Source organism: Pongo abelii, chromosome 12 (assembly GCF_028885655.2).
Source record: "Pongo abelii isolate AG06213 chromosome 12, NHGRI_mPonAbe1-v2.0_pri, whole genome shotgun sequence".
Classification (NCBI taxonomy): domain Eukaryota; kingdom Metazoa; phylum Chordata; class Mammalia; order Primates; family Hominidae; genus Pongo; species Pongo abelii.
This window is the reverse complement of record NC_071997.2, coordinates 24,771,924-24,893,819: the sequence shown is the minus strand read 5'-3', so window position 1 is coordinate 24,893,819 and position 121,896 is coordinate 24,771,924. Positions and strand designations below refer to the sequence as shown.

Here is a 121,896-nt window from a genome sequence, read left to right as displayed (position 1 = left end):
CTAAGGCCTTCCAATCCAGCCGCCAGGAAAGGAGAAACCTGATAACATCCAAACCTGACAGCCAAGGAGCACTTCCTGAAGGACAGACTTGATCTGGGTCTTGGAGAAGGGGCAGGCCTTCGTGAGAGCATGATGCAGTCAGTGGTGTGAAAGCAGGAAAGGAAGGGCGTGGCTTTGGGGAACACTGAGTTGATGTGAGCAGCTCCTTCCCACTGGAAGTGCAGGGCAAGCAGTTAGCTCATGGACCCAGCCCAGGAGGGCCTGGAACATCAAGGGTGTCAGAATGCTCACAGCTGCAAGACACAGAACTGAAAATTTCTTAACTAAATGGAATTTATTGTTTTCCACAATTGAAAAGTTCAGCGTAGTCCAGGGGACTTGGCTGGGTCCAGGGACTCAAACAATGACACAAAGACAGGGTTTCTCTCCACCTCTTTGCTTTGTGTGTCTGCTCAGGCCGTCTCTCCCTAAAGGTGGTGAAGATGGCCACCAGCAGACTGGGGCTCACCCTAGACTCCTTTTTAAGGTACCAGGATGACTCTCTTTTGCCCAACTTAGATCATGCCCCTTACCCTGAACCGTGGCAAAGAACGTGGAGCTTCCTCCTGTGGTCCAGGTAGAGGATGGTTACATGTGGGGTCTGGGATTCAGAGGTGGCACCGCTGGCAGTGGTTGGGACATGTGAGCACAAGTGTGAGGCCTACACCACTCTGAGGCCTTGGCTGCCCCTTCTGTCTCCCCCAACCCTTGCCTTTCCATGATGGTAAGACATGAGGCCACTCACCAGCTCTGCCTTCTTGAAGAAAATCAGTGTCCTATCTTTGAACAGAGCTGTGCCTTGAAGTCAGGCTCACCCACTCTCAAACGGTGGGGGAAACAGAGCCTTGGTTACACCAGCTATGTCTCAGGGATTGTTTTTTCTGCTTCTCTCCTACCCTTGCCCGTTTCTTCCTGCTCCATTCCAGTGCCCACCCAGCTCCTCACTTTGCTGACTTTGTTTTCTTTTCCAAGCAGCTTGAGCAGTGCTTGATGTTCCTGGGTCACAACGTGCACACATCCTGGCTGTTCTGGGTAACTGCACACCCAACCCCAATCCCATCCCCATATCTCTATCCTGAAATCAACCCAAAGGGTGGGGAGGGAGCAGGCAACAGCAGACAACAGAAGGCAGGGGTACTGAGAGCATGTGCTGCTATTCAGGTACCCTTTGCAGTAATTCCTCAGAAGCACTAACATTTCTGCTGATCTTGGAATGATGCTGTATTACTCAGGGTTCTCCAGAGAAGCAGAACAATAAGATATGGAGATATATGTATATATACAGAAAGAGACATATTATAAGGAATTGGCTCATACAAATGTAGAGGCTGACAAGTCGCATGTTCTGTAGGGTGAGTCAGCAAGCCGAGACCCAGGAGAGCCGAGGTTGTAGTTCTAGTCTGAAGGCCCGCAGGCTGAAGATCCAGGAAGAGCTGATGTTTCAGTTCAAGTCCAAAAACAGGAAGAAAGCTGATGTCACCACTTGAAAGTTGGTCATGCAGGAGGGGCGCCCTCCAACTCAGCCTTTTTTTCTATTTGGGCCCTCAGCTGATGGATGAGGATCCCCCGCGTTAGGAAGGCAGCCTGCTTTACTTGCTCCACCAACGTAAATGCCAGTCCTACCCCACGCCCTCACAGATGGACCCAGAGTAATGTTCAAGCTGATATCTGGGCACCCCATGGTCTAGTCCAACTGACACATAAAATTAACCATCACAGATGCCTTCTTTAGCACATGCTCGATATCTAACAAATATCTCTACGGTGAGATTTTCCCCCCAACCTCGGGCCCACTTAAGAAAGATGTTGAGCTGGGCACGGTGGCTCACGCCTGTAATTCCAGCACTTTGGGAAGCTGAGGTGGGTGGATCACTTGAGGTCAGGAGTTTGAGACCAGCCTGGCCAACATGGTGAAACCCCATCTCCATTAAAAATACAAAAATTAGCTGGGCGTGGTGGTGGGCGCCTGTAATCCCAGCTACTTGAGAGGCTGAGGCAGGAGAATTGCTTGAACCTGGGAGGCAGAGGTTGCAGTGAGCCAAGATCATGCCACTGCACTCCAGTCTGGGTGACGGAGAAAGCCTCCATTTCCAAAAAAAAATGAAAGATATTGAGAAATTGGAGAGGGTCCAGGCAAGCATTCTGAGTGGATGAAAGATTAAAAGAAAAGGTCTAGAGACAAGGATGTAATAGCAATCTTAAATGTGTGAGGAGATAATTATTTATTTGCTCAAATGTGTGACTTAAAAACGCACGCCTTCTCTATAGGACTGTTTCCTTATATGTAAATGAGGGGCCGAAGTGGGTGACTTTACAGTCCTGCCAGCCATAAAGATCCATGACTTCCTGAGAGGGGGCTGCCACGCTCTGTATCCACTGTGGGAGATGAAGAAGGACTGAGGAGCTGAGCAGTTTAGCTGTAGCCTGTAGTACCAGCTACACAGGAGGCTGAGGCAGGAGGACCACTGGAACCCAAGAGTTTTGAGGCTGCAGTGCACTATGATCATACCTGTGAATAGCCACTGCACTCCAGCCTGGGCAACACAGCCAGACCACATCTTTCTTTCCTTTCTTTCTTTTCATCTTTTGACAGAGTTTGGCTCGTCACCCAGGCTGGAGTGCAATGGCGTGACCTTTGCTCACTGCAACCTCCACCTCCCAGGTTCAAGCGATTCTCCTGCCTCAGCCTCCCAAGTAGCTGGGATTACAGGCGTGTGCCACCACACCCACCTAATTTTTGTATTATTGGTAGAGACGGGATTTCTCCGTGTTGGCCAGGCTGGTCTCAAACTCCTGACCTCAGGTGATCTCCCCACTTCGGCCTCCCGAAGTGCTGGGATTACAGGCGTGAGCCACTGCCCCTGGCCTCTATTTATTTACTTACGTGAGTTTTCTTTTTTTTTTTTTCAATAGGTTTTTGAGGAACAGGTGGTGTTTGGTCGTAGGAATAAGTCGTTTAGTGGTGATTTCTGAGATTTTGGTGCACCTACCACCTACGCAGTGCACACTGTACCCAATGTGTAGTCTTTTATCCCTCACCCCCTTCCCACCCTTTACCCTGAGTCCCTAAAGTCCATTGTACTCATCTCTATTTAAAAAAAAAAAAAAAAGGCCAGGTGCAGTGGCTTACGCTTGTAATTCCAGCACTTTGAGAGGCCAAGGTGGGCAGATCACTTGAGGTCAGGAGTTCACGATCAGCCTGGCCAACAGGGTGAAACCCCATCTCTACTTTAAAAAAAAAAATTAGCCAGGCATGGTGGTGTCTCGGCTGTAGTCTCAGCTACTCAGCAGGCTGAGGCAGGAGGATCACTGGAACCCAGGAGGCAGAGGTTTTGCAGTGAGCCAAAATTGAGCCACTGCACTCCAGGCTGGGCGACAGAGCGAGACTCCGTCTCAAAACAAAAACAAAAACAAAACAAAACAAAACAAAAACCAAAAGCAACAGCAAAAAGAGGCCAGGCTCAGTGGCTCACACCTGTAATCCCAGCACTTTGGGAGGCCGAGGTGGGCAGATCACTTGAGGTCAGGAGTTCGAGACCGGCCTAGCTGACATGGTGAAACTCCGTCTCTACTAAAAATACAAAAATTAGCTGGGTGTGGGGGCTTGTTCCTGTAGTACCAGCTACTCGAGAGGTTGAGGCAGGAGAATTGCTTGAACCTGGGAGGCAGAGGTTGCAGTGGGCCAAGATTGCAGATTGCACCACTGCACTCCAGCCTGGGGGACACAGCCAGAACTTGTCTTAAAAAAAAAAAAAAAAAAAAGAAGGAAAGAAATAAATTCTCTTCCCATCTTTCTTTCTTTCTTCTTATTTTTTGAGACAGGGTCTTCCTCCGTTGCCCAAAGTAGAGTGCAGTGGCACAATCACAGCTCATTGCAGCCTCTATCTCCTTAGGTTTAAGCGATCCTCCCACTTCGCCTCCAGGTTGCTGGGACTACAGGTGTGCAACACCACACCCGACTAATTTTTTTTTCTTTTCTGTATTTTGTACAGATGTGGTTTTGCCATGTTGCCCAGGCTGGTCTCAAACTCCTGGGCTCAAGCAATCTACCCACCTCAACTTCCCAAAGTGCTGGGATTACCACCACACTTGGCCCTTTTCTCATTTTTAAATTGGGTTGTCTTTTATTGTTGAGTTTTAAGAGCTTTTGTTTGTTTTTGCCATCCTTTGCCACTCTGTTGCACAGGATGGAGTGCCGTGGCGCCATCTGGGCTCACCGAAACCTCCAACTCCTGGGTTCAAGTGGTTCTTCTGCCTCAGTCTTGAGTGAGCCACCACGCCCGGCTTTTTTGTATTTTTAGAGAGATAGAGTTTCGCTGTGTTGGCCATGCTGGTCTCAAACTTCTGACCTCAGGTGATCCGCCTGCCTCGGCCTCCTAAAGAGCTGGGATTATAGACATGAGCCACCGTGCCTGGCTGAGTTTTAAGAGTTCTTTATATATTCTAGATACCAGCCCCTTATCAAGTGGCACAGAGCAACTATGGCAGAGGGCCTACAGAGATAAGTTTGTGCCCCGTAGATATACACTAAAACATTTTGGAGAAATGGAAAAATATGGGTTGATACTTTCCATTGCAACAGGTTTCTTTTAAAAGACAAAAGAACCTTAGATATCCTCACCAAATTTCAGGATGAAGAAAACAGATATTGGAAATTCTTGCTCTAATCTTACCTAAGGGTGTATTAGTCAGTGCTGTTTTAGTTGCAAAAACTAAAAACTCAACTCAAATTAGTCATGGAAGAAAGGAATTTATTGGCTAAGCAGCGGAGAAGTTAAATCCTGAGGTGAATTCGGGGCTCCCAAGATGTCTGGGCCCCCTTGCTCCCCCTCTTCCAGCTCCACCCCTGATCACTGGCATCATTTCCTGGCCAGGCCCTTCTCTAGCCTTCAGTGTGGCAAGAAAGCAGCTTCATTTCCGGCTATCTCAGAGCACTGCATTCAGCAGAAAACAAAGCAAGCCCTTTCCTTGGAGTTTACAAATGACTCAGGATTCACTCCAATTTGACCAAGAGTCAGAACCCTAATTGGCCAAGCCTGAAGTCACTTGTCTACCCCTGATGCTAAGAATAGAATGCATGGATGAGAGGGAGGTGGGTGGTTCCATGAAAAGGAAATTCAAGCACTTTTCCTAAAAGAAGGGGGAATGGATGCTGAAACAACACATCTCCCACAAAGGGAGAAGACACTGGGCTTGTGAAGCCACCCCCTACCTTCCCCACAGAACTAAGTTTCCCTTGTTGGTGCCCTGACGGAGCCTTGTCTTCACCCTCCATTATGTATTCATCATGTGGCATCGTCATTGTTTCCTCCTCTGTCTCCAGAGTGTCTTCTCTTAGTTCTCAGCTAGTAAGGGAAGGAGGCTGGGCATGGTGGCTCATGCCTGTAATCCCAGCACTTTGGAAGGCCAAAGTGGAAGGAGTGCTTGAAGCCAGGAGTTTGAGACCAGTCTGGGAAACAAAGTAAGACTCCCGTGTCTACAAAAAAGAAAAAAAAGTTAGCTGGGCATGTTCATGTGCACCTGTGGTCCCAGCTACTTGGGAGGCAGAGGCAGGAAGATTGCTTGAGCCCAGGAGTTTAAGGCTGCAGCGAGCTATGACTGCACCACTGCACTCCAGCCTGGGTGATAGAGTGAGAACTCATCTATAAAATGTTTTTTTAAATGCAGGGGGGAAGGAAATAAGGAGGTAATTACTGAAAGAATGAAAGGTCGTGCTAGAAATATACCACAAAATGTAATGGGGACTCAAAGAAGGGCAAGATTGAAGGGGACAGGAAACCTATTTTGGGGTGTCTTTGAGGGCCCTGAGAAATAAAACAAAGGAGTGGCAACAGGAACCCAAATATCCTCTTTATTACTACTAGAGGGTTGGGCTGGAAGACATAGCTTTAGACCTGTGAACTAAATGAGCTACTAATGCAAATCCCACTAGGAGGCAGGCTCACCCGCCCAGACATGGCAGCCCTGGACCAGAGAAAGCCTCCTTTAGTCCTCCAGGAGTGCAGCCCCGTCAGCGAGAGCAGTGGGATTTTGTACCCTGAATGTGGCTCACCCCCAAGGCGATGGAGGGGCCCACTGGCCCACACAGGACCAGTTCCCCTCCCCACCTACCTATCCAAGCAGTCATCTTTTATTTTCCCTGGGGCAAAGTAATAGAGGGGTGGAGAGAAGGCAGGAATGTTACCCTAGTGGAGCTCCCTGAATATGGGAGGAAACTGGTAAGGTTTCCAAAAGCTCATGGAGACAGTGGCATTTAAGATGGGCCTCTCTTAAGGTCCTGAGCAGGAGGAAATGCAGAGACTCTGGGCCAACAGTCTTAGATGTGGCTTCTGGTCACCTCACTGTCAAGGTGGCTCCACTCTTGCCCCATGGCTGTGTGTAATAACTGCCCTCTTGCCTTGCCTCCTGGCCTGGGTTGCTAAGGTGCAGTAACTCTACAGCTTGGTACTTGGGTCTCGACTTACTCATACATGTTTGTTCATTTCTGTGCCCTAAGATTCTCTTCCAGCTATAGCTGGCTCTGTTTCTCTGCACCTGCCACACTGCAATGAGCAGATCTATTTCCAGGTCTGGCAGCCCCTGCTGCTGGGCTCCTTCCCATAGTGGTAAACTGGGCCAGGCTGAAGAGATGATATTAACCTAAACTGAGCCAGAAACTCACCAACTGCAGGGAAGGAAGGAAGCAGGAGTGTGTGCTTCACTTTGCTTCCTAGGCTCCAGACCCCCGACTGCCTGCTGGGAAAACAGGGGCAACTCTTGCCCACATGAAGCAGGGAGCCTCGCTCCTGAGGCAGGGCGCTGGCGGAGGCTGCCTGAATGTGTGTTCTCACTGGCGACTTGGATCTGGTCCTGAGAAGAGTTGACCCGAGGTGTCTTTGGCCTTGCAATTCTACATACAGCCCCCTCCTTGATGACAAAAACAGATGCTTCCATGAGGAGTTTTTGAATTTGGAAATTACCTGCTATGAGGAACAGTCTCACATACTGAGGAGTAAGAGGACGAATATTGTAAACACTTTTCATTCTGAATAATAGACTAATAGAGCTTTGGCTTGTCCATGTATTCTGAAGGGAAGAAAAGGGACTTATTTGCTGCCTTTTGGCATGATAGTTGAAGCCCAGGGGTTGCATCAGACTCAAACAGCTTGCTCTCCAAGTCCTGCGGGGAAAGGGACCAAGGCATAGACATGAGAGCTAACAACAACCAACTTCAAGCAGGCCCACTTAACCCTCTGCACAATGCCTGCCCTCCGCTGTAATGAGAAATGATTTCCACACATGCTGCTGCTAAGATAATAAACAGGTGCTTCCAAACTCTCTGCCAGAGCCCAAACTAGAAGACATGATCTGTAGCTTGGGATCTGAAACCTGCAGGCCATGAGGAAGGGCATCAGCTAAGGGACAGCAGCGAGGGATGGCTGCAGAGGTGGGGTGCAGAGCTCCAACACTGTGCAGGTGGAGAGAGTCCGTGCTCTAACTCATAACACTGGTTATCCTTACCGGGATACTCTGTTGGGTTCCATGACAGAATCTGTTTCAGGGCGGGCTCCCTGGAGGCTGACTTTGAGATGGAGATTCGCATGCAGGGAGTGTACTGGGGCTGCTCTCAGTTTCAGCACCTACAGGAGAAGGGAAGGAAGCAGACTTGCTCAGAGGGAGAAGCTGGGCTGCAAGGCAGTCTCGACACACCCCTCAGCTGAACCCATGGAGGGTGTGGAAACATTAGAAAAGTCTCATGGCCGTCCCAGCTTCAGATGCCCCCAGCCCCCACTGAGCTGAGGGGCCAGACCTTTGTACCCCAGCTTCAGCCAGTCATTGGGTGCATACTGTCCCCAGAGGGGTGGTGGGACATTGGGTGGGGAAGCTGTCTTCACTTGGGGGCAATTCCCGAGGAGGGCTGTGAGCCAGCAATCCTCCCAGCAGCTGGGGCACAGCCTCTGTCTTGAGGGGGATCTGTATTGTGTATCAGGGCGTCCACAGCGTCTTATGCCACTCAGATCCACTCCTCGGTAAATTCTGGGAGCAGCTCGTCTTTCTCTGGAACAAACTAATGGTTCATCAGATGACCACAGCCCCTACCACTGCAGCTGTTCTTGAGGTCTCACCGATACTCCCCATCTCCCTCTTCTATCCATTTTATCTTTATTTATTTATTTAGAGACTTGTTCTGTTGCCCAGGCTGGAGTGCAGTGGTGTGATCACAGCTCACTGCAGCCTCCACTTCCCAAGCTCAAGTGATCCTCCTGCTTCAGCCACCTGAGTAGCTGGAACTACAGGTGTGTGCCACTACACCCAACTAATTAATTTTTTTTTAAGAGATGAGGTCTCACTATGTTGCCCAGGCTGATGTTGAATTTCTGAGCTTGAGTGATCCTCCTGCCTCAGCCTCCCAAAGTGCTAGGATTACAGGTGTGAAGCACTGCACCCGGACTTCTATCCATTTTATTTTATTTTACTGTTTTTTTTTTTGAGACCGAGTCTCACTGTGTCGCCCAGGCTGGAATGCAATGGCACGATCTCGGCTCACTGCAACCTCCGCCTCCCAGGTTCAAGCAGTTCTCCTGCCTCAGCCTCCTGAGTAGCTGGGATTACAGCCACACGCCACCACACCTGGCTAATTTTTGTAATTTTTTTTTAGTAGAGACAGGGTTTCACTATGTTAGCCAAGCTGGTCTCAAACTCCGACCTCAGTTGATCCTCCTGCCTTGGCCTCCCAAAGTGCTGAGATTATAGGCGTGAGCCACTGCGCCCACCTCAGCTTCTATCCATTTTAGATTCTCCTCCCTGCAGGAAGCACTTCAGCTGAGCCCCTGGCCACCATACCCTTTTCAGGCCATGGCTGCTGCACCTGTGCATTTACCAGCAGTAAGGGGCAAGAGTGTACAAAGACATATTCCTTCTGGCTCCCACTGTGCAGCTGCAGCCCCATCTCTTCCTGGTGGGCAGGGTCCACTACTCCTACCAGGATGGTGGCTCCTGCTTCTTGCCTACTGGGTTCCTTGGTGTACTTTTTCTGTATCCCTTGATGGAAACATTTCCTTATTGGGAACCAGAACCTAAAACCCTCAAAGCTTAGAGTTGTGGTAACAGAAATACCCCAATGGGATTAATGTAAAGTGAAGCCGCTCCTATCTCTACCCCTTGGTTCCTGGACCTATATATTCCTCCCAGTGGGACACAGCACCTTATTGGTTGTTGATTAGAGTGTACACTGTGCCCTGGAAGGTGGTGCCCCCTCCTTACTTGGTATCATCGTCTCTGAGCTGGTATCTCAGCTACGCCTTCAACAGCCCATTTCTTCTCTTCGTTCAAGCCAGTATCTTCTGGGTGGTGCAGAATGTGACAGGACCAGTGATCCCATGGTCATGTGCCATTGTCATGCCTCCTTTGCTATGCAATGAATGGGCCCTTGGGTCTGATGTGATGTTATGGGGGATCCTATGTCAGTGGGTAAAACACTCAGTAAGCCCTCAGATAGTGGCGTTCACTGAGGCCCTGCAGGCAGAAAAGGTAAACCATATGTCCATTCTAGTAAAAATAAATTCCTGCCATTTCTAGGATGGAAGGGACCCACTGTAGTCAACTTATTATCAAGTGGCTACTTATTTACTTTGAGAGCTACTGCCATTTCCGAGGATCAGCACTGATGCATTGCTGGCAGGCTGAACATTCAGCAGTGGCGGTAGCTACATCAGCCCTTGTGAGTGACAGCCCATGCTATTTGGTCCATGTGTTTGTCCCCATCCCTGCCACCATAGCTGCTCCTTCACATGCCCATTGTGTCAGTTCTGGGGTGGCTGATGGCCATCTGGCTGACATCAAATTGGCTAAGTCATTCTGTCTAGCTGGTTGTTTGGTGTTTCTTTCACGTTAGATGCTCTCTGGTGGTCCTTTTCACACTTCCTAGCTACTCAAATAGTCCATCCACATGCCTCTGTCCCAGACATCCTTGTCCTTGATCTTCTAATCTTTCTCCTTCCAGACCCCTGATCAACCCATCAAGGCAGTTGCTAGTAGCCATGAATGAATATAAAGTGTACCCTTGGGCTACATGTCTTTCCATACGAAGTGGATGAACAGATGCACCACTGAGAGGACTGATCCACTGGGGGGATTTCCCTTGCCACTATTTGTCAAGATCAGCCAATGGTGGGCTGTATTGTAGTCACAGTTCATTTTTGGCTTGCACCCACATACCTGTCTGACCCATCTGTGAATCAAGAAAAAGCAAAGGCTTTCCTCTTTTGTCAGCTGATCGTAAAGGGACTTTGCCTCCTGTGCAGCCACAGGCATGAGCTGAGGGAGAAGCACTGGTGCCACACTGGCAGGTGACATGTGTGTCTAGGCCACCTGACTGTGTAGCTCTGTACATGTCCTGTTCTGGACATACCATTTCCATCTTACTATGGATTATGGCTAGGCCCATTCAACTTTGTCTTGGTGAGTTTGATAGGCAGAACCTAACTAATAACGAACAGTTCTAGACACATGGTCACTTGGTGCCCCTTGGTGAAGTGTTCCACCTCTGCTAGGGTTTAGTAGCCTTCCAGGAGCTATTCTTCAAAAGGTGTCTAATTCTCTGCTGCAGATAGTATGGTCTTGTTCCAAAACCCTGAAGACCTATATTGTGATTGTCCTGCTGGGGCTTGCTAGAAACTCCACCTTGGATACCTGTAATATAATGGAATGACCAGAGCCTTAGCAGAGGTGCTTCCTGAGGTTAAGGGGAATCTAAAATGGACAGCAGAGGAAGAGAAATGATGAGGATCAATTAAAACATCAAGACTGTAAGGTCTGCCACTTGTAGCAACTGGACCTGCTGCAGAGCTCTCTCCTATTCTGGGCCCCCCAGTCAAAGATGGCAGCCTCTTGTGTTACCAAGTATTAGGTTAAGCAGTATTCCCAGTTGTGGAATGTGCTGCCTCTAAAATATGAATGGATTTACTACAAGTTGTGCTTCCCTCTTCCTTGTGGTAGGTATGAGTTGTAGTAATTTGTTCCTTGCTTTAGAATGTTTCAGCACGCTTAGACCACTGGACTCCTAAAAAGTTCACTGATGAGGCAAGCTCTTGTATATCATAGGACGTTTCTTCAACTTTCTAGAGTGTATGCGTCTCACCCAAAGTACTTGACACTTCTTGCTCACCTGGCCTCATCAGCAAGATGCATACGATATCATCAACATAGGAACTAATATGAAGTTCTAAGAAATATTCAGACAGTTCTCATGTCTTTAGACCATATTTTGACAGTTAACACAGCCCTGTAGGAAAACCATAAATATATACTTTTATCAATTCCAAGTGAATCTACTGTTTCTGATCTTCCTTTTGGTGGGGATGGGAAATCGTGCATTTGCCAGATCAGTGGTCAGTTCCCTTACACTGTGTAGACTATGTAAATCCACTCTAGCATGGATGCTTCTGGCACAGTAGCTGCAATTGGGATATTTGGTTCGTTTGTTGTAGTCTACTTTCACACTACAGGACGTACCTGGATCTCGTAGGGTCCAGATGGGTGAATTAAGTGGAGATTTGAGGGGGGACACTACCCCTGCATCCTTTGTTCTTTAAGGTGGCATTAATCTCTGCCATTCCCCTGGGATGCAGTATTTTTATTTATTTAGAGACAGAGTCTCGCTGTGTTGCCCAGGCTAGAGTGCAGTGATGCGATCTTGGCTTACTGCAACCTTCACCTCCTGGGTTCAATGACTCTCATGCCTCAGCCTCCCGAGTAGCTGGAACCACAGGTGTGTGCCACCATGCCCGGCTAATTTTTTTGTACTTTTAGTAGAGATGGGGTTTCACCATGTTGGCCAGGGTAGTCTCGAACTCCTGGCCTCAAGTGATCCATCTGCCTTGGCCTCCCAAAGTGCTGGGATTACAGGCGTGAGCCACTGTACCCAGTCTGCCTTTTCTTTCTTACGTTGGCTGGTTGTATTATCTACTGTGGAATAACAAATCACCCCAGGGAGCACACTCATTTGGTGGGCTTTCATCTTAAAAGGAACAAAGGCAGTGTGTGTCCAGGTATAGGCTGGTAGATTTGGTGATGGGAAAATGAGGCAGTTCTGGTCTAATTGTTTCTTTTTTTTTTTTTCCCCAAGACAGGGTCTCAATCTGTTGCCCAGTGCAGTGGTGAGATCATGGCTCACTAACTCCTACTGCCTCAATCTCCTGGGCTCAAGTGATCCTCCCACCTCAGCCTCCCAAATAGCTGGGATCATAGGAGTGCTCCACCCTGCCTGGCTAATTTTTAAATTATTTTTGGTAGAGACAGGGTTTTGTCATGTTGCCTAGGCTGGTCTCAAATTCCTAGGCTCAAGTGATCCTCCCGCCTTGGCCTCCCAAAGTACTGGGATTACAGGCATAAGCCACTGCACCTGGCCTGAGTTGCTTCCATTTTCTCATTAAACAAAGCAGGTCATCAGCTGAGATGTGAATCTCAGTAATACTGTCTGTATCATGAGACCTGTCTCCTTGGCCACAATTACCACAACCGGACCGGGGATGAGCTCCTAATCCAAGTGAAGGCACTTGATTCTTTCTTTTGGGAGCTTGAAGTGAGGATTCAAAGACATCAGTGTCAATTACTGCTCAAACCGGAAGGATTTGTAAATTTAGAAACTGGGTCAGACATTTTTCTTTATATAAATGGAAAAGCTGAGAAGATTAGGTAGGGGTTGGATGAAAGAATAAAGCAGAAAGGAAGTAGAAAAGTAGAAAGAAATAAGAGTCCACACAGACTTGGAGTTGCAAAAGAGGAATTACTTAGGTTCCTGTCCTAAGGTTTGAGTCCTCTGAGAAGATGCCCAGATAGGACTAAATGTGCAAGAGATGTGCTGGGAAAACACTTGTGAAGGGAATAGGAGGAAGCTGCAAGAGCCTGGGAGAGCTGCAATGCAGGTGTAGCCCCTGCCAGGAGACAGGAAGGGAGGAGGGCTGGGTTGAGGAGGTGTTAGAATGCAGTGTAGTTCTTTCTTTTTCAGAGACAGTCTCTCTTTATTGTCCAGGCTGGCCTCAAACTCCTGAGCTCAAGCAATTCTCCTCCCTCAGCCTCTTGAGTAGCTGGGACTACACGTGCATAACCATGCCCAGCTTAGAATGTAGTGTAGTTCTGAGAAAGCTCTGGAAGAGCTGATGAGGTGTGCTTGTGCCAAAGCCACCTGTCAGAGGAGTCCCCCATATCCCAGAAATGGGCCTTAGTATGGCAGGCCTGCACTCAGTCACCGGGTGGGAGCAGCTCACAGGAAGGGTGGTCTCAGTGCAAATGCAGTGACAGAATTTCATAGCCCAGCAGCAGGGGGCCACGTTACGCTCCCTGCATTCAGAGATGTGAGCAGCGCACTCTCATGGCCACAGCTCCCAATGCCTTTTCAGTTCCTTTCTCTACCACCTCATGATGTGCAAATGCCTTTCCTGCCTGTGAATTCTGAGCTTCTTGAGACACTCCTGGATCTTTCAAATTTGATTCCATGTTTATGCTTAAACTACTTTGAGTGGATTCCAAGTACTTGCAACAAAAACAACAAAAAACATAGATTGAAATAGTAACAAGGGGACTATAATCTAAATTTTCTATATAAGAGGGGATGGAAGGAGGTAATAATAATTCTAGCTCTTATTCCTTATACCCCGTAGAGGGTTCTACAGTTTGTAATATATTTTAACTTACACAATCTCACTTGAGTCTTACAACAACCTCTGAATACAAGTAAGGCTGGCATCATTATCTGTATTTCACAGATGAGGAAGCTAAGTTTCAGAGACAATACAAATTATGCTGAATTGAAAAAAAATGGAGGCCGGGCGAGGTGGCTCACGCCTGTAATCCCAGGACTTTGGAAGGCCGAGGCAGGTGGATCACCTGAGGTCGGGAGTTCGAGACCAGCCTGACCAACATGGAGAAACCCCATCTGTACTAAAAATACAAAATTAGCTGGGCATGGTGGTGCATGCCTGAAATCCTAGCTACTTGGGAAGCTGAGGCAGGAGAATTACTTGAACCCGGGAGGCGGAGGTTGCAGTGAGCCGAGATAGTGCCATTGCATTCCAGCCTGGGCAAAAAGAGCGAAACTCCACTCAAAAACAAAAAAAAAAGACAAACCATATAAATATTAGCCTCTACCTATAAAAGCAGTGAGCCAAAAGCAGCACTGCATTCCTGGAGAGATTGCAGAAATTAGTGCCACCACTAATCAATGATGTGAAAGACACAGAGCTGATGATTTCCATTCAGCTTAGCTCTCTAGCCTGGGCAGATCCAAGATGGATCCAAGAGAATGGCGTGGATTATTATAAACTCAATTAGGTCGTGACTCCAATTGCAGCTGCTATTCTAGGTGTGCCTTCATTCATGAAGCAAATCAATGTATCCCTTGGAGCAAAGTATGCAGCTATTGATCTGATGAATGCTTTTTTCCTCAGCAATTTTTAGTAAAGACCATCAAAAGCAGTTTGCTTTGAGCTGACAGGGCTAGCAATACCTATTCATTATTCCTTATCCAAACTCAGGACTGTATCAATTCGCAGTCATCTGTCATCATCTAGTTTGAGGAGACCTTGTTCTCTTCTCTACTCCACAGGACATCACATTCATCTAATGTGTTGATAATATGCTGATTAAAAGTAGTAACTATTCTAGCCACCTCGATGAGACATATGTGTGCCAGAGGGTGGGAAATAAATCCCACAAACATTCAGTGAAACTTCTGGGGGGCCTAACGGTCTGGGGCATGTTAAGCTGGGCCCTACTACAACTAAGAAAGAGGCACAATGCGCAGTGGGTTTGGATTTTGGAGGCAATGTATACCTCATTTGAATGTTCTTCTCTGACCCATTTTCTGAATAACTTAAAAGGCTATCAGTTTTGAGTGGGGCCCAGAAGAAAAGATGACATTGTCGTGACAGTGCCTGACTTATGAAGGTTCAACTTATATATTTTTACTTCACCAATGATGTGAAAGCGATGTGCGTTCAGTAGAAGCTGTATTTCAAATGCTGGATTTTGATCTTTCCCTAGGTGAGTGATATGTGGCACGATGCTCTCTCGTGATGCTGGGCAGCAGCAGTGAGTGCAGCTCTGCCGGTCACAGGATCACTAGGCTGGATGACCAATACTCTACGGTGGGCTGTATGGACAGATCACTTTGCCCAACTGTAGGCCAATGTAAGTGTTCTGGGCATGTTTAAGGTAGGCTAGGCTAAGCTATGATGTCCTGTAGGTTAGGTGTATTCAGGGCATTTGCAACTCACGATATTTTCTTTTCTTTTTCTGAGATAGGGTCTCACTCTGTCTCACCAGGCTGGACTGCAGTGGTGCAAGCATGGCTCTCTGCACCCTTGATCTCCTGGGCTCAAGCCATTCTCCCACCTCAGCCTCCCACGTAGCTGGGACTACAGGCGTGTGCCTCCATGCCTGGCTAACTTAAAATTTTTTTTTTTTTTTGTAGAGACAATGTCTTGCTATGTTGCCCAGACTGGTTTCACACTTCTGGGCTTAAGTGATCCTCCAGCTTTGGCCTCCCAAAGTGTGGGGATTACAGGCATGAGCCATTGCACCTGGTGAAATTTTTATAATTGTATGTTGCCTCAGCATCCGTTTTAAATACAGGTTAGCCTTTCTCATATAAAAAGCAGGACTCAGTCACCCTTGACACATTGTCCAGTTCTCCACCTCCTCCTAGTTCCTCAGTGTGATCAATCTAGATACCTGCCTTACACAACCACCTCCTGATGACCACTTCCCTGTGGACACCTAGATACTACCTACGTGACTTGCTCCACCAACCCCCTCGCCCCACATGGACTGCCCATACAGGCTGCAGTGACCACCTCTGAGTCACAGCATGACCCCATGGTACTTGTGCCTGCTTGCTCTAAACGTACCAATTAGAATTCCTATCAGACGCAGTGGCTCACGCCTGTAATCCTAACACTGTGAGTGGCCAAGGTGGGAGGACTGCTTGAGACAAGGAGTTCGAGACAGCCTGGGCAACATAGCGAGACTTTGTCTCTACCAAAAATAATTTAAAAATTAGCTAGGCATGGTGGCGCACTCCTGTGATCTCAGATATTTAGGAGGCTGAGGTGGGAGGACTGCCCGAGCCTGAGAGGTAGAGGGTGCAGTGAGCTGTGATAGCGCCAGTGTACTCCAGCCTGGCAACAGAATGAGACCGTTTCAAAAAACCAAAAACCCGCTGGGCATGGCATCTCATGCCTGTAATCCCAGCACTTTGGGAGGCTGAGGCAGGAGGATCACCTGAGGTCAGGAGTTTGAGACCAGCCTGGGGAACATGGCAAAACCATGTCTCTACTAAAAATACACAAATTAGCCAGGTGTGGTGGCGGGCATCTGTAATCCCAGCTACTCAGGAGGCTGAGGCATGAGAATCACTTGACCCCGCAAGGCGGAGTTTGCAGTGAACCAAGATCGCACCAGTGCCTTCCAGCCTAGGTGACAGGGTGAGACTCTGTCTCAAAAAAAAAACCAAAACCAAAACCAAAACCAAAAACCAACCCCCCCCAAAAACCAAAAAAGTCCTCTCAGGAAACCTGCTTGGATAATGGCCTGGACCCAATACAGACATTAGCCCTCAGGCCCCTTGCTTTCTCTCTCATTCCCCACTCCCCAGCTAAGCACGTGTGTCCTGGCCGGCTCTCTCCCCACTGGCCCTGAGAGGCGTGCTGCCCTCTTCTCTGTAAGAGATCTGTAAGCAATACACTGCTTCTGTTACTTCATGTGTTTTGCTGTGTTGCCTCCTCTGCAACTCACCTGACCATCACACCTGAACCCAACTCTCATTCCATAGAGTGTTCTCCTACAGAGTGGCTATCTTGGTAGGAATAAACTGGACACAAGTCAGACAAGAGCCACACAGGTGTCTGCCAGTATCAACAAGTTTCCTGTGAGACGGACACCTGGTCATGGGTCTGACACTTAGGAATTAGGCCATCTGCCAGATAATGAAGTATCCTGTCAATGGCGCACTGCAAACATCCACGGCCACCTCTCCTGGGGCCCTGCAGTCAGGACAGGGTACAATTTACAGCCACTCTCCAGAAAGAGGCCTCAAGATGAAATCAGAAGAAACACAATACTATCTTCTGCAGGTAACTATTCTCCTTTTGAGATACAGCTTCGAGCATGTCACTTGGCCCTAGTGGACACTAAAGCCCTTGGCTGTGGGCCACCAAATTATCAAGTGTCCTGAGCTAAGCCTAAATATCATTATTTATTAATGATAAATTAAATTGGGTATTATATGACTCATCAAGACAGAAAGTTGCACTCCATCTACTTAATGATGGAGTCATTATGAAATGGAAATGGTATAAATGAGATTGGGTCTGAGCAGGTCCTAAATGCAGAAGCAAGTTCTCTGAGTAACTACTCCTGCTACATTGCCTATTCTCTCTCAGTCCACATCTATGGCCTCATGGGGAATCCCCTATCACCAGTTGACCAAGGAGGTAAAAATTAAAAAAAAAAAATTCAAGTCTGGCTGGGCACGGTGGCTTACATCTATAATCTCAGCACTTTGGGAGGCCCAGCCGGGAGGACTGCTTGAGCCCAGTAGTTCAAGAACAGCCTGAGCAACACGGTAAGATCCCATCTATACAAAATAATAATAATAATAATAATAATAATAATAATAATAATAATAGCCAGATGCAGTGGCATGCACCTGTGATCCCAGCTACTTGGGAGGCTGAAGCAGGAGGACCACTGGGGCCTAGGAGGTTGAGGCTGAAATGAGTGGTGATCGTGCCACTGCACTTCAGCCTGGGTGACAGTGAGACCCTGCCACAGAAAAAAAAAAAAAAATTCAAGTCTGGTTCCTTGTTACAGATGTTTCTGCATCACATATTGCTATAACCCCACTCAAGGTGGTCCTGAGAACAGTGGTCAAAGGAAATCTTCTGAGTGGGCAAAACTTTGAGTGGTGCATCTAGTTGCTCATTTTACCTAGAAGGAGAGATGGTCAGAGTTGTAGCTCTACATTAGAGGAACATGATTGGAAAAGGGTAAAAGTTTGAATGCTTTGTCATTAAAACTGGGAACAAGTGAAGGGTGTCTACTCTCACTACTTCTATCCAACATTGTATCGAAGGTTCTAGTCAGTGAAATAAAGCAAGAAAAAGAAACAAGTACAGTGCTATGGCTTGAATGTCCTCTCCAAAACTCATGTTGAAACTTGATCCCCAATGTGGCAGTGTTGAGAGGTGGGGCCTTTGAGGGTGATTGGATCAAGAGGGTTCTACCCCCATGAATAGATTAATTCATAGATCAGTATATTAAAGGGTTAATGAATTAATGGGTTATCATCAGAGTGAAACTAGTAGCTTTATAAGAGGAAGAGAGACCTGAGCATAGCACATTAGTATGTTCAGCCCCCTTGCCATGGGACACCCTGTGGCCACCTCAGGACTCAGTAGAGTCCCCATCAGCAAGAAGGCTCTCATCAGAAATGCCCCCTCAGCCTTGGACTTCTGAGCCTCCGTAACTATAAGAAACAAATCTTTTTTCTTTTTTTCCCTTTAAAAATGTGTATAAATGTAAGGGATACAAGTGCAGTTGAGTCACATGAATATACTGCATAATGGTGAAGTCTAAGCTTTAAGTGTCACCATCACCTTCTTTTTCTTTATAAATCACCCAACTTCAGGTATTCTGTTATAAGCAACAGAAAATGGACTCATACATACAGACTGGAAAGGAAGAAGCAAAATTGTCTTTATTTGCAGAAAACATAATCGTGTATATAAAAAACTCTAAGGAATTTATCAAAATAAGCTATTAGAACTAATAGAAAGATTGTGGGACAGCCGGGTGCAGTGGGACAGCTGGGTGCAGTGGCTCACGCCTGTAATCCCAGCACATTGAGGGGCTGAGGCAGGTGGATCATTTGAGGTCAGGAGTTCGAGACCAGCCTGGCCAATATGGTGAAACCCTGTCTCTACTAAAAATACAAAAATTAGCCGGGCATGGTGGCACATGCCTGTAATCCCAGCTACTCAGGAGGCTGAGGCAGGAGAATCACTTGAGCCTGGGAGGCAGAGTTTGTGGTGAGCTGAGATCGTGCCATTGCACTCCAGTCTGGGCGACAGAGTGAGACCCTGTCTCAAAATAAATAAATAAATAAATAAATAAAAGAAAGAAAGATTGTGGAATACAAAGTCAACATAAAAACTATTATATTTCGGCCGGGCGCAGTGGCTCACACCTATAATCCCAGCACTTTGGGAGGCCAAGGCGGGCGGATCACCTGAGGTCAGGGGTTCGAGACCAGCCTGACCAACATGGAGAAACTCTGTCTCTACTAAAAAATACAAAACTAGCCGGGTGTGGTGACACATGCCTGTAATCCCAGCTACTCGGGAGTCTGAGGCAGGAAAATCACTTGAACCCGAGAGGCAGAGGTTGATGTGAGCTGAAATCACGTGCCATTGCACTCCAGCCTGGGCAAAACTCCGACTCAAAAACAAACAAACAAAAAAAAAACTTTTATATTTCTATATACTAGCATTGAAGAATTGGAAATTGAAAAATTTAAAATACCACTTGCAATGGGACCAAAAATCAGAAAAATACTCAAGGATAAAATAAACAAAATCATGCAAGACCTGTACACTAAAGCTAAAAAAATGGCTGAGAAAGTTAAATGGAGGGATAAATAAATAAGAGATATGCTACGTTCATGAACTGGGAAGACTCCATATTGCTAAGACATCAATTCTCCCCAAATTAATCTAAAGATTCAATGCAGTCCCAATCAAAATCCAATCAGGCGTTTTTTTGGGGTAGAAACTGACAAGGTGACTCTAAAATGTATATGGGAACACAAGGGACTCAGAACAGGCAAAAAATATTGCAAAACAACCAGGTTGGAGGCCTTATATTTAATTGATTTCAGTACTTACTTTATAGCTACACTAATTACTTTATTAGCTACACTAATCAAGATAGGGTGAAACTGGCATAAGGACATACAGATCAATGAAACAGAGTCTAGAAGTAGGCCCACACATATATGGTGAACTGGGTTTCAACAAAGTGCAAAGGCCTTTAGAATGGGGAGAAAAAGATAATCTTTTCAACAAATTATGTTACAGTAACTTGATATCTATATGGGGAAAAAATGAACCCCCATCCTTACCTGATATCATATATAAAAATTAGCTCAATATGTATCATTGATATAAGTGTAAAAATGAAAACCATAACATTTCTAAAGGAAAACATATACCTCTGTTAAGTTTGGATAAGCAAAGATTTCTTAGATGGGACACAAACCATTAAAATTTTTTTTTAATGCACTGAACATCATCAAAATCAAACATTTGTATTCTTCAGACACAAGTAAGACAATGAAAAGGCAAGCCTGAAACTGGAGAAAATATTTTCAAAACATATCTGAATAAAGGGCTTGTATCCAGAATATATAAACAATTTAAATAATAAAAAATAATTTTTTAATTTAAAAATGGGCAAAATAATTCAAAAAACAAGTCATAAAAGAGATACAAATGGTCAATAAGCACATGAAAAAATGCTTAACAAGACTACTCAACAAAGAAGTACAAATTACAACCACAATGAGGCCGGGCACAGTGGCTCACGCCTGTAATCCCAGCACTTTGGGAGGCTGAAGCAGGTGGATTACCTGAAGTTAGGAGTTTGTGACCAGTCTGGCCAACATGGCGAAACCCTGTCTCTACCAAAAATATAAAAATTAGCTGGGTGTGGTGGCACATGCCTGCAATCCCAGCTACTTGGGAGGCTGAGGTAGGAGAATCACTTGAACCCAGGAGGTAGAAGTTGCAGTGGGCTGAGATCGTACCATTGCACTCCAGCCTGGGCAACAGAGCAAGACTCCATCTCAAAAAAACAAGACAAAACAAAACAAAAACAACCAAAAGAAAAACCATAATGAAATATTACTAAAAGACCGGGTGCGGTGGCTCATACCTGTAATCCCAGTACTTTGGGAGGCCAAGGTGGGTGGATTACCTGAGGTCAGGAGTTCAAGACCAGCCTGGCCAATATGGTGAAGCCTCGTCTCTACTAAAAATACAAAAAATTAGCTGGGCGTGGTTGTGGGCACCTGTAATCCCAGCTACTTGGGAGGCCGAGGCAGGAGAATCACTTGAAGCCAGGAGGCGGAGGTTGCAGTGAGCCGAGATCGCATCATTGCACTCCAGCCTCGGCAACAAAAGCGAAACTCCATCTCTAAATAAATAAATACATTTAAAAACTGACAATATGGAGTACTGGCAAGGATGCAAAATAATCAGAACTCTCACACACTGCTGGTGGGAATACAAAATGGTAAAACTACTTTGGAAGCAGGTTAGCAATTTCTTAAAAGGTGAAACACCGCCACTGCACTCCAGCCTGGGTGACAGAGCAAGACTCCATCTCAAAAAAAAAAAAAAAAAAAAAAAGTGAAAAACCTAGCAATTCCTTTTCTAGGTATTTACCTGAAAGAGTTGCATGCAAATATTCATAGCAGCCCAACCTGGAAACAATCCAAATGTCCATCAAATGAATAAACAAATGTCAGTATATTCATACAATGTGATAATAAGCAACAAACTACTGATACAACAAAATAGATGAATCTCAAAACCATTACACTAATGGAAAGAAGCCAGATACAACACACTATATGATTTCATTCATATGAAACTCTAGAAAAGGCAAAACTATGGTGATAGAAAACAGATTATGGCTGTCAAAGGCCAGGGGTTGGGGAAAGGGACTGGCTGTGAAGGGGCACAGGGAACTTTTCAGAATGATGGTAATGTAATGTTTCACAGCATAATTGTGGTAGTGAATCTATGATTACCCCCTTGACTGCCTGGAGAGTTTCCCTTTTGCAGCATAGGAAGAAAGAACCCAAGCGAAGGCCAACTGACTCCTTGAGTTGAGGACAAAGAGTTGGAAAGTCAGAGAAACTTGGGAAGCTGTTGCCTCTGTGGGTCTGAGGCCCTTGCTGGTCATTATGCTCATAATACAGGAAGAAGTGCTGGAACTAAAGCAGAGAAGAGTCAGTACAAGCTGGAATGAGCCAGTTACCTCTGCCTTTATTTATCACTCCATCTGACTGCGGAGTTTCCAAAAGTATAACGGCCCTGTTTCACTTCTGCTTTCCAAACAAGTTTCTGTTTGGCCAACTCTATATGTGGAGGAGAATTCTGGGAAATACCTAGCTTGACCAAGTTGACAACAGAACAATATGGCATCCACACACAAAATTTAAAGAACCATCCTTCATTACAAAGTACTTACTTATGTAACTTTTCTTAGTGTTATCACAATAAAAATGAAAAAATAGGAGATCTGATGATCAACACTGTATTTTCTAGCCTAATAATATTCAACTAATAATACTAATTGAAAAGAATTATCAATTTTACCTATCTCATTATGAGAAGTACCCAATGTATTTTTATAATTTTGTTTTTTGAGATGGAGTCTCACTCTGTTGCCCAGGCTGGAGTGCGCAGTGGTATGATCTTGGCTCACTGCAACCTCCACCTCCCTGGTTCAAGCGATTCTCCTGCCTCAGCCTCCCAAGTAGCTGGGATTACAGGCAACTGCCACCAAGCCCAGCTAATTTTTTGTATTTTTAGTAGAGATGGGGTTTCACCGTGTTAGCCAGGATGGTCTCAATCCCCTGACTTTGTGATCCGCCTGCCTTGGCCTCCCAAAGTGCTGGAATTACAGGTGTGAGCCACCACACCTGGATATATTTTTATGATTTTTAATGACATTTGAGATACATATGCATGTTGTTTTAATCTTTTTTTTTTTGAGACGAAGTCTCACTCTGTCACCCAGGCTGGAGTGCAGTGGCACGATCTCGGCTCACTGTAACCTCCGCCTCCCAGGTTCAAGCAATTCTCCTGCCTCAGCCTCCTGAGTAGCTGGGATTACAGGCACACCACCATGCCTGGGTAATTTTTGTATTTTTTTAGTAGAGATGGAGTTTCACCATGTTGGTCAGGCTGGTCTTGAACTCCTGACCTCGTGATCTGCCCACCTCGGCCTCCTAAAGTGCTGTGATTACAGGCATTAGCCACCACGCCTGGCTTGTTTTAATCTTGTATGCTAATAATAGAAATAAAAATTCAGTCCCGAAAAATAATGAACCCTTAGAGACTTATAAGAAATTTTTTTAAAAATTTAATTTTTATTTTGTGTGTGAGACAGGAGCATATGATGGGGGATCAATAAAGAATTTATGGATGGGCACAGTGGCTCACACCTGTAATTTTAGCACTTTAAGGCCGAGGCAGGCAGATCACCTGAGGTCAGAAGTTCGAGACCACCCTGGCCAACATGGTGAAAACTCATCTCTACTATAATTACAAAAATCAGCCGGGCATGATGGTGCACACCTGTAGTCCCAGCTATTCAGGAGGTTGAAGCAGGAGAATCACTTGAACCTGGGAGGTGGAGGCTGCAGTGAGCCAAGATCATGCCAGCTGGGCGTGGTGGCTCACGCCTGTAATCCCAGCACTTTGGGAGGCCAAGGCGGGTGGATCACTTGAGGTTGGGAGTTCAAAACCAGACTGACCAACATGCAGAAACCCTGTCTCTACTAAAAATACAAAAAGTTAGCCAGGTGTGGTGGCACATGCCTGTAATCCCAGCTTCGGGAGGCTGGGGCAGGAGAATTACTTGAACTCAGGAGACAGAGGCTGTGGTGAGCCGAGATCACACCATGGCACTCCAGCCTGGGCAACAAGAGCGAAACTCCATCTCAACAAAAACAACAAAAGAATTTATGCTGTACATATACTTCATTAGGATAAAATTCTGTGGGGTAAGCAGATGAAGGTGAAAAGTAAAATTAGCAACTCTTAAAAAAAGAATAATGACTAGGGTTGGGTGTGGTGGCTCACGTTTGTAATCCTGGCACTTTGGGAGGCCAAGGCAGGAAGATTGCTAGAGCCCAGGAGCTCAAGACCAGCCTGGGCAACATAGTGAGACCCTGTCTCTTAAAAAAAGTTAAAAAAGGGCAACCCCCTTCGGGTCCCCTCCCATTTTATGGGAGCTTTGTTTTCACTCTATTAAATCTTGCAACCACACACTCTTCTGGTCTGTGTTTGTTATGGCTCGAGCTGAGCTTTCGCTCACTGTCCACCCACTGCTGTTTGCCACCGTTGCAGACCTGCTGCTGACTTCCACCCCTCTGGATCCAGCAGGGTGTCCACTGTGCTCCTGATCCAGTGAGGCACCCATTGCCTATCCTGATCAGGCTAAAGGCTCACTATTGTTCCTGCATGGCTAAGTGCCCGGGTTTGTCCTAATCGAGCTGAACACTAGTCGCTGGGTTCCACAGTTCTCTTCCATGACCCACAGCTTCTAACAGAGCTGTAACACTCACCACATGGCCCAAGGTTCCATTCCTTGGGATCTGTGAGGCCAAGAACCCCAGGACAGAGAACAAGAGGCTTGCCACCACCTTGGAAGCGGCCCACTGCCATCTTGGGAGCTCTAAGAACAAGGACCCCCCTAGTAACATTTTGGTGACCACGAAGGGACCTCCAAAGCGGTGAGTATTATTGGACCACTTTCACTTGCTATTCTGTCCTATGCTTCCTTAGAATTGGAGGACAATACCAGGCACCTGTCGGCTGGTTAAAAATGATTAGTGTGGCCGCCAAACTTAAGACTCAGGTATGAGGCTGTCTGGGAAAGGGCTTTCTAACAACCCCTAATTCTTCTGGGTTGGGAGTGTTGGTCTGCCTGGAATCAGCTTCTGCTTTCAATTTTCCTGGGGAAGCTGAGAGCCTACTAGAGGCAGAAAGCTGTCATCTCAAACTCCCGGCATTAGCCAGTTGAGTTCATGGCGCAGCCAGAAGTCTCTACTCAACAGTCACCCATGCGTGTACCCCTACCTTTCCTTCTGACCCATACCTCCTGGGTCTCGACCACGACTTTCTTGAAAGTGTAGCCCCAAAATTCTCCTTACCTCTGAATCTACTTCTTCTGATCCCTGCCTCCTAAGTACTAATGGTTCAGACTTTCATTTCCTCTCCCAAGTATTAGAGCAAGTTGTATCTCCAAAAAGATCTAAGGAAGCTCTACGCTGTGTCCTTAGGCATCTAGGCTATGAACCCAGGGAGTTTCGTCCCTGGTGTCCCTCCCAATTTAGGCATACAGCTTCGACATGGGCAGTTATGTGGGACCCGTTCCCTACCATCCTTGCCAAGGCCCCAAGTTTGTAAATGGCTAGGAGGATTGCTCTCCCACTGTGTAAGATGCTCTCCTCCCCCGATTTCTACCCAGCTTACCCCTCTGCAATGCAATCTCCAAGCTTTGGCTCCTTGGCCATGGCCTTAGAACTGATGACCCAGTACTTTAACAATTGGAACTGGGTCTACGACAACATAAGAGATCAGAATGAAAGCAAATTGAGTAAGTCAAGGAGAGAAGAGATAGAGAGAGATGGAGAGAGAAAAGAGAGAAGAGAGGGAGAGAGGGAAAAAAAGAGATAGAAGTAGTAAAGAAAAAAGTGTGCCCTATTCCTTTAAAAGCCAGGGTAAATTTAAAGCCTATAATTGATAATTCAAGGTCTTCTCTGTGACCCTATAACACTCCAATACTAACTTGCTGTCAGTGTAAACAAGGGCATAGCCTGAAAACACAAAGTAGGAAAGTAACTTTTAGAGGAAACCTCACTGTGAGCACACCTCACCAGTTCAGAATTATTCTAAGTCAAAAAAGCAAAAAGGTAGCTTACTAACTCAAAAATCTTAAAGTATGGGGCTATTCTGTTAGAAAAAGGTGATTTAACATTAACCACTAAAAAGTCCCTTAACCCAGCAGATTTCCTAATAGGGGATTTAAATCTCAATTACCATACAAAGGTCTGACCAGACCTAGGAGGAACTCCCTTCAGGACAGGACTATAGATGGCTCCTCCCAGATGATTGAGAAACAAACCGCAATGGGTATTCAGTAATTGATAGGGAGACTCTGGGTATTCAGTAATTGACAGGGAGACTCTTGTGGAAGCAGAGTTAGGAGAATTGCCTAATAATTGGTCTGCTCAAATGTGCAAGCTGTTTGCACTCAGCCAAGCCTTAAAGTACTTACAGAATCAAAAAACTCTATCTCAATCCTTACTCAAAAGGTTATCTACACCCTCTCTGAAACGAATTTGCATAAGAACTGTTGTTTAAAGGAATGCATCTTGATAGGGCAGCTGGGTTGCTATGAAGTACTCAGGAACCCAGCCCTGCTCTAGAACTCACCCCTGAGCACAAAGGCAATGTTGGGCATGCTGGTAAAGGACCACTAGAATCCAGCAGCCCGGACCCCTTTCTTTGCAGTCAAGGAAGGCAGGAAAACAGGTGCAGGACTGCTAGATCGGTGAGAATAACTAATTTGATAAGCAGAGTTCCATGGGTGGTTATGCACCCTGGAAAGGATAAGCATTAGGACCACAGAGGATGCTCTAGGACTAACGCTCATTAGAAAATGACTAGGGGTGCTGGCATCCCTATGTTCTTTTTTCAGATGGGAAATGTTCACCCCAAGTCAAAAACGCCCCTAAGATGTATTCTGGAGAATTCGGCCCAGTCAGAGTGTATGTACCTTTATTCCCTGTCAGACTTAAAGCAAATTAAAATAGACCCAGGTAAATTCTCAAATAACTCTGATGGCTATAGTGATGTTTTACAAGGGTTAGGGCAATCCTTTAATCTGACATGGAGAGATATAACGTTACTGCTAGATCAGACACTAACCCCAGATGAGAGAAGTGCCGCCATAACTGCAGCCCGAGAGTTTGGCAATCTCTGGTATCTCAGTCAGGTCAATGATAGGATGACAACAGAGGAAAGAGAACAATTCCCCACAGGCCAGCAGGCAGTTCCCAGTGTAGACCCTCATTGGAACGCAGAATCAGAACATGGAGATTGGTGCCACAGACCTTTACTAACTTGCGTGCTAGAAGGACTAAGGAAAACTAGGAAGAAGCCTATAAATTATTCAATGATGTCCACCATAACAAAGGAAAGGAAGAAAATCCTACTGCCTTTCTGGAGAGAGTAAGGGAGGCACTGAGGAAGCATACCTCTCTGTCACCTGACTGTTGAAGGCCAACTAATCTTAAATGATAAGTTTATCATTCATTCAGCTGCAGACATTAGAAAAAAACTTCAAAAGTCCGCCTTAGGCCCAGAGCAAAGCTTAGAAACCCTATTGAACTTGGCAACCTTGGTTTTTTATAATAGAGATCAGGAGGAGCACGCGGAACGGGATAAACGGGATAAGAAGAAGGCCACTGCTTTAGTCATGGCCCTCAGGCAAGCAGACTTTGGAGGCTCTGGAACATGGAAAGGCTAGGCAAATCGAATGCCTAATAGGGCTTGCTTCCAGTGCAGTCTTCAAGGACACTTTAAAAAAGACTGTCCGAATAGAAATAAGCCACCCTTTTGTCCATGCCCCTTATGTCAAGGGAATCACTGGAAGACCCACTGCCCCAGGGGATGAAGGTCCTCTGAGTCAGAAGCCACTAACCAGATGATCCAAGCAGCAGGATTGAGGGTGCCCGGGGCAAGTGCCAGCCCATGCCATCACCCTCACAGAGCCCTGGGTATGCTTGACCACTGAGGGCCAGTAGGTTAACTGTCTCCTGGACACTGATACAGCCTTCTCAGTCTTACTCTCCTGTCCCGGACAACTGTCCTCCAGATCTGTCACAATCCGAGGGGTCCTAGGACAACCAGTCACTAGATATTTCTCCCAGCCACTAAGTTGTGACTGGGGAACTTTACTCTTTTCATATGCTTTTCTAATTATGCCTGAACGCCCCACTCCCTTGTTAGGGAGAGACATTCTAGCAAAAGCAGGGGCCATTATACACCTGACATAGGACTGTTTTACCCCAAGTGTTCAGGGATAGCCCCCATCTATTTGGCCAGGCATTAGCCCAAGACTTCAGCCAGTTCTAATACCTGGACACTCTTGTCCTTCGGTACGTGGATGATTTACTTTTAGCTGCCCATTCAGAAACCTTGTGCCATCAAGCCACCCAAGCACTCTTAAATTTCCTCGCCACCTGTGGCTACAAGGTTTCCAAACCAAAGGCTCAGCTCTGCTCACAGCAGGTTAAATACTTAGGGCTAAAATTATCCAAAGGCACCAGGGCCCTCAATAAGGAACGTAACCAGCCTATACTGGCTTATCCTCATCCCAAAACCCTAAAGCAACTAAGAGGGTTCCTTGGCATAACAGACTTTTGCCAAATATGGATTCCCAGGTAAGGCAAAATAGCCAGATCATTATATACACTAATTAAGGAAACTCAGAAAGCCAATACCCATTTAGTAAGATGGACACCTGAAGCAGAAACAGCTTTCCAGGCCCTAAAGAAGGCCCTAACCCAAGCCCCAGTGTTAAGCTTGCCAACAAGGTAAGACTTTTCTTTATATGTCACAGAAAAAAACAGGAATAGCGGCTGGGCGCAGTGGCTCACGCCTGTAATCCCAGCACTTTGGGAGGCCAAGGCGGGTGGATCATGAGGTCAGGAGATTGAGACCATCCTGGCTAACACGGTGAAACCCTGTCTCTACTAAAAATACAAAAAATTAGCCAGGCATGGTGGCGGGCACCTGTAGTCCCAGCTACTCGGGAGGCTGAGGCAGGAGAATGGCGTGAACCTGGGAGGCGGAGCTTGCAGTGAGCCGAGATGGTGCCACTGCACTCCAGCCTGGGTGACAGAGCAACACTCCATGTCAAAAAAAACAAACAAACCAAAAACCAAAAACAAAAAACAAACCAAAAAAAGGAATAGTTCTAGGAGTCCTTACACAGGTCCAAGAGACCAGCTTGCAACTGTGGCATACTGAGTAAGGAACTGATGTAGTGGCAGAGGGCTGGCCTCACTGGTTATGGGTCCTGGTGGTACTAGCAGTCTTAGTATCTGAAGCAGTTACAATAGTACAGGGAAGAGATCTTACTGTGTGGACATCTCATGATGTGAACGGGATACTCACTGCTAAAAGACTTGTGGCTGTCAGACAACCGCTTGCTTAAATATCAAGCTCTATTACTTGAAGGGCCAGTGTTGCAACTCCACACTTGTGCAACTCTTAACTCAGCCACATTTCTTCCAAACAATAAAGATAGAACACAACTGTCAACAGGTGATTTCTCAAACCTATGCCGCTTGAGGGACCTTCTAGAGGTTCCCTTGATTGATCCCAACCTCAACTTGTATACTAATGGAAATTCCTTTGTAGAAAAAGGACTTCAAAAAGCGGGGTATGCAGTGGTCAGTGATAATGGAATACTTGAAAGTAATCCCCTCACTCCAGGAACTAGTGTTCAGCTGGCAGAACTAATAGCCCTCACTCGGGCACCAGAATTAGGAGAAGAAAAAAGGGTAAATATATATACAGACTCTAAGTATGCTTACCTAGTCCTCCATGCCCACGCAGCAATATAGAGAGAAAGGGAATTCCTAACTTCCAAGGGAACACCTATCAAACATCAGGAAGCCATCAGGAGATTATTCTTGGCTATACAGAAACCTAAAGAGGTGGCAGTCTTACACTGCCAGGGTCATCAGAAAGGAAAGGGAAATAGAAGGGAACTGCCAAGTGGATATTGAAGCCAAAGATCCGCAAGGCGGGACCTCCATTAGAAATGCTTATAGAAGGACTCCTAGTATGGGGTAATCCCCTCTGGGAAACCAAGCCCCAGTACTCAGCAGAAGAAATAGAATGGGGAACCTCACGAGGACATAGTTTCCTCCCCTCAGGATGGCTAGCCACTGAAGAAGGAAAAATACTTTTGCCTGCAGCTAACCAATGGAAATTACTTAAGACCCTTCACCAAACCTTTCACTCTTACTGCACCCCCTGTATGCTGCTGTACTACCAGTAGCTCCCCTTACCAAGAGCTTCTATGAAGAATGCGGCTTCCCGGAAATATTGATGCCCCATCGTATAGGAGTTTTTCTAAAGTTGCGGAAATCCCATTTTCACTGCCCACACCCATATGCCCCTGCACTTCAGGCTACACATTTCAATCCCTATATCTTTAACCTCCTTGTTAAGTTTGTCTCTTCCAGAATCAAAGCTGTAAAACTACAAATTGTTCTTCAAATGGAGCCCCAGATGCAGTCCATGACTAAGATCTACTGTGGACCCCTGGACCGGCCTGCTAGCCCATGCTCCGATGTTAATGACATCAAAGGCACCCCTCCCGAGGAAATCTCAACGGCGTGACCCCTAGTATGCCCCAATTCAGCAGGAAGCAGAGCGGCCATCGGCCAACCTCCCCAACAGCTCTTAGGTTTTCCTGTTGAGAGGGGGGACTGAGACACAGGACTAACTGGATTTCCTAGGCCAACTAAGAATTCCTAAGCCTAGCTGGGAAAGGTGACTACATCCACCTTTAGACATGGGGCTTGTAACTCAGCTCACACCCGACCAATCAGGTAGTAAAGAGGGCTCACTAAAATACAAATGAGGCTAAAGCAGGAGGTAAAGAAATAGTCAAATCATACATTGCCTGAGAGCACAGTGGGAGGGACAATGATTGGGATATAAACCCAAGCAATCAAGAGGGAGCGGCAACCCCCTTTGGGTCCCCTCCCATTTTATGGGAGCTCTGTTTCACTCTATTAAATCCTGCAACTGAAAAAAAAAAAGTTAAAAAGAATAATGATAGGTACTAAATTGCTGATATAGATTCCATTGGATACATTTGAAAATGATGTAACATCTTTATTTTAAAATAATATTTACAATAATCCAGAAATGGCGTAATGTGCAATCATCTAAACTCATAATCTTGGATCACCTTAAAAAATGCAAAGTGGGGATATAATTTTTCAACATTGTTCTGGGGATACACAAGTAAACAAAGTTTGTTGATAACAGGTGGAGCACCATGGCTCACGCCTGTAATCCCAACATTTTGGGAGGCTGAGGCAGGTGGATTTCTTGAGCCCAGGAGTTCGAGGCCAGCCTGGCCAACATGGCAAAACCCTGTCTCTACAAAAAAATACAAAAATTTAGCCACGCGTGGTAGCATGCACCTGTAGTCCCAGCTACTTGAGAGGCTGAAGCAGGAGAATTGCTTGAGCTGGAAGGCGGAAGTTGTAGTGAGCAGAGATCAAGCCACTGCACTCCAGCCTGGGTGACAGAGTGAGACCCTGTCTCAAAAAAAAAAAAAAAAAAAAAGTTGATTTGAAGGGAGGTCATCCGAGACAGTACTATTAGAACCTTAAAAAAAGTGACAGAGAGAATTCTGTCAAAAAATTGATTTTTTAATTACTAAACAGGAAGAAATGATAGGGAGGTACAGAAATAGAGGCAGGAAACATACAGTCGTCCCTTGGTATCTGCAGGGGATTTGTTCCAGGACCTCCTGTGGATGCTCAAGTCCCTGATATAAAATGGCATAGTATTTGCACATAACCTATGTACATCCTCCTATATACTTTAAATCATCTCTAGATTCCTTATAACTAATATAGTGTAAATGCTCTACAGTTGTTATACTGTATTGTTTAGGGGAGGGGTGCTCACAGCGCATTACCGCCTGAACTCTGCCTCCTTTCAGTTCAGCGGTGACACTGGATTCTCATAGGAGAGCGAACCCTATTGTGAACTGTGCATGCTAGGGATCTAGGTTGCTATGAGAATCCTACTAATGCCTGATGATCTGAGGTGAACAGTTTCATCCCAAAACCATCCTATCCCGTCCGTGGAAAAATTGTCTCCCATGAAACCAGTCCCTGGTGCCAAAAAGTTTGGGGACCGCTGGTTTAGGGAATAATGACAAAAAAGTGGGTACATGTTTAGCACAGATGCAATTTTTTTTTCCCAAATATTTTCCATCCACAATTAGTTGAATCCTGGATGCAGAACCCATAAATACAAACGGCCACCTATATATGCCATTGTTTTTAAAAAAAATCTAGGCCGGGCACGGTGGCTCATGCCTGTAATCCTAGTACTTTGGGAGGCTGAGGCGGGTGGATCATGAGGTCAGGAGTTCAAGACCAGCCTGGCCAAGATGCTGAAACCCCATCTCTACTAAATATACAAAAATTAGCTAGGCGTGGTGGCACACGCCTGTAAACCCAGCTACTTGGGGGGCTGAGGCAGGAGAATCGCTTAAACCCGGGTGCCAGAGGTTGCAGTGAGCCGAGATGGTGCCATTGCACTCCAGCCTGGGCAAGAGAGCAAGACTTCATCTCAAAAAAAAAAAAACAAAAAAACTTAGCTGTGGAAAGAGAAGTGGTATCTAGAAAGAGGAAGAGTTAAAGCCTCTTTTTAAAGACTTTTATCCCCAAAGCATTTTTTGAAGATGAACTCAATTATGTTTATGTACTGATGGGAAGCAGGCAGTAGAGATGGAGAAAATGGCTGCATTAGAGAGGCTCAGCTGGAGTTTCTGAGGATTCATTTGGTTTATAGGATATTGGTAGAAAACTTATGTATACATATAAAATCAAACCCGCAAAGTACTCCTTTTTTTTTTTTTTTTTTTTTTTTTTTTTTGAGACAGAGTCTCCCTCTGTAGGCCAGGCTGGAGTGCAATGGCATGATCTCGGCTCACTGCAACGTCCGCCTCCCAGGTTCAAGCAATTCTCCTGCCTCAGCCTCCCAAGTAGCTGGGATTACAGGCATGCACCACCACACCTGGCTAACTTTTGTATTTTTAGTAGAGATGGGGTTTCACCATGTTGGCCAGGCTGGTCTCGAACTCCTGACCTCAGGTGATTCGCCCACCTTGGCCTCCCAAAGTGCTGGGATTACAGGCGTGAGCCACCGCGCCCGGCCAAAGTGCTCCTTTAAAAAAATTATTATTATTAAGAAATCCACTTATCTAACTGTCACAAAGTCCAGGCTGAGTTAACAGTGATGAGTTCCGGAGGTAATTCCACCCCACTCCGGGTTTTCTGGTTACAATCCACTGTATTCACTCTACACCTCAACTGAAAACCCAGACTCAGGAAGCCTCAAGCCCTGCCCTTGTATTCCTGGCAGATGCCAAGGCCAACTATGTAAGAGGCTTTTTTAGAGAAGAAGACACTTTGTCTTCCCAAAAGACAAACCCTCCATTCTGCTTTATGAGGCAGATAGCAACCCCAAACCACCAATGGGTTGGGGCTTGCGCAGGCCTCATTGGCTCCTTTTAAAAACGTTTTTAGAGAGAGGGTGTAGTGGCTTACGTCTGCAAACCCAGCACTTTGGGAGGCCGAGGCAGGCAGATTGCCTGAGGTCAGGAGTTCGAGACCAGTCTGGGCAACATGGTGAAACTCCGTCTCTACTAAAATACAAAAAATTTGCTGGGCATGGTGGCATGGGCCTGTAATCCCAGCTATTTGGGAGGCTGAGACATGGGAATTGCTTGAACCTGGGAGGCAGAGGTTGCAGGGAGCTGAGATCCAGCCTGGGCAACAGAGACTCCGTCTCAAAAAAACAAAAACAAAAACAAAAACAAAACCCTGGCTAAACACGCTGTCAAATACATACACATTTCTTCTTCACTGCTTTCCAGATGAAATAAAACGTCATTAATCTAAACTAAAATCGGACAGGCTGGATAGGAAAGACCTAAATTTCCGTTCCCAGGAAAGCATAATCTCTCTTTGGAGAAACAGTTACTTTTATTAAGAACGTCTAAAATCGCATAACTCTTTAGTTACAGTAAAATTCCTAAATGTCTTGGAACCAGCAGTCCATTTCACACCAAGACAGTTTATAATATTTTTTATTCTGTCAATAAGGCGCTTAAATATAAGATTTAAAAAGGTAAGGAAACAACTTAGCAGCTTTGTTTTAATGAGGTTAGATACAGAATAGTAATTTAACACACTTTGAGCTCATTTAGCCAGGTTGCTCACGGGTGAGTAAATCTGTTTACCTTCCAACACTATTGTCACCTTGGGGTCAAAAAGAGAGGGACAGCTACTACTTGACCTAGGGCATCTGCCCCAACAAACTCTCTTCTGTTGCCCTTTTACCAAAAGGCTGACATATTTGCAGACTGCAACGGGCCACCTGCCCATGTGACTCCCTCTGGACTGTCCTGGGCGCTCAGGTTGTGACATGGGTCCATACTTGGACCGAGGAGTTAGCAGAGAGGAATGTTTGGGGTGCTTCTGGGAGAGCCAGGAGGGGAGGCTGGGGAAGGTTTTGATGGCAGATGTCGAAGGCCTGAGGAGTCCCCCTTCACCAGTGGCGTCTTTACTGCCCCCTACCGCATCCTGGTGTAACCACCCAATGGGTTCACCTTGCCTGCTGCATAGACAGAGACGATTTATCAAGACAAGAGAATTGCAATAGAGAAAGCGTAACTCATGCAGAGCCCACTGTGCGGGAGACCAGAGTTTCATCATTACTCAAATCAGTGTCCCTGAGCATTTGGGGATCAATTTTTTTTTTGAGGTGGAGTCTCGCTCAGTTGACCAGGCTGGAGTGCAGTGGCGTGATCTCAGCTCACTGCAACCTCTGCCTCCCAGGTGCAAGCAGTTCTCCTGCTTCACTCAGCCTCCCTAATAGCTGGGATTACAGGGGTGTACTACCATGCCCAAGTAATTTTTGTATTTTTAGTAGAGATGGGATTTTGCCATGCTGGCCAGGCTGGTCTCAAATTCCTGACCTCAAGTGATCTGCCTGCCACGGCCTCCCAGCAAAGTGCTGGGACAGGCATGAGCCACTGCACTGCACCTGGCCCAGAGATTTTTTTTTTTTTTTTTTGAGACGGAGTCTCACTTTGTTACCCAGGCTAGAGTGCAATAGCGCTATTGCGGCTCACTGCAACCTCTGCCTCCTGGGTTCAAGCGATTCTCCTGCCTCAGCCTCCCGAATAGTTGGGATTACAGGCACCCGCCACCATGCCTAATTTTTGTTTCTTTGTAGAGACGAGGTTTCGCCATGTTGGTTAGGCTGGTCTCAAACTCCTGACCTCAGGTGATCCGCCCACCTCAGCTTCCCAAACTGCTGGGATTACAGGCATGAGCCACTGTGCCAGGCCCCAACCCAGAGTTTTAAAGGAGACTTTGGTGGTGGGGGAAGGTCGTCCAGAGTGCTGATTGGTTGGGTCTGAGATGAAATCATAGGGAATTGAAGCTGTCATCTTGCACTGAGTTGGTTCCTGGTTGGGGGCCACAGATCAAATGAGCCATTTTATCCATCTGGGTGGTGCCAGCTGATCCATCAAGTGCAAGGTCGACAAAATATCTCAAGTACTGATCTTAGGAGCAGTTCAGGGAGGGTCAGAATCTTGTAGCCTCCTAAACCTTAACTTCTAACCTTGTGGCTAATTTGTTAGTCCTACAAAGGCAGTATAGTCTCCAGGCAAGAAGGACCTTTGTTTTGAGAAATGGCTGTTATCCTCTTTGTTTTAAACTATAAATTACATTCCTCCCAAAGTTAGTTCAGCCTATGCCCAGGAATGAATAAGGACAACTTGGAGGTTAGAAGCAAGATGGAGTTGGTTAGGTCAGATCTCTCTGTCTCAGTTATAATTTTGCAATGGTGGTTTCAATCCCTCCCTTCAGGTTTATAACACCTTTATCTTAAGGTGTTGTTAATGAAGATGGAAAAAGGGCAAAGACTTTAACCTCTTCCTACTAACCAGGGGTGTAGTGGGGGGTAGGTGTTGACTCCAAGGTGAGAGGAGTGGAACCACTTTGCAACTGTCTGAGTGTACTCCTGCAGGCCTGACTGGGGTTCCAAGGCTTGCATGGCAAAGGCATTAGTATCGTCACCTATAGTTTTAGTACTGTGTTTAAGGGAACAGTGTACTATAAGCGAAATAATGAGTACTAGGGTAAGGAGTGCAGTTCTCAGTTTTAAAAGTAAAGATTTAAAAGCATTAGTCTGGGAACTTGCAGCCCACAAAGAATTTAGGATTTAGTTCAAACTGCAGAAAAAACTCAAGAACAGTTAACAAAAGGTGTACTACAGTTTTTCTTCTGAAGCATAACTTTTCTCTCTCCAGTTCCCATTTTTATTAAAAACAAATCATGATAGAACTGATTTGTTTACAAAATAAACCATAGTCTTATTGTACTTGGCCTGATGATTTGCATAAAGCGAAGCAAGAATAATTATTTTTCACATACGCTGTGTTTTTTTTTTTTGAGATGAAGTCTTGCTCTGTGGCCCAGGCTAGAGTGCGGTGGTGCGATCTTGGCTTACTGCAACCTCCGCCTCCCAGGCTCAGGCAATTCTCCTGCCTCAGTCTTCCAAGTATCTGGGATTACAGGTATCTGCCACCACGCCCAGCTAACTTTGTATTTTCAGTAGAGACAGGGTTTCACCATGTTGGCCAGGCTAGTCTCAAACTCCTGACATTGTGATCTGCCTGCCTTGGCCTCCCAAAGTGCTGGGATAACAGGTGTGAGCCACTGCGCCTGGCCTTCACATAGGCTTTTAAAATTGGCTTTGATGGAACTCTGTTCCATAAGAAATCTTAGATAAGACCTTTTTAAAGCCAAGCTCTGCCATGGGTTTGTACCCTCGAATACCTATGAGTTGGGTAAATTCCTCTCCTCTTGAGGTGTCAAGATAATTTAGGTCTCCTGAGCCTGTTAGAAAGTGACATTCTTTACTTACCACAGGTCAGGAACCTCATACAGGGACTGTGTTGACAAAGTATGAGGCCAGATTTCCCAAGGGGCTCTGTAAGTCAATTTTTTGGCTTATTGGCTCTATAAGTCAACTTTGTGTTTTTTTTTAAGAGACGGAGTCTCGCTCTGTCGCCCAGGGTGGAGTGTAGTGGCGCGATCTTGGCTCAGTGCTGCAAGCTCCACCTCCTGGGTTCACGCCATTCTCCTGCCTCAACCTCCCGAGTAGCTGGGATTACAGGTGCCCACCACCACGCCCGGCTAATTTTTTGTATTTTTAGTAGAGACGAGGTTTCACCATGTTAGCCAGGATGGTCTGGATCTTCTGACCTCGTGATCCGCCCGCCTCAGCCTCCCAAAGTGCTGGGATTACAGGTGTGAGCCACCGCGCCCGGCCTAGAGCTCTTTTTTCTAAGAAAAAATCCTTTTAAGGCCAGGCACGGTGGGTCATTGAATCGTGAATTCAATGGATGGTCTCTGAGCAGTCACCCCAAATCAGGCCTGTTAAACTTCTTTCAGGGCTCACTGGATGTGACTAGATAAATAAGGAGTGTTCTCCAAGTTCGGACTGCTGGACTTTCGTCAGCAATTCCTTCAGAGATCCCCTCCATATATACAAACACACACACGAAGACAAGACAGAAGGCCTTCCAAATTAAGGTCCCTAACCAAGAACTCCAAGAGTACCCCTTCCAAACTATCCTCCTATTCTCCATCTGACAAATCTCCCTGAAATATTCCTGATTGAGAAGTCTCCCGAACCAAGACTCTTCCTAGTTAGGGAGAGCCAACTGAGATGCCCCAGGAGCCAAACTGAGACAGACACCCCATGGTGGAGCTACAGACACCCCACCATGTGGCTACAGAACCAGTCCAGAGAAGGAAGGAGGCACTGGCAGCACCTAGGATACTCACCAACCTGACACCCCATGATGGGGCTATAGCTACAGACACTCCATGACTTGGCTACAGAGCCCCACCATGGAGCTACAGACACCCTGTGACAGGGCTACAGTTATGCGATGTCTCCCCAGGACTATTTCTCCATTGCGATTAAGTGCATGCATATTAGGCTAGCAGTGCCCCACTGGCAGAGACGGTGACAGAGTCAGCCCCTAGTCCAAGAGAACTATGTGGCCACTTAGGCTGGCCTCTGGATCTGTTACCAGAGGGGGGACTACCGAACCATGGACAGGTAGCCAAAAGGGGTATCCGAGACGAACCCCCAAATTTGTAACCGTACAATGGGTTCACCTTGCCCACTGCCTAGACAGAGCCGATTTATCAAGACAGGGGAACTGCAATAAAGAGTAATTCACGCAGAGCCCACTGAGACTGGAGTTTGTTTCAACATTACTCAAATCAGTCTCCCTTAACATTCCGGGATCAGAGTTTTTAAGGATAATTTGTTCGGTGGGGGAAGGCCAGTGAGTCCAGAGTGTTGACTGGTTGGGTCGAGATGAAATAATAGGGAATTGAAGCTGTCCTCTTGCACTGAGTTGGTTCCTGGGTGGGGGCCACAAGGTCAGATGAGCCAGTTTATCCATCTGGGTGGTGCCAGGATCCATCAAGTGCGGGGTTAGGAAAATATCTCAAGCACTGATATTAACAGCAGTTTAGGAAGGATCATAATCTTGTAGCCTCCAGCTGCATGACTCCTAAACCATAATTTCTAATCTTATGGCTAACTTATTAGTCCTACAAAGGCAGTCTAGTTTCCAGATAAGAAGGAGATTTGTTTTGGGAAAGGGCCGTTATCCTCTTTATTTTAAACTATAAACTAAGTTCCTCCCAAAATTAGTTCACCTAAGCTCAGGAATGAACAAGGATAGAAGCAAGATGGAGTTGGTTAGGTCAGATCTCTTACACTGTCTCAGTTGTAATTCTGCAATGGCGGTTATCACTAGGAGTCCCCAGCCCCCGGCAGAGACATGGGGAACCCCGCCGCTACCCTGCACTCTAATAAAGAAGGGGGCGAACGTGCCCGCCTCTTAAAACAAGTTAACACCTGGCAGGATTCTAACAGGAACCCGGCCGGGTTTCTCCGCGGGGCGGAGCTGGGACGGCCGGAAGATGGCGGCGGCGGCAGCAGGGTCCGAGGGTCACTCTCCATTGCGCCCTTGACGGCTTTCGCCGCGGAGCCACCTACCTTGCTAGCAGGCGGCCTCCGCGCTTTGCATGAAGGGGCGGGAGGGGGCGGTGACAAGCACTTGGCGGCGCCAATGAGCACCCAGGAGCCCAGGTCGCGCCCAATCAGGGCCCAGGTGGTGGAGAAAGGGTAGGGTGCGCGCGGGCCGCGCGTGTGGCAGTCGCGGAAGGCGCGGGAGCCTGCGTGCTGCCGGGCCTGAGCTATCTGTCTCGTTTCTGTCCGCGCGCCCTGCATCCCGGCCCCGGGCGCCCGCCGGAGGTCGCTGAGGAGCCAGAGGGCTGAGTGGTCTGCTGCCCGGGCCTAGGAGTGCCTGGTGTAGCGGTCGCGGAGCCATCCCGGCGTCTGCTGCCATGACCGACTCTCCTCTTAGAGGGGACTCTGCCTCAGCGGTGGCTGCAGAGAGAGATGAGCGGCGGCTCCTGGCCGCGGGACCGTGAGACGGGTTCGTGGCCGGCCATTTAGGGGGACGCTGTGGACCACCGCCTGCGCTCCTCCGGACTGGTTCCTTGGGCCCCGGAAGCTCGCGGCGGGTCCTGCGGGAAGCGGCATGTTCCCGCGGAGGCTGCTGGCCGCCTGGCTGGCGGGGACGCGGGGCGGGGGCCTGCTGGCGCTTCTGGCCAATCAGTGCCGCTTCGTCACGGGCCTGCGCGTGCGGCGCGCGCAGCAGATCGCGCAGCTCTACGGCCGCCTCTACTCCGAGAGCTCACGCCGCGTCCTCCTCAGCCGCCTCTGGCGCCGGCTGCACGGCCGTACTGGCCATGTCTCTGCCTTAATGGCGGCGTTCGCTGGCGTCTTCGTTTGGGACGAGGAGAGGATCCAGGAGGAGGAGTTGCAGAGGTGGGCGCTGCGGCGAGCTCTTTCTGGGCCGTGGGGTGGGGGGGACTTGTGAACCCTGGGGCCTGCCCTGTGGTCGTTGGCCCTTGTTTACCCGGTGGTCTTTTAATTGGCAATGCAGTCGATTGAACCTGCTTCAGCAAACCGCGTTGTTATTTGCCTCTGTGTGTCAATTTGCATTTGTCGGGTTATAAAATAGAACTGAAAGTGTGTAGGCTGGTGTGTAGGAGGGAGACTTTGAGTGGGGCGAGCAAGACAGTAAAGAAACAACACTGTAGAAATCAATTAGATAGCGAAGGCATGGAGGCCCTTGTTCACGTAATCTGTAATCTTTAACACAACCAGAAAGGTGCAAATTCAAAACAAATTTTAAATTTGGCCTAAGGGTGGTGGGCTGCTATTTGCAAAATGACTTCAATCCAGATGGGACTCAGGCCTGTGAGAAAAGCCGGGAGAGCCCTCTGTCATCGTGACTCGTGGCAAAATTGAGAGCCTGGAAGGGATTTTGTCCAGGTTACACAAACCAGCAGCCCAGACATTTGAACCTGTAAGAATTAGGTCAGATTTTTGCGACGTTAACTAGAACTTTGGGAATAGTGTCCCATTAGACTCTGAAGTCATGCTGTCGTCATCAAAACTGTGAAAAGCCCAGTACCATTCATTAAGTTTGTTAATCTGTAGTTCTGAGACTGTAGTTTCCAGGTAATGTCATGGGGAAACTTTGCTTTGGTTTTTGGTTTACCTTGTGTCTGTATTTTCTTTGCAACAGATATTCTTAAACTGTGCCCTCCCTGCACAGAAAGTACTTTGCCGTGATTTCGGGAACCAGAGACAATCCCCTCCCTCCGCAGATTCCACACCCGCCTGTTTATTCTTGATATTTCCTCCACAGGGAAACAACCTGTTATTCCACATTTTTTGTTAGGTTAAAAATGGAAATACCCCAATAAAGTTTATACCATGGCCTGTGTGGGAGGTGTAACACCCAGATGCCAGGCAGCTATTTGTGCCATACTATGAATTGTGGGTAAATGCAAGTCTATCTTAAGAACTGGGAATACTTTTCCTAGCAGGAAAGATAACTTTTATAAATGCAACTTAAAATCATAACCACAAACAACCTTATTCACAAAAAAAGTTAAGCTATCAAAGCGTGATAGTTATTTTGCTTAGTTCCTATTAGTATTCTTTTGCTACTTGGCCATTGGTTATAATCAAAATCTCTTGGGTGTGGGAAATGAATAGGAAGAAAAATTTTAAGTTGAAAAATTGTCATTAAATTTTAATTTTCATTTTTGATGATGAAATGTCCGTGTTCCACTTTTAAGTTGAAAAATTATCATTAACTTTGAATTTTCAGTTTTGATGATGAAATATCCTTGTTCCACAGTTAAGTTTGAGAGGAAAATCTCCAGTTGGAATTGTTGGGGAAAGAGGAGAAAGACCAGGAAAAGGGCTACTGGGTACAAAAGAGAGGAAAGAAGAGTTTGGGGGTGGGAGTTGAGTAGTGTTGGGGCTTACGTAGTAGATGACACTCTTTGGCTTATTTTACGCATTTTTTTGGATGATATTAATAGATCCTGGAGCCTCTGTTTAGCAGTGCTAAACAGAGTTAGTGGGGAGTTAGTGGGGAAAAAAGATAGGAAATGAACATAGTAAGCATTTGAGTTAGTCAGTATTTACCATGGCAGAGAGATCAGACCAGTTCATGACTGAGCCTCTGGTCAGACTGTCCCTGAAACCTGGAGGCAATTGAAATACTCTTGGTTCTAATCCAACTCCTCAAGAGGGACTGCTCTGAGTTAACCAGCTTTGGAATTTCAGGAGTTCAGATGAACTTCAGAACACTTTCAAGCTGCACTTTGACCCTCCTTAGGGTTGTTATAGTAAAGGCCCTCATTTAACATTTCATTGTTTGGTTCATGCTTGAATTTGGTTTTTCATGTAATTAGAATTTGATCATGTTGTTCATCTTGAGGATTTTTTTTCTTTTTAAAATATTTGTTAATGTGATAGGAAGGCAAATATGCTATTCAACAACTACATCTTGGTTGCACAGTGGTTCCTTAGGTCTTTGTTTTGATAGCTTGTCATGTTTATATTTTATTAAAATATTCTGGGTACAGATTAACTTATTTGGTTTGTGTTTAAGTATTCTATTGGCTTGAAAGTAGGCACTGCTGAGGTTGTCATAGCTAGCTTAGAACATCTTGGATTTCGTTTGTTTTAGTGAGATGATTTTTGGGTAGCTTCCATAATGGAGCACAGTTGGAGTGTGTCTCAAGTGCATTTCTTTCATTGTTAATGGAAAAAGAGCATGATTGTCACATGGCCCCTAAATCACAGCCTTTGGCTCATCTGTGCTGATTCTGTACCAACTTGTCCTGGCACAAACTAATTCTAACATAGCTGTTTTGGTTAAGCGGGTAGAATGTGCAGGGTGTCTTTTTGAATGTGTGCCTTAAAGTGGCATGTGTTTTCCTTATGTTATTTGAGTCCTATTCAGAATGACAAAGCATAACTTGTCTTCTCGTCTTTTGTGCTTAAGAACATCTTACCAAATAGCATCTTATTAATCAAGCAACAGCAAGAAAATTTGAGAAGTGATTTTGACTGGCTGCTGTGGCCAGATGTAGAAATCAGATCTTTTAATACTTGCTCTAGTACCCAGTTGTCTTAAATTAGACAACGAAAATATCTTGGGATTGCTGTTTTTGGTGCTAGCTGGCATTCTGTGATTCCAGGGTGAATCTAATGGAAAAATACAGTAGTCATGTGTTTGATTGCTTTGGAACAGTTAAAAAAGAAAAGTTACAGGAACAAAGAGAGGAAGGATGTTAAGAAATGAAAGGCTAGGGAAAAATGTTCCATTAACCTCCTCATAGTTTTTTAAAAGTTACAGTTCATTGCTCCAGAAATTTGAGTAAATAAGTGCCATTAAAGTTGCATAAAGAAAATTGGCCATTTTCTCTTTTCTGTCATTTGGGGCATTCAGGATATGTTAAACTTCAGTGTGTTATTGACTAGATAAATGATCCACATAAAGTCCTCTTGCCTTAAAGGAACTTTTTTTTTTTTTTTGGCCACTGTCACTTCAGGGTATCTTACTGGTAAACCCTTAAACCCCTTGTTAGATCTTCAGAGCTACATAAAATTAGACCTCAATTTTTTGAGGTTGTCTTCATTATTTTACCATTAACTAGTTGCCCCAAAACTGCAATGAGCTAATTGATGTCCTGTCCTGTCCTGTCCTCCCCTCCCCTCCCGCCACCTTCCGGGACAGAGTCTCGCCCTGTCGCCCAGGCTGGAGTGCATTGACATGATCTCGGCTCACTGCAACCTCCGCCTCCCAGGTTCAAGCGATTCTCCTGCCTCAGCCTCCTGAGTAGCTGGATTACAGGTGCTTGCCACCACACCCGGCTAATTTTTTGTATCCTTAGTAGAGATGGGGTTTCACCATGTTGGACAGGCTGGTTTCCAGCTCTTGACCTCGTGATCCGCCTGCCTCGGCCTCCCAAAGAGTTGGGATTACAGGCGTGAGAAACTGCGCCTGGACTCTTTCTTTTTTTTCTTAAGACATAATCTCACTCTGTCGCCCAGGCTGGAGTGCAGTGGTGTGATCTCGCCTCACCGCAGCCTCCGCCTCCCTGGTTCCAGCTATTCTCGTGCCTCAGCCTTGCCAGTAGCTGGGTCTACAGCGGGGGTGCCACCACGCCTGTTTAATTTTTGTATTTTTAGTGGAGACGGGGTTTCACCATGTTGGCCATGCTGGTCTCGAACTCCTGACCTCAAGCAATCCTCACGCCTTGGCCTTCCAAAGTGCTGAGAGCCAGGTGCCTGGCCCTATGTCTTTTTCTGGGGGAGGTATGGAGTCTTGCTCTGTTGCCTAGGCTGGAGTGCCGCGGCGTGATCTGGGCTCACTGAAGCATCCACCTCCTGGTTTCAAGCAGTTCTCCTGCCTCAGCCTCTCAGGTAGCAGGGACTACAGGCGTGCTCCACCACACCCAGCTAATTTTGTGTGTTTATTTTTAGAAGAGAAGGTTTCACCTTGTTGGCCAGGCTGATCTCCAACGATCCGCCTGCCTTGGCCTCCCAAAGTGCTGGAATTACAGGCATAAGCTACTGCGCCTGACTCCTATGTCTTTTATTTCTAGGTGTGTCAAAGGCAGTAGACCCTGCCTTTGACAATAACTTGGAATTTGAAGAGGAGGAGGATTATGTGAAGTGAGGCTGTTGTCTGACTGAAATTCCTAATTGTAGGGATGATTTCATTTAAGTAATTTTGGAGCCTTACACCAAGTTCCATGCTGAGGGCAGGACCCCTAGATGAACCAAATGTTGTTTCACTTTGTTTTCATGGTTTGTTTGCTTTGAGTTTCTATAGCTTTCAGTCCAGCCTTTTTCAGATATTGAAATGATTTTCGTTTTGGAGAAAGAAAGGCATGGTCTCTCTTTTCTTGATCCTTTTTCTAATCTGCTGATTTTACTATTTTGGGAATAATCTCTTTTGTCCTTCTGTCCTCTCTTAAGTCTCTTAAGATGTGAAGGTTTAGCCACCCATCCCATCCAAACAAGATTTGGCACAGCAGCCTAAAGAGATGTATCATGAGAGGTTTTCCTTTTCTCCACATATATGATAGTGAATGACTTTGTGCTCCTGTACGTTAATTGGGTCTTGTCATGTTAGCATTTAGAAGTTCAGACCCTTCAGGGATTCCTAAACCTTGGGACAAAATAACTTGATCATTTACATTTTCGTGAAGCAGTCTTGCTCTAGCATCCGTACTGTGTCTCCACAAGACATTTCTGTCCCTCTTCATAATTTTAGTCAAAGCCACCTAGTAACCTTTAATTATATAGGAGAGCTTGATTAAGCAGTGGGTCAGATGCTCTGAACCACCGTGATTCTTAGAAGGTCATGAAAAAATGTTGCCTATAGTTAATAATTTTCTTAAAACTTTATTAACTGTGTAATTCTTTTATGAGCCTCTGATGTTTTAGTAAGCCATTCCAGCAGTGGAAACATGCTCCCCTTTATTATGTGGTAAGAATGCTATTCGGGCCAGGTGTTGTGGCATGTGCCTGTACTTGGGAGGCTGGAGGATCACTTGAGCCCAGGAATTTGAGGCCAGTTTGGGCAATGAAAAATAAATTTTTTTAAAAGAATGACACTCAAGAGTTGTGCTTAGTTATTGTTGAAGGATGCTTTATAGTCCTCAAAAATGCTGTAATCGATGCCCTATGGTGCCTGATTGTTCTCTGAGCAAATCTAGCTATGGTTTTGCTTTAGCTTTCTCTTCTGCAACATCTAAATGCCTACCCTAAGGTTCCTTCTCTGTTTCTCTATGGTTTTGCAGCTGGTCAGGGTTCTTGGTTGTAATAAAGAAACTGGTCTTGGTTAATTTAAGCCAAAAAGGAATTAATCAAAAGGGTGTTAGGTCACTCAGTATTGACAAGGCCAGGATACAGGTTGACCAAGACCTGCAGCAGGAATAATCTACTTAGAGCAGTGTTGTTGGCATTCTTTCCCCCAGATTGGTTGTACTCCTGGACTCTCAGCTCCCTCAAGATCCTGTGCCTTTGTGTTATCTTCAGGATTCAAAGCCCCTTCTAGAAGTCTCTAAGCTCACTTAAATTAGGAGCTGTGCTTTAACTGCTAGTGGGTGGGAGGGGGGTGCATTCACCTATTTGGGTTCTTTCCAAATAGAAAGGGTTTTCAGGCAGTCAAAATGACAAATATTCCCCTATATAAATATTTTCATCTAAGTCCAAAGCTTAAAATTCAGCAAATTCAATTTTAGAACTAATAGGACTTCAATAAATAATGCCCTCACTTTAAAGGTAAAATAACTTTAAAGGTAAAATAAAATAAGATCACACAGCTGGTCGGCTGTAGAGCCAGGACTAGAACACAAATCTTTAGACTTACCATTATCTTGAATTGCTCTAAACTTTTAATCTTGGATTGCCACTATAACTTTGAATTTTTGGCTTTTGCAGCAATGTATTAATGCAATATATATATATTTTTGAGACAATTTCACTCTCACCCAGGCTGGAGTGCAGTGGCACGATCTCAACTCACTGCAACCTCCACCTCCCAGGTTCAACAGATTCTTGTGCCTCAGCCTGCTGAGTAGCTGGGATTACAGGCGCAGGCCACCATGCCTGGCTAATTTTTTTTGTAGTGCTGGGATTACAGGCATGAGCCATTGCACCTGGTCATTTTTTTTTTTTTAAGAGTCTTACTCTGTTGCCAGGCTGGAGTGCAGTGGCATGATTTTGGCTCACTACAGCCCCGACCTCCCGGGCTCGGGTGATTCTCCCACCTCAGCCTCCTCAGTAGCTGGGACTACAGTTGCATGCCACTACGCCCAGCTAATAGTTGCAATTTTTTTTTTTTTTTTTTTTTGTGGAGGTGGAGTTTTGCATGTTGGCCAGGCTGGTCTTGAAGTCCTGGGCTCAAGTGATCTGCTCACCTTAGCCTCCCAAAATGCTGAGGATTATAGGCGTGAACCACTGCCCCAGGCCTTAATGCAATCCTTTAATAAAAATTTGGATTACTGAGGCCTATTTTCATTTTATTATTTTTTGATTTACTAAATTTATTCATGTAATATATGTAATGTTTACCAGGACATGTAATGTTTACCAGGACATGCTAGGAGCTGGAACTACAAATATGAAAAAGACTGATTCTGGGCTATTAAGGAATTTATAGTTTAGTAAGGAAAGCAGATATAAAGATAGATTAATTATAGTGTAATATGCCTGTGTAAAGGAATAAAAATCAGTGTATATGGTTAACTCTGCCTAGCAGTTACCCTTGTGGTTTTTTGAAGCTTGAAGGGTGAAAAGGCATTTCAGACAGTGTAGCAGTAATTTAGATCTTCTTCAGTCTTGAATTGCGATAGAGTGTATAAGACAGCCAGCCAGCAGTTTTTGTTTCTTATCTGTAACCTTTCTTTAAAGGTTGCAGGGGGTAGGGTGAGGTGGGGGGCACGGAGAAACTGGGTATGGTAGCACACGCCTATTGTGCCAGCTACTTGGGAGGCTGAAGTGAAAGGATCTCTTAAGCCCAGGAATTTGAGGCCAGTTTCGGCGACGTAGTGAGACTTTGTCTCAAAAAAGAAGAGGTTATGGGAAAAATACAAGCCAAGTTTTAAAAAATTATTATTATAAAATGTTTCAGATATATAAAAAAGGTTTAAGTAATAACACGAGTGTTGCAAGTACAGCTATTTTAAGAAATAAGATACTACAAATATACTTAGGGTTCCTCTGTACCTTTTTCCAGTTGTATTCTTATTTTTCCAGTTGTATTCTTATATTTCCCAGTGGTGACATTGGGATAATGTCACCATTATCCCAATTTGTTGTATATAATTCCCTATGTTTTTATACATATGTATATACCCCTGAATGATACATGGTGATACATAGTACAATATATGGTGGTGTTTTTCATGTTTTAAAACTTTTTGCAGCCGGTGAGTCCCGCCTGTAATCCCAGCACTTTGGGAGGCCCAGGCTAGTGGATCACTTGAGCCCAGGAGTTCAACACCAGCCTGGGCAACATGGTGCAACCCCATCTCTACTAAAAATACAGAAAACAAATTAGCTGCTTGTGGTGGTGCTTGTCTGTAGTCCCAGCTACTTGGGAAGCTGAAGTGGGAGAATCACCTGAGCTCAGGAAGTTAATGCTGTAGTGAGCTGAGATTATGCCACTGCACTCTAGCCTGGGCTCAGAACAAACAAAAAACACACAACTTTTCACAGTCCTGGACAAAATACTAACAAACTGAACTCAGTAATATATGAAATGGATTATATGCCGTGAAAAGTAGGATTTATCTAAGGAACGCAAGGTTGGTTCTTCATACAAAAATCAATTTATTACACCATATTATTAGAAAAAAGGACAAAAACTACGTGATCATCTGAATAAACACAAAAAGTATTTGACACATTCCAACCTCCTTTTGTGATTAAAAAAGAAAACACTTAGCAGACTGGGAATAGAAGGAAGTTTCTTGCAGCTGATAAGGCATCTACAAAAAACATAGCTAACAGTGTAGTTAATGGCAAAAGACTTAGTGCATTTCTCCTAAGATCAGGAACAAGATGAGGATTCTGCTCTCACCACTTCTGTTCAACATTGTACTGGAGGTCATAACCAATGAAATTAGGCAACATAAGGAAATGAAAGTCATTTAGATTGGAAAGGAAGAAATAAAACTATCTCTATTTGCAGCTGACATGATCTTATATATAGAAAATAGTAAGGAATCTACAGAAAGCAATTAGAGCTCATAAATGAGTTCATCAAGTTTGCAGGATACAAGATCAATACACGGAAGTCATGTTTATGTACACTAACAATGAACAATCTGAAAATAAAATTAATAGTTTCATTTACAGTAGCATCAAAAGGAATAAATACATAGGAATAAATTTAACAAGTGTACAACTAAAACTGTAACACTAAAAACAACAAAACATCATTGGAAGAAATTTAAAAAGACATAAATAAATGGAAAGACATCCCGTGTTCATGGATTAGATTAGAACACTTAATATTGCTAAGATGGCAATACCACTTAAAGTGATCTACAAATTCAGTGTAGTCTTTATCAAAATCCTAGGCAGTTTTGCAGAAATTGGCAAGCCCTTCTGATAGTCATATGGAAATGAAAGGAACTCAGAATAGCCAAAACAGTCTTGAAAAAAGAGAACAAAGTTTGGAGGACTCACCGTTCCCAATTTCAAAACTTATTACAAAGCTACAGTAATGACACTGTGGTACTGGCATAAGGATAGACATCTAGATTGTTAGAGTAAAATTGAGAGTCTAGAAATAAACCTTTACATTTTTGGTCAGTTTTCAACAAGGATGCCAGGATAGTTCACTGGGGAAGGAATAGTCTTTTCGACAAATGACACTGGGTCACCTGGAGAAGCAGATGCAAAAGAATGAGTTTAGACTCCTACCTCATTATCATACACAAACATTAACTCAAAATGGGGTAAAGACCTAATGTAAGCTAAAATTATAAAACTCTCAGAAGAAAATATAGGCGAAAGTTCTTATGACCTTGGATTAGGCAGTGGTTTCTTAGCTATAACACCAAAAACAAGCAAAGAAAAAAAAAACATCAAAATTAAAAACTTTTATGCATGAAAGGATACTATCAAGAATAGTATAAGCACATGAAAAGGTTAGGGAAATACCAGTCAAGATGCAATGAGATACCATTTCACACCCACTAAGTTGGCTGGAATAAAAAAGATGGACAATAACAAGTGGGGCAATTGGAACCAAGGATGTGGAGCAGTTGGAATCCTCAAACATTGCTGATGTGAATATAAAATAGTGCAATTGTTTGGAAAACATTTTGGCGGTTGCTTAAAAAGTTAAGCATAATTACCATGACCCAGCAAATCTGCTCCTAGGAATCTACCCAAGAGAATTGAAAACATGTCTATATGAAGATTTGTACACAAATGTCCATAGCAGTATTCTGTTTTTTTTTTTTTTTTTTTTTTGAGACAGTTTTGTCTTTTCGCCCAGGCTGGAGTGAAGTGCAATCTTGGCTCACTGCAACCTCTACCTCCTGGGTTCAAGCAATTCTCCTGCCTCAGCCTCCCAAATAGCTGGGATTCCAGGCTCCTGCCATCACACCTGGCTAATTTTTGTATTTTTAGTAGAGACGGGGTTTTGCCCTGTTGGCCAGGCTGGGTCTCGAACTCGACCTCGGAGTGATCCACCTACCTTGGCCTCCCGAAGTGCTAGGATTATAGGCATCAGTCACTACGTCCGGCCAGCAGTATTGTAATAGCCAGAAAGTGGAAACAAATTTTATTTGATGAATGGATAAACAAAATGGGATCTATCCATACAATGGAATATTATTCAGCTATAAAAAGGAATAAAGTACAGCATGGTTGAACTTGAAAGTATGCTAAGTGAAAGAAGCTAGACACAAAAGCTACATGTCATATGATTCCATTTACTTGAAATGTCCAGAATTGGCAACTCCATAGAGACAGAAAGTAGATTAGTGGCTGCCTAGGACTGGGAGGAGGCAGGAATGGGAAGTGACTAATGATAGATAGAGATTTCTTTTGGGGGTGATAAAAATGTTCTGGAATTAGGGGTGATGGTTGCACAACCTTGTGAATATACTAACAAGTACAGAATTGTACACTATAAAAGAATGAATCTGATGGTATGTGAATTTATCAATTTAAAAACAAAGGGGAAAAATACATATATACTTCTAATAAGACAACCCAATAAAAAATGGACAAAAGATATCAATTGACATTTTAAAACCATAAACCTTCATAGTTAACATTTGAGGGCTACTTACGTGCCAGATAACAAACATTTGATTTTATTTTATTTTTTATTTATTTTAGAGATGGAGTCTCACTCTGTTGCCCAGGCTGGAGTGCAATGGTGCGATCTTGGCTCACTGCACCCACAGCCTCCTGGGTTCAAGTGATTCTTCTGCCTCAGCCTCCCGAGTAGCTGGGATTACAGGCACCCAGCACCATGCCCAGCTAATTTTTGTATTTTTAGTAGAGATGGAGTTTCACTATGTTTCCCAGGCTGGTCTCGAACTCCTGACCTCAGGTGATCCACCCACCTCGGCCTCCCCAAGTCTGGGATTACAGGCGTGAGCCATTGTGCTTGGCGTTATGTTATGTTATGTTATGTTATGTTATGTTATGTTATGTTATGTTTGTTATGTATGTTATGTGTTGTGTTGTGTTATGTTATGTTATGTTTTATGTTATGTTATGTTATGTTATGTATTTTGAGACGGAGTTTCGCTCTTGTTGCCCAGGCTGGAGGGCAATGGCATGATCTTGGCTCACTGCAACCTCCGCCTCCCGTGTTCAAGCGATTCTCCTGCCTCAGTCTCCTGAGTAGCTGGGATTACAGGTATGTGCCACCATGCCCAGCTAATTTTGTATTTTTAGTAGAGACAGGGTTTCGCCACGTTGGTTAGGCTGGTCTTAAACTCCCGACCTCAGGTGATCACCTGCCTCAGCCCCCCAAAGTGTTGGGATTACAGGCGTGAGCCACCGCCCCTAGCCTGTTTTATTTTTTAAGAGACAGTGTAGCTGGGCGCAGTGGTTCACGCCTGTAATCCCAGCACTTTGGGAGGCCGAGGCGGGCAGATCATGAGGTCAGGAGATTGAGACCGTCCTGGGTAACATGGTGAAACCCTGTCTCTACTAAAAATACAAAAAGTCAGCCGGGCATGATAGCACGTGCCTGTAGTCTCAGCTACTGGGGAGGCTGAGGCAGGAGAAACACTTGAACCCGGGAGGTGGAAGTTGCAGTGAGCCCAGATCACGGCACTGTATTCTAGCCTGGGTGACAGAGTGAGACTCTGTTTCAAAAAAACAAACAAAAAAAAGAGACAGAGTCTTACTGTATCGCCCAGACTGGAGTACAGTGGCAGAATTGTAGCTCACTACAGCCTCCAACTCCTGGGCTCAAGTGATCTTCCCATCTCAGCCCATAGCTTGGAGTATAGGCATGTGCCACTATGCCTGGCTAATTTTTAAAATTTTTTCTTAGAGATAGGGTCTCACTGTGTTTCCCGGGTTAGTTTTGAACCTGGCCTCAGGGAGTCCTCCTGCCTTGGCCTCCCAAAGTGCTGGGACTACAGGAGTGAGCCTCTGTGCCTGGCCATAGATATTAAGCACTTGACACTTAACTTTTTTTTTGTTGTTTTTTTTTTTTTGAGACAGTCTCACTCTGTCACCCAGGCTAGAGTGCAGTGGCGTGATCTTGGCTTACTGCAACCTCTGCCTCCCAGGTTCAAGCCATTCTCCTGCCTCAGCCTCCTGAGTAGCTGGGATTACAGGTGCGCGCCACCATGCCCGGCTAATTTTTGTATTTTTAGTAGAGACGGGGTTTCACCATGTTGGTCAGGCTGGTTTCGAGCTCCTGACCTCGTGATCCACCCTCGTCTGCCTCCCAAAGTGTTGAGATTACAGTCGTGAGCCACCACGCCCTGCAGCACTTGACACTTTGTAATCTTTATAGCCAACCTCGAGGTAGGTACTATTATTATTTCCATTTTATAGATTGAGAAATAGGAACTGGTTAAATAATATTCTAGTTAGTGAGTGTTGGACTAAGATTCAAACTCAGGAACTCAGTTTTTATTCACTATACTGTGTCCTGTTTATATACTACATACTGTGGTTTACTGTAAAACCTTCTTGCACAGACCTTTGTGTGGACACTTCATTTCACAGGGCTGACTAATCACCTCACCACGGCTCTTTTTTCCCCTTTACAGATCTATTAATGAGATGAAGCGGTTGGAAGAAATGTCAAGTATGTTTCAGAGCTCTGGAGTCCAGCACCACCCTCCAGAACCAAAAGCCCAAACAGAAGGGAATGAAGATTCAGAGGGCAAAGAGCAACCTTGGGAAATGGTGATGGATAAGAAACACTTTAAGCTGTGGCGGCGCCCAATTACAGGCACCCACCTTTACCAGTACCGAGGTGAGCCCAGTGTGGCTATCTTTTGGGTTCCATAGTTGCCCAGGTGCATGGGATTTCTGTTCTTCATACTTCTCTAAACTGTTCTGGTTGTTTCTCAGAAAATTTGCCGTAGTTTTTTGTTTATTGCTTTTCTTCTCCCAGATGACAAATGTCTCAGTGTTGTCTTTGCTTACATCCTCTTTGTCTTTCTTTGTTGCTCCACTAAGACTTCTAGTTTCTGAACCTGCCTTTAAGATCTCTTAGTACTTTAGATCTGAAACGCCGCTAGGTGAAAGAAACAAGGCGAGTGACTGGAGTATGGCCAGCATCCCTTATTCTTTCTTTTCATTCTAGTTTTTGGAACCTACACAGATGTGACACCTCGGCAGTTCTTCAATGTTCAGGTGAGTTAATTTTTCTCTCCAGATTTGGAGCCTCCTAGCATATCAATTGCTACTGTCTACATGAATCATTTATCTGACTCAGGTGACATTGGCTTAAGTACATCCATCTATCTACGTGTCATCCACATTGCATAGCATTTGGGTAAACATTTGACTTAGAATTTCTTTATCTGTCCCATGGGGATGAGATCAGTTTTACCCCTCCCACAGGACTGTTGGGAATATCAGATAGAGGAATGGATATGAATACTTTAATGTATTTTAGGAGGCTTTATTGTTTTTTTCCCCAAACAACTTGAGAGTAAGTTACATACATCATAGCCCTTTATTCCTAAATTCTTCCAGTGTGTATTTCCTAAAACTAGCCATATGCCATATTTCTTAACTAATCATGATACCATTATTGAAATTAGTAAATTTAACACTGATGCAACACTTTCATGTAGTCTTCTGTTTGTATTTATCAGTTTTATCAGTTGACTCAATGTCCTTTATAGCATTTTCCACTTCAGTACAGATAGTCAGGATTATATTTAGTTGTCACATCTCTTTAACCTCAAATCGAGAACATTTCCATAGTGGAGGGTTTTTTTTTTTTTCTTTCCTCTCCCTGAGACGGGTCCTGCTGTGTCACCCAGGCTGGAGTGCAGTGGTGTGATCATGTCTTGCTGCAGCCTTCGTTTCCTGGACTCAAGTGATCCTCCCACCTCAGCTCCCAGGCCTACAGGCATGCGCCACCACACTTGGCTAATTAAAATTTTTTTTTCTTAGAGACAGGGTCTCCCTATGTCTCCTAGGCTGGTCTTGAACTCCCTGGGCTCTAGTGATCCTCCTGCCTTTGCCTCCCAAAGTGCCGGGATTACAGGTGTGAGTCACTGTGTTGGCCCAATGTTTATTTCATAAAGATGCAGAGTATCTGTTCAAAGACTGCTTTCCTCCTTGTAGAGGAAGATGTTTTAAAAAATGAAGCAGGGAGGTGGGATCGCCCAGAGTTCTAGAACAAAAATTTTTTCTTTCTGGATTTTTCATTTGTTTTGCTGACTTCCGATAACTACTTCGTTGGTTATAACACTCACTCTAACATGCAAGTGCACTTTCCCTGAGGTACTGGATCTTGTTAATTTGTAGTGAATTTTTGTTGGTTTTATGTATATGGTATATCTGTCTTAACTTGAAAATCTTCAGTTACTAGTGATGCCAGAAATTTAAAAAAATATGCTACTTGCATTTTTGTGTGTGAGGTGTCTACTTAATACTTTTGGACTTTTTGTTGTTTAAAACTTTTTAGAAGTGTCTTACCCTTACACATTCATATCACTATATATTATTTTTCCCCAGATGTGTCTGTTAAAATATTTTGTTACACTTTTCCTTGGTTTGTCTAATGAAGATTCACATTCAGTGTAATGACATTAGCCTGTATAAGGTGATTTTGAAAGAATCATCTGTAGTAAACACAGCCATGTCTCTCACACTCTGGCACTGTCTGTTAGGTCAGATTACTCTCTCCTTGTAATAAGTTTCTTGGATTAGAGACCAAAGCATCTGGAAAGCTTTCTGCATTTTTGTTTTGGGTCTTCTTGGGTATTCATGGTCTTTTCTCTTTCTGCAGCTGGACACAGAGTATAGAAAAAAATGGGATGCCCTGGTGATCAAGCTGGAGGTGATTGAGAGGGACGTGGTTAGTGGTTCCGAGGTTCTTCACTGGGTAACCCATTTTCCTGTGAGTATTTTTACTTCTGATTTTATTTCTGTCCAGGTTTGTGTGATGCAGAACACTAATCCTGCCCCTCCATTTCTTTAGTATCCAATGTACTCACGGGATTATGTTTATGTTCGGCGGTATAGTGTGGATCAGGAAAACAACATGATGGTGTTGGTGTCGCGGTATGTATGGCTGCCTGTGGCTGTTGCCGAGTTCCTTTAGCTGTGGCCTTCATTCGTATGTACCTAAGTTTGCATATTCTTAGTGTCCTATGAGTCTCCCACAGGCTTCCCTGCAGCCAGTGCCCCTTCCATCCAGCTATAAGATGAGGGACTCTGACTGTCTAGGAAGAATGGAGAGATACAAGCTTTTAAACTGTTCTTTTGGGTTCTTTAATGTTGGTAATTAAAAGAAGTGCTGTTGTTTTTGACAGCCTAGTGAGCCATAAATTACCAAAGGAACTCACTTCATTTTTAATTAATTCATTTGTTTATTGTAGACGCAGGGTTTCACAGTGTGGTCCAGGCTGGTCTTGGACTCCTGGCCTCAAGTGATCTTCCTGTCTTGGCTTCCCAGTGTTGGGATTACAGGCATGAGCCACCACGTCTGGCCTTCACTTCATTTTTAGAACTTAGTTTGTATTTATTCATCTTAGTGACTCCTTTGTTTTGTGTATTTAAAAATATCAGAGCCAGCTTTTTAGGCCTTCCCCTTAACTTAGCTCTCCTGTTGTTTTATATATAGACATTACTAAGAGTTTGCTTCTCCTTTCCTCCTTACCAGTGCTGTGGAGCATCCGAGTGTGCCAGAGTCTCCAGAATTCGTCAGGGTCAGATCATATGAATCCCAAATGGTCATTCGTCCCCACAAGTCATTTGATGAGGTGAGTTTTACCTCATCCAAGAGATAATATGTCATGGCTGTGGAATTTTCTCAAGGGATGTCTTACCTGAACTAGGGAGGAGGGGGTGTGGCACAGGAACAGTTCTCAGGGGAGTCTGATGCTACTGGTCTGGGAACCATTTTTTGGGAACTCCTGATGTAGGTGATGTACCTGGAAGATCCCCAAGGACAAAGTAGTGGCAATCCATTGGTTCCGTCTTATCTGAGAGACAGTTAAAAGAATCATAGCCACTGACGCATTAGCCTGTATCAGTAGCATTCTTCAGGAACTAGAGTGAGTACCTTCTGTCAGCATTTTACCACAGTGGGCAGAGCACTGGATGGAAACTTTGCTGGATTTCTGCTTCCTTGCCAGAGAAATGGGAAGACTGGATTCATGCTGTCTGCCTTCTTTAAAATTCTGTGACCTTTCTTTGAAAAGAATATTTATTTCAGCCTAATGAGGTGTTTTGTGTTTATTTTTGATCTTTTTAAGCTAAATCTCCATTGAGAGTATAGATATTGATGCTAGTGGCTGCTGGTTTTAGTTCCACTTCACCTTATAATGGCTTTGTTTCTCCCTATTGCTTGTGTTTGATTTAGGGCTATATGGACAGTGTTCTTTAGTGTAGTTTTCTTATTCTCATCAAATTATTTTATTTATACCACCTCAAGGACTTGAGTTGGTCCTTGTAAAAAAAAACAACAAAAAAAAGTACACCGGATAGAGAGAGGAAAGCAGGAAGGGCACTGGGGTTAGAAGACATGATTCAAGCAAAGAGAAAGATAGGAATGAGCCAGGTATGCACTGAGAGACTCACATGCTTAGAAAGGAAAGTAGAGGTTAGGGAGAAGTGATAAATTGCATTGACTGTGTACAGAGGATACTCAAAAACCATGTAGCTGAGTTTGGATTTGCCAAATGGGAATTAGATCTTTGAGCCAAGGTAGGGGGTTTTTATCATGGAAAATTTGAAATACATACAAAAGATACAGAAGTAGAAGAGTATAATGAACCCTATGTATCCGTCCCCAGCTCCAGTTATCAACTCATGGCCAAAACTGTTTTATCTATACCTTTCCTATTTCCTTTCTCACTCCCCTGATTATTTTGAAGCAAATTCTAGCTTTACTGTAGGAGAACCCAATTCTTCTATTATATATTTCAGTATTTATCTCAAATAAGGATTTTGGGTGTTTTTGGAAACAGGGTCTCCCACTGTTACCCAGGCTAGTGTGCAGTGGTGCAATCACAACTCACTGCAGCCTCGACTTCCTGGGCTCAGGTGATCCTCCTGCCTCAGCCTCCTGAGGAGCTGGGATTATAGGCATGTGCCACCATGTCCGGCTAATTTTTTGTATTTTTTGTAGAGATGGGGTTTCACCATGCTGCGCAGGCTGGTCTCGAACTCCTGGACTCAAGCAATCCTCCCACCTCAGCCTCCCAAAATGCTGGGATTAGAGGCGTGAGCCACCGTGCCCAGCCCAAGTAAGAAATTTGTAAAACAGCTCTGGCCGGGCAACATGGAGAGACCCGGTCTCTACAAAAAATGAAAATTAGCCAGGCATGGTGATATGTGCCTGTAGTCCCAGCTGCTTGGGAAGCTGAGGTTGGGAGAATCACTTGAGTCCAGGAGGTCAAGGCTGCATTAAGCCGTGTTTGTGCTACTGCATGCCAGCCTGGGCAACAGTTTGAGACCCTTCTAAAAAAAAATAAAAAATAAAAAAGCCAGGCGCAGTGGCTCACGCCTGTAATCCCAGCACTTTGGGAGGCTGAGGCATGTAGATTACTTGAGGTCAGGATTTTGAGACCAGCCTGGCCAACATGGTGAAACCCTGTCTCTACTAAAAGTACAAAAATTATCCAGGCATTGTGGCACGTGTCTGTAATCCCAGCCACTTGGGAGGCTGAGGCAGGAGAGACTGGCTTGAACCTGGGAGGCAGAGGTTACAGTGAGCCAAGATCGTGCCACTGCACCCCAGCATGGGCGACACAGTGAGACTCGTCTCAAAAAAAAAAAAAAAAAAAGACACAGACTAAAATATACTTAGTTTTTAAATATATTATGCTTATTGATGCTCAAATTGATCCCAGTTTTGGTCATTGGGAACCTTCTTGTTGGCTCAAGCCCCTTTGACATGACCCCAGAAGCTGTCTTGCTTTCTGGTGTTAGAAGATGTTGTAGGTTCATCTTGTATATTTTTAGTTTTACACCTGGAAATTAACATTTCTTTAGGGAGTCCTGGTTCCTTTTAGTGGAAAATGGCATTTAAATACCACAATTTGGCTGCTAAGAATATTCATAGCTATTGGGTCGTTTATTGTTTGTAGGCCTTTTCAGAAGATAGAACCAAGTAATACATTTTACTGGTATGTTTATTTTTAAGATAAGACAAATCCTAAGTATATACTAATACTTTTAATTCAAATTCAGCACTATGGAGTTTTTATTTCTATCTTCTATCTTTTGTCTTTCCCTGTACTGTAAAACTCAATTCCCAGGAACCCTAACACAACTAACTACTAATTTGTTGAAATACACAGCCTCAGAATAACAATACAGTAAGATCACCAATAATACGAAGAATAAAATTTTGTGGTCTTTTTGTCTTCAGGATGTGCATACCGTGTACAAAATATTGATTTTTTTTTTTTTTTTTTTTTGGAGACAGAGTCTCGTTCTGTTGTGCAGGCTGGAGTGCAGTGGTGCGATCTCGGCTCACTTGCAACCTCTGCCTGCCAGGTTCAAGCAATTCTCCTGCTTCAGCCTCCCAATTAGCTGGGATTACAGATGTGCGCCACCACGCCTGGCTAATTTTTGCATTTTTATTAGAGACAGGGCTTCACCATGTTGGCCAGGCTGGTCTCGAACTCCTGACCTCACGTGATCCGCCTGCCTCGGCCTTTCTGAGTGCTGGGGTTACAGGCATGAGCCACCGTGCCCAGCCCCCAGCTAAGATTTATGACAGTGTCAGAGTAAAGATATGCAGCTGGATCATAAGAGAAAAAGGCACAGGAGGAGTCTGGAGGAGTCCATGTGAAGTTTCCTTCCCCAGCAATGAAATGCAGCAATATGTGTGCAATGTTTCTGTTTAGGAAGGCCATTAGAAATTTAACACTCTGGCTGAGCGCGGTGGCTCATGCCTGTAATCCCAGCACTTTGGGAGGCTGAGGCAGGAGGATCTCTTTAGCCAAGGAGTTTGAGATCAGCCTGGGCAACACAGGGAAGACCCAGTCTCTACAAAAAATAAAAAATTAGCTGTGGTGGTAGTGCATGCCTGTAGTCCCTGCTACACAGGAGGTTGAGGTGGGATGATTGCTTGAGCCCAGGAGGTGGAGGCTGTACTGAGCCGATTGCATCCACTGCACTCCAGACTGTGCAACAGAGTGAGACCTTGTCTCAAAAAAAAGAAAAAAAAAGAAAACACCCAAAGTTTTTTTTGTTTTTTTGTTTTTGTTTCTTGTTTTTGTTTTTTGTTTTGTTTTGTTTTCCTGAGATGAGTTTCACTCTTGTTGCCCAGGCTGGAGTGCGATGGCGTGATCTTGGCTCACTGCAACCTCCGCCTCCCGGGTTCAAGCAGTTCTGCCTCAGCCTCCCGAGGAGCTGGGATTACAGGTGCGTGCCACCACACCCGGCTAGTTTTTTCTTTGTATTTTTAGTAGAAACAGGGTTTTGCCATGTTGGCCAGGGTGGTCTCGAACTCCTGACCTCAGGTGATCCACCTGCCTCAGCCTCCCAAAGTGCTGGGATTACAGACATGAGCCAGCACACCCGACCCAAAGTGTTTTTTAAAGACGGAGTCTTGGCTGGGCACAGTGGCTCACGCTTGTAATCCCAGCACTTTGGGAGGCCGAGGTGGGTGGATCACTTGAGGTCGGGAGTTCGAGACCAGCCTGACCAAGATGGAGAAGCCCCGTTTCTACTAAAAATACAAAATTAGCTGGGCATGGTGGCGCATGCCTGTAATCTCAGCTACTCGGGAGGCTGAGGCAGGAGAATCACTTGAACTCAGGAGATGGAGGTTGTGGTGAGCCAAGATTGCGCCATTGCCTTCCAGCCTGGGCAACAAGAACGAAACTCTGTCTCAAAAAAAAAAAGGTCTTGGTCCGTCACCCAGGCTGGAGTACAGTGGCTCAATCTGTGCTCACTGCAACCTCCACCTCCCGATTCAAAGATTCTCCTGCCTCAGACTCCCAAGTAACTGGGATTACAGGCGTGTACCACCACGCCCAGCTAATTTTTTAACTTTTAGTAGAGATGGGACTTCACCATGTTGGCCAGGCTGGTCTCGAACTCCAGTCCTCAAGTAATCTGCCTGCCTTGGGCTCCCAAAGTGCTGGGATTATAAGGCATGAGCCACCACGCCCAGCCAACACCCAATTTTTTTTATTTATTTATTTTTTTGAAACGGAGTCTCACTCTGTTGCCCAGGCTGGAATGCAGTGGCTCGATCTTGGCTCACTGCAACCTCTGCCTTCCGGGTGCAAGCAATTCTTGTGCCTCAGCCTCCCGAGTAGCTGGGACTACAGGTGTGTGCCACCATGGCCGGCTAATTTTTGTATTTTTGGTAGAGACGGGGTTTCACCATGTTGGCCAGGCTTGTCTTGAACTCTTGACCTCAGGTGATCCGCCTGTCTCGGCCTCCCAAAGTGCTGGGATTGTAGGCATGAGCCACCATGCCTGGCCTAACACCCAAAATTTTTATTGGAAGCTGGTCACTTAGTACCGTCTGCTTAGCACATACCAGAATTCCAAACCCCACAAAGCAAAGCCTGTGTTCAGCATAAACCACGTTGTTTGCATAGTCTATGCACAGGGAGCCACCCATATCAGCTAACTGTTGACTGGGAGCCAAGTTGGCCAAGGGTCAACATTGCAAGGAGACCTTTCTATGGATAGTAGTCTCTCAGGCCTTCAGTGTTAACTCTTTTCTGCACAGGGTGAAAAAAGAAATGACACTCCCTGCTCCAGAATCAGATCATAGTTATTCTTTGGTACTGGATATGGAGGTTGTGGTGGGTGATTCAGGGATCTTCATTTTTGCTGTTTTTCTTTTCCAGAATGGCTTTGACTACTTACTGACATACAGTGACAATCCCCAAACGGTGTTTCCTCGCTACTGTGTTAGTTGGATGGTTTCCAGTGGTAAGTAAGGGCAAATATACTAGGGCCTGGAACCTGGGTTGAGCATTTTGTTTTTCTCTATTTCCTAATGGGGAAATAAAACGTCTCTTCTGGTTCTTCTTTTTTTTTTTCTGAGACAGAGTTTTCACAATCCATGCTTTGGGAACACATTCTGGGAGGCAGCTGTTATTCACAGTCAGGTTGTGATCTTTATAAGGAAGAACTGGTTCCCTACCATCAAAGAAATAGGGTCTTCTAATTTTGAGCCTACTGTTGGTTTGTATGTCAGCTTAACCTGATTCTCGTCTCCTGACAGGCATGCCAGATTTCCTGGAGAAGCTGCACATGGCCACTCTGAAAGCCAAGAATATGGAGATTAAAGTAAAGGACTACATCTCAGCTAAGCCTCTGGAAATGAGTAGTGAAGCCAAGGCCACCAGCCAGTCCTCTGAGCGAAAGAACGAGGGCAGCTGTGGCCCTGCTCGGATTGAGTATGCTTGACAGGCTTTGGGATAAGAAGGGACAGGTGCTTCCAGCCCTGTCTCAGTCCTTTATCACTCTGCTACAGAAGGGGGACATGCCACATGTATTAGAAGGCATCTGCTGTAACTTCCAGTGCAAGATAATTCAATAACTGATGTCCCATTTCATTCAGAGCTCTTATTGCTCTTATCAAAACAGAAGAAGGCTACATTTCTGGGAGTGTTGTCATATTCTCAGGCCAACTGTTTTGAAATTCGGTATCTCACTGAGCTAATCTGGAACAAACCTCTCACCTCAGGCCAGAAGGGGATGACCTCCGTTTGCTTCTCTGAGTAGTTTCCTCTGCTGACATTCCAAATCCCACCATCGATTGTGCAGCGCTTTGGATTTCCTTCAGTTCTCCAGGTCCACCTGGAAAGTATAGTTGGCCGGTTGAGTCTCTCAAATGAGGGGCTACTGGGAGTGTTCTTGGTAACAATCATGATGTGAATGGGTGTGAACGATACTTGGCTGTGTTAAGTGCCTTGTCCGCACCTTGCTTTTATCTCTAGGGACATGAAGTTATTATTAATTTTTTTTTTTTTTTTTTTAAGTAGAAATGGAGTTTCACTCTGTTTCCCAGGCTGGTCTTGAACTCCTGGGCCATGTCTGGCCAGGGATATGAATTTGTACGAAGAAATTTCCCTCCCTGCCTGCACAGTATCACCCATTGATTCACCTTATCCAAAGCAAGTTTCCTGTGAATCGGCCAGTTCTTTTATATTCATTGGATCATTGCCTCCTTCCTAACCTTCCCCATTTACCAAGAACACTGGGAGACTAATCCTTTTAGATAGTAGCTTTTTGATGCTCAAAACATCACATTTCAATTTAGTTTAAACATTTTTTAACTTTTGTGTCAAATAGGAGTTGAGGAATTGAGCAGGATTCTACCCTAGTCCGATTGTATAGAAAACACCATTTTGATTCAGGTATTATTTTTCATATTTCAGGTTTGACTTGTTCTTTTCAGAAGGCTAAAGGGCAGAGGAATGGGGGCTGGGCCACTCCCTTGGAGCTCTCAGATCTACAGACAAGCTGTGTGAATGCATAGATGTAATCTTGCCTCAAATACTAATACAGTTGAGATTTGGTTTATGTTACCATTATGTTCCTCTAAAAAGTTTTTCTTGCTCTCTTCAGAGCCAAAATAAAAGTGAACTACACTGTTCAGATAAGGTCACAATCTGATGCTGTCAGTTTGACTGAGCTGGTTTTGCTTATGGTCATGCTGCAATTTGTTAGAATAATAGGGATCAAGTTTTAAATCCTCCTCCTCCCCTTTTTTCTGGAGTCTTGAGGGCCAGAGTTTTTGTTTTTTTGTTTTTGTTTTTTCCTGCTTGCTACTGTTTTGTGGTGTTGAAAAGTGGTTTAAACCTGAGACTAACTTAAACACTTCCTTGACCTTCTTGTTGCCTGTTCATTTTTGTGCCAAGGAAGTAGCTGCCCCAGTGTATGTCTTGCCTTCTCCACGTCATTGTTGGAAGAGAAGAGAGATGCATCGAGCAGTCCCAACTGCTTTTCATTTATTACTTCTCTCTTCTTCCCAGGACCTGACAGAAGTCAGGGAAGAGTCCTTGGGTTATGTCCAAACTTAGCACCTGCAATTGTTGGGATGTGGATGGATGTGTGCATGAGAGAGAGAATGTGTGTGTGTGTGTCTGCGAGCGCACACACATGCACAAGTGCAAAGGAGTTGCGGTTGCTCCATGTTCTGACTTAGGGCAATTTGATTCTGCACTTGGGGTCTGTCTGTACAGTTACTCATGTCATTGTAATGATTTCACTCCTAACTGTGACATTTTTATCAAATGTGTGAATAAATACATAAAGATTGGTACAAAAAAAGTGTTTGTCTTTGGACAAATGGTGGTGGAAAAATCTTGCATATTGGACTTAACCATTTCTTTCTGATCACAAAGTCGAAAAGAATTTTACTCTGAGAGTTGGGAGGTGGAAGTGGCAGGGCTTGTTCATTCTTGGTAGATAGTGGCTGACACAGTTTGCCTAGACCACAAGCCCTTTCCAGGTGACCTGCTTGGCAACTGAAGATAAACCACCTATATCCACTTCCCTAGCTTGATATACTGACCCATATCCTTTCCCTTTAAAGAAGGATCACTTTGGAGGGAGCAGTGCTAGAGCTTAGCAGATGGTAGAAATCAGGAGGGACAGAAGCAGGCCTGAGGTCTAGGGTTGAGGTTGAGGGAGAGGGTCAAGTCAGTGCCCTTGGCGGAGGGGCAGTCCTGCTAGCATGCTCTGAGCATAACATGAGTTTATGTGTAATTTTGCCTGTGGGAAGCACTAGGTGAACACAAAAGCACACCCAGTTGAACTGAGCTGCATAGGAACACACAAGGCACATATCCCTGTGTGGTGTACCATCTGATTCCAGAGAACCGCACGTCTCATCTCATGCTTGCAAGCTGCAGCACTTACATCGGCCATCTTGGCTCTGCCTCACACTCCGCTCTTTATTCTCTTTCAACCTCGTTTGTATTTTACCTCTCTAATTTTTTTTTTTTTTTGAGACAGAGTCTCACTCTCACCCAGGCTGGAGTCCAGTGATGAGACCTCGGCTCACTGCAACCTCTACCTCCCGGGTTCGAGCAATTCTCCTGTCTCAGCCTCCCTAGTATCTGGGACTACAGGTGTGTGCCACCAAACCTGGCTAATTTTTGTATTTTTAGTAGAGATGGGCTTTCACCATGTTAGCCAGGCTGGTCTCGAACTCCTGGCCTTAAGCAATCCACCCACCTTGGCCTCCCAAAGTGTTGGGATTACAGGTGTGAGCCACTGCGCCCGGCCTATAACATTTTTAAGTGACAAAATTTTAGAAATGGAAGATTGATTTAGAAATGGGGGCCAGGTGCAGTGCACCTGTAACTTTGGGGGGCCAAGGCGGGTGGATCACCTGAGGTCGGGAGTTCAAGACCAGCCTGACCAACATGGAGAAACCCCGTCTCTTCTAAAAATACAAAATTAGCCGGGTGTGGTGGTGCATGCCTGTAATCCCAGCTACTCAGGAGGCTGAGGCAGGAGAATCACTTGAACCCGGGAGGCAGAGGTTGCGGTGAGCCGAGATCATGACACTGCACTCCAGCCCAGGTGACAGAGCAGGACTCTGTCTTAAAGAAAAAAAAAATTACATAGATCAGCAGAGTGGCTCACACCTGTAATCCTGACACTTTGGGAAGCTGAGGCAGGCGGATTGCCCAAGGTCAGGAGGTTGAGACCAACCAGGGCAATATGGTGAAACCCCGTCTCTACTAAAAATACAAAAAAATTAGCTGGACATGGTGGTGGGTACCTGTAGTCCCAGCTACTTGGGAGGCTGAGACGGGAGATTTGCTTGAACCCGGGAGGCAGAGGTTTCAGTGAGCCAAGATCATACCATTACACTCCAGCCTGGGCAACAAGAATGAAACTCAAAAAACAAAACAGCAAAAAACCCAGAGCAATACCAGGGATCCCTTGCGATGCTGGTCTACCACCACAGTCAACCGTGGTGTTAGATACACAAAACTACACTGGTGATAAAATTCTAAAGCTTTTTTTTTTTTTTCCCGAGACGGAGTCTCGCACTGTTGCCCGGGCTGGAGTACAGTGGCTCGATCTCAGCTCACTGCAACCTCTGCCTCCTGGGTTCAAGCTATTCTGCCTCAGCCTCCCAAGTAGTTTGGATTACAGGTGCCCGCCACCAGGCCCTGCCAATTTTTTGTATTTTTAGTAGAGATGGGGTTTTTACTGTGTTGGCCAGTCTCAAACTCCTGACCTTGTGATCCGCCCGCCTGAGCCTTCCAAAGTGCTGGGATTACAGGCATGAGCCACTGTGCCCGGCTAAAATTTTATAGCTTTTTTTTTTGAGACAGAGTTTTGCTGTTGTTGTCCAGGCTGAAGTGCAATGGCACAATCTCGGCTTACCACAACCTCCGCCTCCCAGGTTCAAGCGATTCTCCTGCCTCAGACTCCTGAGTAGCTGGGATTACAGGCATGCGCCACCACCCCAGCTAATTTTGTATTTTTAGTAGAGACGGGGTTTCTCCATGTTGGTCAGGCTGGTCTTGAACTCCCAACCTCAGGTGATTCACCCGCCTTGGCCTCCTAAAGTGCTGGGATTACAGGTGTGAGCCACCGTGCCCAGCAAATTTTATAGCTCTTTTTTTTTAGATGGAGTGTCTTGCTCTGTTGCCCAGGCTGGAGTGCAGTGTCATGATCTCAGCTCACTGCAAGCTCCACCTCCCGGGTTCACGCCATTCTCCTGCCTCAGCCTCCCAAGTAGCTGGGACTACAGGCGCCTGCCACCACACTCGGCTAATTTTTTGTATTTTTAGTAGAAATGGGGTTTCACCGTGTTAGCCAGGATGGTCTTGATCTCCTGACCTTGTGATCTGCCCGTCTTGGCCTCCCAAAGTGCTAGGATTACAAGCGTGAGCCACCGCGCCCAGCCTAATCTTTCTTCTTTTTCTCTATGTTTTCTCTCACTTTGTCTTATCTTTTGTTCTCTTCCTCTTCATGCAGGGTGGTACGTGTGGGAGCTGGGTGGGCTGTCCAGTGGGTTTCTGCCTGCAAACTGCAGGTCAAGGTAGATTGCTTTATTTCTTAACCATTGACATATTTGAAACTGGTACCTTTTTATGTGTCACAAAGATTTGAGTATTGTACACCTAAACCCATTTCTCTATAGGCCTTGCAGTTTTTGTTGTGTGGTTTTGTGTAGACATGTTGTGAGACAGCAGCACTGAGTGTTCTATGAACAGGAGAACCAAATAATAGGAAAGTAGTGATGCTTTAATAGCCAGCGTGGGCTTAGCCATCACATAATTCACAGCGTGGTGACCATGGGTTGTGTGTTAGTATGAGGTTTTTATTTTAAAAAATGTGTATATATATAGAAAAAGTAAGAAACTACGTTGTATACCCTTCCTTTTGCTGGTGTTTAACATCTGCTGTGTGTGCTTTCTCTTTCTATATACAGTGTCATGATCATTTGAAAGTAGGATGCAAACATCATGGTATTTCACCCCTAAACAGTTGAGCATGTTTTTTATAATACAGGTGTTCTGTGTAGCCACAATACCATGAGCATACAAGATAAATAACAATGCCACAATATCTAATAATGCAGTTCATATTGAAATTTCCAAAATGACTTTTATAGCCTCCCCAACCCAAGATTAATTATCGTGTGTTGCATTTGTCTCTTTGGCCACTTTTTTTTTTTTGTGAGACAGAGTGTTGCTCTGTCCCCCAGGCTGGAGTGCATTGACGCGATCTCAGCTCACTGCAACCTCCGCCTCCCGGGTTCAAGCAATTCTTCTGCCTAAGCCTCCCGAGTAGCTGGAATTACAGGCGTGCACCACCACACCCAACTAATTTTTGCATTTTTAGTAGAGATGGGATTTCACCATGTTAGCCAGGCTGGTCTCAAACGCCTGACCTCAAGTGATCCACCCGTCTCAGCCTCCCAAACTGCTGGGATTACAGGCGTGAGCCACTTCGCCCAGCCTTCTTTGGCCACTTTTCATCTAGAACAGTAGTCTGCCTTTTGTAACTTCACCTGTGCTTCATATAATAGAATGTAGAGCGGTGGTCTTCAAGCTTGGCTGCACTTGGGAAGCTTTGCAAACTCCCAAAGCCTGGCCCCACCCCAGACCATTGAAACCTCTAGGGGTGAGCAAGTGTTATGTGTACATGTGCAAGTGTACACGAACAAGTGTTAAATGTTGAATGTGATCAAAGGGAGACAAATAGGCTAGAGAGGCAACAGTCTTCCTAGATCCGCATACTACTGATGTAAGTCTTGTCATACTGTTGGCTTATGCTGAGTTTGGGATTAGCCAATAATAGCCACCATTACTGAGCATCTACTGTGCCAGGCACCATGCTTCATGCCTTCATCTAATTCTATAGCCCTGTGAGTACGTAGCTAGTGCCTCATCTATAAAATGAGGAGATGTTATTAGAGGTTAAGTAATTTTCTTGCTCAGGGTCACACAGGAAGTGACAGCCAGGATGCGGACCTAGCTCTAACATCTCCAAAGACAGCTGGCAGCATGGCTTAAAACTTATGTTTTTAAATTTTTTTTTATTTTCCCCCTAAAACTTAATGTTTATAAATACTGCCAGATTCTTTCCCCTGGGGGTAGTTGACTTGTTTGGAAGCTTGGATCATAGCTTGCTTTATTTTTTATTATTTATTTATTTATTTTTATTTTTTGGCTGGTGACACAGCCCTCAGGAGATCTTGAGAACATATGCCCCATGAGCTTGCTTTTTAAAAAATTTTATTTTTTGAGATAGTCTCGCTGGTGCCCAGGCTGGAGTGCTGTGGTGCCATCAGATCTCACTGCAGCTTTGAACTCCTGGGCTCAAGTGAACTCCCACATCAGCCTCCTGAGTAGCTCGGACCAACCACAGGCATACACCACCATTTCCATCTAATTTTTTTGTAGAGATGGGGTCTCACTGTGTTGCCCAGGCTGGTCTCAAACTCCTGACTTCAAGTGATCCTCCCGCCTAGATCTCCCAAAGTATTGGAATTACAGGTGTAAGCCACTGTGCCTGGCCTAGGCTTGCTTGCTTGCTTGACTTTTGTTTTTTCAGAGTCCCACTCTGTCACCCAGGCTGGATTGCAGTGGCACGGTCAAGGCTTACTGCAGTCTTCAACTCCCTGGGCTCAGGCGATCCTCCCACCTCTGCTGGGACTACAGCACGAGCCACCACACCTGGATAATTTTTGTATTTATTGTATAGGTGGGCTTTCACCATGTTGCCTAGGCTGGTCTCAAAACTGGCCTAAAGCAATCTTCCCAATTTGGCCTCCCGAAGCACTGGAATTACAGGTGTGAGCCACTATTCCTGGCCTAGGCTTGCTTTCTGTGTTAAATTTTATGTGGTTTACACTTCTTACCCTCTAGTTCCATCCAGTATAATAGCCAGTTGCTTGAACTTTATCTCTTTCACCAGTTGTTTGAGTTCTGTTTCTGTAAGTATCTGGAATCATTTTTCTCTAGAACACTTCAGAATGTACACCACTCCCAGTACCATACTGTGTAATGAAGGGATGGGGGTGGGGACATCTTGAAATAACGTTTTCTAAAGGTATTTAATTTCAAAGTCACCAGTCTCTGAACCCACCATGATAGGACAGAAATCTAAATATTTTTCTCAAAGTGAAAATAGCAATAAAATCTGAGAACTATGATTTCTAATGAATAAACTTGAAAGCCTTTTAAAAATCAAGCAGTAATGTGTGGATGAAAGTGATCTTAATGCAAATGTACTATCCCTACAAGCCTTAGCGGGTACTTGATAGAGCATCATTCAAATAGAGCCCTCAGGCTCTCCACTGTCACGGCTGCTTTAATAACCTCAGGGTTGGTTGTGGCCCACAAATATACTTTAAAACATTTTTAACAGATAATTTATAAATTTTATAAATGACCTAACTTTATTACCCCCTCCCCCTTTTTTTTTTTGGACACAGAATCTCGCTCTGTCGCCCAGGCTGGAGTGCAATGGCTCGATCTTGGCTCACTGCATCCTCTGCCTCCCGGGTTCAAGCAATTCTCTACCTCAGCCTCCCAAGTAGCTGGGATTACAGGCACCTGCCACCACGCCCAGCTAATTTTTGTATTCTTAGTAGAGACAGGGTTTATCATCTTGGCCATGCTGGTCTTGAACTCCTGAACTCATGATCCACCTGCTTCAGCCTCCCAAAGTGCTGAGATTACAGGCGTGAGCCACCGCACCTGGCCTATTATCCAGTTTTAAAGAGCCTAACCATACCTAAAAAGATAGGCTGAGTGTTTGAATATGTGGGCTGGGCGCGGTGGCTCACGCTTGTAATCCCAGCATTTTGGGAGGCCAAGGCAGGCAGATCACCTGAGGTCAGGAGTTTGAGACCAGCCTGGCCAACATAGCGAAACCCCGTCTCTACTAAAAATACAAAATTTAGTCGGGCGTGGTGGGTGCATGCCAGTAGTCCCAGCTACTCGGGAGACTGAGGCGGGAGAATCGCCTGAACTGGGGAGGTGGAGATTGCAATGAGCTGAGATTGCACCATTGCACTACATCCAGCCTAAGCGACAAGAGTGAAACTCCGTCTCGAAAAAAAAAAAAAAAGTAGTAATATGTAGATGCTTTTCAGTAAATGCATTTTGTCATATCTTAAAATTCTGCTGTGTATGGGAGTTTAGGATTATGTTTAGCTTTGAGGAATAGAGGCTACCATGTGGCTGAAACAAATTTACCCTTGATTCTTGTGAGTGTAGCCAGTCCAGGACTGGTGTGATAGCTCTGCAGTCCTCCTGGTCCCAGGCTCCTGCTATCTTCTCCATACAGCTTCCACCAAGGTGGAATTACAGTTGCATCAGAATCTGAGGGTGGGACCCAAGCATCCTGTTTTTTTAAAGTGTTCAGGGATCCTAAGGTGCAGTAAAGTTTGAGAAGCACTGGCGAAGTGGTTCAAAATAAGGACTCTGTAGCTAGAGTCAAAGGCTGTGTGACTTTGAACAAGTTAATGAACCTTTTTCCTCATCTATAAAAGGGAAATGAGTACCTACCTTGTATGGTTACTGTGAAGATTACATAATACATGTAAAGTACTTAGACTGGTGTCTGAGACATAGCACTCAATACATTCTCACGGTCTTCTTTTCTCCTGATTACGTTTCTGGAAATAGTAGAGTTTGTCAATGCCCTTCCTAAGATGTAGAGCCCAGGGCTAGACCCCTTTCTGTTCCCCAGAAGGTAGACATCCCCAGGGAAGAGACAGTGTCTGTGTTCCCAGTGCCCCAGCGGGACCGGCTCCATCTCCAGCCATCACGTCTGTTCCACCAGTGGGAAGGAACAAGGGGAGAAGTGGATGGCCTCTGCCTTTGAAGACACTTTCCATTTTTACCTGCGGCCAATGGCTACACTTTCAAAGAACACCAGCTGCTGGGAAATCGTTTATATTTTAAGCCACTATGGGCCCAGTTAAAATTCAGAGGTGATTTGCTGGGCAAGAAAGGGAGAATGGAAATGGAGGACAGCTGGGAGTCTTTGCCAAATTATAGCTGAAAATAACTTTAAATGAATCACTTCAAAGGACCAAATGCTTCAGTTAAAAAGGGAAAAATCGCCAGTAGATGTTTTAGAACTTTCAGTAGTCTAGAACTCAGTAGATGTAGAATTAATTTGGCATCAACATCAAGCCAATTGGCCTGTAATTCATCCCCTTTTTGAAAACCCTAATAGCCTTTGCCCATCTCCAATCGGCGGTGCCTCTTTCCTCAGGAATTTAGACATTTCGTCCTTGTTGAGGACCCTCTGAAGAAATCTGCTTGGCCTCAGTGTCCAGAATAGGACTCTCAGGCATGCTTTTTTTTTTTTTTTTTTTTTTTTTGAGACAGAGTCTCGCTCTGTTGCCAGGCTGGAAGTGCAGTGGTGCGATCTCGACTCACTGCAACCTCCGCCTCCCGGGTTCAAGCGATTCTCCTGTCTCAGCCTCCCAAGTAGCTGGGAATACAGGTGTGTGCCACCACACCTGGATAATTTTTGTATTTTTAGTAGAGACAGGGTTTCACCATGTTGGCCAGGATGGTCTTGATCTCCTGGTCTCGTGATCTGCTCGCCTCGGCCTCCCAAAGTGCTGGGATTACAGAGGTGAGCCACTGCGCCTTGCTGCACTTGTATTTTTGCTTCATTTCTAGATCCACTTTCTGTCCCTGCCCTTATTTGTGTGTTTTGTTTTGTTTTGTTTTTTTCTTTCTTATATCTTTCTGTTTCTACTTTCTAAACGTCTTGTGTCTGATATTTTTGTTGGCTAATCTGCTTCTCTGTTGGAACACAAGCGTTGTCTAGATTAACACAAGTATCTGGCACACTTCCCATTCCCATATGCAAGTGATTGTAGTTGCCTGGGCTGTGGTTCTACATCTGGAGGTCAGGATTCATTTGGAAAGTTTAGGTGATGGGAGAGGAAGAAATAACTGTTTCGGTATCCAGTCTCCTTTTATTCCAATGTATTCAATCTTCCCTTTCCATCAGAAGATACAGAAGTGGGCCGGGCGTGGTGTTCACCTGTAATCCCAGCACTTTGGGAGGCCAAGGTGGGCGAATCACTTGAGGTCAGGAGTTCAAAACAAGCCTGGCCAACATGCTGAAACCCTGTCTCTACCAAAATACAAAAATTAGCTGGGCTTGGTGGTGCATACCTGTAGTTCCAGCTACTGGGGAGGCTGAGGCAGAAGAATCATTTGAACCCGGGAGGCGGAGGTTGTAGTGAGCTGAGATCGTGCCACTGCACTCCAGCCTTGGCCTCCCGAGTGAGACTCTGTTTCAAAAAAAAAAAGAAGATACAGAAATGGGAAACTTTGTGGGTGCAGGATGGGGTGTCCCCAGGTGACTCCAGAGTGGTCAGCTGTGTGCATTTCTGTGTCCCAGGAGTTGCACCTCGGTTCTGTGGGCTGGGAAACTCCACCATGTCAGAGACCAGAGTTGGTTGAACTCAGTGTCTAACCAGGCTCCCAAGAGAAAGACACATTTAGCAGTCCAAGAAATACATGCTGGCAGGATGAGTCAGGCCTTGCTAGCCTGACCAGGGTCATCTCCACTGTAAGCAAAACACATGGGAAGCCCAATCACAGGGTTTCGTGGTGATCGTGAAGGCAGGTGGGCATTCGCTTGGCTATATTTGTCCCACTACCACCTTCTGAGCTCGTCAGCAAGCTCCTGGGCAGCCCGGTGTTTTTGTTTTGTTTTGTTTTGTTTTTTGAGATTGGAGTCTTGCTCTGTTGCCTAGGCTGGAGTACAATGGCACGATCTTGGCTCACTGCAACTTCTGACTCCCAGGTTCAAGCAATGCTCCTGCCTCAGCCTCCTGAGTAGCTGGGATTACAGGCATGTGCCACCATGCCCAGCTAATTTTTATATTTTTAGTAGAGATATGGTTTCACCATGTTGTCCAGGCCAGTCTCGAACTCCTGACCTCAGGTGATCTGCCTGCTTCAGCGTCCCAAAGTGCTGGGATTACAGGTGTGAGCCACAGTACCCGGTCTTTATTTTGTTATTTTTAAATTTTTTTCTTAAAATGTTCTCCGCTTTTGGGGGCTTGGGACTGTTCAGGGTGTGTGTGTATATTTCAGTTTGCATTTCCCTAGACAGGATTGAGCCCAATATTTAAACAAATGTAGTTTAATGCTGAAAGGCACTTTAGAGGGCATCAGGTACAGATCTTTCATTTATAAACGATGCTCAATGCTTAGCATTTGTTCCAAGTCACACAGCTCTTCCCTGGTCTAGAAACTTGGTCTTCTGGGATCCAATGCATTTTCCATTTCACTGTGTAATTTCTTGGCGAAGTTTTTGGAGAAATCTTTAGAATTCATAATATGTATGCCGTAAAGCCTTAAAACCACTCCCAACTACCCTAAGAACACCCTGGACGAGGAGTGTATTAGTTTGGTCATAATCAGCTGCTGTAACAAAGTGCCAGAAACTGAGTGGCTTAAACAATAAAAATTTATTGTCTCACATTTTTGGAGGCTGGAAGTCCAAGAGCAAGGTGTGAGCAGGGCTGGCTCCTTCTGAGGGCAGTGAGGGAAAATGTTCTAGAACTCTGTACCAGCTTTTTGTGGTTGCTGGTGTGTGAGCTGCATCGCCCAGTCCCTGCCTTTGTGTTCCCTGCATGCACGTCTTGCCCACATTTCCTTTTAATAAGGAAACCAGTCATACTGCATTAGGGACCACACTACTTCATTATGACTTGATCTTAACTGTATCTGTAACACCCTGTCTCCAAATAGGGTCACATTCTGAGATACTGGGGATTAGACCTTCAACATATGAATTTTAGAGGGATACAATTCAATCTAGAACAAGGGGAGATCTGCAGAGACTCAATTTAAGAGATGAATTTTCAAAACCGGTGTCTGGAGACCGCTGTCCCAGTAGAGTCCAGAAAGACTCCCAGCCTGGCCAGGGTCACCTATCCTGCAGCTTCCATGTTGAGCAGCAGGGGGCAGGGCTGTGCCACCCACTAGGAGTCTTGTCAGCCTGCCCGTGGCTGCTGGAAGGATTTTACAGCTCCTGACAACTGACAGTTCAATGTGGGTCTATATGGGCACCATCATCCTCTCAGAGCCTTGATTTGCATCAAGTCCTATGAATGAAAGAGAGGAAGTGGGTCAGATGACCACAGCCTGTGCAGGTGTGCACAGTAGTGCACCGGTGGGAAGAGGAGGCCAAGGGTTTGTCTCTGGACAATTGGGAGAGTCACAGGCTCCAGGTGGTGACTAAGAATGTGTTTGCTGAGGAGACAGATGGACAGATGGGGATAACTAGACAGCAGCTTGGATGAGCTGCCTTTTTCCTCGTCACCCTCCTGCTCCTGGAGGCCAGTCTGGTGTTCAGCCTAGGAAGGTGGGTTGGCCACTCCAGAATGAGCCAGGACTGCCAGGCCACTCAGAGGATTCAGCTGTCTGATGTTCCAATGCTCCTGTTATGATTCCTCCACTTCTTATGAAACTCACGATTGCTTCCTGTATTTCTGTGCCTAGGAAAGAAGGTGTGATGGAGTGATAATCAGCAAGGACTTATTGAGGGCCCACTGTGTGCTTTAGGACTTTCAAAGGAATTATAAAGCAGCTGAGGAGACGACCCTGGCCTAGGGATAATTGCACAGCCCAGCATCAAGAACCAGCAAAGCTTCAGTCCTGTGTAGCAAGGACAGAGTAGGACTGGGTGAGCTGTGACTCCGTTCCTGAGACCAACTGTCTCGAACATAGTTACACCAGCGGCCTGCTGGTTCATCACCCAGAATGTTCTGGATACTCCTTTGGATCTCGCCTTCATATTCTTTTGTTTTCTACAGTATTAATTAAGAGACTAAAAGATAATGCACTTACCCATTTCTTTTTTTTTTTTTTTGAGACGGAGTCTCACTCTATCGCCCAGGCTGGAGTGCAGTGGCTCACTGCAACCTTTACCTACCAGGTTCAAGCAATTCTCGTGCCTCCGCTCCCCCCAGTAGCTGGAACTGCAGGTGCGCACCACCATGCCCGGCTAATTTTTATATTTTTAGTAGAGACATTTCACCATTTTGGCCAGGCTGGTCTTGAACTCCTGACCTCAGGTGATCCACCCACCTCGGCCTCCCAAAGTGCTTGAGATTACAGGCGTGAGCCATTGTGCCTGGCCTAACTTAAGCATTTCTTTTACACATAAAAATATAAAGAAAAATTACATAATCTGTACAACCCAGAGCATCAGTGTATTTTTCTCCACTTGTATTTGTACATAACATTTTTTCTGGCTGAGCATGTTGACTCATGCCTGTAATCTCAGCACTCTTTATTATTCTCTACTAAAAATACAAAAATAAGCTGGGCGTGGTGGCGCACGTCTGTAATCCCAGCTACTTGGGAGGTTGAGGCATGAGAATCGCTTGAACCTGGGAGGCAGAGATTGCAGTGAGCCAAGATCGCACCATTGCACTCCAGCCTGGGCAACAGAGCAAGACTCCATCTCAAAAAAACCCAAAAAACTAAAAAACCATTTTTTCCCCTTCCTTGCGTTTTTATCCAAATATTTGTGCGCATAGTTGAAAAAGTCATGGCCGGGCACTATGGCTTATACCACCTGTAACCCCAGCTACTCCAGAGGCTTGAACCAGGGAGGCGGAGGTTGCAGTGAGCCAAGATGGCACCATTGAACTCCCTCTCCCTGGGCAACAGAGTGAGACTCCGTCTAAAAAAAAAAAATAAAGTCAAATCTGTCTTAAAGTTTGTTATGAAAACTCTTCCCACCATTTCCACTCCCCAGGGACAGCCAGTTTCACCTCTCCCAGCATGTTATATTGATATTTATCTCCAGGTCTCTAAATAATGTGTTTATCTCGCCCCTCCTTGCTTTTTCATTTTAGGCATTATATGAAGACTTCGCTCTTTCTTCCCATCCCCACCCCCTCGCAATGACTTAGCTCTTCCTTCCCCTCCCCGCCCCCCTATCCCCTCTTTGTTCCAGAGTACTTAATTATACTGAATTAGTTACAGCATTATTTCGCATTTACAGTATTACGAGCATGGAAATATCACTATTTTCTAGCACGACTTTTTGTTTTCCTAGAGCCAGTACTTGGTTTTTCATTTATTTAGTTTGTTGTGGTTGTGTATGTGTGTGTTTTTTTGTTTTTGAGATGGAGTCTCTGTCTCCCAGGATTGTGGTTGTATGTGTGTTTTTTTGTTTTTGAGATGGAGTCTCACTCTCCCAGGGTTTTGTGTGTGTTTGTTTTTGAGATGGAGTCTCACTCTGTCTCCCAGGGTTGTGGTTGTGTGTGTGTATGTTTTTGTTTTTGAGATGGGGTCTCACTCTGTCTTCCAGGGTTTTGTGAGTGTGTGTGTGTTTGTGTGTATGTGTGCGTGTGTGTGTGTTTTTGAGATGGAGTCTCACTCTGTCTCCCAGGCTGGAGTGCATGGCTCGATCTCGGCTCACTGCAACCTCTGCTTCCTGCATTCAAGCGATTCTCCTGCCTCACCCTCCTGAGTATCTGGGACTACAGGTGCCTACCACCATGCCTGGCCCTGTTGTGTCCTTACCACTAACCACCCTCGCTGGCGCGGTGGCTCACGCCCGTAATCCCAGCAGTTGGGAGGCCTAGATAGGTGGAGCACTGGAGCCCAGGAGTTGGATATCAGCCTAGGTAACATGGTGAGACCCTATCTCCACCAACAATACAAAAACTAGCTGGGTGTGGTGGTGCGCACGCCTGTAGTCCCAGCTATTCCGGAGGCTGAGGCGAGAGAATCACTTGAACCTGGGAGGTTGCAGTGAGCCGAGATAGTGCCACTGCATTCCAGCCTGGGTGAGGGAGCAAGGCTCCGTCTCAAAAACAAAACAAAACAAAACAAAACAAACAAACAAAACCACTCACCCTCTCTGGCAATTGGGATCTCTCTCTTTGCTGCTGCAGCAGGTGTGGTAAGATTTCACTTCCCGAGGGGTCTGGGCCTTCCAGGTTCAAGCGATTCTCCTGTCTCAGCCTCCCGAGTTGCTGGGATTATAGGCATGCATGGCTAATTTGTGTGTGTGTGTGTGTGTGTGTGTGTGTGTGTGTGTGTGTTTTTTTTTTTTTTTGAGACGGATTCTCGCTCTGTTGCCCAGGCTGGAGTGCAGTGGTGCGGTCTCGGCTCACAGCAAGCTCCGCCTCCCGGGTTCACGCCATTCCCCTGCCTCAGCCTCCCGAATAGCTGGGACTACAGGCGCCCGCCACCATGCCCGGCTAATTTTTTTGTATTTTTAGTAGAGACGGGGTTTCACCATGTTAGCCAGGATGGTCTCGATCTCCTGACCTCGTGATCCACCCGCCTCGGCCTCCAAAAGTGCTGGGATTACAGGCATAAGCCACCGCGCCCGGCCATTTTTGTGTTTTTAGTAGAGATGGGGTTTCACTATGTTGGCCAGGCTAGTCTGGAACTCCTGACCTCAAGTGATCCACCCACCTCGGCCTCCCAAAGTGCTGGGATTACAGGTGTGAGCCACCACCTCCAGCCTGATATTGAGTTTTAAATTTCTGCTTTCTTATTTTTAATAACTGGAGACCTATTTTCTGAGTGTTTGCTATTTGTGGCAACTGTTCTTATTTTATGGGTACAGTATCTTCCCTCTCTAAGGATGGGAGTGATTTTTGTTAATGTTTTTTTCTTCCCGCACAATGTTTCCTCCAAGTTACTTTTTCCTGTTAGTGGCCTCTCCTTTGTGATTGAGGCTTTCCTTGGCTGTTGGTTGTTGGTTCTTATTAAGAAACTCGGACTGGGGGTTCTCCAGTGTGTGAGCGGCCGGCCATGACCTCATTATAGGAAAGGCTGGCTGGCTGTTACACAAACCTTCAGCTGGTTCTTAGTCTATCCCTTCTGTTCACCCCACATGGTACCTCACTGATCTGAGCCTTTTGGGCATTCCACTGGGTAAACTGGATTGCCTCTTAACCGTCCCCACTACTGGCTAGGAATTCAGTTTTTTCTTTTTCTTAAGCCATTTGCCATTTTGACCATATACTTTCCAGCTTCCAAAAATGTTTCCTGTTTCTTTCCTTTCTCCTTGATTGTGTGGGGTTTGCCTTTTGCTTCACCTTCTTTGCTGTCAAGCATGGTTTCAGGAGGTAACCACTGTCATCTTTACCTAGGTCCTCACTTTTTTTATTAAGTCGTTTTTATTCATTGACTTTGTTGAGGTATAATCAAAGGACAGTAAGCTGCACATACTTAAAATGCACAACCTAATAAATTTTACTTAAATTCATTAAATAAATGCACAACCTAAGAAATTTTCACGTGTGATATACCTGTGATGTCATCATCACGATGAAGATAATGAACATTTCATCACCCACAAAAGTTTCCTTATACCCCTTTGCAAGTCTTCCCCTGCCCCTGTCTGAGCATACCCACCATAGAATAGTCTGCATTTTATAGAATTTTATATAAATGGAATCTTAGAGTATGTGCTGTAGTGTGGTTTATGGCTTCTTGAACTCAGCATAATGATTCTGTGATCGTTCATGTTGTGTTTATCAGTAGTTCACCCCTCTTCATTGCTGAGTATTATTCCACTGAATGGATGTACCACAATTTGTTCACTCATGTACCTGTTGAGGAACATTTGAGTTGTTACCAGTTTGGGGCGATTATACATAGAACTGCTATAAACATTTGTGTACAAGTCTTTGTGTAAATATGTATTTTAGATTTTTTTTTTTAAGGTAAATACTGAGGAATGAAATGGCTGAGTCATGGTAAAAGTATGTTCAAATATTTATTTATTTATTTATTTATTTTTTATTTTTTATTTTTTGAGACGAAGTCTCGCTCTGTCGCCTAGGCTGTAGTACAGTGGCGTGATCTCGGCTCACTGCAACTTCCGCCTCCTGGGTTCAAGTGATTCTCCTGCCTCAACCTCCCAAGTAGCTGGGATTACAGGCGTGCACCAACACACCCTGCTAATTTGTGATTTTTTTTTTTTGGTAGAGATGGGGTTTCGCCATCTTGGCCAGGCTGGTCTTGAACTCCTGACCTCAGGTGATCTACCCTCCTCGGCCTCCCAAAGTGCTGGGATTATAGGCACAAGCCACTGAGCCCAGCCTCAAATATTTTTAAGTAACTGCCAAACTATTTTCCAAAGTGGTTGCCCCATTTTATATTCCTATGAGAAGTGTGTAAGAGTTTCAGTTGCCCCATCTCCTTGCCAAAATGTTTTGTGATCTGTCTTCTCATTATGGCTTTAATTTGCATCTCCCCAGTGACTAATTTAGCATCTTTTTATGCTAAATTTTTATGTTTACCATCTTTTTATGTGGTTATTGGTGGTCATAAAACTTCTTCCTGTGAAGTGTCATTTGAAATCTTTTGCTCATTTTGTATTGGGTTGTTTGTCTTGACACAAGAGTACTTCTATTTTTCTCCTTTTTTAAAAATTAAGATATATACAATTCAGTGGTTTTTAAGCACATTTATGGTTATAAAACCATCACCATGACCTAATTCCAAAACATTTTCATTACCCCTCAGAAAAATTCCAGATTCATTAGCAACCACTCCCTTTACCCCTCTCTCCCCAGCCCCTGGCAACCACTAATCTACTGTCTGTCTCTATGAATTTGCCTATTTGGGACATTTCATATGAAAGAGTCATATAATATGTGGTCTCTTGTGACTGGATTCTTTCATTTTTAAGATTTTCAGGGTTTATCCATATTATAGCATGTATCTACTGATACATGCTTCATTCCCTTTTATGGCTGAATAATTTTTTTTTTTTTGAGACAGAGTCTCGCTGTGTCATCCAGGCTGGAGTACAGCGGCACAGTCTTGGCTCACTGCAACCTCTGCCTCCCGGGTTCAAGTGATTCTTATGCCTCAGCCTCCCAGGTAGCTGGAATTACAGGCATGCACCACCACGCCTGGCTAATTTTTGTATTTTTAGTAGGTATGAGGTTTCAGCATGTTGCCCAGGCTGGTCTTGAACTCCTGACCTCAAGTGATCTGCCTGTTTCAGCCTCCCAAATATTGGTATTATAGGTGTGAGCCACTGGGCTGAATAATATTCTACTGTGTAGATATACCACATTTTGTCCATTCATTCACTGCTAGGCATTTGGGTTGTTTTCCACTTTTTGGCTGTTATGAATAATACCATTGATGAACACTCATGTACACACTTCTGTATAGACATATGTTTATTATTCTCTTGGGTATAAGTAGGAGTGGGATTGCTGGGTCATATGGTTATTACTGGTGGAAGGTATCAGAGTTACCAGCGAATCTGTATGGGTCTGCAGCAACTTCAATTCTTGCCTTCTCAGAAGAAATAATTCGACTGAGGGCAGAAAAAGAGATCAAGGCAAATTTTCAGAGCAGGAATGGAAGTTTATTTTAAAAGGCTTTAAAACAGGAAAGAAAGGAAAGTAAGCTTGGAAGACGCCCAAGCCAGGAACTTGAAGAACAAGTGCGATGTTTAACCTTGATCCTAGGACTTTATAGGCTGGCCCACTTCTGGCGTCTTGTGTCCCTTTCCCATGATTCTTCCCTCAGGTGGGCTTCCCACATGCGCAGTGCCCTCCTTACCCTTGGGAAGTGAGCACGTGCAGTGTGTTTAGGAAGTTGTGTGCATGCCCATCTGAGGCTTTCTTCCCTTTTCTGGTGGGGTGCCCCCAGGAGGTCCATCATTTTGTCTCATTGCGTATGCCTGGGAAGTTGCTTCTTCCTAGCACCTGCATTTAATTACTACGTTAGTGCAATAGGTGTGGACCATCAGGAAATGGGCTCTCCCTGGCACCAGCTGCCAATTTATCACTGTTAGAGAGGCAATGCAATGACTGCCGAACCACTATCCGACATTCCCAGTGGGTTGAGGGAGAGTCCTCTCTGCCCGGCTCGCGTCTGTCTAACTACCTGTAACATGGTTACTGGATGTTTAACTTTTGAGGAATCACCAAACTATTTTCCAAAGCAGCTGCACCATTTTACATTCACACCAGCAATTTGTGAGGGTTTCACCTTCTTCACATCCTCAACAACATTTGTTGTTCTTTATTCTAGCCATCCCTGTGTGTGTGAAATGTTATCTCATTGTGGTTTTGAATTGCATTTCTCTAATGACTAATGATGTTAAGCATCTTTTCATGTGCTTATTTGCCATTTGCATATCTTCTTTGAGGGAATGGTTATTCAAAACCGTCACTCAGTTAAAAATCAGATTGTCATGTTATTGTTGAGTTGTGTATTTATATATTTTAGATGTTAGATGTGTATCATTTGTATGATATGTGTGTTGGTAATATTTTCTTCCCTGTCTGTGGCTTGCCTTTTTTTGTTGTTGTTGTTTTGTTTTGTTTTTGAGATGGAGTCTCGATCCGCTGCCCAGGCTGGAGTGCAGTGGCATGATCTCGGCTCACCACAACCGCTGCCTCCCAGGTTCAAGAGATTGTCCTGCTTCAGCTTCCCGAATACGTGGGACTACAGGCGTGCACCACCATGACTGGCTAATTTTTGTATTTTTAGTAGAGATGGGGTTTCACTGTGTTGGCCAGTCTGGTCTTCTGACCTCATGATCTGCCGCCTTGGCCTCCCAAAGTGCTGGGATTACAGGTGTGAGTCACCGCATCCGGCAGGCCTTTTGTTTTTTTATGTTGTCTTTCAAAGAGTAAAAGGTTTTAATTTTGACGAAGTTCAACTTATCAATTGTTTATGTTTTGTGTGTGTGATTTTTTTCTTTTTTCTTTTTTTGAGATGGAGTCTCGCTCTGTTTCCAGGCTGGAGTGTAGTGGTGCAATCTCAGTTCACTGCAACCTCTACCTCCTGGGTTCAAATGATTCTTGTGCCTCAGCCTCCTGAGTAGCTGGGATTACAGGCACATGCCACTACACCCAGCTAATTTTTATATTTTTAGTAGAGTCAGGGTTTCACCATGTTGGCTAGGATGGTCTCGATCTCCTGACCTCATGATCCGCCCACCTCAGACTCCCAAGGTGCTGGGATTACAGGTGTGAGCCACCGCACCTGGCCTGTGCTTTTTTGTGTTCTAAGAAAACTTTGTCCAGTTCAAGATATATTTTCTCCTATGATTTTCTTCTATACATTGCATAATTTTAGATTTTACATTTAGGTCTTTGATCCGTTCCAGTTAGTTAATTTTCATATATGGTGTGAGGTAAGGGTCTTAGATGACATTTAGGATGTTTCCAACATTATTTCTTATTTCGTACGAGGCAGAATGGGAGTCTCACTCCCCTATTTTTTTCTCCCTCGCCTTATTCCATATACATTATAGGAAATGTGTTTTTGTTTTTTTGTTTTTTAAGAGTAAAGAGACAGAAAGATTTGCTAATATGGGGGTAGCCAGTATACTCCTTTTTTACTCAATAGTGTCATGTTGCTTTGCCTACGTTACTTTTTTTTATTTTTTATTTTTTAGATAGGGTCTTTGTTCCACCACCCAGGCTGAAGTTCAGTGGCACAATCTCGTCTCACTGCAACCTCTGCCTCCTAGGCTCAAACAATTCTCCTGCCTCAGCCTCCCAAATAATGGGATTAAAGGCATGTACCACCACTCTCAGCTAATTTTTGTATTCTTAGTAGAGACAGGATTTCACCATGTTGGCCAGGCTAGTCTCAAACTCCTGGCCTCAAGTGATCCGCCTGCCTTGGCCTCCCAAAGTGCTAGGAATACAGGAGTAAGCCACCATGCCTGGTCAATATTATCTGACTTTTATTTTTTATTTTTATTTAGCTTTTCCAATCTGGATGGTATAAAAGGGATATCTCAGTTATAATTTTGATTTCTCTAGTTACTAGGGAGTTAAGTATTTCTTGTCATACTTGTTAACCATTGGGATTTCCCTTACATGAATTGCCTATTATAACTATAATCCTTCTTTTTTTTTTTTTTTCTTAGAGACAGAATCTCACTCTGTCACACAGGTTGGAGTGCAGTGGCTCCATCTTGGCTCACTGCAACCTCTGCCTCCCGGGTTCAAGCAGTTCTCCTGCCTCAGCCTCCCGAGTAGCTGGGAGGGACTACAAGCACCTGCCACCATGCCCGGTTAATTTTTTATTTTTATTTTTTGTATTTTTGGTAGAGACGGGGTTTCACCATGTTGGCCAGGCTGGTCTCGAACTCCTGACCTCAGGTATTCTACCCACCCTGGCCTCCCAAAGTGCTGGGATTACAAGCGTAAGCTACTGCGTCCAGTTGACTATATCCATTTTTATGTTGATATTTTTCCTGTAGTTCCCCTGGTTTTCTTCTTGATTTGTAAAAAGTCCTTTTTTTCTTTATGAAATTATAAATAGGGTCCACGGGAGTGGAGTGAACGGCGTACACATCACTAACTGTCTGAAGGTTGAGGAGAAACTCAGGACCTAGGTGGTGGTGGGGTGGCCACCACCATTTAATAGACTGGAAAATAGGATGGAAGTTGGGGGTGTGGTGGAACAGGGCCACAGGGAGTGGGTTTTCACCAGTCGAAAACTAGGCAGAACCTTTCGGATGCGGCCGACTGGCTGTCATGCAGCTGCGGTGCCTGGAGAACTCAAGATCTTCTCCATCGACATGGCAGAGGATGAGCAAGTGGGAAAATCGCACAGGGCTTTTTATTGCCCGAGTCTGGAGGTGGTGTTTCATTGGCTGGAGTAAGTCACATGGCTTTGCCAAGCGTGAGAGGTCTGTGTAGGGCAAGTCTCTGCGCCTGGTAGGGAGGAGGTTGGGACCAGCGATTACCAGTCATATTCACTGCAGGATGTGTGCTGCCATCTCCTGGGGGCAGGCCTGGCCTTACAGCCCATCCCTGGACCCACCTGGGGAGGGGAAAAACTGCAGGGCTCTGGGAGCGCCACCGCCAGAGAAGGGCTGCTGGGATCAGCCGGGAAGGAGGAAGGGAAGGGGGAGAGGGGCTTGGGTCCCTTGATGCTGCCTGAGGAGGGCTGGTGGACACTGCCTGGGGCTCCCTGCCAGGCCCTGTTGGGCTAACAGTAGGCTTTTGTTTTCAGTAAGGGACCTCCCCTCCTGCCTTTCGTTCTGAGTGCATCGCAAAGGGCTCAGGGAGGGGCAACTCCACATAGGAACTGTGATGGGTTATGAGCAACGCATTACTGTCTTCTCCCATCTCTTCTGTGTGTTCCAAATTTCCTAGTGTGGGGGGATTTCTGGGATAATTAGGGAAAATAACAAATGTGTGATAGACTTGTGCAGGGTGGTGTGGTAGGTGAGGCTCCTGCCCAGAGTGAGGGCTCCTTCCCCTGACATGGGCATCTCCAGGGCCTCCCTGCCTGTCCTATGGGCATCCTTATTCCTGGCTCACACCGGTGGGGTCACCTCCTCAGGGTTCCCACTTGGTAGCTGAGGAAAGTGGGGCTCAGCTGTCTTGCGGGCCCTGCCTGAGGCCACACGGTGTGCCGGTGGTGAAGCGCGCTTGGAGCCTCCCGATGCTGGGCTGGCCATCTCACTCCTTCCCCCTTCCTTAGCGCTGGCCTAGGCTAAGGCTGCCCGGGAGACCACATTAGACACATTTGAAACCGTCTGTCTCTTCAGGAGAGCAGACTCAGATGTAAATTCCTTCAGCCCCCAAGGAGCTAAAAATAAGAGGCCTGTGCCCCTAGAGCAACCCAGGAAAAGCCATGTGAAAACCCAGCAGCTGGGGGCGGAGGCCGGGGGCGCGGGGCCCAGCAGTGTTGGAGGGGTGGAAACAGGATGTGAGCAGAGAGGGGGCTGTGAGAAGCAAGGTGACACCCAGCAGAGGTGGCCACCTGGTACAGCGTGTTCTGAGCCACGGAAAAATACCCCGGGCTGCGTGGGAGCCCTTACATCCTGCTTCGAGACAGGCCTCCCCCGTTTGGCCTGGCTGTTGGCCAGGGCGGAATCTGACCCCTGCACTGGGATAGTAGGCAAGAGAAGGAAAGGAGGTTGCCTTTCAGAGAGATGGGGATCAAACCTTAATAAGGGCTCCCAGCTCCCCCAGGGAGGCCTGGTACCTACCCAAGGCCACCAATGGAGAAACAGGGTAAATAGCTCACCGGCTGTCCATCAGCCAACACTGCAGGCCAGGCCTGAGCCAGGTGCGGGGAAAGCGAACCCGCCAAGGCCTACTCCCTGGCTTCAGGGAGGCATCAGTATTGGGTGGGTGCCTTGATGAGGCCTGTGAAGGCCAGAGGTGAGCCCAAGCTCATCTGGGAGGCTCTGGGAGAAGCCCTTGATTCAGCCTGGGGATCTGGGAAGCCTTCCTGGAGGAAGCGAAGCCTGAGGGGTCTCAAGGATGGGCAGGCGAGGGGTGGGTGAAGCCATTCCGGGCAGGTCGGCCAGCACAGGGCGCAGAGGGAACCCCCAGCCTGAGTGGTGTGGTCAATGTCACCGGGGCCTTTGTGCCCCCCCTAGTCTGAGCCCGCCCCCCTTGGCCTGCTCAGGGCTTTTCCTGAGATCCCTCCTCTCTGAGGTCTGCAGCCTCCCCTCTGGCCCATCATTCTCTTTCCTTGTCAGGTCCATGGCTCCCCCACACCTTCAGAAAGCCTCGGGGTCCTCCTTCACAGTCTAGACCCACTTAGTGGAAGGCTTGTCCCCCCACTTCCCCAGCAGCCCCAACTGAGGGGTGCCCCGAGGCTCACTCAGTCACCATCCCCTTCTGGTGGTTCAACGCTTTTTCCTTGATTTGTAACCAGACTTTTTCTCCTAGAGCTTTTCATACACATTTATGTTCATGTAGAATGTAGGCCAGGTGCAGTGGCTCACGCCTGTAATCCCAGCACTTTGGGAGGTCGAGACAGATTGCTTGAGCCCACGAGACCAGCCTGGAGTGCAGTGACACAGTCTCGGCTCACTGCAACTTCTGCCACCTCCGTTCAAGCAATTCTCCTGCCTCAGCCTCCCGAGTAGCTGGGATTACAGGCACGTGCCACCACGTCTGGCTAATTTTTGTATTTTTTAAGAAGAGACGAGATTTCACCATGTTGGTCAGGCTGGTCTTGAACTCCTGACCTCAGGTGGTCCGCCTGTCTTGGCCTCCCAAAGTGCTGGGATTACAGGCATGAGCCACCGTGCCCAGCCTGTTTCTAAATATGTTTTCCATGTTTGTCACTTACCCTTTACTTTTGTTTGTGGTGAGTTTGAGCATACAGAAACTTTAAAAAATTTTTAAGTTTATTTTGTTTTTTTTTCTCTCCAACTTTTATTTTAGGTTCAGAAGGTATGTGTGCAAGCTTGTGACATGGGTAAATTGCGTGTTGTGGGGGTTTGGTGTACAGATTGTTTTGTCACCCCAGTAATAAGGATAGTACTAGACAGGTAGTTTTTCGACCCTCACCCTCCTCCTCCACCTCAAGTAGGCTCCATGTGTGCTCAGTGTTTAGCTCCCACTTATAAGTGAGAACTTGCGGTATTTGGTTATCTATTCCTGCGTTAATTTGCTTAGGATGATGGCCTCCACCTCCATTCATGTTGCTGCAAAGGACATGATCTCCTTTTTTATGGCTGTGTAGTCTTCCATGGTATATATGCGCCACATTTTCTTTATCCAGTCCACCGTTGATGGGCATTTAGATTGATTCCTCCTCCTTGCTGTTGTGCATAGTGCTATAATGAGCATTCGCATGCATGTGTCTTTGTGGTAGAGTGATTTATGTTCCTTTGGGTACATACCCAGTAATGAATTGCTGGGTCAAATGATAGTTCTGCTTTAAGTTCTTGGAGAAATCTCCAAACTGCTTTCAACAGTGGCTGAACTAATTTACATTCCCACTGGCAGCATAGAAGTGTTCTCTTTTCTCTCCAACCTCTCCAGCATCTGTGTTTTTTTTTTGACTTTTTAATAGTAGTCATTCTGACTGGTGTGAATTGTTATCTCATTGTGGTTTCAATTTGCCTTTCTCTAATAATTAGTGATACTGACCATTTTATTCATATGCTTGTTGGCCACATGCATGTCTTCTTTTCAGAAGTGTCTGTTCATGGCCTTTGCCTATTTTTATTATTTTTATTTTTTATTTTTTTGAGAGGCTTGCTCTGTCACCCAGGCTAGAGTGCAGTGGCGAGGTCTCGGCTCACTGCAACCTCTGCCTCCTGGGTTGAAATGATTCTCCTGCCTCAGCCTCCCAAGTAGCTAGCTGGGGCTACAGGCGCGAGCCACCACAGCTGGCTATTTTTTGTATTTTTAGTAGAGACAGGGTTTCACATATTGGCCAGGCTGGTCTCTTGAACTCCTGACCTCAAGTGATCTGCCTGCCTTGGCCTCCAAAAGTGCTGGATTACAGGCATGAGCCATTGTACCCAGCCCTTTGTCCATTTTTTAAATGGGGTTGTTTTTTGCTTGTTAATTTAAGTTCCTTATAGATTCTGGATATTAGAACTTTGTTGGATGCGTAGTTTGCAAATATTTTCTCTTGTTCTGTAGGTTGCCTGTTTACTCTGTTGATAGTTTCTTTTGCTGTGTAGAAGCTGTTTAGTTTAATTAGGTCCCATTTGTTAATTTTTTGTTTTGTTACAATTGCTTTTGGAGTCTCTGCCAGGGCTTGCGTCCAGAATGGTATTTCCTAGGTTTTCTTCTAGGGTTTTTATCGTTTTTATATGCCTGGGAGCTCTGGGGAGGAGAGCCTGCATATCAGCCTGAGCTGCTAGTCCCCACTTAACCCTGGGCCACTGTCCTGTCAGCCAAATCGAACTGCTACCGACATACCTGGGTGCCACTGAAAGGTTTCCAGCAGAGCAATTTAGAAACTTAGAAAGTTCATTCTGGATGCTACAGGAGGAGGGGCGACGCTGGAACCAGGATAGAGGTGGGGTCTGTCAACTCCCTCCAGCCAAAGACCACGAGGAACACAGCTGTAGTTGAACAAATCGGGCGTATTTGCAGCGAGGGCAAACACACAGCATCAGGAACCGTGGGCGTCTGGGCAGGAGGTATGAGAAAGCACCTGTGCCACAGGCTGGGCTGTCCTGTGTCCTTGATGTGTTGTGGAGAATTGGACTCCACCTCTTGATAGAAGAGCGTCAAAATGTTGTAGTCATTTTTTTGCACTGTACCACAAGGCCATTCCTCTTTTTTGGGCTGGGAGAACAAGGAGAGGGAAGATGTTGTCAGAGCCTGGGACAGCTAGGGCTGTGCAGAGGGGCCGAGCTATGGGAGCGGGAGTCCCAGAGGGACCCAGCCCGGCCCACACTTTGGTGTCAGGGCAGAGGAGTAGCAGGATGGAAGTCCTCGAGACTCTTTCCCCGCTTCGCCTCCTGGTGCCTTCTGGCTGAGTAGTCAGGAAGCAGAGAGTGAGAGATCCCACCTGACTGTCCGTGCATGGCAGCCTGTGGGCCCAGAGCAGGTGGGAAGGGGAAGGGGACAGAGAGTAACCAGCAAAGCCACTGCATTCCCAGAGCCCAGAGCGGTGCCTGGCACATAAGAGCTGCTCCACAAATATGTGTTGAATGGCTGAGTCTCACGGAGGTCTTGGTTCTGGGCAGCGCCCCTCTAATGTGTGTGATCCTCCTGGGGGAAATTCCAGGGTGGAGGAGGAGAAGTCTATTGAAGGGGAAAGAAGGGGCAAGAAGAGGCTGGGGCCAAAAGCAGTGAACAGCCCCCTCTTGTGACCCAGCTCCTGGTTCTCTCATGACTCTTCTTGCCCCTGATGTGACTGGCCATCCTAGTGCAGCCTCTCTGGACCTCACTGGCCAGAGTCTGAGGGCCTTCTTGTCCAAGCTAGGACAAGAAGGGGCTGTGCAGGCGGCCAGGCCCCCTGGGTCCACCTTGGACTCCTGGATCCCCCGTGCCCTGAGCCTCTCAGCAAGCCTTGCCCGAGCCCGTGCTGGCAGTAGGCCCTGAGGCGGCCCTCTCGGGAGCAGATGGCTGCAGTGCACCAGCATGGATTTCTTCCGTCCCAGCACCTGCTGCATGGAGCCTACAGAAAGGGCCACTGATCAGGGAAAGGAAGGTTCTCTTAGCATAAGCAGCCCAGAGATGCACAAGGAAGGGGCCCAGCTAGGTGGGGCAGGGGGGCACTGTCTGTGACGCTCCCCCCCAATTGACAACCATGGGACCTCTGCTCTCCCTGACTGCCCCCTCTTGCCCTACAGGATCCAAAGTTGGGGAGTCAAGGGCCAGGAGGCTGAGAGGTACCAGAGGAGGAGGGTCCTGGGGAAGGCTTCGTCCTCGGCTGTGAGAGAAGCTTACACATGGGCAGAGGGGCCAGGAAGAGCCCTATGCCTGGGGAGGGGCTGGAGGACAGAAGAAAGGCATCTTCTGGGGTCTCCCTATAGGTGGGGGCTGCCCCCTGTTCTGGGAGGCCAGCCCACTTGCCTACACTCATGAGTCTGTTGTTCCTACATTATTTTAGTTATTTACGTATGGCAGGCCGTTCACCGCTTCCAAAACACCTTCCCGGATGGTGGCTCATTCAGTTCCGACAACAGCAGGGTGAGGTTGTGCTGCCGGGGCCCCTTCCCCAGCGAAGCGGCAGGGGCAGGGTGATATGATTCAGCACTGCCGCCGCCCACACAGAGGGGCCACCCCTCCTCACACGCCATGAGGGGAAGATACCCCGTGTGCGCCCTGCTGCTGGCGTGTGAGCAGTTTCTATTTCCCTTGGCTGACTGGGACTATGGGGCCTCCTCCCCGCTGGGGCCTGTCACTGTCCCAGCCCTGGACCCAGCAGGGGACTTCCTCCACCCTCTATAGGGTGGGGTGTGGGGAGGGCCCCGCTTGGCCTCAGCTCAGGGCTTCTGGGCTGCCGGACACTGCCTGGCCCTGTGGTCCCCAACCCATGTGGCCACCTGCTCACCCATTTTCAACTCCATGCCAGGGCCAAGACGCCTGTAAGCCCCTCGTCCTTCCTCTGCTACCGACCTGTCCCCAGGCCCCAAGGGCTCCTTGGGGAGGTAGGAGATGGCTGAGGATAAGCCCAGTGGTTCTTCTGTGACCTGTTCCTTCTGCCCTGTGGGAACCATGACTGTGCACTGGTCCTGTCCACAGCCCTACTTGCCCAGTGTGGCTCTGGCAGGGGCCACCCCTGTGTTCAGGCATGGGGGCCTCCTGGGGGTACTGTGGCTGACCTGGGGGCAGGCAGGCTCTGCTGAGGGTGGGGGAAGGCAACATGGCTCTGGGCAGCCTGTAGAGGACATGTCTTCCGCCCCTCCAGCCTCTTGCTTAGGATTCACCCAGCGTGACTCACTTTCCCTCTCTGGGCCTGAGTTTCCATACCTGTAAAGAAGGGCTGATGACAATCCCTGGGGTGAGGACAGAGGGAGACATCCAAGAGGGTGGAGCGTGCTTGGAGGCAGCTGCATGACAGCAGCTCCCATGGGACAGCAAGTCCCTGAGGGCTTCACAGTGCCTCAGGGCACCCAAGAGGGAGCCACCACGCTCCGCCACGGTGACGGGGAAGCTTCCCGGAGGAGGCAGCATTGGTGCTGGCCCCAGGGAGGCGGGCATGAGGGCGTTCTGAGTCCACAAGAAGGGCATTGCAGACAGAGTGGCTGCTGTGAGCAAGGTGGTTTGGGGGCCGGGGGAACAGGGTGGTGGGAAGAACTAAGCTGGGCTTTGCTGAAGAACATGAATCAAATAAGGGGAAGAAATATGGGGCCTTGACTCCCTGCTGAAGGGTGTGGATGCATCTCAGAGGCAATTATAGGGAGCTGGGACTCAGATTTCCTTTGGGGAAGAAGACTTGGGCTGTGATGGAAGGGAGTGGGCAGACGGGGCCGGGAGAGGCAGAGGCAGGTGCCCAGGACCTGGGGGGTGGCTGTTATCATAGTCTGGTTAGGAGACAACAGGGCCTGGCTGATTCTGAAACCAGCTGGTTGATTTGGGAAACCTCTGCTGCAACCTCACATTAGCCCCCAAACCAGTTTGTCACACTGCTTGGAGTCACCCCAACATGGGCCCTGGTGTGGGCACATGACATGCCGGGTCTCTGATCCTTTTGCGGCATGGAGTTAACCACCTCTCTGCTTCTCTGGTTTAAAAAGCAGTGCTTGTTTGTTTTTCTCATGTTTTATGTCATCATTCCAAACAAATTTTGGAGAATAAGTAAAAGGTAAAAGTGTGTTTGAAGTGGGCTTGTCTCTCAGCCGAGGTGGAGGGGGTTCCCCAGCCCCTGGAAGATGGTGTACCCATCTGGGGTTCTAACCCACATCTAATCTGTAGCCCATCTAATTTGTAGCCACATGTGAGGTCCCATGCCCCGGGTCCTGGGCACACACGCATTTCGGTTCTGTTTCCATTGGGTGGGGGTGGGGGACTGCTGGGCTCCAACCAAGATCAGATGGTGCCAGGGGCATAGGTGGCAGCACGGCCATGGGAATGGCAGGCCTCCTCTTCCTTGGAGAACCTTACCGCTATCGGAGAGGCAGGACCAATGCACAGAGCCCAGGGGCCTTAACGAGGAAAGGATGGGCGGGAGTCCCAGTTCTGCCTTGACATTGGGGAAAAAATTCCTCATCTGCCAAATGGGAATAGCAAGTAATTCCTGTCCCGCAAAGTGATGTGAAACTGATGAGAAGTGTGATTTTTTTTTTTTTTTTTTTTTTTTGAGACAGAGTCTCACTCTGTTGCCCAGGCTGGAGTGCAGTGGTGTGATCTTGGCTCGCTGCAAGCTCCGCCTCCCGGGTTCAAGTAATTCTCCTGCTTCAGTCTCCCCAGTAGCTGGGACTACAGGCGCCTGCCAACACACCTGGCTAATTTCTTTTTGTATTTTTAATAGAGACGGGGTTTCACTGTGTTAGCCAGGATGGTCTCGATCTCCTAATCTCGTGATCTGCCCGCCTCGGCCTCCCAAAGTGCTGGGATTACAGGCATCAGCCACCGCGCCCGGCCGAGAAGTATGATTTAATGTAGCTAGCTCATGGTAGATTCACAATAATTGGAAGTTATTGGAAAACATTGCCAAATAGTTCTTATTTTTAGCCAGAATGAGACAACATCCAGGTGCCTGGTGCTGCTGGAATGGAGCCGAGGAAACCCTCTGGGTCTCGAGCCTAGGCAGTTGCAGCCAGGCCCCCGGCTACTCTGGCCTCCAGGATCTGGGGAGCATGGAGCAGCTTCTGGGAGCTCACTGACTGGGGCCATTAATAACTGGACATTCTGGGCTGGGGTCTGAGGCTGAGCAGAGGGGCCTGGTGGGTGGAGAAGGGTGGAAGGAGGTGAAATTCTGGTGCACGCAGAAGCCACCAACAATCCTATTGTGCCTGGTGAGCAACCTGTGTTGAGGTGGTGTGCCCTTTCCCCTGCCTCAAGGAGGGGCTTCAGTCCCCAGAAGGAGAAGACTTCGGCTCTGGGTGCCTTCCCTGGGGGGCATGGGAAGCTCCCCTGCATTGTGACCTTGGGCCTTTATCCTGTGGGTTTCTCTGGTCCAGCAGGCCTGGCCAGGGCAAGGCTGGGCATGTGCAGGCCCGTCTGCAGACCTAGTGCTCAGAAGCGGTCACGGAGCACCTCCTCTGGCCTCCAGGAGTGCGTCGCAGGCTGAAGAGGCAGCCATGCTTGAGCCCAGAATGGAGGAGAAGTCGGGAGGGCTGGGCTGGGACACAGAAGGGTCCACAGAAGAGGTGGCTCCAGCAATCCAGGGGCAGAGAACAGCAAGAGCGGAGGTGTGGAAGTTGGGGTTGCAGGGTGAATGGGGGTCGTTGGCGAGTCCTCTAAGCCAGGCGCATGAGTGGGGATTGGCTGTCACCACTGTGGTCTCTGAGCAGGGAGGGGCGGGCTCTATACTGGTTCATCTTGGGCCAGGCACTGGCATCAGGGGCCTCAGTCCTTTAAGTGCACACGAGGGGCTGGAGTCCTGGGAGAGGCTTGTCAGGGTGTCCCCTGAGCCTGGACAGCATGGGCCAGGACCAGCGTCCCTGCCTCAGCCACTGCTCAGCTCCCCTACCTTGGCCTCCTCTGGCTGAGGGGGATATTTACTGAGGGTAGGGGGGTGGCCTGAAGATGGGGAGCACTGAGGGGTTGGGGAGGAGGAGAGAGATCGGTGAAGAGGAGGAGAACAAAGTGACAGTGGGTAGGTAGAAGGAAAGGAGAGAGAAGGGAGGAAGGCAGGTGGCCCTCCAGCTGCAGGCCTTCCCTGCTGGCACACAGGGCGCCTCCCTGGGCACCACCCTCCTGCCCTTCTCCAGGGTCCTCCCATGGGGTCTGGGTAAGGGTAGCACACCCTCCGGGCCATCCTGTGTCCCTCGTGCGTCTCCCTTGCCCTCAGCACCCAGGCCAGCAGAAAGGAGCCTCCTGGCTTGGGGGTTCTGGCTTAGTGACTGCTGTCTTTGGGGCTGCTCCCGGGGGCCCTCACTCGGCCCTGCTCCTGGGTGATCTTGCAGCCACAGCTCCCAGCCCTGTGCTGGCAAAGCACTGGGTGTGCCTGACCCCTGCAGGCTCTAGGAAGCTGGACCTAGGTCGCTACTGCCTTTGCCAGGCCCAGCCTGAGACGCCCTTGGTGGCCACTGGGAGCCACTCCTCCAGGGCCTTACCTCTCTCAGACTAAACCTGAGTCCTGCCCCTGCCCCTGGGGAAACAGAGGCAGGCACTTCCTGCCCAGGCCCTGCTGTGGGTGAGTTGAGCTGGGGATAGGGCCACACACCTCTCTGGGCAGCAGCTACACCCCCCTGAAGGAATCAGGGGACATTGGCGGTGACCTCTTCTGGGTTGCAACACTCAAATGAGAGATTCATTCATAGTCACAAATGTGTGGTGTGTGTGTTCTGGGGTGTGTGTGTGTTGTGTGTGTGCGTGTGTGGCAGGTGTGTGGTCATCCTGTGTTTGTGTGTGAGGAGAGGGCTGAGGCCAGGGCCCCAGAAATGGCCCTGCGTGAACGCCCCCGCCGTCCAGGAACCTGCTTCCTTCCGGGTGGTGCTGGCCAAGTAGGTGAGGGGCCACTCACCTGTGCTGTCTGAGAAATGGACTCGGGGCTTGTATCAGGCAGGGCTGTGTCCACGTGAAATGTGGGCAGGGCGCTGGTGGGTGGTGGTGGGTCTCAGGGCTGGTGGTCAGGAGTACAGGTTCATGGGCTGTGGAGGGGCAGCTGGGGCATGTGAGCCAGGGGTGGCCCATCCCCGTGGATCTGGGGGCTGGCTCCTGGGGCCACTGGGACCATGGCAGGACTAATCACGGAGGGCTCTGTGGGCTGTCCTGGGGCTAGGGAGGCCACATCACCGTGGTGTGTCCGGGTGTCCGTAGGTAATGGAGAGGATGCTTAGGCTTGACCGTGTAGCACCGTGTGCAGGAGGACAGGTGTGTGAGTGTGGCTATGTAAGTGCAGGGTGTGTGTGTATGAGTCTATGTGCACACAACACATGTATGCGTGTGGGCGCACACCTGACCCTCTCTGGGTGTCTGGGTGGCTCCATGAGCAGTGATGGGCTCAGCTTTTCCAGGCGCAGTCATTCTCAAGGAAGCATCATCGGATTTGGGCCCTGATCCTCCCTGATCAGTCTCTTCCTGTCTGGCGTCACCCCAGCCATCTGTGCTCTAAACCTGAGCCTCAGCTCCCCATGCCCCTCACCCGCCCCCACCTCCTGCAGCTCCCCAGCTCTCTCTGGCTGTGGTGGGGGCAACCTCTCTTCTCTGGCCTTCACCCTATGCTGAATACATGTCCCTCTTCCAGATTATAAAACTGGGCAGCAGCTGGCCTCTCTCAGCTGCTCCCAGGCCCCGTCTCAGGGAGGAGGAGCCCTGGCAGGGCCTAGGGTGACAGGGGAGAGGAGGGAACCTCCTCCTTCCTCAGGAACCTGTTTGCCCTCTGCTCAGCCCAGACCTGGGAGCCACCCCTGCCCCTCCCTTTCTCATTGCCCACCCCATCCCATCTGCCCGCAATTCCTGACAGCCTGCCCCTGCTGATCCTGGAGGCTCCTTCATTTTCATTGCCACCCAGGGTCAAGTCAGCCCCCTGTCCCCTGAATCACTGCATCAGCTCCTGACCTCTCCCCATGGCCACTCCTGGCCCCACAGTCCACTCTCCACTCACAGGTTCCCTCCCTAGCCCACCTCCAGTCAGGACCTTCCAACGGTTCCCATTGTCCTTTTAATGAAATCAGATCCTGACCAGGGCCCTGGGCTCAACCAGAGCTCCTGCTGCAAGGCCTTTGTCCCTGCCATTCTGCCTCCCGCTGCTCTTCCCTGCCCCAGCCCTGGCAGGCTCCTTGTCATCCCTGGAGTTGCAGCGGAAGGCCGTCTCCTCCCAGAATCCTCCCTGGTGCCTTCTCCCCTGCTCCATCTCATGCTCCTCTGTGGCATCATTCATAACATCTCCCAGTGTCTGCCGTGGTCTTATTCATGTACTTACTCCATCCATCTCTGGCCTTGCATTGGAAGGCCAGCCCCAAAGGGCAGGCATCTTGTCTGTCTTGTTCACGACTGCATCCCTAGCACCCTGAAAGCAGCCTGGCACTCAGTAACACTTGGTGAGTGAATGAGTGCTGGGACCCACAGGAAGCCTGAAGCCTGCAGTGTGCCCAGAGCCACAGAGCTGTGTGTGGCAGAGCTTGCCTTTGAACCTAGGACATTCAGTGGGTTGTCACAGTAGATTTTTTTTTTCTTTTTTTTTTTTTTGTTGCCCAGGCTGGAGTGCAGTACTGCAATCTCAGCTCACTGCAACTTCCGCTTCCTAGGCTCAAGTGATTCTCATGCTTCGGCCTCCTGAGTAGCTGAGACTACAGGCACATGGCACCACTTCAGCCTAATTTTTGTATTTTTAGTAGAGACAGGGTTTCACCATATTGGCCAGGCAGGTCTGGAACTCCTGGCCTCAAGTGATTTGCCCACCTTGGCCTCCCAAAGTGCTAGGATTATAGGCATGAGCTGCCATGCCCGGCCTCATGGTGGGCTCTTTTACTGACATGCTTGGGTTGTCTGCTCTTGGGAACCATCTGCTGCTCTGGCACCTGAGGACATCTCTTTTTCCCTGGAGCTTGAGGAATGGTGGGGGATGAAGGCCTAGCCTGACAATGACTTCCATCCCGCATTGTGGATTTCAGCTTCCTGTGTCAGCTTCCTGTTGAGCGCTACCTGGGGGCACAGGGGCAAGTCCTCATGCCTGCAGAGATGCATCGAGCCCCACTCAGGGCTGGGCACTGTGCTTCCCGCTGGACTCAGAGGGGCAGTGCCCTGGGCACTGTGCATCCTCAAGGGGTTTGCAGCAGAGCTGGGGAGGTGGCACTAATGCCCTGAAGGTCCTCCAAGACGGCAGCCGAGAGAAAGGAGGGCTGTGGGCAAGGATGGGAGGCAGATGGGAAGGGCCTGGAGGATGGGGACCTGGATTCTGGAGACAGTCAAGAGGGGACACAAAATTGTGTATTTCAGCCTTGGCTCTGAGAGCTCGGGCAAACTCCTCAGACTCTCTAGCCATGGCTCTCCCATTTGTATTTGGAGTGCCAATCCCTCCCACTTATGGGGCTCTTTGAGGTTTAAATGAGATAATTTCTGTTCAACTCTTGGGACAAGTCAGGGCACATGGCAAGCACACAATCGGTGTCGGTTGTTGTGGCTGTCCCATGAAGCAAGAGACCCAGGCGGGCGGGTGTGTGATGGGGACACCATGCAGGCGGACCCATGTGGACCCTGGCCAGGGGCAGGGCAGCCTAGTGGTTAAGCCCAGGTTCCAATCCCAGTTCTTCATTTGCATATGGACTGTGCGGCCTTGGTTCTGCCCCCTAACACCTTTGGGCCTCGGTTTCCTTATCTGCAGAGCAGGGTAATGAGGCAGCTCTCCAGGGTGTGAGGCTAGATGCAGTGATGCTCCCAAGGCACCGAACACAGTGCTAGTGATTGCTCTTTTTTAATGAGGGACTAGACCAAGATCACACTGTAGGGAAGCAGCCCAGTTGTGTCTGACCAAGGCAAGGTGGCTTCAGAGCCCCCACAGCTAACTGATGCCCAGAGCTGCCCCCGCTGCTGCTGCTGCTGTGCTGGTATTGCTGGTTTTGGGGGGTGGCAGAGAGCGTGGCCTGGTCTTCGATGGTAGTTAAGGTGTCAGCAGTGCTGGTGAGGTGGGAAGGAGGTCCCTTTGTCACCCCCCCCCCACAGTGCACCCTGCTCTGGTCACAGGGGAGCCCCAGGAGGCCTCTTGACACTCGCCCTGTGCCCGCAGTGCAGTCATATTTTTGAGACTCCTTCATTTCTTGCCCAACTCTTACCACTGGCCACAGCTATTCCTTAGCAACCTCCTCTTCCCTCCTTAGATACCTGGGCCTAAGCCACAGTGCCTCTGGCTAGCAGGGTGGGAATCGGTTTCACTACTGGGACCCCCATGGGTTGGCGGCCACAGGTGTGCCAGGGGTGGGTGCCCAGGGAAAAGCTCAGAGAGGAGGTCCCTTCCACCCCCAGGCCCAGGCCCAGGCCCATCTGGGAACACAGACAAACGCAGTTGCTTTGGTGGACAGGCCCACAGGCAAGTGGGGCCTTGGCAATGAGTTCTCCCAGAGTCCCTTCCTCAGGCTGTGGCCTCCTCTCTTTATGGGAAACCATGGCAGAAGCGGGAACCAGATTCCATATCACCGCACCTCCCAAAGCTGGAAGGGGCCATGGGATCCTTTCCTGGACAACACAACCTGATTCTGGCATCTCCTGCCTGCACTGCACGTTTTTCTTTTTCTCTTTGTTTTTCTTTTCTTTTTTTTTTGAGACAGAGTTTTGCTCTGTTGCCTAGGCTGGAGTGCAGTGGTGTGATCTCGGCTCACCACAACCTCCGCCTCCCGGGTTCAAGTGATTCTCCTGCCTCAGCATCCCGAGTAGCTGGGATTATGGGCACCTGCCATGACGCCTGACTAATTTTTTGTATTTTTAGTAGAGACGGGGTTTCATCACGTTGGCCAGGCTGGTCTTGAACTCCTGACCTCAGGTGATCCACCCTCCTCGGCCTCCCAAAGTGCAGGGATTTCAGGCGTGAGCCACCGCACCCGGCCATGCACCTCACTTTTAAAGATGTTTGGGTACCATCTGTTCCCAACAGTTTTCCTTAAGTCAACTCAGTTTTTACAAACCTAAAATTTACTTTAAAAGGAAAAGATATCATTACTCTAGGTGGATAATTAGTATCATTTACCATGAACACAACATAATCACAAAAATATATATTGTTGAAGCAATGAGGTCAGCGCCTTGAGGGCAGTGGTTTGGGATTTACTGCTGTATCCCCAGCACGTAGAATAGTACCTGGTACATAATAGGTTCTTGAAATGTATTTCTGAATGCAGGGTTGAGTAAGTGGTAAATGCAGAAAGGGGCGCTAAGCCCCTTGGTTAAAATCAGGAATTAGAGGTTACAGCCATGCCGGCCCCACATGGAGACTTTCTTCTTGATGTACTCAGAAGGACTGATTGACTTGAAAAAGGCAGAACGTCCTCCGCGCATGGCTGGGGACTCCTCAGTGCTGGTCTGGATGCAGCCTCGAGGTGTCTGAGTATCCGAACATCCTGCTAGGGGGTGCACGCCAGGGGACCTGAAGCTCAGGGTGGCACCCGGGTGAGAGGCAGGGCAAGGGTTGGGGCATATCGCGGGCCACTATGCATTTAGCCTGAGCGACGGGTCCCCTGAGGAGGCCTCAGGGTGTCCAGGAGAGCTTCCCCAGCAGCCCTGCTCCTGGGTGGTCCTGGTCCTGCTCACACACACACACGTGAACACGTGACAAGACACATGACAGAGTGTGGGAACAGACACCAGCCCTTTCAGCTGCAGGCTTCCTGCTTCACCGTGGCCAGGAGGAGGCCTTGCTAAGGGCTGGGTGCCCCAGGTGAACCCCCTGCCCCCACCCTGCACTGTGCTGGACACGCCTTCCTCACACAGGGGCTGTCCCTGGAGCCCGGCGCCTGGCAGGAGCCTGTGGGGGTGGCCGCCGCATCGGCGTGTTCGTCAGAGGCCTGGCACAGGAAACCCGACGTCATCCCTGACTCACTGCTCAGGCGGGGCTTGGCGTGGTCCGTCACTCTCACCTCCATCCCTATTCTGGCCCAAGCACTGTAGCCAAGCCACTCACCTCCCGCCCCCTGTGAGGCATCTGCTTGGAGGTGGGGGCTGGAAGGAGGAAGGAAGGCTCTGCAGCATCAGCAAGGCAGCTGTGGGAGGGAGACCTGATGTGTGGGGGGCCGGGTGGATGTGCTGCTAGGGCCGGGAAAGACCTGGAATCCCAAAGGCAGGAGCCAGTGATGCTTAAACAGCCGTCAAAATAGATGGTTATAAAAAGAATAACACGCAGAATCATCATTTGTTCCCGGTGAGTCTCACAGGTTTTCAATTTTAAAAACAGTGCTGAGCCCAAACTTACTTGATATTGTCTGCTCTGTAAGAGCCAGGACAAGAAAAACAAACAAAAACAGAGCTCTGAGCAGGGACCCCCAACCTGGGTCAGCCCCTTCCCAGACAGTGGCGAGGACTGGGTCCTGCTTCCAGAGCCTTCAGGCTGCGGGGCATCCAGTCTAGCAGAGACCCCTCCTCCTTGTGTCCTCACCCCTACACCCAATGCCCTGCTTCCTCTCTGCTGTGGTTCCCAAGACTGGGCTCTGGCGAACGGTGGTTGGGGAGACTCTGAGGGGGTGGCGGAGAGGAGCAGGCGTCCTGCACCATTATCACCAGAGGAAGCATCCAAGGCTTGGGGGGCTTTTGTCAGAGCAAAGCGGGAGACGGACATGGGCTTGTGAGTCTCTCCCCCTCTTCTTACCCCAGCCCTGGGCTTTCACCCAGTAATCAGGGGTGGGGCTCTCCCCAGTTTGGGAGTAGGGAAAGAAGGCAAAGAGAAGGCCCTCCTTCATGGCTAAGCTGGGCCTCCCTAAGTCCACGTTCCAGAGCTGAAAAGGGGACAGCCCCAAGACAAATGGCCTCAAGGGGGTGACATATGTGCAGCCACTTTAGGCAGTCATCACCAGTCCTGAGCTGGAGGTGGCACGTGCCTACAGTCCCAGCTACTCTGGAGGCTGAGGCAGGAGGATCACTTGAGCTCAGGAGTTTGAGGCCAGTGTGGGCAACATAACAAGATCCTGTCACTTAAAAAGAAAAAGAGACCACTGGTCGTGGCCAAGAGTGCCAGGCCCCAGGGACTGTGCTATCAGAGCAAACCTTCAGCAGTGCTCTCCCCACATGCGGAACTCCCCAGCAAGGTATACCAGGTTCTCCAGAAGGAGGGGAAGAGGCCCAGCCCAGCATGGGAGTTGGGTCTGGAGCCCCTTACACGGCTGAGCTGAATTCACTCCTGAATCAGGGATCCCACCTGGCTGGGGTCATCCCACGGAGCTGGAAGGCTGTGGCTCCCGGCCCAGCAGCAAGACTGGACCTGATTGTCCTGCATGCTCTGTAATTTGCCCCTGGAATCAGCATTAAGTCATTTGGAGGCCGATGCCAAAGATAAGGGCTCACATCAGCCTTTGGGATCTGTGGCCCAGACTCCCTGGCTCTGTTGTGGGCTTTGCTGCCTCAGCCTCCAGACTGGCCTGCGAGGGAGGGCGGGGCCTCAGCCAAATTGCCCAGACAGTGGAGTAGCCTTAGAGCCTTGGAGCCAGTGTGGAAGGCCCATTGGCACCATGATGTGCTCCCCTTACAGATGGAGACACTGAGAGGGTGATGTGGCTCCAGGGAGCTTTGGAGTCCTTGGGGCTCTTCTACTCCACATCTCCTCTGACCCCAGCACACACAAGCTCCAGCTCCTTCTCACACGTAGTGGAACTGCACAAGTACGATGCTCCCGTGCACACAACCAGGCATACAGCACACTGCTGTGAGGAACTCAGAGCAGACAAGTCCAGAAGGGCTGCGGGCTCTACACAGGTCCCAGCTGTCACTCTTCAAGACGGTCTGGACACAGGGGTCTGTGGGGGAGCCGGAAGGGTCTTTCAGAGGGCACGGAGGAGGGCCTCAGGAGACTGGGGGCTTGGAGGGTGGGTTCTGAAATCCCACGCAGCTGGGGGCAGGGCGAGGGCAGCTCCAGCGCAGTGACACTGTCTCCACCCACCTCAACTTCTCTGCTTGAGTTTGGTAGTTCACTGCCAACAATTCTTGTGGCTCAGACACCCCACGCACACCTGGGCCTCACCACATCCGGCAGCAGGGTTGGGGGAGGGCAAGATGGAGGGGATACCCAGGCCCCCAGTCCTCCGGGTGCAGTGCTAGCCCTGGACTTTGCTGCCCAGTGGGGCTGGACAGGGAGGCCTAGGATGGGGGAGGCCAGTTCTGTTCTGCTTCTCCCTCTTCCCCTTGCCAGGGTCTTGAAATCCCCGCAGGCCTGGGGATGGCCGGGAGCGTCAGCGGACTTCCCTCCAGGGCGGGCTTGTGGCAGGGGGAAGTGCTTCTCTCCGGGGCCTGGGGGCTTTCCCTGCACCCAGGAGGAAGAAGCTTTGCCCTACACATAACTGGAAACCAGTCACAGACCCCTGCTTTCCCCATGAAAGGCCCCGGGACCCCTCTCATTTCCCTTCGGCCCAAGCCCAGGGGCCTGGGCCCCGGGGACTGTGTTCTGGCCTAGCTTGGCCACCAACCTACTGCAAGACCCTGAGTGCTGGTCTTAGCCAGGCTATGGGGGGTGGGGAGAGGGAGGAGAGAGAAAGTCCCTCTGGCTCAAGGTCTCCAAATAGATGAGAAATAGGACATCTCAGCAGGTATCCCCCCCCCATCATCCAGTGTAGAAATCACCCGTGGCAGCAGGCATTTGTCAATGTTTGTGGTGACAATTTTCTAAGAGGAAAATTCTAGGAGGGAAAGGGAAAAGGCAGAGGAAGCGTGGGGTTGGGGGGTGGGGTACTCCAAGGGACATCGCTGGCCCTAAAGGGGGACCTGCATCTGAGAAGCTGGGTTCCCCAGGACTGAGTGGCTTGGGACAGGTCAAAAGGTGGGTGCAAAGACGGAGAGGTGCTGGTCCCTCCGACTCCAGATAACACCTTCCCTTCCCTTAGTCGCTGGTCCCCGCCTCCTCCCCGTGTGTTGGTCCCCGCGCCCTGCCTTCCCCCTCACCCCACCCCCCGGAGTTCCCGGGTCAGCCCAGACTGCGCCCCACGTGAGGGGCGGGGGCGGGCGCCAGCGCCTTCCTGCTCTGCCCTTGTATGGTGCCCCGGAGGCCAGCCCACGGGTACTTAACCCGGGCCGCCGCGGAGGGCGCCCGGAGTCGACCGCTCTGGTAGCGCCACCGCCACGAGAGCCCGGGACACGGGAAAGCCCGAAAGGAAGAGGAAGAGGCACCGGTGGCCATGGGGTTGGAAGCGGCGCGCGAGCTGGAGTGCGCGGCGCTGGGCACGCTGCTGCGGGAGCCGCGGGAGGCGGAACGCACGCTGCTGTTGGACTGCCGCCCCTTCCTGGCCTTCTGCCGGCGCCACGTGCGCGCCGCGCGGCCAGTGCCTTGGAACGCGCTGCTGCGGCGCCGCGCGCGCGGCCCTCCTGCCGCTGTTCTCGCCTGCTTGCTGCCCGACCGCGCGCTGCGGACGCGCCTGGCCCGCGGGGAGCTTGCGCGGGCCGTGGTGCTGGACGAGGGCAGTGCCTCGGTGGCGGAGCTCCGGCCCGACGGCCCGGCTCATGTGCTGCTGACCGCGCTGCTGCACGAGACCCGCGCGGGGCCCACTGCCGTGTACTTCCTGCGAGGTGAGCACGCCGGCCGCCCTTGGCCCGCCCCTCCCGACTCCAGCCCGGCTTTCCCTGCTGACCGTGCTTCCCCTCCTTGCAGGAGGCTTCGACGGCTTCCAGGGCTGCTGTCCCGATCTGTGCTCTGAGGCCCCCGCCCCTGCGCTGCCGCCAACAGGGGACAAAACCAGCCGCTCCGACCCCAGGGCTCCCGTCTACGACCGGGTGAGTATTGCCCCCCTCCCACCCTCCCTCCGTCTCTCCCTCCCCACCGCAGACTGGGCGCCTCTAGGGAGAGCCTGCCATTTGGGGACGCGAGCAGTTTGCCCATATACACACCTTTATACGTGTGTGTGTTGGGGGAGGGGGTGGGGCATGGCTGCTCGCGCGTGCCTGTGTGGGTCTGTGTATGTTTGCATGTGTATGTTGGGAGCATGAAGGGGCATGTGTGTCCCGGTGTGTCCTCCGCACATTCCTGAGTCCTGTCTCAGGTCTGGAGGACTGGCTGAGGAGTCCTCTTGTCTCGGCCAGCCCATGGGGTCTCCATCCGCTGCTGCTCCGGTTCTCCGGGGCTGGGCTGGAAAGGCCTCACCGCCCCTCTTCCCCCTCCAGGGTGGCCCTGTGGAGATCTTGCCCTACCTGTTCCTGGGCAGCTGCAGCCATTCGTCAGACCTGCAGGGGCTGCAGGCCTGTGGCATCACAGCCGTCCTCAACGTGTCCACAAGCTGCCCCAACCACTTTGAGGGTCTTTTCCGCTACAAGAGTATCCCTGTGGAGGACAACCAGATGGTGGAGATCAGCGCCTGGTTCCAGGAGGCCATAGGCTTCATTGGTAAGGGGGTGCCTCTGCCCAGAGATCCCGAGGGGCTCCAGAGGAGAGGACTGGGGGCACCTGTCTCCTGGGCTGTGCACATTGCGTCTGACACCACTCCCCCATCTCCCTTGCAGACTGGGTGAAGAACAGCGGAGGCCGGGTGCTGGTGCACTGCCAGGCGGGCATCTCGCGCTCTGCCACCATCTGTCTGGCATACCTCATGCAGAGTCGCCGTGTGCGGCTGGACGAGGCCTTTGACTTCGTTAAGCAGCGCCGGGGGGTCATCTCCCCCAATTTCAGTTTCATGGGGCAGCTGCTGCAGTTTGAGACCCAGGTGCTGTGTCACTGAGGTGGTGCCCCTCTGCCTGCCTGCCCCACTGTGCTGGCAGGAGCTGACTGTGGACTGGTGGGCTCCCCTCTGGGCCAGCACAGTCCCCTCACCTCTGGCAGGGCTGCTACCTCCTCAGAGTTTGAGAAGCCCCCACATGGGGGCTCTAGGAATGCCAGCATGCTGGTCTTTCCGACCTGGTGCTCTTCTGCTGGGGGACTGAGGCTGGCCCTCAGTCGGGGTCGGGAGCCGAGGGTGTGTCTGCTCTTTCCCACCCCATCCTCTGGCAGAAATCAGCTAGACTCTATACCGTGGACTCTCCCTGGTCCACCACCATGTTGAAGCCCTTGGCAGCCTGAGAGCTCTAAGGAACAAGCTGTGACAACCAGGAGCCCTGTCTGTGGGTTTGTCTGCCCAGGGCCTGGAGCCCAAGCCCTGTGTTCCTGGGGAAGCTGGGGACTTGGGAAGTGATAGGTGTGTCGTGTTGCGTGTGTCTGTCTGTGAGCCTTTCACACCTGTGCTGGTGCTGGAAAATTATTTGTGCTCAGCTGACATTTAACACTCCCTCCCCCGCTTCCTCCTAGCCCTGTGGGCAGGGGTTGGAAACTTAGCACTTTATATTTATACAGAACATTCAGGATGTGTCAATAAAATATTGTTATATTTGAAAAACAACAACCCAGCGTCTGGTCTCATCTGATACCTGGGAGCCTGCTTGAACCTCACGTTTCCTTGTGCCCTCGGGGTTTGGGAAGTGAACAGGCAGAGGGGCCAGCGGCCGGAAGGGGCAGGTCTGACCCTCCCCACAAAGGCTGCTCTCTTGGCCCCAGTTCTCCCTGGGCTGGCGTCTTTTCCCAGACAGGGACCTCGCTCCAGAGCTGAACAGGGTTGTTTCTGGGAGGCTGGGTCCCGTCCGTGACTCAGAGCCGGACCCAGTGCTGCCCCGATCAGACCCCGCTTCCTTTTCGGAACGTGGAAGGATGTGAGTGTGTGCCTGAGGGTGTGGTCCTGTGGGGGTGGGTGGTCTTGGCCCGTGCACACCTGCATGTTGCGCATGGTGTTCCTGTGGGAGCGTGTGTGCATGCCCACACAAGAAGTACTTCCCAGGCTGTGTGGGTCTCTACTTCCTCACAGCAGGCCCACACGGCCTCCCTACTCTTCTCCCACATCCCAGGGCTGGGGCTTACAGTGCCCCCTGTTCCAGAGCTCCTTCATGTCCCCCAAAGGCATGTGGCCCCATGTCTGGTGTGGAGGACCTGTCACCAGAGATGGAATTCATTGCTCTGCACACCCACCCAACTAGCACATCTTGGTCGAGCTTCCAGTTATGGGCCCAGCATAGGACTAAGGTTCAGTGGAGACCTGAGACCAGGGCCCCGCCCACGCCAGAAGCCAAGGGGTACCTGCTGAGGCTGCCGGGAGGGGGTGCTGTGATCTGCCCGTGAGCAGGGGTGCTGATTCCTTTGGAAATGGTTGTGCGGGAGCCAGTCCTGCTTCAGGCTCACTGGGACACTCAGCCATTCGGAGTGTCATCCAGCCAAGGGTTGCCTCTGCACAGTGCTACCTCTATGGATCTGTCCGTGGTCTGTTAGGAACTGGGCTGCACAGCAGGAGGTGAGCAGCTTCATCAGTATTACAGCTGCACCCCATTGCTAGCATTACTGCCTGAGCTCTGCCTCCTATCAGATCAGCGATGGCATTAGATTCTCATAGGAGCTCGAACCCTGTTGTGAACTGCATTGGAGGGATATAGGATGTATGCTCCTTATGAAACTCTAACTAATGCCTGATGATCTGTCACTGTCTCCCATCACTCCCAGATGGGACCGTCTAGTCGCAGGAAAACAAGCTCTGGGCTCCCACTGATTCTACATTATGGTGAGTTGTATAATTATTTCATTGTAGATTACAATGTAATGATAGAAATCAAGTGCGCAATAAATGTAATGCACTTGAATCACCTAGAAACCATCCCCCTCACCATCCTGGGCCAGGCGCGGTGGCTTATGCCTGTAATCCCAGCACTTTGGGAGGCTGAGATGGGTGGATCAACTGAGGTCAGGAGTATGAGACCAGCCTGGCCAACATGGTGAAACCCCACCTCTACTAAAAATACAAAAATTAGCCAGGCATGGTGGCAGATGCCTGTAATCCCAGCTGCTTGGGAGTCTGAGGCAGGAGAATTGTTTGAACCTGGGAGGTGGAGGTTGCAGTGAGCCAAGATCGCGCCATTGCACTCAAGCCTGGGCGTCAAGAGTGAAACTCCATCTCAAACAGAGGAACAAACAAAAACCGGTCCCTGGTGCCACAAATGTTGGGAACTGCTGTCTTAATGGCATTCTGAATATCTGGGAGGGTGTACTTGTGGGGCAGGGGGCAGCATAGTTTGACAGTCCGGGGGCTGGTTTTGCTTCATCTTGCTGTATACAGTTTTCTTGTCTGTAAAATGGAGTTTCATTGTTAGCCCCCACCTCTGAGGATGTAGACTTACACAAGTCAATCCATGTAGTGCCCGCCCATAGTAGGCGCTCAGAAAATGTTAGCTAACTATGGCCCTAGGAATGAGGTTGATCTGATGTGCTGGTGTGCAGGTGCGAGGTGTGCATCTGGACCAGGATGGACACTCATGACGGCTAGGTCTGGGGTCTGCTCAGCCTTGTGCCTGGAGCCCGGCACAGGTGGGCGCTCACTCTGTGAGGCCGAATGAAGGGTGATCCTTGTTCCCGCTGCTGTCTGAGGGGTGAGGTGAGCCACTCCAGTGTGAACTGGGCAGAGCCGGGATTGCTATTCTGCCTTCCTTAGGAGCTGAGTGGGCATCTGTTGGGACCCACTTGTACCGCCATACCCAGCTTGGGTGGGCGGGGGACATCTGGGGCTCTAAGTCATAGGGGACTTCACACCACACAGCCTCATCTCACACACAGCTGCACTGGTGGCTGAGGCCTCTGCCCACCCCACCCTCGGCCCTAACCCATCCCACCCTACCCAGCCCCACTCCCCTCTCCTCCCTTCCCCGTGCTTTTTATAGCTTGTCATCTAGCAAACTGCCCTTCTCTTTCTCTCTCTTTCCCTCCTTTCCTTCTTTCCTATTTATTAAATTTTTAAACTTTTAATTGTGGTAAAAAACGCAACATAAAATTGGTCACCTTTACCATTATCAGGTGTTTAGTAAAGTGTATTCACATCGTTGTGCACAGATATCCAGAGCTTTTTCATCTTGCCAACCTGAAATCCTATACCTATTAAATGATAACTCCCCTCCCCAGTCCCCAGCCCCTGGTAAGCTCTGTTCCACTTTCCGACCCTGTGCACTGGGCTACTCTAGACACCTCTTGGAGGTAGAAGCATGCAGGATTTGTCTTTTTGTGACTGGCTTGTTTCACTCAGCAAAATATCCTCAGACTAACTGCTTGTCCTAATAAAGACTCTGTTTCTCTCCACAAGCAGGGTGATTATTTCTTATCATTATTTTAATTCTTTTGTTTTTTGTGTCAGAGTCTCACTCTGTTGCCCAGGCTGGAGTGCAGTGGCACAATCTCGGCTCACTGCAACCTCTGCCTCCCGAGTTCAAGGGATTTCCGGCTAATTTTTGTATTTTTAGTAGAGATGGGGTTTCACCGTGTTGGCCAGGCTGGTCTCGAACTCCTGACCTCAAGTGATCTGCCTGCCTTGGCCTCCCAAAATGCTGGGATTACAGGCATGAGCCACCGCACCCGGCCTACTTTAATTTTTTTACTGAACATTCATCTTTTTTTTTGAGATGGAGTCTCACTCGGTCCCCCGGGCTAGAGGGCAGTGGCGCGATTTCGGCTCACTGCAAACTCCACCTCTGGGTTCAAGCGATTCACCTGCCTCAGCCTCCCAAGTAGCTGGGATTACAGGTGCCCGCCACTGTGCCCAGCTAATTTTTGTAATTTTTTAGTAGAGATGGGGTTTCACCATGTTGGCCAGTCTGGTCTTGAATTCCTGACCTCATGATCCACCTGCCTCGGCCTCCCTAAGTGCTGGGATTATAGGCGTGAGCCACTGCACCTGCCTGAACACTCATCTTAAGTGGTCAGCCTCGTGCATTTGTTTTTTGATGGGTCCTATTCTTTATTTTACTTATTTTTTCTAGGTTTACTGAGGCATAATTGACAAATAAAAGTAGTATATGTTTAAGTGTACAACGTGATGTTTTGACATATGCATACCTTGTGAAATGATGACTACAACAAGCTAACTAGCATACTCATGTGTGTATCCTGACATCTGTCAATACCCTGCCCTGGCAGCAGGGCATCTGCCTCCATCACGGTCTCCCTGTGATTCTGATTCCTATCTTTGGAGAAGCTCTGGATTCCAGGCACAGCGGGAATGCTGAAAGGTCCTTGTGGAAAATAGCTATTCTTCTTGGCTCTGTCGCTTCCCTTCACTGGGTGCAGGTGACTGTGGGGGTGTCCCCAAATGCTGCCCAACACTGACATGCTCCTCCTCTGGGACTTCAATCCAGGTGGGGCCCTGAGTGACCTGGCTCTGCGGCTCAGGGGTATGGAGGAGGGGTGATATAGGTAGGGAGTTTAAATTTCCAAATCTGTGAAATGGGATTAAATACTGACTGATCATGCCAGCTGCTGTGGGATTAGGAGGGTGGACTCCCTGCGAGGCTCTGGGCATCTGGGGGTTCCACCTTTTCCACATGGTAGGCTTTCTAGGGTGCTGCACACTGTTCAGTTTGTGAAATTTCCTGGAGCCCTGTGCTTGTGATAGTGAAATTTTCTATATGTGTACTAAAAAGCTTGTGAAAGTGCAGTGACCTTTTCCTCCTTCCGGAGATACACGGAGGGCGCCCCAGGGTCTCAGGCAGCTTTCCCCATGTCTAAGCACAGGCCGGGGTAGGAAAGGGGGTCTCCCTCGCTGGAGGAATAGGTCTATACCTGGGCTGGGGCCTCAGCTGGGCCTGGAGCAACTTTCTGCGATGTTTCTCTGCCCCCTGGTGGCAGGAAGGAACCTCAGCGGAGCCACACTCCCAAGTGGGCCCCTCCTGTCTTTCACCCACTACAGCCAGGAAGGGGACTGGGCTGGGGTGGCAACCACAAGCAGGCATCGGAGGGGCTGCCAGTAGACCTGGTTTGAGTGGGGCTGCCGGTAGAGCTGGTTGGGGCGGGGATGCAGGTGGAGGTGGTTGGGGCGGGGCTGCAGGTAGAGCTGGTTGGGGCGGGGCTGCAGGTGGAGGTGGTTGGGGCGGGGCTGCAGGTGGAGCTGGTTGGGGCGGGGCTGCAGGTAGAGCTGGTTGGGGCGGGCTGCAGGTAGAGCTGGTTGGGGCGGGGCTGCAGGTGGAGGTGGTTGGGGCGGGGCTGCAGGTAGAGCTGGTTGGGGCGGGCTGCAGGTAGAGCTGGTTGGGGCGGGCTGCAGGTGGAGCTGGTTGGGGCGGGGCTGCAGGTGGAGGTGGTTGGGGCGGGGCTGCAGGTAGAGCTGGTTGGGGCGGGCTGCAGGTAGAGCTGGTTGGGGCGGGGCTGCAGGTGGAGCTGGTTGGGGCGGGGCTGCAGGTGGAGGTGGTTGGGGCGGGGCTGCAGGTGGAGGTGGTTGGGGCGGGGCTGCAGGTGGAGGCGGTTGAGGGGAGCAAGGTGGGAGGTGGAGCAGCTGCTATTTAAGAGGGGGTGGTGGTGTTGGTTCTGCAATTAGGTTACTGTGTCTTGCTGGGGCTTAGTCTTGTTTGCTGAAGGGGCAGCAGGGCTCTACCATGGAGGGTGTAGGGGGTCTCTGGCCTTGGGTGCTGGGTCTGCTCTCCTTGCCAGGTAAGCTGGCTGTCTGTCCCTCCTGCTGCTGGCTCCGGCCTGGAGAAAGCTGGGGAGAGGCCAGAAGGTTGTGGCTGGAGCCTGCAGGGATTGTAGCTGAGCTCAGTGGCTCAGAGCACAGAGCTCTCCAGGGTTATTCTAGAAGTCAACTCCTGGGGGCCAAGGGGAGGCCTCCTGAAGGCCCTGGAAGCAGAAGGCCTGCCTGGCAGAAGATAGGTGTTGTGCCCCAGGCCTACTTGTCTTGGGGTGGGGGTAGGCTGTAAGTCCCCACTCCAGCCTGGTCAGGCAGGGAGTCATCCAGACTGAGTCCATTGTCCAAGAGCCTGGGCTGAGAGAGTCATAGAGTGGGGTCTGAGGCTGGCCCTGCCCGTCACGGGCATCCTGAGGTCTGTCCTGCCTCCTTCCTTCCTGCGCCTCCTCTACCTCATAGGTGGGGCATGTGCCCTTTTGGTCCCCCTAAGGGAGCTCCTTCCCTGAGGTTATCTAGACCTTGGCACCAGCTGGGGTTGAGCAGGGAGGTTGGGAAGGCTCCTTGGCTTTGTGCTGGAGCCTACTCTTCCTAGGGACTGAGTCTTACAGTCTGATCCCCCACACCCACCCCATGTCCTGCTGTCTGGTCTCACCGGTGGGTGCTCCAGGCACCTGTGTATGCCCTTGTCTGTCTGGCCAGGTGTGATCCTAGGAGCGCCCCTGGCCTCCAGCTGCCCAGGAGCCTGTGGTACCAGCTTCCCAGATGGCCTCACCCCTGAGGGAACCCAGGCCTCTGGGGACAAGGACATTCCTGCAATTAACCAAGGTGAGGGCACTACATCTTCTCATGGCCTGGAGGGGCACGACATTATGTAGTATGAAAACCACACTGAACACTCAGAAATGCAGAGCCTGGGAGGAAATGGACCAGCTTACTCTGGGCTCTAAGTGGTTTTTAAGAGATGGTGTTGCTATGTTGCCCAGGCTGGTCTTGAACTCCTGGCCTTAAGTGATCTTCTTGCCTCTGCCTCCCGAGCAGCTGGGACTACAGGTGTGAATGGGTGGAAATTCTATGGGCAATTGCTTAAGTCTACTTTTTCTTTTTGTATCTTTCTTAGTGGATTATTACTTTTATAAGAAAAACTAAGCTCTTGAATGGCCTGATAAAAGTATAGTTCGTTGACTTTCTGAGCCTGGGTGTGGAGCTAAGCGGTTAGTCGACGTTTGAGGTGCAGGACTGTCTGCAGGTGTGATTAAGAAGTCTGAGGCTCAGCGGGGCGCGGTGGCTCTCGCCTGTAATCCCAGCACTTTGGGAGGTCGAGGTGGGCAGATCATGAGGTCAGGAGATCGAGACCATCCTGGCTAACACAGTGAAACTCCGTTTCTACCAAAAATACAAAAATTAGCCGGGCATGGTGGTGGGCGCCTGTAGTCCCAGCTACTCAGGAGGCTGAGGCAGGAGAATGGCATGAACCTGGGAGGCAGAGCTTGCAGTGAGCTGAGATCGCGCCACTGCACTCCAGCCTGGGCGACAGAGCATCTCACACACACACAAAGTCTGAGGCTCAGAGTCTTGCTGTCTGGGGATGTCAGCTGAGGAATGAGGGTGTATAGATAGCCTGAACAAAGCTAGTCGAAATGGAGACTGGAGTTCAGATGTTGGTGCAATGAGGGCTGAAGCACTCAGGGTTGAAGCAATGAGGGCTGAACAGGGGGCAACCTTGCCCTAAGGGTGGGTGACATCCTACCAGATGTGGTAGCCACTGTGTGATCTGCCCTCTTCTTCCTCCGTGAGCTGACTTGGGGGCCCAGCACCAGCTGAGCCTTGAGCCCCAGGCACCATCCCACCCCTGGGTCACCGTGAGTGGTCTGCAGGTAACCAGAACCAATGGAGAAAACTCCCAAATGCTGGTGACCCCAACAACTATCCTATCACCTACAGTGAGGCTGTCTCATAAGGGCTGTCCGTGCCTCACCCAGTGCTTTCCTGGGAAGCACCTGCCCATCTCCAGCCACTGTGAATATGGCTAATGCTGCACAGCTGTCTCTGCCTCCTAAGACTGGCCCTCGGCCAAAAGGAGCTGTCTCAGCCAGAGATGCCTGGGGGCTACTCCCTTGTCTGCCTGAGGTGGCCCACTGTGACTTCTAAGGGACAGGAGTCTGGCCCCTGCCTCAAGGTGGTGCAAGTCAGTGGAGAGGGGTTTGCGAGAGCCGGTATTTGCCTGCCTCTGATGGTGGAACAAATGTGTAGAACAGAATTGCCACCTCAAGGGGCCTGAATATAACAGATGGGTGGGGAATAGATGGGGGATGAGGTGGGCAGGAGACCCCGGGGCTTGTTCTGAGGAGTGTGGCTCAGGCTGGAAGAAGCCGCTGCTTCCTGACAGCAGGGACCCGGGCTTGGGACTGGATTGTGTGGGTCATGGGCTGTGTTTGAGCAGGGGAAGGATGCAGCCCAGCCGAGAAGCCTCGCACGCTCAGGGACTGTGTGACTTCCCTGAGGCCACGCAGGCTCAGTGCTCAGGGAACCTCTAGCTCCACAGTCAGGAGAGGGACAGACCCCAAGCCTCAGACTCCTTTGTCTTTGTCCCCCAGCCCCCTCACACCTGCAGACAGTCCGCACAGGGTGGCTGACATTCTCAAACATCGACTAATGACTTAACTAAACACCCAGGCTCGGAGAGCCGATGACCTATACTTTTATCAGGCCATTTAAGAACTTATAAAAGTAACAATCCACTAGGAAAGATATAAGAATAGACTTAAGTAGGGACTTGCTTGGCCTGTCCCACGAGTCAGTGTTCTGGGGGACATGGGCCAACACGTCCTTCCTCCTTTCCCAGGGCTCATCCCGGAAGAAACCCCAGAGAGCAGCTTCCTCATTGAGGGGGACATCGTCCGGCCGGTGAGTGCACACACTGACGTGTGTGGGTGCGGATAAGCCCACAGCTGGTGACAGGCCCTCTGAGTCCACCCTGGATGTCACGGGGCCTGATGTGTGAGGGACATACATAGCTTGGTAGATGCCTCTTTTTGTCAAGGTCAGAGCGACTGTTCTGTTAGGAAATAGGAATAAGCCAGCCTGAATGCTAAGAAAGGCTGGTATCCGAAGTGCTGGCAAAGACAGCCTGAGAGGGCTTCCTGAAGGAGGAGGTTTGAACACTTGACCTAGCTTGGTACCCTGCCCAGGGGAGGTGCTCAGCACTCAGGAGGTGCTCAGATAAAGGAAGAGATGAGCAAGGGGTGGCAGAGTGGCCAGTGGCGGATAAAGGGCCTGGTGGCAGTGGCGACCTAGGGATGGTGGAACAAGGAGTGATGTTGAGCCTGACCATCTTGGCTGTGGTCGAGGGGCTGCATCTGAAGGGAGAAGGTTGCTGGGGATTGGGGTGCCTTGCTAGCAGAAAAGGGAACACTGTGCCCAGGACAGCAGCGATGTGTTTTAGGCAACTGCGAATGGCAGAAGGCTCCTGAATAGGACAGTGACCCAGGGGAAGGCAAGACTGTCCTGTTGGAGGCTGCCACTGATGGCACAGCCTCTGGCTGGGCAGGAGAGCCAGAGGCTGGCCCAAGGCTGCCCAGGAACTCCGGGGGCAGGGCAGACCCTCCGGGTTATGCAGTGAGTGCTCGAGGAGGTGGTGTGCGACCACCCGGAGCAGAATCAAATGCCTCCAGCTGATGGCAAAGGCACGCTGGGGTGCTGTGGAGCCTGGGCGCCGAAGGGCTCTGGTTGCTGGAGAGCAGAAGTGAGCGGCCGAGGCCAGGGTGCTGCCTCGCTTTCACTCCATATAGGCTCTGTTCCCATGATCGTCCCACGTTCAGGGAAGCCTGGTGGCTGTTCCCCTCTGGAAGGGGCACTGCCCACATGCTGGGGTGGCCCAAGCCCTTCTGATCCAGGGCACCCTGGGGTGCTGGGCCTGCTAGCCAACATCCTCAGGGACTAATCTCTTGTTTGCTTGAGACTGAAATTCTTTCATCATAGGCCAAGGGACCCCCTTGTGCATCAAGGTTCACATAGCTGGCCCCTTGCCTTCCACAGCTCTGTCCCATCTCTAATGGTCCCCCATTCCCATGCACACAGATCCTGACTCCCACATCTTTGGGGTTCTGGTGCCCTGGGGTGTGGTACCCTTGGGGCACAAAGCTTGGGTGGCCTCTGTCCCCAGGGGTTGAACTGCTGCTCTCTCCTCAGAGTCCCTTCCGACTGCTGTCAGCAACCAGCAACAAGTGGCCCACGGGTGGTGGTGGTGTCGTGGAGGTCCCCTTCCTGCTCTCCAGCAAGTATGGTGAGTGCAAGTACGGTGAGTGAGCATGGCGGGCTCCCTCCCTGCCTCAGCCCCTTCTTCCTAATGTGGCAGAGGTGTTCCTCTCTTCCCTTTTCCTCTTCCACCACCACATCCCCTCCACCTCCCCACCCAAAGAACTTGTCCACAGAAGCCCTTCTGTTCCTGAAGGTCTCCTGAGTAGGGAGCCGTTAAAATCCTGGGAGAACTGATGGGAAGGTATGTCTAGGGGTATCTGGTTCCCCTTGAGATGGGGATCTGGTTCCCCATGCGGTGCAGAGGACAGTGACCTACCCAAGGCCACACAGCCAGGGTCTGTCTGGGACCCAGCTTCTTCCTGGCACCACTAGGCTGCCTTTTCTTGATGCTATTTTGGGAGAGTGAGTTCAGAGCTCTGTTCCCAGACCCTCATGTAGAGCTCAAAGACCACCAGGGCTCTGGGGGCTCAGCCAGGTGGTGTCTTCCAGATGAGCCCAACCGCCAGGTCATCCTGGAGGCTCTTGCGGAGTTTGAACGTTCCACGTGCATCAGGTTTGTCGCCTACCAGGGCCAGAGAGACTTCATTTCCATCATCCCCATGTATGGGTAAGTGCCGGGGCCAGGACGCGTATCTCAGCTCACTTCTGCGTTCAGCCCGGAATTAACTTGTCCATTATCTAAAATGTATTTCTGGGCCCATCCTCCAGGGCTCAGTCCCCCTGCCCACCCTGAGGGGTCTGCCCAGTGTGAGCTGAATCTCCAGGGCGGAAGGTGGGAAAGGGATGGGAATGGTGCTAGACCCTCCATTTACAAAGCCCTCCTCTCCCGGGGGACTCCATGGGGTGGTAAAGAGGGGAGGTTTGCGGGGCAGACAGTGTGTGAGTCACTGAGTCCTGGCAAGTCCCCTAACTTCTGAGCCTCTTCTGTCCCCTCTGGGGTGCGAGTGGTGGCGATACCTGCTTCCTAGCTTGTCAGGGGCCTGAGGCAATGTGTGTGAAAGCCTTGGCTCAGGGCTGACCAGGAGGGTGTGCTCACTTAGTGAGCTGCTTCTGTCCTCTGCGTTCATATACCAGTTTCTGCCGCCTCCCTGTAGCCCAGGCTGGTGATGGGGGCCGGTATGGCCATTTCACAGAAGTCCAGGCAGTAAAGGGGCTTGCAGAACGGTGAACCTGAGACTAGTGCCCAGAGTGGGGCCTTCCTGTTGGGAGTTTGTCTATCTTGTGTTGTGTGGGGAGGGAGAGCCCAGGTCTGTATGTCTGGAGGGATCTGGGCTGGCGCTCACCCTGCTTGCCCTCATCACCCTGCAGGTGCTTCTCGAGTGTGGGGCGCAGTGGAGGGATGCAGGTGGTCTCCCTGGCGCCCACTTGTCTCCAGAAGGGCCGGGGCATTGTCCTTCATGAGCTCATGCATGTGCTGGGCTTCTGGCATGAGCACGCGCGGGCCGACCGGGACCGCTATATCCGTGTCAACTGGAACGAGATCCTCCCAGGTGAGCCAGGCCACACGCAGAACAGGCTGGTGCCGGGGAGGGGACAGCAGGGCTCGGGTCCAAGTCGCCTGGTCCCCATGGGTGAGGCTATCCATCCTCCCCATCACCTGCCTGCTTCCTGTGGGGAAAGTGGGGGTCTCGCTTCTCTCTGGGACCTGGAGGTGGTCCAACTGCTGCTCTGGGCCCCAGGCCTTCCTCCGCCCACCTGTAGTTGTGCCTGAGCTAGGGTGCCACCACCTGCTTTGTCTCGCTTCTCATCCCTGACACTGTCCTCTCCCTGGGGATGGGGCAGGCAGTGCCCATGTTACCTGCTTGTTGTGTACTCTAGCAGTGGTCTCATGTACCAGACACCACCACCATGGGCTGGGGCTGTGTGCCCGCTTGGGGAGCTGAGCCAAAGTGGAACCCCAAGGTAGCAGGCTGCACAAGCCAAGTGCTGGGCCACGGGCTGAGGGCAGCGCTGTGGGGCTGGGACATGTGCCAGTGGTACCAGTGAGCAGGTAGAAGAAATGCAGACTGTGGCCATGGGAGAGTGGAGGCTGGAGGCAGGTGGGCTGTGGTTCCTGTGCTGGCAGCAGCAGCTGTGTGGCGCCAGGGATCAGATCCTAGTGATGGTGGGGTCTCTCCCATTGTGGGCTTGATGGTCTGGTTCAGGAGGCAGTAAGAGCCCCACGAGGGAGGGGCAGAGGAGGTTTGGGTGGGAGTCTGGCTTAGGGGTTGGAGCGGAAAGGCCTCCCGCAGGTGGAGGGTGTCCAGCACGAGACCTTTCAGTGCTGTCATGTTAGCCAGGTGAGGCAGCCAGGGAAGCTGCCTGGGCCCAGGGACCTTCCCAGGCCCCAAACACCACTTTCTCAGTGGCTGTCAGCAAACACAAGTCATAGAGAAAGGGGTGACTGGGGCATGTGGGTAGCACCTCACAAAGGGAAGGGATGGATATTGAATCAGACTAGGCTGGGGAGGTTGTGAGGGGGGTGACAGGTGACTCTGTACCCTGAAAACAGACTGATCCTTCCCAATGCTCGTGGAACAGTTGTGAAAGTTTACCCTGATAATTTCATGATATACCATGAAATGCCATGAAAACCTACAACTCTGAAAGTAGATCAATGTAAACATTCTGATCATGATATAAAGTAGAAACTGATACATCAAAACCAAAAGCTTCTCCTATTCAGAAATTGAAAAAAAACAACAAAACTTTCTTTCAGCTCTGGAGTTAAAGTACAGCAATTCTAAAACAAAAATCATGAAAGACTATACAAAAACCAGTGGTTCGCAGCTAAAGCAATGCTCAGAGAAAATGTGTAGACTTACGTATCAGTAAACAGAACAAATTGAGCATGTCAACCCAAGTTAAATGAAAGCAGGAGGGAATTTCAAAAGGTAAAAGCAGAAATCGAGTTGGAAAACAGCACTAATAATTATTCCTAGTGATAAAACAGGCTAAAACACGGGTTCTCCAGTGGAAAAAATGAGGACATATTTGTTCTCATTTAGGTTAATATGTTCTCATTAGGTTAACATGTACAGAAACTGCTAGGGCAGACACATGAATAACAGTAATTAACTGTTGTGGGGCGGGGAGGTGGGAACTCAGGAAGCAGGGGATGGAATAGACTTCTACTACATCTCAATATTTGACTTTTGAACCAAATGAATATACTACTTATTCAAAAATATGTTTAATGAATTTTTAAAAAGAAATAAGAGCTCGAGAGGCAGCTATGTTAGGCAGGTGGTGGGGGTATGAAGGTGCTGGAGCGCTGAGTTGCTCCATGGAGAGGTAGCTGCTGTGATGGAGGTGGTGTGTATGCGTGGCTGGCTGGGTTTGGGAGGATTGGGGAGCAATCCCTCTGAAGGCCTGGGGGACCTGAGCGAGGGGGAGATGGGCTCCAAATCTGGGGAAGTGTTGTGGCCTGACATAGGAAGAACAGGTGGGCCTCTGACTGGGGACTAGGACGTCACCACTGCAGATGACAGCGTGGCAGCTTTTTAAAGCTGAGTCAAGGAATAGACATTTCATCTGGGGTGGGAGGGGCATCTGAGACCCTGAGCAGTGTGTGACCCATGGCAGCTGTGGGTTATACAGAGACCAGCCCCGTGCAGGGCGAATATGCAAGGAGGAAGGATGGGTGGAGAGAACTGCTAAGAGGTGATGGTTGGCCAGCCATGGGGTCCCTGTGCCTCTACCTCAACTAGTACAGGTTAGGGATCCTCCCAGGGCTGGGGAGAGTGGGACTGGTATCAGAAGCAGCATGGTGGCTGCGGGCTCAGCCCCTCAGCTTGGGTGAGTTATGAGCTCCCCGAAGACTCTCCCAGAAGACTCTCCCAGCCATTGCCCGCCCTTTCTTGCCTGCCCTCTTTGTATGTCAGTAAGTTGTATTGTTTTTGTATTTTTAGGCTTTGAAATCAACTTCATCAAGTCTCGGAGCAGCAACATGCTGACGCCCTATGACTACTCCTCTGTGATGCACTATGGGAGGTGAGGGCCTGCCTTCTTCTCCCTCTGCTTCCCCCAGCCTCTCCCATGTGATCTGCACTCAGGGGTCTCCCGCTGGGTTCCAGGCTCGCCTTCAGCCGGCGTGGGCTGCCCACCATCACACCACTTTGGGCCCCCAGTGTCCACATCGGCCAGCGATGGAACCTGAGTGCCTCGGACATCACCCGGGTCCTCAAACTCTACGGCTGCAGCCCAAGTGGCCCCAGGCCCCGTGGGAGAGGTGAGTGGCGTGACAGGAAGGTGACCTGAACCTGGAGAAGGCGCCTGTGCTCTAATGGTGTCAGGGAGGGTGACACGGAGGGAGATGAGGTTGCAGGGGGAGCAGGGTGAGATCACGGCTTGCCACAACGACGCAGAACAAGCACTTGAGGAAAGTTAACACTCACTATGACTCAACTCTAACCAAAGAGGAATAGGGCTCACTTGCTTAGCCTAGATAATAAACATCTACCAAAAACCTAGAACAAAAGTTAAGGGTAAAACATTAAAACTGGGACCAAGACAAGTTTTCCCATCATTGTCCCACCTACTCCACATTGTGTGGCACTGGAGGTCCTGGGCACTGAGGTAGAGCCAAAGAAACTAAAGGTCCGAGGACTGGAAAGGAAGCAAAAAAATCGTTCATAATAGATGATTACCTGTATTGAAAGCAACAATCTATAAACAAGTTATTAGAACTAATAAGAATTAGAAAAGGTAAATACAGTTAATATAAAAATCATATTTCTGTACACCCAGTTAGAAAACACAATTGTTAGTAAACATACCTTTATAATAGCAATCATAAAGGTCCCAAGGAATAAATCTGACAGCTGTATCAAACATTTGAATAAAAATGAACCTTTATTAAAATCATTAAATAACTTAAATACAGAGAAATCTGTTATCGAAAGGAAGGCAATGTTATAAAAATTCAGTCTTCCCAAATTAATCTATAAATTCTCACTCAAAATAATTTTGATCTTGACAGAGTGATTTTCTTTTTTTCTTTTTCTTTTTTTTTTTTTTTTTAAAAAGATGGAGTCTTACTCTGTCACCCAGGCTGGAGTGCAGTGGCAAAATCTCGGCTCACTGCAGTCTCTGCCTCTGAGGTTCAAGTAATTCTTGTGCCTCAGTCTCCTGAGTAGCTGGGCTTACAGGTGCATGCTACCACACCCAGCTAATTTTTGTATTTTTAGTGGAGACAGGGTTTCACCATGTTGGCCAGGCTGGTCTCGAGCTCCTGACTGCAAGTGATATGCCTGCCTTGGCCTCCCAATTGACAGGGTGATTATAAAGTTTTTATATGAAAACATGAAAGGTCAATAATAGCCAAGACATCCCTGAAGGAAAAACTAAAAAGACTTGCCCTAGCAGGTGTTAGTCATCTAGTTCATGAAACGTCTTTACATAAACGCATAGCACTGGAGCAAGGCTAGACAATTGCCCGCTGGAACAGAATCAAATTTAGAAACAGATTCCATTCAGAAGCAGAGCCTTGATGAAGGACCATTGATGGTCACTAGGGAAGGACAGTTAAGTTACTTAGTTGTCTTAGAGCCATTTAGCATCTATTTAAAAATTCCTAACTCATATCATGTGCAAATAACTCTGGATGCATGAAAGACACATGTAATAAAAACTTTAACATGTTTAGGAAAAAAATATATAGTAAGATTTCTTCATGATCTTGGGATAGGGAAGGATCATTTAAATGAGATACAGCACTAATTGTAAAACTAGAAAGATTCATAAATTCAACTACATTAATTATAACTTTGTCCAAAGGCACCAAAAAGAAAGTGAAAATACAGGTTACAAATGAAGACTTTTTTTTTTTTTTTTTTTTTTTGAGACAGTTTCACTCTTTTTGCCCAGGCTGGAGTGCAATGGCACGATCTTGGCTCACTGCAACTTCTGCCTCCCGGGTTCAAGTGATTCTCCTGCATCAGCCTCCCTTGTAGCTGGGATTACAGTCACATACAACCACGCCCGGCTAATTTTGTATTTTTAGTAGAGATGGGGTTTCACCATGTTGGCTAGGCTGGTCTTCAGCTCCTGACCTCAGGTAATCCCCCTGCCTCAGCTTCCCAAACTGTTGGGATTACAGATGTGAGCCACTGTGCCTGGCCCCAATATATTTTTTTGCAACACATAATTTGTATACAAAATACATAAAGAACTACACATTAATACAATAACAAACCAGCTGAGTGTGATGGCTCATGCGTGTAATCACAGCACTTTGGGAGGCTGAGGTGGGTGGATCGCTTGAGCTTAGGAGTTCAAGACCAGCCTGGACAACATAGTGAGACCCCATCTCTTAAAAAAATACAAAAATTAGTGGGATAGTGGTGTGCACCTGTGGTCCCATCTACTCAGGGAGGCTGAGGCAGGAGAATCACTTGAACCTGGGAGGCGGAGGTTGCAGTGAGCCAAGATTGTGCCACTGCACTCCACTCTGGGTAACAGAGCCAGACTCTGTCTCAAAAAAAAAAAAAAAAAAAAAAAAAAAAAAATCGAACAGAAAAATGGGAAGAGACTTAACAGACATCTCAGAGACCAAATGGGAAACACACTAAAGATGCTCAACCTCAGTAATTGAGGAAATGCAAATGAAGACTACAATACCATTCTATAGCCACTAAACTAGACACTTTAAAGCCCAATAATACCAAATACTGGTAAGGATATAGAGTGATGAATGGAAATGCTAGACCCTACTGGTAGGAATATGAGTGGCTGCAACCACTTTGGAAAACAATTTGACATCCTGGAAGGTTGAAGTGTACATAACCCCTGATCCAGATTCTACTCCTAGGTCATCTTCTATGCAAATGCCCTCTCCCTCCCCTCACTACCTGCTTCTGCCCCCAGCCCCAGGTAATCACTAACTTACTTTGCCCCTCTGGATTTGCCTAGACATTTCCCATAAGTGGAATCATAACACATAGCCTCTTGTGTCTGGCTTCTTAATGTTTTCAAGGTTCATCTATGTTGTAGCATGTATCAATAACATCGCTGAATAACATTCCGTTGGATAGATATGCCATACTTAGTCACCAGTTGAGGGACACTTGGGTTTTTACTTTGCAGCTATTATGAATAGAGCTACTATGGACATTTATGTACAAGATTTTGTGTCAACATGTCAGTTCTTTTGAGTATACAGCTAGGAATGGAATTGCTAGGTCCTACGATAACTCCGTGTTTAACTGCAAAGATTTTTTTTTTTTTGAGATGGAGTCTCACTCCGTTGCCCAGGCTGGAGTGCAATGATGCAATCTTGCCTCATTGCAACCTCCACCTCCAGGGTTCAAGCAATTCTCCTGCCTCAGCCTCCCAAGTAGCTGGGACTACAGGTATGTGCCACCATGCCCAGCTAATTTTTGTATTTTTAGTAGAGACGGGGTTTCACCATGTTGGTCAGGCTGGTCTAGGACTCCTGACCTCGTGATCTACCCGTCTCGGCCTCCCAAAGTGCTGGAATTACAGGCATGAGCCACCGCGCCTAAGATATTTTCAAGTGGATGCACCATTTTTATTCCCACCAGCGGTATACGAGGGTTCCGATTTCTCCCATCCTTGCTGACACTTGTTATCTATCATTTTGGTTAGAACCATCCTAGTGAGTATGAAGTAGTATCTCATTGTAGTTCTGAGTTGCATTTCCCTAATAACTAATGACGAACATCTTTTAATGTGCTTGTTGGTCATCTGCATCTTTGGAGAATGTTCGTATCCTCTGTCTGTTTTTCTTCAATTGGGTTGTCTCTTCTGAGTTGTAAGAGTTCTTTATATATTCTAGACACATGTCCCTCATCAGATGTTGCCCTTAAATATTTCATCACATCCTATGTTTTTTGTTTTTCCCACTTTTTAATGATGTCCTTTGAACACCAACATCTTAAATTTGGAAGTCCAACTGACCAATTTTGTCACTCCTTTTTGGTGTCTATGATGCCTTTGCCTAACCCAAGGTCATGGAGATTTGCTCCTGTTTCCATGTAAGTCTTAGTTTCAGGTTTTACATTTAGGTATATGACCCATTTGGAGTGAACCTTTGAACAGGGTGTAAGGAAGGGGTTCAACTTCATTCTTCATATAACTAGCCAGTTGTTCCAGCACCATTCTTTCCCCTACACTTTTTTACTGTACTAAACATCTTCTAAAAAAAAAAAATCCCTAAAGAATAGATGTAGTGAGAAATTTGTGTGTAATTTCTTTTGTTGAGATGGAGTCTTGTGCGCCTCAGCCTCCTGAGTAGCTAGGATTAGAGGTGAGCACCACCATGCTGGCTACGTTTTGTATTTTTAGTAGAGACAGGGTTTTACCATGTTGGCCAGGCTGGTCTTGAACTCCCGACCTCTAGTGATCCGCCTGCCTCAGCCTCCCAAAGTACTGGGATTACAGATGTGAGCCACCATGCTTGGCCTTGTATGCAATTTTTCTAGAGGTTTGACTACCATGACTAGGGAATTGGGAGGTGGTGGAAAGGCCTGTGGTCAAGGGATGGGTCTATCAAGATGGTGAGCATGGGAGTACCTTCAGATGCTGGAACCATGACCTGCTGGAGGAGAGGGGTGGATACAGCCGGGAGAAAGGACACCCAGAATGTTTGGAAAAAGGCTGCACATGGTGGGAGCTGAGGCATTTCCTTGGATTTAGTGGGAAGGAAGAAGACAGGAATAGACCCAAGTCTGCAGGAGGATCTTGATGTACGGATGCGGGGGACTCTGTTACATAAGGAGAGGTGAGGCCACCAGAGGTAGGGATGGAAACAAAGGAGAAGATGTGCCTCCGCTGACTGGAGAGCAGGAGACACCTGGTAGAGGTGGGGGATGCCAGTGCTCTAGCTCTGTCTGGCGGCAGGTGTGACAGCAGGGAAAGGTGGTTGAGGCTGTCTCCGAGGGGATGACTGCCATGGGGGCTGTGGAGCCTATGTAGGTGGGAGTGATCTGAAGTGGGGAGGGCTGGTGTAGGATGATGCTGGGTCTGGGGAGTGTCTGCAGAGCCGCGCTACCTCAGTGTACACAGGTGGAGGGGGTACTGTGGAGGGTGGCCCCCAGGAACGGGCTGCAGTGGTGGTAGCTCCTGGTGCTGACCAGGTCCGGAGGGAGGTGTGGGCTGTGAGGCTAACAGGACCTGGTAGAAGAGTCCCCAGTTGAAGGGTGGGAGTAAGGATTTGGTCAGGGTCAGCTGAGGGAAGAGGCTCCTGGTAAAGCCCCCGCTGCGTGCGCAGGAGGAACTGGGATGGGAGGCAGTGCTGAGGGGCTGGGGCCAGCCAGAGAACATGGGCTTGAATGAGGAAAAGTGCCCACAAAGAAGTGGGGTACAGTTATAGTCTGGCATGACAGTGAAGAACAAGGAAGCCCCAACCTACCTCCTGGCAGTGGTGCAGGGTTTAGATGTGGCCATTAAGTGCAGGAACGGTTCTAAGGGAGGTCTTGGGTTCGGGGCGAGTGGTAGG

The 121,896-nt window shown here is 48.3% G+C and overlaps 4 protein-coding genes across 7 annotated transcripts in view; 3 read left to right on the top strand and 1 right to left on the bottom strand.

The window, feature by feature from the left end:
* Positions 1-315: 315 nt before the first annotated feature.
* Positions 316-39,397, bottom strand: LOC112132015 (uncharacterized). 2 transcript variants are annotated; one of them, XM_024242198.3, is made up of 4 exons: positions 38,808-39,041; positions 7,540-7,658; positions 6,701-7,198; positions 316-1,472 (listed from the first exon to the last, which is right to left on the bottom strand). In XM_024242198.3, exons 1-4 carry the CDS (start codon positions 39,039-39,041, stop codon positions 1,397-1,399), a joined length of 927 nt encoding a protein of 308 aa, XP_024097966.3. In that variant the 3' UTR covers positions 316-1,396. The 2 variants fall into 2 exon arrangements, with proteins under 2 accessions (XP_024097966.3, XP_024097967.2); XM_024242199.3 differs by lacking the exon at positions 316-1,472 and adding an exon at positions 4,770-5,515 and having other exon boundaries at positions 38,808-39,397.
* Positions 38,966-62,642, top strand: STARD7 (StAR related lipid transfer domain containing 7). Of its 3 annotated transcripts, XM_063713321.1 has the most exons (9): positions 39,531-39,644; positions 50,495-50,592; positions 51,968-52,176; positions 52,510-52,559; positions 54,172-54,282; positions 54,364-54,446; positions 55,048-55,147; positions 60,209-60,293; positions 60,589-62,642. In XM_063713321.1, the coding sequence occupies exons 3-9, from the start codon at positions 51,981-51,983 to the stop codon at positions 60,771-60,773; spliced, it is 810 nt and encodes a 269-aa protein (XP_063569391.1). In that variant the 5' UTR covers positions 39,531-39,644; positions 50,495-50,592; positions 51,968-51,980; the 3' UTR covers positions 60,774-62,642. The 3 variants fall into 3 exon arrangements, with proteins under 3 accessions (XP_009234440.1, XP_054403113.1, XP_063569391.1); XM_009236165.4 differs by lacking the exon at positions 50,495-50,592 and having other exon boundaries at positions 38,966-39,644; XM_054547138.1 differs by lacking the exons at positions 50,495-50,592; positions 60,209-60,293; positions 60,589-62,642 and adding an exon at positions 58,669-58,995 and having other exon boundaries at positions 39,355-39,644.
* A 38,181-nt stretch (positions 62,643-100,823) lies between these two features.
* On the top strand, positions 100,824-103,130 carry DUSP2 (dual specificity phosphatase 2). Its single transcript, XM_024242382.3, has 4 exons — positions 100,824-101,331; positions 101,414-101,535; positions 101,923-102,142; positions 102,259-103,130. The coding sequence occupies exons 1-4, from the start codon at positions 100,944-100,946 to the stop codon at positions 102,471-102,473; spliced, it is 945 nt and encodes a 314-aa protein (XP_024098150.1). The 5' UTR covers positions 100,824-100,943; the 3' UTR covers positions 102,474-103,130.
* A 4,978-nt stretch (positions 103,131-108,108) lies between these two features.
* The window catches only part of ASTL (astacin like metalloendopeptidase), a 15,681-nt gene continuing 1,893 nt past the window's right edge, over positions 108,109-121,896 (top strand). The window contains exons 1-8 of the mRNA XM_002811647.4: positions 108,109-108,229; positions 108,900-109,025; positions 111,043-111,104; positions 112,389-112,482; positions 112,947-113,064; positions 113,766-113,947; positions 116,348-116,429; positions 116,513-116,667. Coding sequence (XP_002811693.2) covers positions 108,175-108,229; positions 108,900-109,025; positions 111,043-111,104; positions 112,389-112,482; positions 112,947-113,064; positions 113,766-113,947; positions 116,348-116,429; positions 116,513-116,667 — 874 coding nt within the window. The 5' untranslated portion in view covers positions 108,109-108,174. The remainder of the gene's footprint in view (positions 108,230-108,899; positions 109,026-111,042; positions 111,105-112,388; positions 112,483-112,946; positions 113,065-113,765; positions 113,948-116,347; positions 116,430-116,512; positions 116,668-121,896) is intronic.

Coding starts and splice junctions, on each gene's coding strand:
- STARD7 (XM_054547138.1), top strand. CDS start 39,355: ATGTTCCCGCGGAGGCTGCTGGCCGCCTGGCTGGCGGGGACGCGGGGC. Junction 39,645..51,967: donor CAGGAGGAGGAGTTGCAGAG/GTGGGCGCTGCG, acceptor TCCCCTTTACAG/ATCTATTAATGAGATGAAGC. Junction 55,148..58,668: donor CCCACAAGTCATTTGATGAG/GTGAGTTTTACC, acceptor CTTGTTGCCCAG/GCTGGAGTGCGATGGCGTGA.
- DUSP2 (XM_024242382.3), top strand. CDS start 100,944: ATGGGGTTGGAAGCGGCGCGCGAGCTGGAGTGCGCGGCGCTGGGCACG. Junction 101,536..101,922: donor GGGCTCCCGTCTACGACCGG/GTGAGTATTGCC, acceptor TTCCCCCTCCAG/GGTGGCCCTGTGGAGATCTT. Junction 102,143..102,258: donor GGAGGCCATAGGCTTCATTG/GTAAGGGGGTGC, acceptor TCTCCCTTGCAG/ACTGGGTGAAGAACAGCGGA.
- LOC112132015 (XM_024242198.3), bottom strand. CDS start 39,041: ATGCAGGGCGCGCGGACAGAAACGAGACAGATAGCTCAGGCCCGGCAG. Junction 7,659..38,807: donor GGAGGCCGCCTGCTAGCAAG/GTAGGTGGCTCC, acceptor CTTCTCCTGTAG/GTGCTGAAACTGAGAGCAGC. Junction 7,199..7,539: donor GAACCCAACAGAGTATCCCG/GTAAGGATAACC, acceptor CTTTCCCCGCAG/GACTTGGAGAGCAAGCTGTT.